This window comes from Eublepharis macularius, chromosome 9 (assembly GCF_028583425.1).
Source record: "Eublepharis macularius isolate TG4126 chromosome 9, MPM_Emac_v1.0, whole genome shotgun sequence".
NCBI classification, from domain to species: Eukaryota; Metazoa; Chordata; class Lepidosauria; order Squamata; family Eublepharidae; genus Eublepharis; species Eublepharis macularius.
Genome location: NC_072798.1, coordinates 37,082,085 through 37,226,263, shown reverse-complemented (window position 1 = coordinate 37,226,263; position 144,179 = coordinate 37,082,085). Strand labels below are relative to the sequence as shown.

Sequence of the window (144,179 nt, the reverse complement as noted above, 5' to 3'; positions counted from 1 at the left end):
GTAAAACAAATGTTATTTGTTGCTTTGAATGTATGCTGTAATGTACAAGTGACATTATCCAAATTTGCATCAAAAACATTTCTTCTGAATAAAGACTCTGGTTCACTATATATTGGCTGATTCCGCACATGTTGGAGAATGCACTTTCAATGCACTTTATCAATCATTTGAAGTGGATTTTTTGTTCCACACATTAAAAAATCTGTTCCAAATGATCTATAAAGAGGATTGGAAGTGCATTATCCAATGTGTGCGGAATCAGCTATCATAGGACAGGATTCCTTATCCTTAGGCTCAGATTTCTCAGCATGAAATGGTTTCCATTTTATCCCTTTCTCCTCTGGCAAGTGTGCAGAATTCCCATGCCTTCTGCTTCCTGTAGAATTCGGGGCTACTGATCTCTACATTGTTTATTTCTTCAATAATATCAGCAATGAGAGCTACATCAGATTCAAGAGAGTTCTTCTGGCTTGTAAGAAGATCCTGTCTCTGTCCTCAGTACTTCAAAGAGCTTTGTACCAGAAGCTAGCCATCAAAAAGCATAAAAATTAGCTGGAGTACCTTTTCAGTAATTTTACTTGAGATTGCGCTCCATGTGTTAAGTTTAACTCTAGAGCACAGTCCAGTGCTTCCAGGATATCTGGAAGATGCTTTTGTCAGTGGATAGACAACATCTGCCCATGTGTCTGAGAGTGGAGTCAGTAGTGAATCCTATCTGTTAATAATCTTCCCTCTCACAGGGCTAGCACTGAAAAACCCAAAAAGTTGCTGAACACGAACAAAAAATGTTAACGTTTCAAAATGGCTGCAACAGCATTAACCCCTACAAGATTGAGTGAATGGGAACCACAGGGAGAGCATGTATCAAGTTCATTCTGGGAAGTAATGCAGGGCTGAACACTTTTTATTTTCCCTGACATGTTAGATCCATTATCAAATCCTTGACCTCTGCAGTCATCCAGAGGGATATTATGATGCTTAAAGCTGGCAATTAGCATTTTAAGTTCAAAGTTTATAAACTCAAGAAACCTCTCTTTAATGTTAAATGTACCACCGTCTTTGTTGTGACACATGATTCATGCTTACAGGCATTGGGAGTAGCATCATATATGATAGAATAATAGCCTTTTCTCTCTTCGCAAGTATGGCCTTCTGCACACACTTTATCACAAAATTCAATTAACTAATTCTGAGTCTCCCATGACAGCTATGAACCTGTCTTTTCATTGTTCTTTCCTCCATTTGCTTCTGCTTGACTTTAGTCAAACGGTCACAAGTGATGTTGTCATAATGAACTATAATCTTAAGAGTTCCAAGAAAGTTACCATTATGTGGGTCACTTATCAGATTATTATCTCCTTGGAATGCTAAACCTCTTGAAGCATAGAATAAGGTAACATCCAACCATCTATCAAATATTTGTCTTGTAGCTTCTGTTAATACTTGTTTTTGAATCTCACTGTCCACTCCCTGTTTATCTGACAGTGACTGCTGTAACTACTTCCACTAGCAACAGCAAGTTTTATGTTCTATGCTCTTTTCATGTTCAGGAAGTTTAGTATATAGATTACACCATTTTTTTCACAATGGGTGAATCCCCTTTCTCTTTTGTTAGCATACTGCATTGTTTATACCTCTCTTCAGGAAATATTCAACAAGGAAAACAGTAAGTGCTTGGTTGGTAGCACTCCAAACAAGCCAGTCTCTTGGTATCATTTCTCTCCTGTTGGAAGTCTTACAGTTCAGAAGAAATTCAGAAACTTTGTGCCCATCAACATCTTTTGGCATTGACTTTCCTAGTTTCCATGGTTCTTCAAAAGTCAGGTCATCAACTAGAACAATTTTTTGATGGATAGTATCTGTAATGTTTTCAGGCCACATGCCTAGGTCTTTGAAAAGAACCGGATAGTGTAGGCCTCCTGTTTTTTGTAGACCTTCTGAATGTGGTGGTAGTACGTGACTAGGGTTGCCAGGTGGCATCCAGAATAATACTGGACCCCAGGGGAGAGATGGCACTTGCATTTTTTTTCTATTTGTGCACGTGTGCTCCTGCCCTGGCACAATAATGTCACTACAGGAAGTGACGTTATCACAACCCCACTTCCAGGCACCTGGCTGACCACTCCCAGGCAGCGCCACTCAGCAGCAGGAGACCAGGCAGGCAGGCGGGTGAGCCACTCCCACCGGCGTCACGCAGGAGGCTATGTGCCTGGGCTGGCTAGCCACTTCCCTGGGACTGCAGCAGCACTTAGGAGGCTGGGCAGGCAAGCTGCCTGGAAACAGTGGGGAGGGGGAGGAGGCAGTAACGGCAGTGCCGAGTGAAAACTGGACATCTGGCAACCCTAAACGTGACTGTCTTCAAGCATTCCATTGGAGTCACATGATGCACGTTCTGGCAGCTTTTGTCTTCAGCTGCCAGTGCCACAGTCTCAGTCTCTATATTGAGAGCATTTTCATCTTGATTACATTTATCTGCTTCCCAGGTTCTCTATTGTTGCCTAACTGCAGAAAGGCCTCATCTGATTTGAAAAACTGGAGGACAGATTTGTGTCCTTTAGCTTCTTTTTGATCCCTTTCTTTTATCTCCTTACATTTCTTGCTGCCTGATTTGTTTTTACAACTACCACCAGACAGCTGGTGGCAGCTGGACAGAGTTGCCAAGTAGGGTTACCAGGTGCCCACTGGTGGCAGGCAAACTCCTGGGGATTTGCCCCCTTATCCGCCAATCGCTGAGCCATCAGCAGGGAGGGGCAACCTCCCGGAGCATGCCTGCCACTGGCACACATCTCAGGAGCACACCATGCACATGCTTCCCACCCCTCGCACTGGACGTGGGAGCATCCCTGCGCTCTGATTTGGCCCCAAACCGACCAAATCGGAGTGTGGGAGCATTCCTGTGGCCGGCATGACATCACTTACAGAAGTGACGTCACCATGCACTTGGTGCGGTGACATCACGACGCCAGAGCGCATGCACGCTAATGCGCACATGCAAAGGTAAGTTCCAGGCCCCTATCCTCCCGTTGAGAGGACAGAGGGACCTGGCAAGCCTATTGCCACCAGGAGGATTCACCTTCATGAACGCGCACACACTTCAAGGAACTTCCTTGTCACACCAGGAATGATGTCATTCCCCGTGCAAAAAGGAAGTCCTCCAGAGAGCATGGGAGTGCACTGTGGGAATCCTGGGGCCATTCCTCACATCATTCTCTTTCGCCAGCCAGGTGAGTGGTGGTGGGGGCAGAGGCTGGGAGCGAAGAATTCCTGCTCCCACCAGGGGACTGGGAACCCTACAGATGGAGCGTGTGCTTTTGTGACTGTGAGTGAATTAGATACTTAACAGATTTAGGGCCTGCAAATCCTAGCAGCAGCAGCAGCACTTGCTCCCAATGTCTTAACAGTGCTTTGCTTTGCCCTTCCCACTATGTATCCCTCCCTCCTATCTATGCAAAAGGAATTCTGGGACTGGTGGCCCTAATATGATAGACCCAGGTGGCCCAATAGTTCAGCATGTTGCTTGAGATTTCACTCTACACTGCTTCTGATTAGATTTTGTGAGAGTTGCTGGAGCCGCATAATAGATACAAAGAAGTTTGTAAAAATATTCTCCAGCATAATCTACAGTTTATCCTATTTTTTCCTCATGGTAAAGAGGATTACAACATGGGCTGGGCCCCTCTGAACCTCCGAGCCCCACTAAAGTGTACGTCCCCCCCCCAATATGTGGGGATCTTGTTGGGGGGATAGTGGGGTCTGAGGAGAGGAGGGACCTTAGGAGAGTATGATGCTCAAAGTCCACCTTCCAAAACAGCCATTTGCTCCAGGGGAGCAGACCTCTGTTGTCTGGAGATCGATTGTAATTCTGGGAGGCCTCCAGGTCCCTTGTGGAAGTTGGCAACACAACTGGTTGCTTGAGATGCAAAGCAAATTCACAGCCATGGAGAAATTACCAGTGAACCACACATTGATAGGAGCAAATACAGTCAAGCCCTAGCAGTGCTTCTAATTATTTATTAAAATATTTGTACTCTGCTTTTCCTCTTGGCTCAGGGCAGCTTACAAATAATGATAAAAACCACCTCACAAACTCCCTCCCCTGCCTAAAAAATGCCTTGGCAAACAAACAAGCCTTGCAGTGCCTCCAGTAGATCCCCAGTGAGTGAGCCACTTCTCTCAGACCTAGCCCTTGGCACAAACAAGGAAGGTGGGCACACACATGGCTTCCTCGTGACTGTCAGCAGAGGTGTCGGGAGGAAGCTGCAACAGAGCAGGCACCTTTCCTGGGTGTTGCTGACCCCAATTCTTAGCCCCCCAAAATTAGATTATTTATATAGGTTTGGTACACATTAAGCAACACAATAAAGAAGACGTGTGGTTGTTTACTTCTGTGACTGAGTTTGTAGGCTGATCAGTGGATAATAAATGTATAAGCAGTGAAAGGGCGCACAAGCACATTCAAAATCTAAAACCTGTTCTGTGTTTAAGCTGTGGTTCCTGAAACAGAACGTTTTGTTGGAGTCTTACAATCACATTTGATTTTTTTTGTCCTTGCAACTGTTTTGTAAACTGCTTTGGGTATGTTCCTGGAACGGTGGCATAAACATTTTCTAAATAAATAAAATAAGTAAAAACAAAAATAGTTTGAAAGAACACAAACATCTTGTTTCCAGCATTTCTGTTTTGGAAAAAAAACTGGCTTTATTTGTAAAGTCTACAAAATACAGAGGAGTCTGGCAGGACACTTACTGTAAGTCAGAAAATAAATAAGTACTTTTTTCTTGCTCTATAGAAGATAAAATGTGATTTGCATATATAAAATATAAAGTACGGCTCTGTACCAACATCCTGGCCGTGCCACAAGGCGGAATGGCATAAAGGACGTGAAAATAACTTATATTCGTGCAATAAATAAATCATAGGGTAGGAAATGAGGAAGGGGAAGGGAAGAAATGCTAAACAAGGACCCCCCCATAAGGATCATCAAAGTACGGGAAGGACGGACAACACTGGCTTGGAAGCTGATTCCATCATGGGGGTGGATGTCATGGTAAGCTGCAGGATGGGTGAACCCAACCGTATGTCTAAAGAATTAACAGGTAATTTTTTGCCATTTAAATAAGTCACAATGGTACAATGCTTAGAAGTGACTGCCCACAAACACTCACAGGTTCCTATGTAAAATTTGTAAGAGTGAAAGGTGCCTTTACAAGTCCTCTAATCCAATGCCCTTTCTGTTATCTGGGAAGGAGCACTTGCACCTTAGCCATCCCTGGCCTATTAGTTTGCCTGCTTTAAAAAAAAGAAAGATCAGAAAGGTTGACCTGGCAGCCTTTCCTTGCTAGAGGAGTTCTGTCTACAGCTTTGCTCCCCATTTGTGCCAAGATTCTCAGGCCAATTTAAGGATGATAGCAGTTGGGCTAAAACTGCTTACCCAGTGTTGGTGTCACATTTAAATCGAGCACACACCCAGGCTGCAGCTCCCTAGTGTGACAGGCAACCTGGCTTTCAGAGTGACGTTAGCTCCACAGAACCCTGAAGAATCTAAAGAAATAAAGAAGTGGCATCTCATTCAAGCTGGGCCTGAATTAGGCATGTGGCACCACTACTCTTTCATAGCAGAACAGCAACTATCAGCTGGGAATCCAAGCATGTTTCCCACGTCTTCTTGACAAGGCGGGGAAAAACAACACGCCAATTCTGAGGACGCAGCAATGAGTTTCCCCTTTGCTTTTGCTTTAGTAATGCAGCAGGATCCAAAAGGATGAAAAGAAGAATACACAAGACATTTCAGCAGCAGCACCAGCTCTGCCCTTGCCCTCCTCGCCCCATTTTTCCAGCTGGGCTTTGTCTGTCTAGCTCGTTGGGGGCAGAAAGTGGCTCTCCCTCCTCCTCCTAGGAACCTTAAGATTGAGTTTGTGTAGGGGTTGTCACTCTCGGTGAAAAATTTGAGGAAAAGAGTTTAAAAACCACAGCAAGGAACTGCATTTTCCCTGTACTGCCTTACCAGATCTGTGGTTAGATCCTGCTTGAACACCACACATTTTATCTCCACAACATTTAAGTGAGGAGCTCTTTCCTGATTTCTAACGTTTCCACCCAATGAAAAAAGTCAGAAGATGGAAAGGAAATACAATTTTTTTATTCCCTCTAGAATGTCGGGAAGGGGGGGGGATATTTCACCTTCCTACTATTTATCTTCAAACAAGTTGATAGAACCTAGTAAGATACTGGCCCGGATGGCTTTCTTGGGGAATGGGTGACTTGGCCCCTTGTTTGACCCCCCAGTTATGTTACCCATTACACTATGCACAGCACATGAGCTGCAAAGTCAGGCAAACTTTGTAGCTCACACCAGAACAGAAAGGCTTTCCTGCTGCCACTTTCCTATCCAGTCATGTCACATGCTTTGCCCTTCTTTCTCCTGCCTCCTCTCAACACCATCTTTACTTTCCTCAGCTTGTATTTGCCATTGATGAAGTTGCTTCTCTTCCATGAGGGATATTTTGCAGCCTTAACAGCACTGTTAGAATAGAAGCATACATGAACCAATGTTTTCATGCATTCGCAGCTGGAGGCAGAAGTGGCCTCTCCTTTGATATGCAGTACGGGCCCAGGACAGGATGCCAGCAACTTTGCTTTGACAAGGACCTTGTGATCCCCTTCCTGTCATTAACCTCATGATCACCCAACAATCATTTTGCTTCTTTTCCCTTGCTTCAACAAACACTCCCTTTTCTGTATTGCTATGATTGTTCCTGTAATCCTCTCATCACATTATGCGGTTTCAGAGCTTAGGGCTGAACACAGCCTAAAATTGGGAAGTGAGCAGCAACAACTATGGTATGTATACCAATTCTTTAAAAAAGGACAAGCGCAACCAGGTCCACCAAGACACCTAGAAGGTAACCACGTCTTATGACTTAAGTTTACTCCAGCATCCTTGGCTCTTACTGACAATACAGGCTTTCATTACATTTATGTCCCACCCTTCATCTAAGGTGGAATATGCAGTTCTCCTTAGCTTCAACTTAGCATTCTTTCTGCTCCTTTACAGATAAGGTATTTCCCATTCACTACCTATACAGCTAAACATTCTTTGTAGCTGTATTCCAGCTATAACAACAGAGAAGCCATCTCCAACTCATTACACTAACTTGGAGGGGGAGAAGTCAAAATAAAAAATGGAAGAGAAAAGCGGTTCAGGAAGGGGCAAGAGATAACTGGCCACTGCATTCCAATTCATGGATCACATTAACAGCAAAAATTACACAAGTCGGGCACTACCTTCCCAACCTCTCCCAGAGGAGAAAGGGGACAGAGAAGGAAGTTCAACGTTCAGCCATTCTGTCTTCAAGTCAATTCTGTCTCCTTAAGATGGCAGAGGAAAAGTGAAAAGAAGTGAAGGGGCCAGTGCAGCTACAGCCATTCTAGGTGAGAGCTGGGCGAGGCATGGCAACAGGACTCAGTTCACAACTTGGCATGTAGGCACTAGGAGTATGCAGCCTGGTTGGAGCCAGATTTGACGATGGTAATGACACTGGCAGTAGCCACCTTGGCAGTAGTACCGTGAGCAGTGACCGTGCGGGCAAAACCTTGCAGTGCCTCATACTTGCTACGCAGGGCATCAAGCTCAAGGCGCATAGCAGCATTCTCACGAGCCAGCTTATCCACCTCCCTTTCCAACTCTGTCTTCTGCTTCTGCAGCTCCTCCTTCTGGCAAACACGCTTGACCCGGCAACTGGCTGCATAGCCGCGGTTTTTCAGTGTGCGCCGGCGTTGCTTCAACCGGGCCACTTCCTCCTTCGACAGGCCTCGCAGGTGGTGATTGAGTTCCCGCACTGACAACCCCATTAGCTCCTCATCTGACAGGTGCGGTGTGTTCTCACCCATCTCCCGCTTGATCTGTTGAGAGAAGCAGCAGCAGGTAAGTGTCAAAAGGAAGGAATAACAAGGGAGAAAATATGAGAAATGGAATATGACTGAGTGGTGGTCAGCTAAGGTAGAAAGGTAAAAGGACTGGGGGAAATGGAGCAGGTCAAATAACATTTTGCATGAAAACCCAAATTCTGTAAAAAAAAATGCTCTTAATATACAAAAAGGATATACAACATACAAATGTGCAGTTAAAATCGATCTCTTGAGTAGGGTTTCCAACACTTCCTTGACAAATGCTGGGTGATTTTGGGAGCAGTGCCTGGGGAAGATTTGTAACTGCTGGGTGACACTCAAGGCTGTCTCCCAGTCTCTATGGTCATTACCACAGAGACTACAGGAAATGTTTAGGGCATCACTATGTGGTGGCCGTTTTTTCCCTCCCAGTCCTCAATTCCTTGGAGGGTGGGAAATTGGGTCTGCGAGCAGGAAGCTCTCTGCCCTGGCTGGGTAAACGGGAGGCCTACTCTCAAGTCCTGCTCTTTGGGCCCCCAACTGAAGAGGTGAGGTGGGTGTTGACCAAAGAAAGGACTTTTCAGTGGAGGCACCTTGTCTTTGGAATGCTCCCCCCTCAGGGCTTGTCTGGTATCTTCCTTACTTTCTTTTAAGTGCCAGATCAAAACATTCCTTTTTAATCAGGTTTCAACTAAGGGGGCCCATCTTTTTTAGCTGTTTTACGTTACGCTTCTAGCCTGAGTTCTGGTTTACAAATATTATATGAGGTCGTTCAATATTTCAAATCTTAAGGGTACACCCAGCACTACACATACTGTTTCATAATGAAATCTCTCTTAGACAGGAGAATCTCTCTTAGAAAGTCAGGAAGGGAATCACGACCATTTAAAGTTATACGCCGCCGCCACCCCCCCCCCCCCACACACACACTAATTTCATGCTCAACTTAAGGAAATTATGAGCAAACATTAGTTAACACTAGAAGGAGGAATGGGAAACAATTCTTGCCTTGTTTTTTTTTAAAAAAAGATTGTCCAAAAACGAACAGTATTATACATTACAAGAGAAGAAATGTGCACATTCATTATATTGGACACATGGGGATATAGTGCTTGATAGTTGTAGAAACTGTGTTCAAGAATTCAAGACTTTTATTTTCTATGTAAATGATGTATTTTATTTACATAGAAAATAAAATTCTTGAATATCATCTTCCTACTTTCCTGGCCTATTAATTGTTTTTACTGGGGGCGGGGGCATGGAGTCCCTAAACTCCAAGCCCCCGCATCACATTAGTCAAGTGCCACCATCTATACCTTTTAAAGATAGATGTCAAATTGTTACACAGGAAAACAAACAAAACAAAACAGAAACTACAAGTATGAGGGTAATCAGGACAAAACAGGAAATGTGGCACAAACTGCACAAGAAAATCATGGTAATAAAACAGACCACTTTTTAAAAAACCCACACAAACACAAAGTCACAAACGAGTACAATCACATTCTTAAAGAGGAAAAATACCATAGGCTAAAATGGAAAGATACAGAAGCTCTTCTCCTTTTGGCTCCACCCCCATGGGAACCCTCTAGCAGACACTGCCTGCTTTAACATACATTTCTGTAATCATGAGGATTAGAAACCTGCTCTCTCAAGAATAAAGACTTTCAGGATTCTGCAGAACTTTTTTTGTATTCTTTCCAACTGTATGCTAAGCCTTGCTTAGGTATCTAACCAGCCCTGAAAATACAGGAGCAGCGATGGGAAGATGAACAATAAATATAGGCAGGAAAGACAGCAGTGAAATAGGAAAAGGAGGGAGAAGGCCACAAAGAAGTGGAATGAGGTACAGAGGGGGGAAAGGGGGGGTACAAGAAAGTGGAGAGAATGCAGAGAGATGGACAGAGAGTCTGGTTGGGGCACAAAGAGTAACAACACCCTCAGCTTCTGTTACCGAGCAGCCCCCCTCCCTCCAGAGGCCAGCCATGAACTGGGTCTGAGTTCTACACTAAAAGACTGCAGTGCCTGTGTTCCTCTAATACACGTGTCAGTTTCATATCTGATGCTGCAACAGACTGACAGTTCCTGGACAATTGCTCTCAAAACTCTTACGTGGCACTGCCCTGCTCAAGCTTATATCTGGACTCTCCTGTGTGATGCTGCCCTGTTGCCAACCATGGACTGTGTCTTAAACGCTGCTCCCTTGCCTGCCATGAGAGCTTGCCTCACTCTGGGCTCCAGCTACGCTGCCAGCAGCCGGATGCCAGCCAGGGGAAACCTTCTGCGAGGGTGGCCAGGCACTCCCTGGCCAGCTCCTGCCGGGAGCCTCCCTTGGGCTGACTGCCCTCACTGCCAGACAATCTGCTGGTAAGCCCTAGCCAACAGCCAAGAAGCCGAGGGGAACAGCCTGCTTTGGGAAGCCATTTCGAAGAAGCGAGCGGACCACGTACGCAGCAAGAGAATCCCACTCTCCTCCGCATTTCTTAACACCTATCCAGAATGGAGATTGATCATCAGTCAGCCAGGGCAATCAACAAGCGCACATCAAAGCAACCTTTGCACTCCGGACTTGAAGGCACTGGGATGAGCCTGGGAACGAGCAAACGGCCCGGTTCCCCTTCCTCCTCCCCTCCCCTCTCCCCAAAAGTGTCATTTATAAATTAATCAGACTTCAAACATGGTCTAATCAAGGCTGTCCCGATGGGCTCAAACCCTTTGATTTAAGTCGTGAGAACCACTGACAGGGGCGCCAGCCTCTGGGTGCTTTGAAAGTATATAAGCTAGCCCCTCAAACCTGAGGGTGCGCGCGCGCCAGCCCCATCCGACTTCCTTGCTGTCTCTCTGTGATTCCAGTGCGGGCGCTGGATCATGTCATGTCCATATCTCTGACATGCCTACTGCTTGTGAGTATGCCCTTTGTCATCGTGGGGTTCCTGCTCAGGTCTCTAATGTTCATACTCTGTATTTCTTAGATCTTGTATGTAATCTTGGATGTGTGTGTGTAATTTCAGGCATACGTCACATTATTAGAAAATACACGTTATTGACTGAACATCTGTAGTCTGCCTCTTTGTCACGGGGATTTCTGAAAATGGACCTTGGTATAGCTGGCTAGATCCGCGCTGTTTTAGTTCTGGACTGCTAAGCTAACTCCCCATCCTATTAATAGAGCAGTTCCAGTAACAGATTAATGGTGGAGAATGCGTGGGCAGCCCGGTTTGTCTGAATCCAGATGAGTTGACACATTTGTTTTCGGCAAACTGACGTAGAGGAAAACTTTTCGGAACTCCGTGCAAAGAGAGCAACCTAGCTTAGGGAATTAAATGTGTGAATGCGTTTGGCTCTAGCGAGCATCTATATGCGTGGGTTGGCTTGTCCCCTTTTCCTCCTTCAGCCAGTTACGGACAGATTGCCTTATTTTAACTGTGGGCAAGAAACTCTGTGCTGGTGAAGTTCCCTGGCCACTTCCCGGGCCACCTAAACGCGTCTATGTGGGTGGGATTACAGAAGTAGGCTCCAGTTTTCATAAGCAACACATATAAAACTCTCTCCCGTCCCCCTTCCCTCCTCAGCCCGTCCAAATCCCCGCTCCCCCCCAGCACTTAGACTTCAACCTCCTCTCCGGAGGAAACGTGAAGAGGTTGATAGTTCGTTTGTTTAACTTGCTTTGGGAATCTGCAGCTAGGTTCCTGAAGCACTGTGCCTGAGTTTTAAGTAAGACTCTCGGGCGTTTGTTGCTTGGGAGTAAAGCAGTTTTGCTCCTGAGCGCTCCGGTCTTTTGGTCTTGGCTTGGAGACAGCTTTAACAGTCTGTCTCTGGGCAGTAGGCCTGGGGATCTTTTGAGTTCTTGGGTTTAGAGAACCTGGGAGCGCCTTTTTCCTGGTCTCGTGGCTTGTAACTGAGCCCACACGAGAATAGGAGTTGAAAGTAAGGAAACCCTCACCCCCTTTGGAAACCCTTTTAAATGTCCTTGAGGACTAAGAGGAGAGGAGCTCCGAAAAAAATAAGTCCCTGGAGAGGACGGTGTAATCCTGTGTATGCCCCTTTAAGAATCCTTGAGGACTTGTAAAAGCCCCTGGAGAGGACTGGCTTAAAGGACCCCCCCCCCCATGGGCATTGCATCAGTGTGCAAAATAAAAATAAAAATAAAATAATAATAATAAAAATGTACCGTACTAACACCAGAGTACCCCACTTGGAGAAGTGGGTGGTAAAGAAAGGAAAACACCCTTGGGAATCCTGTCCAAATAGCTAGAGATGCTTTCCAGGATTTTTGTGGAAAGGAGAAACCCAATTCGGATGATGAGGAAGACAGGCTCTTCCAAGCCGGGAGAAATGCTAACCTCCCCAGATCAGCCCTCAAAGTAAGCATCCCTTGCCAGCCAGCAGACACCCCCCCCCACTCCGCTGCTGAGCTTGGACAGAAAACAGTTTCCCCTCTAGAGCTGAACATCTAATGGATTGTAGAATTCCTTGAAGAAACTCAGACACCCTAGATTTTATAATATCTAGTGCAAAAGGTAAAAGAAAGAAAGAATTTTGTGTAAGGAAGCTTGTATTTGTGTGCATGAGGAATGGTAGGAAGTGACTTCTTGCCATCCGGCAGGGATAGCAGCTGCAATCTGTTCCCCCTGTTTATGTGTGGGTGTGCAAATTGTGTGTAAGAAGGGCCCCTTGCTTCTCAAGGGACTCTGAGCATCTTCAGGAGGATTGTATTTTGTGGGCATTTCCAGGCTGGGTGGTGGTCTGGCAGACAGCGCAGGACAGTCTGTAACCTGGTGTTAACCCTTGGTACCGGGAAACAGCAGGAGCAGATGTGGCTGGGTTCTGTGTGCGAGACATACACCATACTTGAGTTATGGTCCAATTTACTCCCTCCACTCTCGACTTCTGACCAGTTCAGGGGCCGGGGAAGTTGCTCGGTGTGTTAGTGGTTGCATTTGTAGGTTGAATTTGATTGCGGATAGGTGAAACAGTCCTTCTGCTAAGAATTCATCCTGGCCCCCTCTTTCGCTAGGTCCCCCAGCAAGGGAACTCAGACCTAGTGGATGCAGGCAAAAGGCTTATTTGTTGTGTTGTCTAGGACTGATTTTTCTGGTAAAACTCTGATTTGGAATGTTAAAATGACACCTGAGATAGGATAAATGTGTTGTGGATATTGAGTAAAAAGGATGATAGTTTAAGTTAGAGAAAAGTGATTTAGTTTTGGAGAAAGGAAATCTAGCCTCCAAACGAGAAATGGCCCGTGCTACCACAAAGGCCGTCCATGATAGAGTATCTTCCCTAAAACAACAATTAAGGGAAGACAGGTAGCTGAATTTCTGGCTGCTCAGATTAAGGCCAACCACCAGGCTTGTTGTGTTAGGATGAGAGCTCTGGGGAGTCAACTTGGTTTGCTTAGAGAGTTGATCGCCTCTACTCATTCCAGTGACTTGCCGAGACGCTCCCTCTTGACCTGCTCGCCTCCTGATGCCTTGGCCAAATACTGCCAAAAGAGAGCCAGAAACTCAGCAGAAGTAGAACAGAGTCTTTTAACCAGGACCATAAGAGATTTTTATGGGCAGAACTTAGGAGACATGGCTCACTTCTGTCCTCCTCAAGACCTCCTTAAGAGAGGCATAATCTGTCATCCGCAGACCTCCTTAAGAGAGTCAAAATCTGCCATCCCACCTTAAAGCGGGAGGCCTGTGTTAACCCTCTCTGCGCCTATTTGTCTCAACCACCCGACCTGGGTCTCCATGGTCCGGGAAGCTAAATTTACCCAAACCTGAAAGGAGACGAGATAGAAACTATTAATAAGGGAGGAAGGAGCTGACGAAAAACGTAGAAACATCCTCAAGAAATAGAAAGCCTTGTAAATGGCCAGTTTGAAGAGAAAAAAACACTCACTGGCATGATGTGTGATAAAACTCCTGGTGTATAGTACTATGTGTAATAATACTCCAGAGGATAGGATAGGATTTTTGAAGCCCCTCTAGTCTAATGCTGAGAGCAGCAGAAGAGACTGTGCTTCCCTACCATGGAACTAGAAATTTGGCCCAGCCTCTGAGCATGTGCAGAGCTTAAAAAAAAAAAAAAAGCCATTCCCCAAGCAATTGCCTTGGCTCCCATAGAACGCCCCCAGCCAAGCTATGCGGAACCCACCGTGACTGGGCCCTACAAACCAGTCAAATGGGAGCGCAAATGCAGCCCCCTTAGGAGACCCAAAACGGCGTTAAAAATCACTGAGGTCAGCTAGCTTGGTCTCAGCTTTCCCGAACCAGCAACTCTGAAGAAAAGATTGTGTGGTGCATCTGTGGTTTAATAGTACTTGGACTGATTCAGAAACATTTGTGCATCTGTCTCCCCATTTTAAAATACTTAAGCCCAAAGTTTAATGAAAAGGTGGAACCTCCAGTGCCAGGAGCAGTCATGAATGTAGTAATGCTCCCAGGCTGAGATCAGCCTAAATAAAAGTGTTCATTGGTTTCCTCTTAGAACTTGGAATAGAAAGGACCCAAGAGTAGTAGAAAGTCTCCAGGATGGAATGTAAATTCGGGTCCCCACAACCCCATCCCTTTTTTAATTGTGAGATTTTCTCTCTCTCTCTCTCTCTCTCTCTCTCTCTCTCTCTCTCTCTCTCTCTCTCAATATGTTTATGAACCTCTGCTTTCAGAGGCACTTTGTGGAAGTCACTGGCCTTCTGAAAACAAGGGGGGGAGAAATAGCCTCTCCCACAACCCAATCCATTGTTTTCAGAAGCCCAGACAATCTTGGTTAAAGGCATAAACCCAAAATTATTACATCATCATTGCATTATTGTTGATTACATGCTGCAAGACAAAAATTTTCCCGTAGGACGGATCTTTCTTTAATAAACTGCCATATGCCCGGTTGAATTAACCAATAGCCTACCTTGCAGGAAGGGTGGTGCCTTTGAATAGCTGACAGCTGCACCCACCCCATTCTTTTCTTTGCTTAAGCCAACTCAATACTGGCATATATATATATATATGTATCCCCTTTTGTTATATGTCTAATAAATGGACTGGATTGTTGGGTGAAATGTTAATATTGGATGTTAAGTAGGAGCTAGATGGTGTGTGTAAAGAATAATTATTAAGGCAGAAGGAAAGATGAAGGCAAGCTGTATATTTCAGTTGGTCTAATAGGAAGTAATATGTAGAGGTAGGATCATTTGGTATGTGCAAAGAGGTTTAGAGATATTTCTGAGAACTGTTTGGAATAAAGATATAGAGAATTAACGCTTTGAAACACCCGGCAGCCAGTGTCCTCTTTACTACTGTACAATTTACCTTGATGCTGACCTGCTCAGCAGCAAGAAGTTCTTCCCCTCCCCCTTCCCCTTTTTGCTATGTTTTCCTTTTCCAAATGCTGTTAGTGTTCTTGTGATTCTTGAGGAAGCAGACATGAGACCCTCCAGCAACCCCTTTTGGAAACCTACCTACGGAGCAGCCAAAGGAGCAGAATTTGAGACTCCTTCGCTGGCCAGAGGCTGCCTCCGTTTTTCTGGCTGATTTGATTCAAAGGCCAGCACCAGCTCCATGGAAGGGCAGCCCTCTCTTCCAAGGGGACCCCTCATTTTTTTCTCTTTTTGCTAAAGGACATGCGTGTCATTCCATTTTTGTTTTTGGGGACATTGCCGCTTATTCTGTCCAATGCCCTTTCTGATACAAGGGGGGGTGTAAACACTTTCCTTCCTACCTTGTGTACCTAGTTGCATTTCTTTTGCCCCTCATTCGGTTACTTATTTGATTGAATGTATTCCTGAACTGAGTTCATCAATCTATGCTTACTGTTCAAATTGATTTTGATCTGCTTTTTACATTAAGTTCATTGGGTGTTAAGCTACTTTTTATCTTTGGTTTTTCCTTACATTATTGAATTGTTATTTGCCTTCTTAATTTTGACCTGCTTTTTGCAGTAAGTTCATGAAGTGTTAAGCTAATTTTATCTTTGGTTTTCCCTTACATTATTGAATTGGTGTTATTTACCTTTTCATTTGTTCTATTCTGACTCACTAGTTATGATGATGCTTGTATGTTTACATAGGGCACTGCCATTTGATTGGATTCCTTGCCCTTCACCAACCATATCTGATTCCTATGCCTTTAATGCCTAGGGTTAATTCATAGTATCCCATTCACTTAGTGCTTTTGGTTTTTGTGCATCATATTGTTGCATTTTCTTCGCTTTAACTGTTTGCATCCATGTTCATGGTCAATGCTTTGCTGTTACATTGCTTTAAGGGTTGCCTAGAAATCTTTGTGTATTTCTCTGTCACCTTCATTGCTATGCCTCTCACCTGTCAACTCTCAGGCAGGGGAAGCCACTATACTGGTTGAATTAATTTTGATATGCTTTATTTTTATCAGTTGCTTTTTATATGTGCTATTTTGATATAATGCCCTCATTTATTCTATGCTTGTATGTTTTTGTGGAGCACTGCCATTCATTCTGATTGTTTGCTTTTCACTGACACTATTGGATTTCCATTGGACTCTCGCATTGATTATGCTGCCTTAATGCCTGTGTTACCTCACTGCATTTCACCCTGTATGTGTATACATATTGTTATGGCTTACTAGTACTATATGTATAAGAGCATGCATGATTTATATGAATGTAAGATGCTTGTGATGATGCTCAATGAGGCTGTCTGCCCACCCAGCAGCTCCCACCCAAGCTGCTCTGATGTATAGCCCCCTTGGGTACTAGGGGGGGAGGTCTCTTTTATTAGGGCGCCTCACCCCTACCAGCCTAGCTACTGCATGCTCAGACCACAGGGAATGGAGATGACTCCATCCACCTCCAAGCTCCACCAAGCGGAGACCCAGCCAATTGACCAGAAGCTGTGTGCCTAGAACTCCTCCTTGATCCCCACCGACCCTGCACTGCGAAGTGACAGCGGAGTGGAAGTGTGTTCTTGTTTCACGTATTCATAGGCTGAATGAGCTTGTTTCTGTATATATATGTGTAACCCCGTTTGACAGCTATACTGTAAACTGTGCCTCTGTGAATACTGTATGCTTGCATCTACCCGTTATTATTGATTGCATGTGACTATGGCCTACTGATGGTGTATACTATGCCTGCTGATTCCTACTGGTCAATCATTGCTTATTAACCACTATAATTGATTACTGCTTATTGGTTACTACCTTTGATTATTAATGTAATACTGAATATTAAGGTTTAGCCCTCCTCAGCTGGAGCCCCACCGCTACGGGAATATCCAATCTGACCATGCACCCAATTGTTGTTATGTTGATCTTCCAGGTCTTGGTGCTCTCCGTCCATCCCTTGCGTGTTTTATTACCCTTGTTGTTATGAACCATGATAGTTGTGTGTACATTTATGCGTACGGACTGAACCGGTCCCATGGACACTTTGCCTGCCGGACACCGCTCTGAGGCCCTCTTGTGGACTAGGGGGGGAGCGTTCCTCTCTACCTCTTGACCCACGATCTGCCTCCAGACAGCCACCTGTGGCTCCACCTCCATGAGGACTAGAAACTGTGTGCCTGACGTCTTGTCTACCAGCCCACGCTCCAGCGCTGCAGTTCAACGCAGATGTCTAGGGGAGTGCACAGACACATGGACTAAGTTTGCTTGTCTCTTGTATATATGCAACCCAGTCTCATAGCTGTGCTGTGGACTGCGCCATCTGTGATCTTTTTCCTCCCCTGGTCCCTATGGACTTATTCCAACGACTTGCCTTCTAGGAAGTGTAGTCCTATGAATTTAGTTCCCCAAGTTGTATGCCGTATGAATTGTTCTCTCAAATCTGTTTTCCTCAACTATAAGTGCTTTTAAGGTATTATGGTCATTATCCTTGTGTTTGTTTGTACTGTGAACCACATTACGTATATTTTATCTCGGTATAAAATGTCCTCAGCTCAGCCTATGGCCATACCACCAGTACTCATGTCCCTGCTTTGCTTTTGATTTTGGCCATATATGAAATAACCATGGTTCTTATGTATGCATCTGTACCACTGTAAGCCACCTCTGAGTCTAGCCACATGGGAATGATGTCTGTTCATGAATTGTGATGCGATGTCTAGCCTTGTATAATTACTTCCACCCTCTATGAGTGGATAGGTCTATGAATGAATTGTTTTGTGTTTATGAATTGCTCTTTTATGAATTGCTCTGTACCCATGAATTACTATGCATTCATGAATTGCTTTACACCTGTGTCTGGGCTTATGAGTTGCTATGTACCCCTCACCCGGAAATGAGAGATGAATTGCTTCAAACCATGTATGTGCTGCTTCCCGCTTTTACCTGAATGAATTACCTTGTGGTTGTACAGTCACTGATCATTCTGTGAAGTATCTCTGCCCTTAAGTATGTGCATATGAGTTATCTTGCATATTATGAAATTGTGTATTCCTGCTTGTGCTAACGGTTGCATCTTGGATATATGTGTGTATATGTATCTATATATATACGCGTATTTATACATACATATATAGGTAGTTTTCCTGAGCTGGACAGAGAGATGTGCAGCCCATTGGCTGATCTAAATTTTGTAATCTGGATGTGTGGTTCTCCATACCAAATTTGCAAATGACACCTCCCCTTCCTCCCCCTTCCCTCTCCCACCCCCTGGATGCTCGACCACCAGAGGTGCCACTCTTGCTCAACGGTGAAGACATGTTCGGGGACCGACCCTCCTGAGTCGGGTGGTCCCCGAGGGGGGGAATTGTTACCGAGCAGCCCCCCTCCCTCCAGAGGCCAGCCATGAACTGGGTCTGAGTTCTACACTAAAAGACTGCAGTGCCTGTGTTCCTCTAATACACGTGTCAGTTTCATATCTGATGCTGCAACAGACTGACAGTTCCTGGACAATTGCTCTCAAAACTCTTACGTGGCACTGCCCTGCTCAAGCTTATATCTGGACTCTCCTGTGTGATGCTGCCCTGTTGCCAACCATGGACTGTGTCTTAAACGCTGCTCCCTTGCCTGCCATGAGAGCTTGCCTCACTCTGGGCTCCAGCTACGCTGCCAGCAGCCGGATGCCAGCCAGGGGAAACCTTCTGCGAGGGTGGCCAGGCACTCCCTGGCCAGCTCCTGCCGGGAGCCTCCCTTGGGCTGACTGCCCTCACTGCCAGACAATCTGCTGGTAAGCCCTAGCCAACAGCCAAGAAGCCGAGGGGAACAGCCTGCTTTGGGAAGCCATTTCGAAGAAGCGAGCGGACCACGTACGCAGCAAGAGAATCCCACTCTCCTCCGCATTTCTTAACACCTATCCAGAATGGAGATTGATCATCAGTCAGCCAGGGCAATCAACAAGCGCACATCAAAGCAACCTTTGCACTCCGGACTTGAAGGCACTGGGATGAGCCTGGGAACGAGCAAACGGCCCGGTTCCCCTTCCTCCTCCCCTCCCCTCTCCCCAAAAGTGTCATTTATAAATTAATCAGACTTCAAACATGGTCTAATCAAGGCTGTCCCGATGGGCTCAAACCCTTTGATTTAAGTCGTGAGAACCACTGACAGGGGCGCCAGCCTCTGGGTGCTTTGAAAGTATATAAGCTAGCCCCTCAAACCTGAGGGTGCGCGCGCGCCAGCCCCATCCGACTTCCTTGCTGTCTCTCTGTGATTCCAGTGCGGGCGCTGGATCATGTCATGTCCATATCTCTGACATGCCTACTGCTTGTGAGTATGCCCTTTGTCATCGTGGGGTTCCTGCTCAGGTCTCTAATGTTCATACTCTGTATTTCTTAGATCTTGTATGTAATCTTGGATGTGTGTGTGTAATTTCAGGCATACGTCACATTATTAGAAAATACACGTTATTGACTGAACATCTGTAGTCTGCCTCTTTGTCACGGGGATTTCTGAAAATGGACCTTGGTATAGCTGGCTAGATCCGCGCTGTTTTAGTTCTGGACTGCTAAGCTAACTCCCCATCCTATTAATAGAGCAGTTCCAGTAACACTTCTGAATTGTTTCAAATTGTGCCTCAGGGGCTACTTCTACATAACTGAAATTGAGGTGGCTATCTGAACTATGACCGGAGTGTGAAACTGCCCATTTTTATGGAGGGCTAAGCCTTCCTCCCAGATCTTGGCCTGACTTGGGTTGGTTTAAAGACCTGCGAAAACCCGGAGTGGGAGAAGCTTGCTCTTCAGCACTGGCAGGCTCTTACCTTTAGGGCTTTGCTTGACAGGCTGTCAGCTGACATTTTACCTTGCACTCCACTCTTCCCCAGGAAGTCCCCTGTAATTGAGCACAAAAACAACAACAACCCTGTAATTGGTATTCACCCCACTGTACTTTGCGCTCTGTCGGGAAAGTCAACATTTTTCACCTAAGAAGTTTCCCCTCCATTTACCCTGCCCATGTCTCCATTCCCAGACTCCATTCGCCCTCACGCCAAACTGAAAGATATGTAACAGAAACTTGGATTCATCCCTAAGAAAGCCACCCTTCTGTGGATGGAAATATCCTTTAATGTTCCACAATCCTTTAGTCCAGCAGAGCTGTGGAGAGATACCAGATCACAGACCCAGTGTCAGAATGAGTCATACTTTTCGGTTTGTTTTGCTTTTGACTAACATTGAAAAACTCTTTCTAATTTCCCCAAATTGGACTGTGTCAGCAGCCAGCTGTTTCATGCTGTCCCATACGATCGCCTACCTATCCGCCCAAACAGAGGTTAGACAGACGCTGTTCATCCTCTCCACCCTGGAGTGTCTCTATACTGGACATGCCCTGCAGCAACCGGAAGCTGCACATGGGCAAACATTTCCTGAGAAGGAGGAAACAGAACTGTGAGGAGCCAGCTGGTGGGTGTGTCCCTGAAATGCCAGTGCCTGGAAAGAGACACTGTTGTGTGTGTGTGGGGGGGGGGGATATGTGCTAGAGCACGTATGTGCAGGGGAAGGGATGTCTTTTTAATAAAGAACCCTGCATTGCCAAGGCAGATGTATAGGAAAAACTATACTGAATAGTAAACTGGGTGGTTTGTGCAAGTCACAAAAAACAGCAAAATGAGGCCACCTGCCGAGAAGGTGTCCATATATTTGGAAGATTTGACAGGAATGCAAAAAAAAGGGGGGGGGACTTGGTTAGTTTATTTAAAAAGAGGAAAACAAAGTCTAAAGCACAGCCTGGTTAAAACTGAGCATGTTGTAGGAGGCACAGAATGTTGACAGTAGTTTAGATTCAAGTAAAAGGGGTGGGGGAAGAAGGGGCAGAAAGAGCAATTTCCCCAGTGATTCCTTGCAAACCCCCAGCTTGTCTTCCTTACTAAGAACCGTGCACTGTTCTGCTCTGCTGGCAGTCAGGTAATTTTTAGAGGTTAAAGATAACCTTGTCGCCCAAAGGAAAATCCAAGAACAGAAGCCACCTTTTATCAGAACTAACCAAAACAACAAAACAATGTGCAAACTACTCAAGTTCTCCAGAACTCTTCATTGAGATTGATTTTTTAAAAAATCACTGTGCGTGCGTGCTTGCGTCTCTCTGACAGGACCTTATCTGCATCCTGTGTACAATGTCAGGCAGATTTGAATAGATATCTTGGCTCTGGGTGGAGCTGTAAAATCAAACCGGAGATCAGTGGACTTAAAAAACTCTCAAAAATTTATTCCAGCATAAGCTTTAATGAGTCACATCAGATTTTATCAGGTTGCACTTTTCACCTTTTTTGACAAAAAGGAGAATGGAAGTCTGCAACTGAAATCTGTATCTCTCTGAGGCTCAGAGATCTCTCAGAATTACAATTTATCTCCAGACTACAGAGAGCAGTTCCCCTGGAGAAAATGGCAGCTTTGGAGAGTAGACTCTACAGTGTTATACCCTGCTGAGGTCCCTCCCCAAACTCCACCTTCCCCAGACCTAGGGTTTCCAGCTCCAAGTTGGGAAATTCCTGGAGAGGGTGAAGCCTGAAGAAGGCAGGGTTTGAGGAGGGAAAGGACCTCAGCATAGTGTAATGCCATAGACTCCACTATCCAAAGCAGCCATTTTCTCCAGGGGAACTGATATCTGTCACCTGGAGATCAGTTGTAATTCCAGGAGATCTCCAGCCACCATGTGGAAGTTGGCAACCCTACCAGACCTCACCCCCAACTGTCCAGGGATTTCCCAACCAAGAGCTGGCAATCCTATATATCAGCAGTTTCATGAAAGGATGGGATTTTCCTCATTCACTTCAATTGGTGCAAGCTCTTATGAAGTCACTATCATATTACTGTAAAAAAATTGACTAAATCTAAGTTATTCAAGCCTTTTTTTAGGAAAAACACACACACTAACATGTCTGCCTTGGGAGGTTATGCTCATGTTTAATGAAGACCCAGCAATTCCCCAATGTGAGTCTATTTGCTGTTTTGTTTATTTTATTTACATTTATTAGCCGTCTTTCCACCGTGCAGGAATTCAGGAAAACTGAGTTGACATAGAGTGTCCCTTGCTGATTTCTTCAGTTGTACTACTGTAATATTGACAGCCCTTCATGAGAAGGCTCAACAGTCCCCCCCAAAAAGCAGGGGAACAGACAAGTTCCCACATGACATGAATAACTCCCATCACTCAGGTTTTGGCCTGCTATAAAACTGTTCTGCTTGTGGCATTTGGCATCTTCAGTGACCATGTGGTTGCAACTAAAACCTTGCTTAACTTTACATGATGAAAGAAAAGCCCACGATCTGCCACACTTACACATAACAACAATATTTGATTTATATACCACCCTTCAGGACAACTTAACACCCAAAGAGCGGTTTACAAAGCATATTATCATCATCATCATCATCATCATCATCACCACCACCACAACAATCACCCTTTGAGGTGAGTGGGTCTGAGAGAGCTCTAAGAGAGCTGTGGCTGACCCAAGGTCACCCAGCTGGCTTCAGGTGGAGGAGTCAGGAATCATACCCAGTTCTCAAGATTAGAATCCTGCCGCTCTTAACCACTACAACAAGCTGGTCCCAGTTCCTATGTGGATACTGCTTATATGGCCCAATCTGACACACAGCTTCATTAGGAACATTCTCACAGGACAGAGCACGCTGCAGGCTCATGCATCCCCACACCCGCCCTGAGCAAATCCAGGGCTGACATACATCCATGCCTATGTGGCTATGTCCCATATGCACAGTGGCAAATAGATTTCCTACCAGTGTTTATATATTTAGGTCCAGTTTTATACCTCAAGCTCTACACATAGAAGGATGTTGCCAAGGTAAAGGCAGCAACAGGAGCAGAGGGAGCAAGACTATAGTACAATGTCTTGAGTTCCATGGGGGAAAGGGAGAATGAGTGTACATTTTTAAAGAAGGTATATTGGCCAAAGCAGCTAGAGAAACTTAAGGACAGATGTGGGAAGGGAGACAGGAAACACCTGTTTTTATTAATCGTTTTAAAAAACTATTATGCATTATTATGCAAATTATTATGCATAGAGGATCTTTGGCAGTGTTACCAACCTACCGGTGGAGGCTGTAGATCTCCTACAATTATAACTGATCTCCAGCCTAGAGAGATCTGTTCCCCTGGAGAAAATAGCTGCTTCAGAGGGTGAACTTTATGGCATCACATCTTTGCTGAGCTCTGTCCCCAAACTCTACCTTCCTCGTGTTCTGTCCCCAATCTCCAGGAGTTTTCCAATCCAGACTAGGCAACACAAGTTTTTGGAGACAGGGTGAGAATTAAAGATACAAACAGACATGCTCCTCTTTTTCCTATCCCTCCAATACCCCCAAGTATTTGATATTAAATAACCTCAAGGTATTTGAAAACTCAAGATATTATCAGAGTGCTTATTATGAAGAGGCATAAACAATTTATTTTGAACACAATATGTGAATGTAGACAGAAAAAATGATATGCTAAGAACAGTTCAGGTATCATTACTGATGCTAATGGAAGTTTCAGAATCATAGAATCATACGGTTGGAAAGGACCTCCAGGGTCATCTAGTCCAACCCCCTGCGCAATGCAAGAAATTCAAAACTATCTCATTAGCTCATTGAAGTCTCAGAAACTGCAAATTTAAGGCAATCCCAGCTAAGCCTCTGAAGTCCCCCCCCCTTTAAACTGGGCACACACTTCTCTGCATTTTGCAAGATCTCCAGAACTCCAAGGATAAGCTAAAAGTGAAGTTCTTAGTTTTCTAAGACCCTCAGTAGTTTTCCTTGAGTCATGGGGCATCACAAATGGCATTATTCACTCCTCTACAAAGAAAGTAAAAGTTTATGGGCCAATGTATTTGTGGAGATTTTTTGTCTGAAAGGTGAACATTCCCCTAAGAATACAGACAAGGCGGTAAAAGAGGGAAAAAGTTACTTAAGTCGGTTTGTTTTTGCTCATATTAAGACATGTCCAGACAGGAGACTGGGGACAGATGCAACAGGAGATGGGCAGAGGCCCAGGAACTGGAGAGACAAGAGGCCCCTGAGTCTCTCAGAACTAACACTGCAGCCTGTTTGAGAAGGGCTGGACCTCAGAGAGTCAGGACTGACTAAGGCACTGCCAACTTCCCTCTAGAACTTACAGCCAAGTGTAAGTTTTTCCTCTCCTAAGAACAAAGGCTAGTCAAAGTTTGAGTACAGGCCACAAGCACATGTACCTTAAATGCCATCAGCAAGCAAAATTACACTCATTTTCATGACTCAGATTGTCTCAGCTTAGGCAGATGACATTTTCAGCCCTTGAGAAAGCTGCATTTCAGTAGAAGGACAAACAGTACTTGCCTCTACAGTCAAAAGACTTTCAAGAGGGAACGCGTAGGTGAAACATGTTCAGCACACAACACAAACCAATATAGCCCTGTTCACAAGTTACAGTGAACTAAGGTTGCCGCTAGCAACCCCCAGGAGCATTTAGGGGGGAGGGAAGTGTGCTGCTGTCATGACAGTGCATTGACATCACTTCTGGTGGAAATGGGGAGTGATGCCATGGTACACTCTAGGAGTTACAAAAAATCTGAAGATTTGTAACAGCCCCTACTATAGCAGGAGACCTGGCAGCCCTACAGTGAACATATATACCTGATTTTTTAAAAATACATGTGTTGAGTAAATATGTTACACTCGGCACCTGTACTTCTTAATATGTAACACAAGCCCCCATATTTGTCTAGACAGTCATTCCGATTATAAAGTGAATGCGCACTGGCTCATTCTTACAAATGTGTGCAAGCTTATGTGTATATATAATGGAAGTCTCTTTGTCATCCATTACATTTTTATCCTACCCCTACTTAGAGTTGTTAGTATTATTGCTGTTTATTTACAGTCTGCCTTTATCACTGATCCATTCTCCTACCAGAGGCACGGGATCCCCCATCCCGGACCATACCTCCTGCTGCTGATCAGCTGCTTGATGGGAGGGAGGAGGAGAAACAGGGGAACTTACCCCTCCTGAAGGGTGCTTCCAGGTGATGTCTTGACACAACATCACTTTCGGTATGCCTGAAAGTGACATCATGTAGCCAAGGGGAAGCTCTGATATTTGGGCAAAACCCACATAGTTTTGCCCAAATACCAGAGTGATTTTGACGTGATGGCATAATTACAGGAGATGACATTCTCATGTCGCTGGAGTTCATACATGCTGATGCGCTTGCGAAAGTAAGAAACCATTCTGCTGCCCCGCCATCTCCCCCTGCCCTCCAACAGTTGCCAAGGGCAACCCGGCAACCCCACCCATACTCCAAGGAGCTTAGAATAGCATGCATTGGTTTTCCTCTCATCCCTTTTATTCTCACAACCCTCCCCCCCCTTGTGATTGTGCTCAGATTTGGCTGCATACAACTGGTCCAAGTATGCTTCATAACTGAATAGGGATTTGAACTTGGGCCTCGCCAGCCCTAGTCAATTACTCTGACCACTATACCATATTGGGCAATTCCAGGCAATCCGTTTTTAACACACAATTATAATATTATTTGATATGGGAGGATCCAAACATCCTTCCTCTACTTTCATGAGGAACAGGCATTTTAACTGCACTTAATCAACAAAGTCCTATAAGTGAGGGGGAAAACACACATACACATCCATTACAATTGCTCTGTGGAAGAAAGGATGAGCAAGTGTCACAGGTATCTACTGGGTAGTGTTTGTGCCATTATGATACAACTCCTCTGCCAATGGTACATTTCAATTTTATTATTTAATCTTCTTCGTTGTTAGGGATTGAACTCTCCCTTCTACCCTACAATTCAAATGCACGATACCACTGCGTCACGACAATGCACGACAGCCACTTTACCAACCTTTTGCTTAACCAAACAACAAATATTTGAACACTGTGCATCCATCTTCTCTTCTGCTGCAGCATGCATCCCCCTCCCCAGCCAGTATTTATTTAAAATAAATACAAGCATACAGAACAGTCAGATTGCCTCCCTTCCATTATATAGAGACAGGATACCACGCTATGATGCAACAGCACATGTATAATACTATGTTCTCTTTAAATCCTGAAGAAAGGACTATGTAGCATTATATGCAAAGCAGGTCTCACCAATGGTGGCTGAGACACTCTTGTATTTTTCCCTTCAGCTCCTCCCTTGAATCCAACAGACTGGGAATTGGAAAGCCACGCTACTCTGTTGATTGTCAGCATGAGGCACACACACTGTGTGACATACAGTGTAACCATCATTTTTTTTTTAAGTTTTCCCTTCTGCCATCTTAAATCATGTAGTGACAGAGTTATGTACCCCCTAGATCAGACCACAAGCCTAATATTGCAAGCAGAGCCTTCCAATTGACTGATGGATGGGTTGTATTAGACAGGATGGTTCTTCTTGTGCCATTATGACAAAGTTTGAAAATCTCCTTAACAAGCACATGGATTCAGAGTCTCAAGCCTGGCGTTATTAGGTGCCTCAAAATTAATTATGATAAACAGCTGAGGCTCAATATCCCTTATAACAGTGGTACCCACTCCACAGCTCATGGAGAGCCATATTCACAGTCACCATCAACCAAAACAGTCACATTTTATTCTATCTTTGGCATGAGGCCTGCACCACAGGGAACCAACTGCCATCCACAGGTCACACTGGTCAAGGGCCTTGCCCACTTTCTTGAAAAATGGAATAGGTGGTACATTGAGAAGCAAAAGAGCTGCATGTGATGCATCTAACAATGAGAGCTGTGGCTCTCGAAAGCTTATGCTACAATAAAGTTGGTTAGTCTTAAAGGTGCTACTGGACTCTTTACTAAGTGGCTCTTGAGTTGCTGAGTATCATTACTTTATAAGCAGACTCTTATAAAAATTTCTTTCCTAGAGATTTAAAAAAAAAAGCAGTTTAGCACATTATTTAAAATTTGTTAAATGTATGTAGTATCTTTTTGATTAGTTTCAAACTAAAAAAAAATGAAAATAATGAACAAACCTTGAGTTCCCCAGAACATTAAATCAGCTTGAGTGTTCAAGATAAATTGAAGGGGGGGGGAGATGTTTCAGAGAATGATGGAGAAGCCCCAAGTTTGCAGCTTGTATCCCATTGTAACATAGATGTGTTGCAGACTTAATTGTACTAGATGGGGCTGTGTGTAACACAGGCTACTGGAATGATTATAGGAAGTGCCATCAAACAGCAGCCAACTTAGGGCAACCCCATAAGATTTTCAAGGCAAGAGAGGAACAGAGGCGCTTTACTATTGCCTGCCTCTGCATAGCAACTTTGGTCTTCTTTGGCAGTCTCCCATCTACATACTAACCAGGGCCAACCTGGCTTAGTTTCTGAGACTAGTGTGGACCATCCAGGAGAGAGAGAACGAGATCTCTCTACGAGAATATATAAGAATCAGCATTTTATTAGATTAGCTAATCAGCAGAGGATGGGGTAGGTGGGAAGCAGTATTACACTAGTAAAGGTAAAGGTGCAAGCACTGAATCATTACTGACCCATGGGGGGTACATGGCATCATCATGACATTTTCTTGGCAGACTTTAGTTATGGAGTGGTTTGCCATTGCCTTCACCAGTCATCTACACTTTACTCCCAGGAAACTGGGTACTCACTAGTACAGTGTAACAAATTTATTATACTACTGCTGTTTGTTTCTGGAACTTTTCTATACACCAACACCACTCTAATCTTTACCTCTTCCTGGAGATGGAGCATCATGGAGAACTGCTTTTAAAAACCTGCCCGGGCAAATTTTCAGACTTCAATCACCCAAAGGAAGCAGGTTTGTAGTGGTGTTTTAATCAGATTGAATTTTAGGGTGCATTTAATAGTTAATTGTTATCTGTGTCATGCCCTCAGGTTGGGATGGCTTATCAATCTAAATAAGTAACTTTAGTATTTCCCTTGAGGAAGAGGAGGAGGAACGATGGGTCAGAGACAGCAGGGATGTGGGAGGGAGAGACGCCATCTCACTGTGAATCAGCAGAAACTGGGAAAGGCTGCCAAGGCCCCATGTGCTGCTTTCTCCACCATGCCTTCACCTATACTGAAGGTATAACACAGTTGCTATGAAGCAGGCAGAAGCAGGCCTCATACCTGCAGGGCCTGCTAGATTGACTGACAAGCCACCAAGCAAACAGGTCAGGTGAGGGAAGACATGAGAACAGCAGAGGACAGGCAGGGAGAAACAGGCTGTAAACTGACTTTCTCAGATGAGACTAATGAGATTCCACAGCCAATTACAGCTGAAGAGTCAGGTGTTCTGGAACAGCGGGCAGCAGGGAGCACTGTGACACACAGCTAGCATACCAGAAGGCCACTGCCTTTCATCCTGCCTTTTCCCTCAAGAAGTATGGAAACACTGTTTCTGCTCTCTATAAAAGAAGGCTAGTTATTCCATGGTACCTCTTCCTGGCACTGTATGTCCGGGAACAGCCAACTGCGTTCAGGCTTACACGCCATTTGTTACAGCCCATCCATAGAGAAAGAGAGGCAAAATCAAGTTACACACTAAAGGGTGAAGTTGAGGGTAACCAAAATAAAGTGTCAAGAAGAACATCAGGACGAGGTGTTCTGGCTAACAAGCAAACAAGGAAGTCACCTGTTTAAACCTTGCCTTATTGGGTAGCATTTAACAAGGCACCCTCCCCCTCTCCCCAATTCATTTGAGGGTAACAGTGATCTCAGAGCCAAGCTAGATGTTCACTCTTTAAAAGAGTTGCATCTGGGTTCCCTGCAGCCACACAGCAACTGCAAGGAATGGCTATTTTAAAAATAAAGCAGAATCTGTTTAGCCTTGGAACAGTGCCACAGAACTCCACAAACACTGCCTCCCCACTGCCATTTTCATGCTGAAACAACCCTTAGAGGGTAGTTTTGTCCCTGTTTTTGCTGCTTCACATGCACAGGATACGCCATGTGGGGCAACAAAAATGGAGAAATAACTCTCCCTCAACGCTGTTTCCATGTGGGAAAACAGTGGTGGTGGGGGAAGTCTTCCTCCCCCTGCAGTGGCATTCCAAGCACAAATGGACTCTGCTTTATTTTTTAATAGCCCATCTGCTATGTTAGCTGTGGCAAACCCAGACCCAACTATTTTTAAAAAAGAGTGAACATCTAGTTTGGCTCTTACTTTATAGGGCTGTTGTGAAAATTACTCAGCATATGTGAAGCTGTTTTAACACTCCAGAGGCCTACATAAAATGTTAAGGACTACTGTATCCTCCTTAAACAGCCTTGTATTATCTGTAGACTCAGGGCCTTTCCATATAGTCAGGGAAAGTCTGTTACAACTGTAAGTCAACCTTTGGGCAACACAAGCCCTAATTTCTGAGATGGTAACACCCGGGGCAGCGGCAGGGAATACACACTTGCTGCATGGAAAGAGCTTGCTAGGGATGAGATTTGCAACCTTATAGGATGGCAGCAAGCAGAAATTTTCTCTCAGCATTTAAATGCAGATACATTGTGATCTGACTGGCAGTGGCGAGGGTAGGGGGGGGTAAGATCACTCCTCTTTCTGGGGCACTTTAGTATTATCCCAAAACAATGGTAGTGAAGAGTTAAATAATTTTTAAAAATAGTGAAAGAGGAGCAAGACAGTCCTAAATAAGGCTTCCCTGAATACACTGTCTCACCCTTTTGTGAACCCTTTAAAACAAATGTTAAAAGGAAGTTCACAGAGTGGTGTGGAGGCACTGCAGGAGGAAGGGGGAGAAATGTACTAGTCATCACTAAATTGTATCATAGGGAATGTCCAATAAGTCTCCATGACAATTGGGCGACCACAATCCACAAAGCAAGCAGAACAATAACGAAGAAAATACTGTATTTTCCTGAGCTCTAAATATCATGTTGCATTGTGATCTCAGCACAAATGCAACAGGGGCAGACCAGGTGGGGAGAGTCAACTGCAAGTTGGGAAAGTTTTGGAGATTTGGAGGTGGAGCCTGGGAAGGGAAGGGTTTGATAAGGGGAGAGTATAAGACTCCACCCTTCAAAGCAACCACTTTCTCCAGGGGAACTGATTTCTGACATCTGGATACACTGCAATTCTGGGGGGTCTCCAGGCTCCACCTAGAGATTGGCAACTGTAGAGCAGACTAATAAGCAGATGTGTACAGGGGAGATCAATCAGAAATATGTTTAAACTAAAAAGGCATATAATAGCCCAACCCCTTTCAAGAGACAGTATCTATAGTGGTTAAAATGGTGTTCCTAATCAAAATTCCATGGAACCCTGGGGTTCCACAGGACATGATCAGTGGTTCTGCGAAAAATTGTGGAATAAATAAATAAAATGTTTGAAATATCACAGAAAATTCCAAATATTCCTCCAAATATCACAGTTACTATGGTTATATTAAGTTATATTGCACTTGAGTTCATTTTATATTATTACAGAGCACTAACAATACAAATGACAATAATTTAGCAGTAACAGAACTGTGCTCCCCTCCATCAACTTTTTCTGGCCCATAAACATTTTCATATGTAGGAGTTCCTTAGGATTAGAAAAATTAATTTAGGGGTTCCTCTATGGAAAAAAATTGGGGAAATACTGGGCTAGAGTGTTGGACTAGGATCTGGAAGACCCAGATTGAAATCCCTGCTCTGCCAGGGAAGCTAGGACCAGACAGCCTAACCTACCTCAAAGGGCTGTTGTGAGGATAAAATAGAGGAGGAGAATTATGTACGCTATTTGGGGTCCCCATTGAGGAGAAAAGGTGGGGTAAAATAAAGTCTCTCTGCCTGCTCAACATCAGGAAACAAAGATAATGGTTGCAAAGCAATTGGCTCTTCGAGTCTTAAAAAACAATTTTCTGCCCCTGACCAGTCCCTTGCCACCCTCTTGAATATTTCTTATGTAGCACCTTTCACTCTGCATTACTATCTGAGGTAGGAGGCTGCATGTGGCTCAGAAAGATGCTAAAATAATGACTTGCTTTAAGAACCATAATCTCCAGGTTTTGTACACATAGCACTACTTACAGCCCTAACACACGGGAATATTTTGACTGAAACCATGTACATACATACCTGTACACTCCCCCTCACCCCGCAAGCCAAACAGCAGTACCATGGACGACAATAGTGTTCTGGGAAGGGCCACGCACACCCTGGTGGTACAATGTTCTCAGTCCAAATCTCTTTCCTTTCTCATTGCTTTTAACCTTTAAAACATACACCACTGCAAGAGATCCTACCCATAGATTTCCCAGGCGCCATTTAGTTTGGCCATTAGTTGAATGAATTTAATGGGACTACTGGCTTAAATCCAAATGGTTTTTTCTCAATTGGGTTGTGAATTGGGCTGCAAGTGTGTTAAGAGATGTTCATATATTTCAGTGTATTTGGGAGGGAAATTTCAGTAACTGAGCATGAAAACAAAAACAGAAGAAAGATACAAAGAGCAGAGACTCCCCAGTTACGCAGCTGTTCTCTAGTATCCTCATAAATTCTAAAGTATCTACAAGTTGCAATGGGGCATACACAAATGGCAACCAATGAGATGTTGAGAGATTTAATATAAATTACTAAAACAGTTTTTAAAAAGAGTTTTACTGGACACATTAGCTACAAATTGCATTGTCAGACAGAGCTGCGTTAGGACAGGGGTTTCCAATGTGGTGTCCATGGGCACCATGGAACCTGCCAATACCTCACCTGGTGCCTACCAAATGTTTTCAGAAAGTAGGTGGGGTCAGGAAAGGCCCTTGCCCAGCACAGCTTCTGACTGGCAACTTGAGATGTGACTGACTGCACAGATTAAAATAACATTGTTTAGGCAAGCAGCTGCCACCACAGTGGTAGTTTCATTCTCTCTCACACTCACCTTTCCCAGTGTGTTTTTAAAATTACCCCTCCCCTGCACTTGGACTTCATCTTGCTGTGTGGTTGACTCCACCTCCAATGGCAGTCATTTGGTGCCTCAAGCCTAACATAGTCCAGGTATAGACTTTCTAGCCAAATCTTTAGATGTCTTTAAACATAAAAGTTGCCAATTAAATTCCTAGAGTAGCAGCAACTTGGAGAATTACTATCATATTAAACAGCTTCAAAAGCAGGTACTGAGAAAATTCCTCCAGTGGCATATGTTAATGTTAATCTGATCATTTATGTGCAGATATGCTCTAGTTAAGGATCTGACACCTAATATTTAATGAAGTTTAATTATCTCAGAGAGAGTGGTTACTTCAGACCAGGCAGATGTTACTCAGTGCTGTGTGTGCTATTCTGAAAGCAAAAGAGGCACATATTTGTAAGTGAGTATATAAATATATATATTATGTGCAACACACAAACAGAGAGAGAACAGAATTCTGGAAAATGGTATCAAATGCTCAAAACAATTCTCTGGGGGACTGAAAATTGCACTTTCCAAGCACACAGAAACAAGGTGAATTTCTACTTTCTCCACCAAGCAGTGACTTTCTGACGTCTTTTCATGATAGAAAGCCATGCAATATTCTGTATTCTAAATGGCTCAAGTCCCTTTCAGCAGTATCCAACAGAATTATTCTAAACCTTTCTAATTCCATTGGAGCCAACTTGCTCAGCAAACTGCAAGTTAAGATTGCTTTGCAGTTCATTTTCATTCCATTTATTGGACTTTTAGCCCTCCCTCCCTGCCATGTTCAGCAAGATACAAGACTTGCATGTGTCAGAAGAGTGATGGCAATAGGGTTGGGGCCTGGAGATCTCTTGGAGAAAACGGCTTCTTTGGAGACTGGACTCTCTATGGCCGTTATACTCTGCTGAGGTCCCTTCCCTCCACAAACTTCGCCCTCCCCAGGCTCTGCCCCAAATCTACGGGAATTTCCCAGTCCAGAGTTGACAACCCTAGATGGCAAGGGCAGCCCACAGCATGTTAAACTTATTTCTAAGCTTGGATATCACACATCTGTCTGCCTTATGGTGAAAAGGCAGTATCACATGGCAGTGTTATATGATTCATAAGAGTTAGGCGACACTGAAGCTGTTAAAGGCTGAAGGGTATGCTAACTGATAGTATGAGGTAGTTTAACAAGCCAAGTATCTAAACATTGAAATACAGCAGAGCACAGAATGGCTTCCTCACTAGAATGCAAAATATGAATGCGAATCCCCTATAGCCACTGATGGGTATATCAGCAACATCTTCCTTTTTTCTCCCTCTTTTCTTCCTTCTAGCAATGATCTGATGACTTCTGTGCAACAAAGCATACATGTCTCTAAAAATAATGAGTTCTTGGTATATTTAGTGTGTGTGGAAGCAGTTACCAAGTGTTAGTTTAAAAGAAGGGCTCCCCCCCCCCTAAATCAACACAATAAGTAGACGGTGAAGCAAATTCCTAGTTACAGAATCACATTCCTTAGAAATTGTAAACATTCATCAGAGAGAGTCTGCAAAAGGGCAGAGCCTGTCCTCACAGAAAAAAAAAGAATCTGTGTGGTAATAGTTTATGTGAAAACTGCAAAACCTAACTGTGAGTTTGGGTATATATCTTTGTCAAATATTCATTTACAGGTTTGTCATACTACTGAAAACTCTCTAGAGATAAGACATTTGACCTGCCCTATAGCAAAGGGAAAATGCAACTTCCTATTCAGTATATAAAACCCTAGAGTTTGTGGTGGATGACCTTTTAAGAAAAGTTCATAACCATCTTTATGTTTTGCAAAAAGTGAACATGGCAGTACTGTAGAAAGATTTGCCTGCTTCCTGTCCCTAAGTCGTTTTCATAACTGTCGTATCTATTAGGCAATACTGGTTGCTGTGCCACCTTTTACTTAAAGTTCTCTCGTCAAGCAGTCATCAATTACATTACATATGCAAAATCTGCTAGGCTGATAAAAAAATGCAGCCCACTCCAGTACAGTTTTTTTGCAGCACCCAGTAACATCATACAATGGGGTTTAAAAATCCAAGACACAGAATGCCCAAAGAGAAATAAATAATAGGTTACTATCCCTAGTAAAGGTACAAAATGGGTGTCTTTCTATACATCTGGAAAGGATTTTTTAAAAGTCCCGCTAGCCTGGGTCCTGCCCCAATAATAGCACATTCCACACGCTAGGGCCCACAGACCAACGCACCCATAGGAGGGCCCAAAGATTACAGCAAGAGGTAACAGGTGCATTGGAGAGCAAACCTCTCCAGTGATCGAAGTAAGCTCAGGCTCTCTCTCTCTCTCGCCATCATAGATCCCTTCCCGATGCTTAACATGAAAGCGAGTAAAATCCCCAAGAGGAATCCACCTACCCGCACTCCTTCCGGAGGAGGCGTCCCATACAGCAGAGTTTTCTCTGATTTGTAAAAGACATCGATCTGGAAGCTCGAGTAAGAAATGTGGGGAACTTTGTCCTCACCCTCCCCGGAGTTCAGGCTTTACTGTCCAGCCTGGCCGAACTGCTTGCCCTCCGTTACCAAACGTCAGCCCCCTTTTGGGGACCCCCCCCCATAACTTCTAAGCCAGAAAAACATTCTTACTACAAATAGACGATGCCATGGAGGGGGGGAACGTAGGGCCTTCCCGGATCGTCGTCTATCAAATCACAGCTCTCCACCGCGCCCGCGACCTGATCCCTGCATGCGACCCAGACCTTGGAGCACGTGCACACGCGTGCTTCATATGTGCCATGAGTAACTCCTATGTTATTGAGCGATTTCCTGCCTTGCGTGCGGCTCCCCAGCGAGCGGGGCGAAGAAGGGAAAGCCTCCTCTCCCCTCGCGTAAGGCTGGGATCTTTGATGAAGAGCCCTTCCCTGCTACACAACTCACCCTCGGTCGGGGGGGGGGGGCGGATTAAAACGAAAACAACAACATAACAGCCTTACCCTAAAAGCGATCGACATCAGACACTCCACGCAATACACACGAATACTGGTTGGACACCCCTTCCAGCCTCTCTGGCTCCTCGCCCTGTCGGGTGGGCACGAAAAAGGAGATGCACCAGGCCCCCCTTTCCCCGCGCAAACGCAGCCCGTCCTTCCTTCTCTGACGTCTGTTAAATTTTCCCTACTAAAGAGTTACGACGAGGCGAGCCTCCACTTACTTCACAGAAATCCGTCTTTGTTCGCCGCCCTTCTCCTTCCTTCCTTCTTTCTCTCTTCGGAAAGCCTCCCCCACCCCTTTTTCTGGCTTATTCTGCTTTCGAATCACCTTGCTGGCTGCTGTAAATGAAGGTTGTTGTTTTCCGAGGAGAAGAGCTGAGCTGGGCTGCGCGCCGCGATCTGCTGAGTTGTAATATGAGTTTCCTGGAATTACTCACTCACAGGATTCTTTTCATTCATAAAAACACAGTCATGCGATGACATCATTCTTTCCCTTCCCTCCCCCATCTTAGTGAAGGGCATAGGCTGAGAGAGGTGAAAGGAAGCTGCCATCTTGGTGCGGGGCACGCAGTTTAAAGGGACCCACAACAAAATGTTTTACTGTTTATTCCCAGGCTCACGAAGACGAATATTCCCCAGTATGTCATTCCATACAAAGAAACATCATTTTGGGGTAAAGAGAAAATGACTGGGAATGAAAAGACACAACTGCTCACAATATTTTTAAATACATTTTTTTAAAGAACATTGAATATAGCTCAAACTAAAGTACCCACTTTTGTTACGGACTTTGAGTCCATAACTGGCAGAAAACCAACAGGTGGAGTCTATCCCCTTTCCATACTGGGAAAAGCTGCATCTGTTGAATTTCTGTTTGTCACACAACTCTACCACTGGGTTGTTGTGAGGCGAAAAGGAGAATGATGTAAGCTGCTTTGCAGAGAAGGGTATAAATGAAGTAAATAACAATAAAATAAAAAATTAGCTTAAACTGGTTTAGTTTAAACTTCTTGGAAATAAATCTACAGTGGATATGTTGGAAGGGAAGATGCATTATAAAGAGTTTGTGTAGTGGAGTGCCTAGAGCTTGGATGAAGGATACCAGTTTGCGATTGTTGTGATCCTTCATGTGCAATGTTTTAATGGTTTAAAATGCTTTAATTTTTATTTTTTAAAATTTTATTAGATTTATATCCTGCCCTCTCCACGAGCGGGCTCTGGCCGGCTAACATCAGCAAAGACATCAATAAATACAGGCTTTAATACGGGCATAATACACAAAACCATAAAAGTTACCACCAATTACAGTAGTTCAAGTTTTATATTTTTGTATGTTTTTACAGATTTGCTTTTAACTGTCTTAATGATGTGTTTTGACTGATAGTTTTGTAATGTGATTTTATTTATTTATGTCATTTATAGTCTGCCTTTCTCACTGAGACTCAAGGTGGATTACACAGTATGAGATTAGTACAATCAGTATCAAGTACATTTCTGTACAGTATCAAAGACATGTCCATAAACAATGCCATAGGGTAAATAGATACAAGTATATGTAGCGAAGAACCGACAGGAGACAAAGTCAGGATGCAAGTCTGACCCTCCTTTCGGAGGCGAGTGCTTTATTGAGAAACTTTTCCGGAAGTCCCAGAAGAGAGCAAGACCAATTAAGCCAGTAGCAAAGGTTACAACCTTCTGAGCCAGCCACACATGACTGGGCAAACATTCTGCGGTCAGCCCTTGTCTTAACTGTGAAGTCTAGCGAAGCACATTGTGAGCTGACCGTGTGAGTATATGGTGTAGCTCTGTGAAGGATGAAAGGGCATGCTGAGACATGCTGAGAAGGGCCCAAGGCCAGGGTGTACTCACTCCCTTCTAAGTCCTTGTCACGGTGTGCCTATTGACCAGGACCTGCAGAGTGGGGCTGCCAAGGCTGGCTGGTGTGCCAGGTCCAGCCCACAAGTATATACATTTATTAGTTGCCTTGGTGGCCCTTATCACATGCACAAAGGCATGGTATGAATTCTGTTAAATAAATGAAGTAAATAAATGGAGATAGCACAATATATTTGAGAGGAGGAGCTGGCGTGCAATCCAAAAATTACAGAGTCATATGTATCTCGAATTCAACATACATCACACAGTGTCTTTCATTCATCATGTTGCTGCACATAGCTAATACAGAGTCCCCCTGCACTGAGTTTGGATTCTTTTGTGTCATGTTTGGAAGATACAAATATTGTGATGTGTGCATAGAGTATTATAAATGTTGTTATTTACATTTCCATCCCACCTTTTTTTGCAGTTAAAACAAAATATACACATTTCATATAAAATAGCAGCTTAATTAAAGTTACCCACATTTGCATCCTCCTGATCAAAAAGGGAAAGTTTTACAGCTCTTCTGGAAAGTATAAAGGCACAGACTTTAATGAATCACTGGGAAAAGGGAGTTCCACAATTGTTGGGTAGTCACCAAGATAAATCACTCTCCCTGTACTCTTCTACGTGGTACAGCCTCAACCAGTGATTCTTAACAGGAATGTGTTACCCAAATAGGAGGTCCCCTTAAATAGTTGGGGGAATTAGCATTACAGGAGATGCAGCAAGAGGGGGTAACAAGGAATCTCAATCTATGTACATGGGGATTGTTCCCTTAGAAAACTCTCAAATAAATCAGGCAGATGTTCAACAGGAAAGATTTTTTATTAAAAGAGAAATAAAAGGCAATTGAATAAATACAAAACACACACAGCACACATACAAGGCTAGTTAAGGAAACAGAGAGGAAAATGGGAGAGAGTAATTTAAGATAGGGTGATAGTCACCAGTCCTGAAGAAGAGGGGTCTGTGGAAGCAGCAGCAAAATGATGTTTTACAGGGAGAAGGGCTCAGACATATCTAAGGGTACGTGTAGGGGTTCAGAACATACACATACAGCACATGACTGGGCAGCCGAGTTATAAATCAAAACATACCATGGGGCAAGGATGACGTCTTGCTCCTAAAAACAGTATCTTAATGGCTTGCCCTGAGGTAGAACAATAGATTGGGAAAGGTGTGATATGACTATGTGAGATAGACTATAGGTAAAAATATTGCTTGATGACCTGGTGAGTGCTGGGCAGGAAGATTATTAGATGTGTTGAATAGCTTTGATTAGGTAAGTGGAAGAGGGGAGGTAGAGGAAGGCGTTGACGAGATTAGGCAGGGAGTTTCCTCAGGACGCTTCATTATCTCTGTTGCTGTCCTGGGCCTGGAGGGCTGTCAGTCAGTCATCCCCCCCCCCATGACTCATGGCTTGGTAACCTTCCGGTCTCCAGGCTGGCTGGCATCCCCTCTGACTGGGGCCAGGCAGTGTCTAGGACTTATTGCAAAAGAGGTTTATAATATTCCATATCTATAAACTGCCCTTTCCAGCAGAGAGGGGTCTGACTGCTAACAAATGCTCTGCAAAACTGGGGAAGAAACTAAACACGGGGGGGGGGGGGGGCGGGGGGGAACCTGCACCAAAGGAAAATACAGTGAACCAAAATGTATAGAATTATATCTATTATAAAGTGACTAGTGCAACAAGTGTATAAACATATCCCCTGTACAATTTCATACAAACATTCTAAAAATCCATAGAAATAACAATCACAGTAATCTATACATATCAAAAGTTCTTCCAATAATTCCAAAGGAGACAAATTTCATCCAGTCTCAAAAGTACAGATGTAAATTCATATTCATATTTATATGTACGTATATGGCCATGATTCCATAGAACAGTCTAATAATAAGTTTTTTGTTTCTCTTGCAGAGTCACCGGAGCAAGGTCTTCAAGTTCAAACACCGTCGTATGCAGATCACCAAGTAAGTGCACCAAACTCTGTACATATGATGATGCTAATTTCCTTTATATATTTTACAGGTCAGATACTGCAACCCGGGGGTGCAAGCCCCCCTGGGAGCCCTCCAGGGAAGCCAGCTCACTCAACCTGTTTTGTAACATCCACTTTTTCAAGGGCAGAAAGAATATCCACTTTTCCTGTAGTAATAAAAATAAACGAATAACTTCTGCATTCTCCTCTTGTGTATCTTTCCCATAGGCATTCACCATTCCTTTATAAATATATCCATCTACTCACCCCAGCATCAAATAGAATTGCCTGTTTGGTCTGCTGTTCTTACGTCCTGAACTCTTACTTGTCACATGCTGGGAGGGATTCAGTAATGATGTTATGTACTTGGTGAACTGGATAGTAGTGGATTAAAGGTTAAAAACCACAGGAATATAAGGTGGTCTTAACAGTTGTGATGGCACACAGGAGAGAGAGCAGCATCCACAGGATGTGGGGCTCAGGTTTTCAGTGGGTAGCTTGCAGCATTTTTGTTTGTTTGTTTGTTCGTGTTACTTCTAGTCTGCCTTTCTCACTGAGACTCAAGGTGGATTACACAGTGTAAGTCAATACGATAAACAGCTGGGAAATCCAATAAACAAGGCAAAAGAGTTTGGATTGCAGGAACTTGAAAACAAGCAGAAATATGATACAGAGCTGAAACAAAGCATACGCAATTAAACAGGACATATCAACGATGCAGACATTTCCTAGTAGGAGCTTACTTATATAAACAGACAGTACTTAGTAGTATAGTCAACCCTATCCTTTTACCAAAGCATCTTTCAGAACCATTTCCTTTCAGTACAGCCCTATTATCTGTATAGGGCCTGAACCCAAGGACTGTATAGCTCAAAGCCAGCATGTTGAATTGTGCCAGGATTATAACACAGCTGGTACCATGCTGGAACATTGGTGTGATGTATTCTATGCAGGGCTTTTTTTCTGGGGAAAGAGGTGGTGGAACTCAGTGGGTTGCCCTCAGAGAAAATGGTCACATGGCTGGTGGCCCCGCCCCCTGATCTCCAGACAGAGGGGAGTTTAGATTGCCCTTCGTGCCGCTGAGTGGCGCAGGGGCCACCAGCCATGTGACCATTTTCAAGAGGTTCCGGAACTCCGTTTCCCTGCATTCCCCCTGAAAAAAAGCCCTGATTATGTGACCTTCTCCAGAAACTAAATGAATCTCAGCTTTCTGCACCAACTATGGTTTCAGGCTGTCATGAAGGATAACCCAACATAGAGTGTGATATAGTAAGTAGTCTAACCTCAAGGTTTTAATGACATGAATGAAACAGTTTTCTAAGAAGGATTGGGTTGAAGCAGAGTGTGCTAAAAAGAAGGCTGTGTAAATGAAAAAGGATGAGTACTAGGTTCTGGCTTTAACTCTGTGAATGTGCCAGAATTAATGATGCACCCATTTTATGTAATAACACTGTAATTTGTTTTAGAAGAATCTCCTATATTTCCTCGAGAATGATTTGTACAACTCAAAGTCTTGCATTTAAGTAGTTCTCTTTTATGCTCTTACATATTTCCATTTTTGGAAAAGAAAATGCAGAAGTTTGTCCCCTTCACTAGTATTTTTTGTGTGACCCAAGTTTATATGTCTTCTTGAGGAAAGAAGAGGGCTGAAGCAAGAGTCCATTCTGGTATCTAGTGTCCACTTCAAGAGATTACCTGGTATTTTGATCTAGGAAGGATCACAGTTACTATCTGGCCAGACATCTAGTCTCTCAAGCTTGCACCCAGGGCTACCTCACCTCTGAATTAAAAAAAAATCATGGTTTGAAACTGGCTTGACCTGTTCTGTTAATATCCAGCTAAATTAATTTTGTTTTTAAAGTTCAGCTTCACTCTTACACAATGGGAAGAGAACATTTATACGCACATTCATTTTCAGCTATGAATGTGTGCAAAGCAAATATTGGCTTATTTGGAGGGTAAGAAGAGGTGGCAAAACTTAGCTCCAGTGTAAGGCATGCATGCAAAAAGCAGCAAAGAATATATGTACGCATACCGTCTTGGAAATGGCTGCCGTGAGTCACCAACACAAAGTAAACAGAGGAATGATAAAGGGGAATGTAAGTCTACCTGCATAGTGTGGTAGCTATACCTTTTTTCCCTTGGACTAATTGATAATTATTAATATCATTAACGAAGGCAAATTAGAATCATGTTGCCACACACAATTATATTCTGAATTTGGGCTGGGGTGTGTGTGTGCTTTCCCCTGTTGTGAAACCAAACAGCCCAGAATTGGGGTACAAGAGGATGCTTCTAGTATATTCAGGACTAATGATCTCTGATTAATGATAACTGAACTGTTTTAAGAGATATATAACTCCCAATTACTTATAAGAAGGTCCTGGTTTTCCTATGTTTCCATAATTGCAGTTGATTTAATTTGATTAGATATTAATGCAGGCACAGAGTGGCTATTTGAATGACAGAAATTAGCTGTTGGCACAACAGGTATAGTGATGCTCTTGTGATTTTAAAAACACAAATCATGAATATTTAGAGTTAATATTTCCTGTTGATTATATATCAGTTGTGAATTATGATTCATACCTGATTTATTTACTTTATTTATGTCTGCCTTTCTTGTTGAGACTTGAGGTGGATTAAAAAATATAAATAAGTAATAAAAGTGGTATAAGACATAAAAAATGAAATAGGACTGGATTACAAATTTACAAAACCATGCAATCTTAATAAAAACCCATAGTGTGACATACCATAAGCAATGCCAGGTCTATCAATAAGAACAGGTCTATCAATAATAAGACCAAGACACTGCAAGATTTCTTTGCAGTGGAAAATGTAGACCTGGTGTGTGTGATTGAGACATGGGTGAGGGATGGCGAAACCATCTGGAATGCTGAAATCCATGTTGGTACTGAGATGTATTTTATTGGTTTTATTTATTGTAATTTATTTATGATTGTAACCTGACGTGAGCCTGCTTGTGGAGAGGGTGAGCTAAAAATCTAATCAATCAAATCAATCAACCAATCAGAACTGCAGTCTTCAAGACAGACAGTTCTCTGTTGGTCACATTATGCAATAAAGGCCATCTTCCCCTATATCATTCAAGAGACTAATCCTCTTCTGACCACTGCCCATCCTTCTACTTCTTGTCTTGGATTCTCTACTTTTCTTTCCCCCTCCATCTCCTAGGTAGACAATTACAAAACTGCTGAAACGTGAATTAATTCATACAATTTGTCACCCTGCCAGAGTTGAGCGGGGATTTGGGATTTTTATCATAATAGTTTCATTTTATTCACTCCCTTTATTTTAACTCTGTGAGCAAAACTCTATTTGTTTTTCTTTCATAGTCCATAAAAAAAGCATAACCGCTCAAGGTTGTCAACTGCTGGTTAGGAAATTCCTGGAGATTATGGGTGGTCTGAGAGAGCAGGGTTTGGGGAGGAGAGGGACCTCGGCAGGATATAATTCCATGGAGTCCCCCCTCCAAAACAGCCATTTTCTTCAGGGGAATTGATCTCTGTGGCCTGGAGGTCGTGATTCCGGAAGATCTCCAGGCGCCACCTGGAGATTGGTAACCCAACTTAATGCTGGAATAAAGTGTTGTTTTAACAGCATAACTCTTAAGAACACTTTTCCTGGAAGTAAGCGCTGTTAAGCACGCCTGTGTGGGATTCTGAGTAGACCTGCTTAGGCTCGCTCTGTTCGACTTTTCATTTTTCTTCATACCTGTCTCTTTAAAAGAGGGTAGCGGCAAGCGACGACGCACGCCGTGACGCCTTTCCCCCTTCCTAAAGATGGTCGCCACGTCCCCATCGCGCCATCATTCGCCCTGAGCCAAGATGGCTACCACTTGACGTCAGAGCGGAATTGCCGTTCTTCACGCAAATAGGCCGCCCTTTTACCCAGGATCTCGTGACCAGCCAAGCTGTGGGAAATGTGAGAGAACAGTCGTCCGAGAGAGGCGATTGGCGAAGGATCGAACACGTGACAGTATAGGAACTTTGTTGGCGGAAGTAGTAATTGACAAATTGAAGAGGTGAGTGAAGGAGTGTGTGGCTGGAGCGCCAGAATACGTCTTTCTCTGCTCTTCATCTCCCCCCGCCCCGCCCTCTTCAAAGCGAGGGCCCGGCTGTGTGACGGGGGGGAGGGGAGCTATAATGACCATATCCGTAGGGTGGATAGCCCTCCCCTCTCAGTTCAATGGGACATGACTTTTTGGTTCCCCACGTCCTAATTTAAACCCCCCTTTCCCCCTCCTGCCTTGAGGCATCTGTAGCCTCACTCTGAAACCCTTTTTGCGTGTTTTCGCTGTGTTTCATAATTTATATTGGAGATTGCCGCCCCTTCAGCAACATCTGTATAGAAAAATTGGATCCCGCCTTTCTCCTTGGACGATGCTGCTCTCCAATGGAAGGAAGCCCCGTGTAAACTTGTTGCTTTGGTGATGACTGATGGGCAGTCATTCAGCAGGGTGTGGTGTGTAGGAACGGTGAAAGCTTTGCTTGTTAATGTCTGTATGCCTTCTGGCTATTAAAAATATAGGATTCTTGCTACAAAAAGGAGCCTTGTGTATGCTTGTGTTGAAGTACTTCCTGTGACTTTGTTTGAAGCGTTAAAGGCTTTGTGATCAGGCAGCCGTCTAGAAAAGGTGGTTAAAATGTTTGAACTGGTAACAAACTTTGCTTTGCCCTGCCTATTGCAGAGATACATTTTGTCTGATGAAGAAAAACGTTCATGTTTTTAATCTGAACCTATAAAAAGGTCTTAGATGCAGAGGAGTTAGCCGTGTTAGTCTGTAGTAGGAAAATCAAAAAGTCCAGTAGCACCTTTAAGACTAACCAACTTTATTATTTATTGCTACAATAAATTTGGTTAGTCTTAAAGGTGCTACTGGACTCTTTTTGATTATAAAAAGGTCTGTAGTTCAATTTTGGAATATTTGGAATATTGGGTACACATGTGGTACCATCCAATGCAGAATTACACATTCCTAAGACTTAGAAACATGCAGTTCTGTTTAGGATGGCACTGAGACTCCTTACTGGTTTAGAGGACAGAGAATGTATTTGTGATTGCACAGTTCTGCTTTGTTCTGGAAGGAAATTAGCATTCTCTGCTGGGAAGCTGAACTTTTCATAATAGTTTAAAACACGCGTTTCTAAGTGCTGAGGCTGGAAAGTTATAGATCACTGGATTACTAGCAAGATGATTTTGACATTAATATGTAGCTCAAACATGGAGATGGGTGACTTCTGAATTAGGACACAGGATAAATTTTCTGAATGAATGACATTTCCTGGTGAGTTTTCTTAGTGAAAAAATGGAAATAATGCAGGATGAACAAAAGTATAATAAGGAAAGTGGAAACTTCAGGCATATTTGTAGAAGTTCCTTAAAATTATTCAGCTTATATGTTTTAAACTACATTTCCCTTTTGATGGTTTTTATTCTTGTTGAATTGATTTTCTGTTCCCCTTTCCCACATGTATTTATATTGTGACTAGGTATTGCTTACATTGCTTCATTCTTTTTTCTATGTCCTGGAAGCAAACTATAAGAAAGGAAAGTCTTAGTAAAAGAATTGTGTGCAAATCTCAGTAATTTTAAAGTCGGGGAGACAATTGAACCCTATGTAAACCTTATTTTATTTTGTTTACTTTTATACCCTGTCTTTCTTCCAATGAGGACTCAAAGCAGCTTACATCATTTCCATCTCCTCCATTTTATTCTGATACAACCTTGTGGAGTAGGTTAGGAAGAGTGCATGTGACCGGCCCAAGTTTACCCAGCAAGCTTCCATGGCACAGTGGGGATTTGAAACTGAGTCTCCCACTCCCTAGGCTGATACTCTAACCACTACACCATGCTGGCTGCCATGTATGAGATGTTGTAAACAATATGCCATGGTTTAATATTTTTATTTATTTTTATTTAACAGAATTCATACCCTGCCTTTCTGCCCTCATAAGGGCCGCCAAGATTGCTATGCTAACACATTAAACAAATAAAATCACATCTTAAAAACCAGTAAAGCCAATAAAAAACACATCATTAAAACAAAACCAGAGATAAAATGCATACACAAACATAAACATGACTCTGCATGATTTGGGAGTGCATATGGTTGCCAAGACTCTTAGAGAAAAGTATCACTGAAGTTTGCTATATGGCTTTGAAATAGCAATTCAGGCCTGCATTATGACAATTTGTGATTTGAAAGCAGACTGAATCAGTAGTATGATGTTTTGTTGCCAAGTGCCTTGTCTTCCAATACCATAAGGCTCCTCCTGTCTCCTTTTGTGTGGAAGAACTGGGTGTGCGCAAATGTACTATGTATAAAGAGAGACCAAGAAAATGCCTTCCTGGCCACCCTTCTGTTCAAATGATCATATGAGCCTAGCTATAGATAAGAGATCTGCAAAACATGATTCTGGTAATAAAATGTTTATCTATGACAGAGGGCAGCATGTTGCGCAATTTTTACTTAAAGCAAGGTGGCATGTTTCTTTCTCCTCCCTAATTTTTTCTATCCTCAGTTTTTGTCAGGATATATAATTTCAACATAGTTCTCTATATTTTAACATCCTTAGGATTTTGTAAATAACTCCTGCCTAGTTTTTAAATTTCCTATATGTAGAAAGCCGAAACACCAGGGAGAAAGGAAGTTAGGACTGGCTGTGGCTATCTTTTCATGTTCAGGGCATTTTTGATGTGGGAGAGCACTGAAGGGTTGAACTTTTTTAATGGAAAGAACTTGGACAGTCAGTAATTAAAAAGTATGTCATCTTAAGTTTATTTTCTGCCTTTCTCACTGAGACTCAAGGAGGATTACATAGTGTACAATCAACAATGCAATCAACAACTGACATTAACAAAAACAACACAATATAGTATGCATTGCAGAAATCTGAAAAGAAGCATAAATTCAAATACAGAAATACAGAGATGGACCTTGCAAATAGGCAAAATCAACAGCTGCCGCACACGTTCATTCTCTGTGGTGGTCCCCACCTTCTGGAATGGCCTGCCTAAAGAGGTCAGGAAAGCCCCCACTCTCTTGGATTTCTGCAAACTATTTACTTAAGGCAGTTGGGCAGTATTGTAAGGAAATGGTTCACAGAGACAGGCACTGCACACTATACTACTGAGTATTGTCTGTTGATATAGATATGTTCCTACTGAATAATTTCTGCATTGTTTAATACGTCATGTCAAACTACTCTTTCAGTCTTTGAAGTTTGCTGTGAAGAATCTTTACAGAAAACACATTTGGGTTTTAGAGGGTCTCTAGCTTGAGATGGATTAACCTCTGAGTTAGAGTTGTCAACATTCTGTTGAAAAATTGCTCTGTCCCTTTACTCGAGGCTTAATATGTGGAAATGGGCAGTTGAAGCTTTTCATCGCATGAAGGTCAGTAATATCACTTGATAAATAACATTCCATGAAGCCTCTTACTAAAGGGACAGGATATTTTCCAGATGGCTAGCAACCTTACTCTGGGTCTTTGCTGCCTAGATTGAGTTTTCATGGCCTTGTTTGAGGAACTCCCTATGTGTGAGAACAGTCAAGTCTCATGGTATCTGTATACTTTCTGAATCAATGTCTTTTTTAGTAGTTAATATTAAGAAAGAGTTCCTTACAAAGCAGACACCTTCTGAAACGAACTTCATACTTTCTTGAACAACAGGTTTCCCCGAGTGAATGTTCTAGGAATGTGATCCTCAAAATCCCAGAAAATCAATCTTCTACCACCTGTGGCATCTTGGGACCAGATTTTAACTCCCTGCCCCACCCACATCCTCTAGCTCCAGAACACTTGCTGCTTTCCCCAAACAAACTATGCACACATCAATTGCATGTTCACCCAATAGGGTAGGGCCAACCTCCAACTGGGGCTTGGGGATATCATGGGATTATAGCTGATTTCCTGACAACAGATATCAGTTCCCCTGGAGAGCCAGCATGGTCAAGTGGCTAGAGTGATGGACTAGAATCTGGGACATCCAGGTTTGACTCCCTACTCTGACTCGAAATTTCTCTGGGTGACCTTGGACCAGTTACATACTCTCAACCTACCTTACAGGATTGTTGTGAGGACATAATGGAGGACAGGAGAATGTTGTAAGGCAATTTGGGTCCTGACTGGGGAGAAAGGGGCGGTGTAAATGAAGTAAAATAAAACAAATGGCTATGACATTATACCCCACTGAGGTCACTCCCCTTCCCAAACCCCACCATACCTGGGCTGTACCACCGGATCTCCAGGAATTTCCCAACCCAGAGCTGGAAATCCTAAGCCCTCAAGGTATTCCTTCTTTTCATCCCTGAAATTGACTGTGCCACTGACAACTTGTTCCTGGTGATCAGAGCTATTTAGTGATGCCTAAAAACACCAGTTTGCCTACAAGGGGCACAAGCGCTCAATATTGTACTGCGTCTGTAGCCCATAACCCATGTAGAAGAATGCAAAATGCTGCACAAAAGGACTGTAGCTGCAACTGTGATCTTCAGAGAGAGAGGGCTTGTATGTTTCAAGAGCCTTATATGGAAACTCTTTGAGGGCCAGGCCTTCCAGTGTCAAGCATGGAGGGTGAGTTTTGCCCTCCTCACAATATTGTCCTCAGATGCAATACTTTGTCCCCTTTCCCCTTGGAGTAAATGGCAACTATTTCTTTGGATCTATTTAGTACATTAATATGCTATGATAGACCTACATCGGGGTGGGTACTAAGCTTGCTTCTAACCCCAACTGATCCTGGTCTTTTTTAAAAAATCAAAACGGTCTCGTATTTATGTAGCTCCACCCACTTTAGGCATACAGCTCCTTCTGTTTCTTGGTTGCTTTGGGGAAGTAGCTTTTATGTATATAGATGGAGAACTGAAGTTACTTATTGCATAAAGTGCCACATTGAAAACATAGGCCATCTTATTTCTGTGAATTGCTGAGTGTGTATGCCACAGACCACAACAGGGAAATGTTCTGGTTTACACACTTAAGACAAAGATGAAGGGAGAAGAGAAGTTTCTTGTAGGTGAATTAAGAGAACAATGCAGATGTAGTAGTCTTGTAAAAGGGTGCAAGTGTGCTTCTTAGCAGCTGCCTTATTTACAGCTGTATTGATAGATTCTGTGCTTGAACTCAAGGGTAGCATGGTGTGGAACTAGAATTTCTAAGCTGCTAGCCAGAGAACTCTCTTCTGTCTGTAACAGATCTACAACCATGAAGGAGGTTACAGTGGCAACTTTCCTTACTCCATTATATGTCTTGTTCTCTTGCCCACTATCTCATCCTTTCATTTAATTAATTAACATCATTTTGATCCTGCCATGCTCCCTTGGACTCAATGTGGTGAACAATGTAGCAACCAAGTTGCAAAGACGTAAATCATAAACCTGCTGACAAAATTGAAACAAATAAAAATACACAGTTTATCAATTTAAAAGCATTCAGACTTGAAATACACAGGCTCAGCAAACTTGCAACCAAATCTGCTGAAAAATTCACCTTCCACCAAATGCTCTTTGGTATAAGACTGCCCATATACCTTCCTAACTGCAGCAAGGAAAGGAGCCTTCTTCACCCCTTCTGTCAGGCTTTTCCCAGAGGACTGGTCCCACCATGGAAAAGGCCTGCGATCTGTGGCAATATGGTTGGTCCCAGAGGAGGGCATATTAAGGAGGAGGCTGTATTGAAGAATATAGCTGGTGCAGTGGAGTATACTTGGAGAAATGCCTTATTAAAAAGTAAGAAGGCCCTGGCCTGTGTCCCATATTGAGGTTACGGTAGCAGGGATCAAGTTAGCCAGGTTGATAGGGTATTGGTGAGGGCTGTCTTATTAGCAAGATGTAATGGAAAAAGGTGCTTCTAGCAACAGCATTGACCTGCTTATCTGTTAGCAAGGCTGGGTCCAGATGCCCCCTCACAACCTCTTAATTTATCATAGAATGATTAGCCCCATTTAAGTCTGGTAAATTTAACACCAGCCAACCATTCTGCCTTCCCAACCAGTGTGGCCCTCCATCTTGTCTGGATTAAGCTTAAATTTGTTTATCCTCAGAGACCTTACCACAGCCTCAAGACATTGGCCCAGGACCCTCACAGCTGTTTTGGAAGCTTGAACAAGAAGTTATAAATCTCTTTGCTGCAATAGTACAGTTGCAGGTGGGGTCTGGAGATCTCCAGAAATTACAACTGATCTCCAGGTGATAGAGATCAGATCCCCTGGAGAAAATGGCTGCTTTGGAGGGGGGCGGGTCTATGGCATTATACACCAGTGAGCTCCCTCCATAGGCTTCACCCCCAACATCTCTCGGAATTTCCCAGCCTGAACCTCAGAACCCTATTTGCAAGTGAGAGGGAGATGAGTAGATGGGTGATGGAACTATCAGAGGAATTGGGCAGGAGAGGCTGCAAGTGGTAATAAAGAAGCAGAAAGGTGCTCTGGCTTATGACCTGAAAACTCTGTCTAGAATCCATATGCAAAGGACTGCCATCTTCCCTGTATGAATGTACCCTACCGCTCTGGTCCTTTTCGGAGGCCCTGCTTCAGGTGCCCCTGCCATCTGAGGCTAAATGGGTGGCAACCCAAGAAAGGACCTTGTCAGCCATGGCATTGAAACTTTGGAACTCCCTCCCCAAGGAGATTATCTGTTTCCCTCTAATTTGTGTGTGTGTGTATGTTCTCCCTCCTACATGAAGGTTATCATTGTGTAGGAAGCTCATATGTGCTGACAATCTTGAAATTGCTAAAGTTGAGGGCCAACCTCTTCACATTCTTCTCTCCTCATATAATGTTACTTAGGAAAGTGGTGGATGGTCCAGATTGCCGAATGATCTGAAGATCAACATCCAGTTTATGTTACAATAGCATCTTAATGTGTGTGAAGTACTGAGTGAAGAAGAGTATAAGGGAGTGAGAATGGTGTTGCTGCTGAATGAATGTGTAACATAAATGACATTCACTGGCATAATTTGTCTATTAATTCTTATGTCTTTCTACAGTGTTGAAAGGATATAGGTTATTTTTAGAAACATGCAGTTCTTTGGTCGACTTATGAACACTTTCGGAAATGTCACCCACTTGTTTTCAAACCCTTATCGGGTGAAGGAAGTACCCTTGGCAGAGTATGCAACTCGGTCCCGTCTGAAATGGGAAGACAGGATCATTCTTTACGACAACAGTTCAGCTCATTCCTGGGACTGTCTTTTAGTTAACCCACAGAATCAAGTGGCTGCCTTCCGGTGAGTGTTTGAGCCTTCCCTTTTTGAGGTCACGAGCAGAGGAAAAAAAGAGGGCAGTACCCCAAAGGTGACGATACAAATTCTCTTTTGGAGAGGAGAACATTACTGTAAAGGTGGGTTGTGAAGCCATGAAGGGACGTATGTAGGTGTGCAAGAGCGTAACAATAACTGCCTTCTTTCCTGAAGGAGTACTTTTGAGGGGTGGCTAAAGACCCAGGTCTTCCCAGCAGAGTCAGCCCCAGAAGAACATTTGCATGTATCTGAGGAGGGACAGGTCTGCACTGTGTTGTTTCATACTTCTGTCTAGGCTTATTTGCCGTAAGTCTGTGTGAATGCACTTTAAAGATTACTCCGAAGGTTGAACCAGTGGAGAATGCTACTGTTTGTCTGCTGTTGAAATACTGGGAGGCTGGATCGTATCCAGCCTATTTTGCAGTAACTGTACTGATTGCTAGTCAGCTTGTTGTGGGTTCAGCTGAAAGTGCATAAATCTCTCAAGGCTTGAGAACTGATGTACTTGAATTCATCCCCCCCCCATATGAGTCCTAGTTCTGCTTGTGTCCTGCCCTGTTCTTTATGTCTACACTGCATGAAGAGAGCTCATCTGCAGTGAGGAACAAGGCCTTTCCCGCAGTTGCCCCAAGGTTATAGAATAATCTCCTTAATGAGGTTAGAAGATTTTTATTAGCCTTCCAGAGAGGGTGTCAAACTTGCCTGTCCAGCAGACTTTTAGTCTTGAAGGTGGTCTTGCTGCTGAGTTTTATGGTTTTAGTTGTTTTGTTATAAGAGTTTATATTTTATTGGAGGTCTTATTTTTGGTTCTGTGGTTTTATTGTGTGCATTTTTAACGTAAGCTTTCTTAAATGTTGTACAGGCAGAACAAGACTGTTTCAAAATTGTACAATTTCTTCCATAGGCTTTTCCAGATAGATAATGAAACAGATGCAATCCAGCATTTTGACCTGTATGTAAAACTGTTACGCCCATTCTATGAGAGCTATCGAGACCCTTTGCCACTGGAGACCTTGCAGCAACTGACGGATTGTTTTCGCAACCACCCCACCTGGTCACTGGCTCATATAGCAGTAGAAGTTGGACTCTTGGAGAGCTTCCGGCACAATCGTATCCTGAGGTATGTATGGTTCCTGGAGATTCACCTAGTGAGAACGGAAGGTGATGGCTAGGCAATTCAGATGAAAAGGATAAAAAAGCATTGGTGTCAAGATCTGTGTTCCAGCTGTCTAGAGTATTGGGTTTGGATATGGAAATAACTGTTCTGTTTTGTGCACAGAGGGCATAATAAGAATGCTGGAAGGACAGAGTGGTGGCAGAAGTCAGGGGCTATAACAGCGTAAATACAGCGAGCTTTTTATTTTTTTATAGAAGCATCGGTATAAATATAAACAGAGGGGAAAAACTTAACCCAACATTCCCAACAATCCAGTAACAAAAGGATTATCATAAATCATATATTTTGTCTTTTTCTTTATATATGACTGGGGAGTTTTAAAATACTGCGAGAGGTGATCAAGAGAGATTCTAGAGCAGTCTTGCTGTAGTAGATAATGAGATGAAATTCTTCTAGCATAAATCCATTGAGACGTTATTTTCAGTTTAGAAGCTTGGTAATGAATCACAGCAGCGATCCTGACTATGTGCGCGTGCGCATGCATGCACTCCTGCGAGCACTTGCATGTATGAGATTCTAGTTAGTTTGGCACGCAGGCCTGACCTTATGCATGGCATTCATTTATTTTGCGTTGCAGCTGCATGAACAGCAATGACTCTGAGGATGGCTGCAGTCCCCTGCACATAGCCTGTCAGAAAGGAGACCTTGGCTGTCTGCGGGAGCTGGTGGAGGAATGCCATGCCCGAGTGGACCTCACGGACAAAAATGGAGATACTGTCTTCCACTATGCTGTTCGAGGGAATAACCCCAAGATCATAGAGGTGAGGAATTAGAAAGAAGGGTAATTTTCTCTCTTTCACCCCCACCCTCCAAGCACATAGGCAAAGGGAACATACTATGGTATATAAGCAGAGGAAATGATTACAGGACTTTTAAAATATGGGCACCAAAAAGAGGCTGTTCTGCACATGGGACTGTCCTTGTGTGTCATCTCAAAGGCATTACAGGCCAAATCTGAGATTCCAAACCTCATATTGGCCTTATAATGCTGCTCGTGGGGTGGGGTGGGGGGATTGAGCAGTGAGGAGTGCAGAACTCTTCCTTTTGCCTGCTTTTTCTTTCCTGCAGATGACTTCCAGGCAAGTTTAATTCTGATTTTGCCTCCCTATCTGAGGCCCTGGGAGGAAATGAGGGGAATGGAACGGGGAGGGACGACAGGAAGAAATTGATTCCCTGCCCATTTTTCTGTTTTTCCTTTGAATTTCTATGGAAGGGGCAGTCTATGCTGAGTTATCTTTATTTCCAAGTAAGACATGTGATTATTATTTAAACCATGAAAGATATCCAAGTAGGGACCAGATCAAGTACTGTGAAGTTCTTTGTTCCAAGACAAGGATGTTTTATTAAGCTTCTAGAAGGAGGTGATGAGGGGGAAACCATGGCAACTCACCCATACCAGCTTAAATGGAAGAAACGACTCAAACATCACAATGTCAAAAGATACATGGAAATGGGTTTGGTATAATGTTGCCTTGACATTTAATGTGCGTAATTCTGAAGTGGAACTTGTTTCTATGTTAGTGTTCCTAACACCATATAAAATACCCCTCAAAATCTGTAAATCTAAACAATGCAAAATGTTGAAGATGCAAAAAGGAGCCAGCAAACTCTATATATGCATGCATGCAAGAGGATCCATCCACTGTTGGAAAACAGTGAGAAGTATTAGGATGTAAATTTTCAAGGAAGCCAGTGGTTCTAATTTTTTTTTAAGTAGGATAGAAACGTGTGATCTGGAGTGAGTTACAAACCTCTTATGTATCACAGAATTTGCTTAGACACCAAGTGGAACAATAACAAAGCATCCACAAGTGGTGATTCTCTTAAGAAAATCTGGCAGGGTGCTGAAATGATAAAGTGAGCCAGTTATGTTGGATTATGAAATGGAGAGCAAAAATAAATATTTTGAAAATGGGATAACATTCCCTTTATTTCCCTACTGTAAACATCGTGTATTTGGAACCATGTATATGTAAAATTAAAAGGAAAATGATCTTGGCACACAACAGTCTTTCCTGAACTTGTGCTTCCCCTGTTGCATTACAAGAAGCTTTCAGAGAGTAGTGACACAGAAGAGCATTCCCTTGTATAAATGTAACGTGGACAGTGTAACATGCTTTTACATTTGTCCCTACAGTGGGAAGAACAAAGGCTAGTATCCTTGGTGAGCTGTGTCATGGTTCTTTCAGAGCCATTAATGTTGTCCACTTGTTCCAGCTCCTGGGCAGAAGGTCAACTGCTGCTTTGGACCATTTGAACAACCAAGGCCAAACCCCTTTGCACTTAGCCTGCCAGCTGGGCAAGGATGAAGCTGTTATTTCGCTTTTGAAGGCTGAAGCTAAGGGCAGTATCTTGGGAACGCTGGGCTTCCCCATCCACACGGCCATGAAGTACTCCCAGAAGAGGTAAGGTTGCTTACTTTGCTAGAAACAAATTTCTTCTGGACATGCGTTATACCTTCTGAGAGTCAATGGCGGAAAGAGTCCACCGACTCATCCTTCTACCAGTTAGTTCATCAAAGCAGGCCAACAACATAGTTGAAGAGAAAAACAATAAGAACATAATAACATTCGATTTATATACCACCCTTCAGGACAACTTAATGCCCACTCAGAGCAGTTTACAAAGTATGTTATTATTGATGTATTGTCGAAGGCTTTCACGGCCGGAGAACGATGGTTGTTGTGGGTTTTCCGGGCTGTATTGCCGTGGTCTTGGCATTGTAGTTCCTGACGTTTCGCCAGCAGCTGTGGCTGGCATCTTCAGAGGTGTAGCACCAAAAGACAGAGATCTCTCAGTGTCACAGTGTGGAAAAGATGTAGGTCATTTGTATCTACTCAGGAGGGGTGGGGTTGAGCTGAGTCATCCTGTAAGAGTATCCCAGGGTGTGGAATGCTAATGGCGGGAGGCTTCACTGTATCCTGAGGAGGTTCTTTTGCATATGGATTGGTACTTGATGTGTTAATCTTCTCTGCAGGGCTATTGTCGGGGATAGAATGTTTTGTTAGCCTGGTGTTTTTCAGAACTGGAAACCATGCTCTGTTCATTCTTAAGGTTTCTTCTTTCCTGTTGAAGTTTTGCTTATGCTTGTGAATTTCAATGGCTTCCCTGTGCAGTCTGACAAAGTAGTTGGAAGTGTTGTCCAGTATTTTGGTGTCCTGGAATAAGATACTGTGCCCTGTTTGAGTTAGGCTATGTTCAGCCACTGCTGATTTTTCAGGTTGTCCAAGTCTGCAGTGTCTTTCATGTTCTTTTATTCTTGTCTGGATGCTACGCTTTGTGGTCCCGATGTAAACTTGTCCACAGCTGCAGGGTATACGGTATACTCCTGCAGAGGTGAGGGGGTCTCTACTGTCTTGCAGTCACCCCCACCAGAATTCCTGTGGAAGACATCATTGCAAATGTAGAAGCTGCCATTCGTCATCTACCTGAAGAGGAAGCTGAGGAAATAAGAGGAGAGACAGCCAGGATTCTACGAAAGGCAAAGCTTCCCACCAGCAATATAACACGCAAGGAGAGAAATGCCATCAAGACCCTCAATGCAGATCCAGACATCATCATTCTACCAGCTGATAAAGGCAATGCTACAGTGATCATGAAAACAGAGGAATACAAAAAGAAGATTAAGGAACTCCTGGACCCCTCCACCTACAAAAAACTAAAACGAGATCCCACTTGCAAAATCACCAGGCTAACAAATGTGCTGATCAAGAATTCCTCACTACATCCCGACACGCACAGAAAACTATGCAAGACTGAAGCACAGCCACCTAGACTATATGGACTCCCCAAAATACATAAGGATTCAGTCCCACTCCGACCCATTGTGAGTGCCATTGGTTCACCGACATATGAATTAGCTAGACATCTGGCAGATCTCCTGCAGGACCACATCGGGAAAACCTCGTCTTACATCAAAGATTCAGCAGATTTCATCAACAAAATCAGTTTTCTGAAACTCAATCCACAAGACATACTTGTCAGTTTTGATGTTGTATCCCTGTTTACCAAGGTTCCAGTAAAAGACACTATTGCACTTATTAATCAGATTTTCCCAGAGGATGTAACAGCCTTATTCCATCATTGTCTGACAACCAGTTACTTCCAATGGGATAACGAATTCTATGAACAGATGGATGGGGTGGCCATGGGGAGCCCACTCAGCCCAGTTATAGCAAACTTCTACATGGAACATTTTGAAAAAACAGCTCTAGAATCAGCACCCCACAAACCTAGTGTATGGTTCCGGTTTGTGGATGATACATTCATCATTTGGAGCCATGGGGAGGAAGAATTGATGGGGTTTTTGAATCATCTCAACAACATCCACCTGAACATACAATTCACAATGGAGAAAGAAATCAAGGGAAAACTCCCATTCCTGGATACCTTGGTCATCCGCAAAGCAAACTTTCAGTTAGGTCACAAGGTCTACAGGGAACCAACTCACACTGATCGGTACTTACACAAAAACTCCAATCACCACCCCCGACAGAAAAGAGGCATAATGAAAACATTAGTGGATCATGCAAGACGGATATGTGAGCCGCACTTTCTCAATGAGGAAATTAATCATCTAAACCACGCACTTCAGGCAAATGGCTACTCCAGAAATGAAATCCGAAGAGCAATCAAACCCAGGATGAATCAAACAACCAAGGAAAAACAGTCTCCTACAGGAAAAGTGTTTTTGCCATATATCAAAGGAATTACTGATCAGATGGGAAAGCTTATGAAAAAGCATAACCTTCAAGCAGTATTCAGACCCACCCGAAAAATACAACAGATGCTACGATCAGCAAAAGACAGTAGAGACCCCCTCACCTCTGCAGGAGTATACCGTATACCCTGCAGCTGTGGACAAGTTTACATCGGGACCACAAAGCGTAGCATCCAGACAAGAATAAAAGAACATGAAAGACACTGCAGACTTGGACAACCTAAAAAATCAGCAGTGGCTGAACATAGCCTAACTCAAACAGGGCACAGTATCTTATTCCAGGACACCAAAATACTGGACAACACTTCCAACTACTTTGTCAGACTGCACAGGGAAGCCATTGAAATTCACAAGCATAAGCAAAACTTCAACAGGAAAGAAGAAACCTTAAGAATGAACAGAGCATGGTTTCCAGTTCTGAAAAACACCAGGCTAACAAAACATTCTATCCCCGACAATAGCCCTGCAGAGAAGATTAACACATCAAGTACCAATCCATATGCAAAAGAACCTCCTCAGGATACAGTGAAGCCTCCCGCCATTAGCATTCCACACCCTGGGATACTCTTACAGGATGACTCAGCTCAACCCCACCCCTCCTGAGTAGATACAAATGACCTACATCTTTTCCACACTGTGACACTGAGAGATCTCTGTCTTTTGGTGCTACACCTCTGAAGATGCCAGCCACAGCTGCTGGCGAAACGTCAGGAACTACAATGCCAAGACCACGGCAATACAGCCCGGAAAACCCACAACAACCATATGTTATTATTATCCCCACAACAAACACCCTGTGAGGTGGGTGGGGCTGAGAGAGCTCTCGAGAACTGTGATTAGCCCAAGGTAACCCAGCTGGCTTCAAGCGGAGGAGTGGGGAATCAAACCCAGCTCTCCAGATTAGAGTCCTGCGCTCTTAACCACTACACCAAACTGGCTTTCTAGTCACCAAGAAACAGTAGGCACCAAACACCAGTCACCAAGGAACAGTAGGCAAAAATCCCACTGGCTCAGATACTTATTAAATTAATAATACTTTTTGCATTGGCTTCATCAGGGGATTATTAATTTAAATATGTACAGATTACGAATTTAGTGACTCTCTTTTATTGCAGCATTGGCTTTTTCTCAACAGCATCAATGACCTGGGGTGGCATGCCAGGCTAACCAAGTGGACCCCTCTACCTCAAACCTGAAAATAATTGTAACTTGGTAAATCATTTCCTGTCTGAAGCCAGTGGGGTTCACCTGTCCCTAATTACAGCACATGCTTTACATGCTAAAAAAGTATATTGTTGTGTTTGTTTCAAATGACTGTCATTCACACTAAGTGCCTGCTTGACCTCGTGTACAGGATATACATTTTTATAAAAAATTAATTAAATAATCGCCTCTGCAAAAGCTTAAAAGTGAAGTACGCTTTATACTCTGAAACGATGATGAATGCATCTCAGATGGTACCCAAAAGAACGGCTCCTTTACTAAGAATTTTAACACATGTTAAGGTGTTGTGTGGGAAGTCCAGGGCTGTGTAAACTCTGTGCCAAAAGAAATGACAGATTCTGCAATTTGTATTTATTATGCAAATACATACCAGTGTGTATAATTTTGTTTCTGCTAGTGATGGGGGAGGGGGGCAGCCAGAACGGTATGCACTGGAGGCTTCTTGGTCATGTTCTGTCCTCACCCCCTAGCATCTGGGATCGCACCAGCTGTTGCCCATGCACTTTTAAGCTTATCTTTGGAATCTTGTTTTTTAAATTGAAATTTGAAATACTCCAGATACTTAATTCTGCACTTGTGGTGGGACTTGCAAACCCATATAACCACACAGGGCAGATAAAGGTCCAAGGCTGAGTTTGGAAGGTAAGAAGAGGGGGCCGGGTATAGCAGTGCACAGGAAGATGAGCAGCTAAGAGGTGGCAGGCGCAGGAATCGACAGTGCAATGAGACGTGTGTGTGTGTGTGTGCACTCCTCCTTTTCAACATCCCAGTTAACGTCGGGACTGTTTTAAGGAGATTAGCTGCTGAGAAATTGAAAGAGGGAGTGCGTGTGTTGGTCTAGGCAGTTTGGGCAAGTGCCCTCCCCCCACTTTTCCCATGACCCAGTCTTGGGTCTCAGATATAGAGGGAGAGGGCTAAAGTTGCACTTTTTCTCCTCAGGTTGAGCATCTGCTTAGCTTCCAGTGTCCTGCCCAGCTCATCAAACTGGCATGCCTTGTGAGACATCTGGGTCTCTCTTTTTGGTTTGCAGCATCAGCATCACCATGGCAACTCTGCTGCTGTGAACCAGGCCAATGTGTCACTCAGCTAATGCTTCCTGCCCCAGGTGTTGCTTGTGACATTGTTTTTGGGCCGCTGGTGCTGAGCCCTGCTTGCCGGCCTTCTTTTTCTGGTTCCACATTCATGAGTGGGGAGCGGAGGGGGGCACCATGTAACCAGTAAATAAAACAAATCTAAAAGTTAATCTTACAGAGCTGTTTGACTGTATCAGGGGAAGATCAGCCTGCCAATTCAAACCTCTTTTCGTAGGAGTCATCGACTGATCTGTTCACCTGCTGCTTACAATGGCTGCCCACCTACTGTTTCAGCTGCCATGTTTCCTTCCTTGTCAGTTCCTAGGGACTGCTGAATGGGTACTTGAAATGATCACCCATCTGTTTACAGAAAGTGCAAAGGTTCAAAGGGATGTGTTGGTCACATCCCTTAATTGCTTCCCTCCATGTTCTTTTCCTTCCAGGTGTGCCAAAGCCCTCCTTGATGTGGACATCAACCAGATTCAGTATCAGGACCAACGGTATGGAGGAACACCCCTTCACTGGGCCAAGAATGCTGAGGTACCTACTGATAGTGCCGGCTTTGCAGATGGAAGGCTTACTTAGCTATCCTGGCTCCTTGGAAGTCCTGCTCTCCCTAGTAATGCTCTGGATAGGAACCCCTGCCATCTCTGTTGCTTTCGTTGATGTGGTACTGCCATTTCTTGTGCCTTCTAAACTGTTCCCTCGGGATATATTTTTAACTGCATCTATGAGGCAGTAATGGGAGAAGCAGCACCAGCTGAATTTCTTCCTTGTGTGCAACTGTTAAAAAAAGTACAGGAAATACCTCTTCTAAAGCACAATTGGCAATCCTGCACATGGAGATCAGAAGTAGACTGTCTTGTGTGATTTTTTTTAAAAACTAAAATCTCCACGGTCTACAAATGCATGCTTGAATTTGCAGGTGAAGAATGCACATGCAAGATCTTTTAAGAGTCAGGGAAAAATTCTCTTGTGTTCAGTAATCTAGAGTAGGCACTTTTGCTTAAGAACATAAGTGCTCCGCTGGATCAGATGAAGGACCACCTAACCCAGCTTTCTTTGCAAGAAACCAAGCAGATAGCAGGAGGTAGGCAGCCCACCAGAAATAGCCAGGGATCTAGCCAGGGACATCGAAACATTCTTATTGCATTCAACGCAAGGCTCAAGTAACTGCATACAGTAAACATTTGCTAGACCATTGGGGTTGATTTTTTGATTCTTGTGGTGCTTCAGAGGTGGCTTATGACCTTTCTTTTACTCCTAGAAGCAATGACTCCAAGCTTTTTTGGGGGGTGCCTCCTTCCCTGTTGACCTCCCCATGCTTACTGGGATTATCGACTGGAGCCACAGTCCTGAGAGCTTATGACTTCTCAGGCGAGGCTGGTAATTAATAAGATGCCGGGCTGTTTGGTGGTGGTGCCTGTTTTGCAAAACTCCCTCTCAAAAGAGACTCGTTAGGGGAGTTCCCTTCAGTTTCTTAAAAGAACATTAAATACCTTTTGGTCTAGCAGAGCTTTTGGAGGACTTAACAATATTGGTGAGCCTTTGTCATCTCGATGCTGCTACTGCTGCCACAATCTTGACTTTTCTGCGGCTATTCTTGCTGTGTTGCTTCATTGTTGGAGATGGGTTTCCAGCTCCATATTTACCTTATGTCAGTGAGCTGCTTTAGCCAGAAGCAGCACTTGGGGGTGCAAACATGGTCTTGTCCATGAGCTGATTTCCCCTTGTTTCCTTCCCCCTCTCTCCTTGTGGACCTAGATGACCCAGCTACTGATAGAGTACGGCTGCGAAGTGAATGCTCTCAGCATGACGGGGGAGTCGGCCTTGCACATTGCTGTGCAGCGGGGGCGCTTTGACTGTACGATGGTGCTGCTGACGCATGGAGCTGTGACCAACACAAAAGGGAAGGATGGCAACACTCCACTGCACCTGGCAATGAAGGTTGGCTTCTCCCCAGCTGCTGCTTTCCTGGGACTGAGGGGACACGGGGTCGGCCAGTAGTGTTCCTTCCTAAACTGCAAAGAGATTGTGGAGGGACAACCTTTACGTTCAATCCTGAGACCCATCAGCAGAAAGTGCTGATGGTCAAAGGCCCTCCTAGTTTTCCTATCTGCTGCTAGCAGCCATTTCCCACCCTGGGAAAGTTTATTCTCGTGACTGTGAGGGCAGCGTGGAGTAATAGCCACAAGAGTGGGTGGACTGCAGTGGGGAAGGGAGGGAGATTTCTCTTTCCTGCCTCTTGCAAAAGCAAAGCCATGCTGACAGAAAAGGCAGAAGGGAGAGATTTTGCTCCCTTCTCCCCATCACTGTGTTTTCCCATCCCATGTGCCTGTTACTCCATGTGGATCCTTTGACCCCAGAAATAAACCTTCGTGGTGTTGGAAATGGATGCTGGGGGGAGGGAAGAGAAATGGGATCCTTCTGGGGACCTTGCAAGTCCCTTTAGCTGGCTCCAGCCTCTTATACGTGTAAGGATCACATTCCTTACTTTAATGTGCGTTTCCCCAATTACATTTTTCCAGAACTCTGTTTTAGATTCCTCCTCCCCCTCCAGCCAGCTAAGTTTGTTCTCCCATCCGATGAGGCTTACGGGACCCTAGTTCTTTGGGTGGGGGTGAGCTGCCAGATGGCCAGGAAGAAAAGAGGGTGAGGTGTGCTATAGATGGGGGTGGGGGGTGGGGAAGAGGAGCGCTGGCTCCACCCTTTCCTTGACCAGCTCTTTTCCTCTTATTAGCAAGACCACCTGGATATGATCAAGGCCCTGATAGTGTTTGGAGCTGACGTGGAGATCCCTAATGATTTTGGGGAGACCCCAGGTTTGGTGGCAGCCAGGACAAGCAAAGGTGAGAGGGCAGCTGTGGGGTGGGGAAGGGCAAGTGAGGGCATAGGGCAAAACCCATGCTAAATGGCCTTTACCCTTTGGTGATTATATGCAGAGAGAATGCATTTGTGGGCAGGCCTTGCCCATGCGAGGGTGCAAATTTGCTCTGTCCAGTAAAGGGTGCTGAAAATTAAAAGTCTGAGAAAGACAAAGCAACCATCACAAAGCAGGGATATAGGATCAGCCACTCTGGCAAGAACTCAGCAGGTTGCTAAACTAGAGGGCCCTTTTCAGACAAGCATCTCCAGCCCGTGGGTACTTGGCAAGCTGCTGCCAAGTGTCTGGGACTGTCTCCTTTATTTAATGGTTTTCTCTCTAATGCTTGTGACATCCTCACCATGCAAAGGTGCCAACCGGAAGGTGCTCTTAGACCTGCTGAAAACTATAGGGACTGAACGCTGCCACCCTCCAGGTACATCTGCCCTCCATTTGGCAGCCACATCATCTTCATCAGTACCATCTACTTCTACCCTCCCGGAAAGACCACCACCCCCAGGGACAAGTAACTCAAACCTAGGTAACCTCCTTAGCCAGCCCTGTGTCTCTCTGTCTCTCTCTCACTGTCTTAGGACTGCTTCATCTGTTAGAAATCCCAATGTGGAGGGCGTTTAACAGACAGGAATTAACATAAACCCTGGGTGTACATCATTGTGTGATGATTGCACCCAGGTTTTTCTCTGCGTGTACGTTTCCTGGGAAGGAATGATCATGTGGAACAGGGTTGGGATTCTCTCTAAATGGCATGGCTACCTGCCTTCCAGTGCTGTCAGTAACTTTCCCTCCTCCGTCTCTTTCATCTTCTTCTTTCAGTTTGGTGGGCAGCAGGGAGAGCTGCCAGATTCAGTAAAGGCCAGGGCCCCTGCCTCTCTCCTAGTTTGGTATGTGGGAGATCTTTGGCAGGTGTGGGTTTTCCTAACACAGAGTGGCACTGGCAGCAGAATCCACGTGGCAATGAAAGGTGCAAGAGCCTGAGCCTTGACTGAGTCTAGCTCACTGCAGTAGTAAAAAGCATAATTCCTAGACTTCCAGTTCTTTTTGTCTTTCTCTTCTTACTCTGCTAAATAGATGTTTTGGGTTTTGTCATCCGTGTATCTTTCTAGGATTCAGGGACATCATCCATATTTCTGCATCACTTAATACCTTGCTGAAAGCACCAGACACGGCCGACTCTGTCACTGAGAAGAAGAGAACGTAAGTGAGGAGAGTACTTCCTGTGGCCTGCTCTCTTCTTATTGGCCCAGACTCTGTCAGTCAGTCTGGAAGAGATGGTCTGCAAAGCTTCACTGGGCTTTGATGCTTGCTTTCTTCACCAGGCATCTGAAGTTGGGAGCAGAGGTCTGAGTGACTGATGTTTGGCGCTAAACGCTTTCCCCCTTCTGTTCTGCAGCCAGGACCGTCTCTTGAGCCTGGACGGTGGGGGCGTCCGGGGCCTGGTGCTTATCCAGTTCCTCATTGCAATAGAGAGTGTTGCCGGGCGACCCATCCGGGAACTCTTTGACTGGATAGCTGGGACTAGCACAGGGGGGATTCTGGCACTGTCTATTGTACAAGGTAAGCAGTGCCGGAGCTGTATGTGCTCACTGGTGAGAGGGAAAGTGCTTCATGTGTCTTTCCAGCTGCAGGATGAATATTTGTTGCTTGATGGGTTTCCACAACACACAAAGTACACAAAACTGTCTTAAGTTGCATCGGGCCATTGGCCGGTCACAGTCAGTGCTATCTACTCTGACTGGCAGCAGCCCACCAGGGACTCAAGCAGAGGTCCTCCACATCACTGCTCCCTGATCCTTCTAATTGGAAATGCCAGGAGTTGAACCTGGGACCTTCTGCATGGCAAGGGGATGTTCTGCCACCGAGCTACAGTCCCTTGCCAATCAAGGGTTTGTGCAAATGAAGACTTTGCTCTGCAGAATGACTTCAGAGGAAGTTCCTTGTGTTGTTATTGCTGCCAAATTGCCACACACCAAGGCTGTGTGTGTTCAGATGCAACATTCAGCCTCGTGTACAATATTTAGATTTTGGCAGAGTTGGGGATTTTGATGCTCCATCCTCCCTTGTTAACCCCCTCCACAAGGTCTGCTTTGGCTTCTGAGCCTTTGACAGGCGGAGCTTCTGTGTTCTTAGATGTTATCCTGCAAATGTAGGTCAGAAATTTTTCTTTAATGTAAAAAGAATGCTTACAATCCTAGTACAGAATTTGATTCTCAGCAGTGTTTTGTGCAGGATACAGTCCTTCGCATATATAATGTTTTTTCCACTTTCCCCTTCAGTTCTGCCTGTGTATCTTGTGAATGATCCTGTCCATGCATTGGTCACAGTCAGCCATTCTTGACTTCCATGCTCCTATACCGAGTCAGGTCATTGATCCGTCTAGCCCAGGACCCTCTGCTTTGACAGGCAAGAGCTCTCCAAGGGAGGCAAAGGGCCTTTCCCCAGCCCTTCTGTCCAAGAGCCTGTCACACATACAAAGCTGGAGGAGGGAGATAGTATACATTAGAGCAGAAAGAGTCTGTCAGCGGCCATGCTTCTTGCACAGGAGGGGCATGAAGTGTTGGCAAAGAAAACTTCACTAGGTTCCACCCCACTTTGCAGTTGGCAAAGGCATCGTGCTCTTACCTTCATGCTCCTGGTCCTCTGACACCCCTCTAACAATGTTCATTCTTCGTCTTCTGTCGCCTGCATAACTGTTTCACGCATTGCTGCAAAATGTGGATTATGGTGTTTCTGATGCAAGTCAGCTTTTGGGGCATTTGCTCCATATTTTCAGACACTCAAATACTGTTTAAACATTATGGGGGGAAAACCCTTACTGTCTTTTCAGTAAAATAGAATATACATTCTGAATGTATTAAAAATCTCTTCTTAAAACCTGCCTTTTCCGTTCAGGTTTCTAAATGCGATTGTATTTTACTTGCAGTAGTAATGTATTTTCTGCATTTTTATCCTGACCTTCTGCCAAGGAGTTCATCAAGCTCCCCTCCTCTATTTTATCCTACAACCACCTCCCTTTGAGGTAGGTTATGCTGAGAGGAAGTGACTAGCCCATGGTCACCCAGCACCATTCATGGCTGAGTTGAGATTCAAACCTGCATCTCCATGGTCCAGCACTCTAACTGCTACAGCCCACTTGCTACAGTTTCTGCCTCTGTTTGCCAAGTGTCAGGTGTGCTGTTGAAGCTTTTAAACATCTGCCTTTTTGCCTGTCACATCAACCTTCCTTGTGAACCAGTAATGCCCTTCTGTGTTGCAGGGAAGCCGATGAACTATATGCGCTGCTTGTATTTCCGCATGAAAGACGAGGTGTTTCGAGGGTCCCGACCCTACGAGTCAGAGCCACTTGAGGAATTCCTGAAGAAGGAGTTTGGAGAATACACCAAAATGACAGATTTCAAGAAACCCAGGTGATCCCCTGCAAGAGATGTGCTGGCTGAGTGTTTATCAGAGGGGCTTTCTGGCCTCATTGCCCCTACCATTTAGTATCCTTTGCAGATGTTTAGTTCTGCTGGGGGCAGTGTCTAGGCAGGGAGCAAAGCTTTCTCTGTCTTGGTCTCTTACAGGCTCATGTTGACAGCCACTCTATGTGACCGACAGCCTGCCGAGCTCCACCTCTTTCGGAATTATAATCCGCCAGAGGCTAAAGGCAAATCTCGTTATAGGACAACAGCCTTGTTCCCAGAACTGACCAAACCAGAAGGTAAATGCTCATGCTTCCAGGACCAGAGCAACTTATAGTGGAAAAGGAGGGTCATACAGAAGGGGAAAGAAATACTTGCCTCTCCTTCATCTGGTGCCCAAGCTGTACAATGTTGTAACAAACCATATAACATATGACAATCTCCATATTAGAAGAAACATGTAGCACCTCCTGTGTGAAGCTGAGACACATTCCTTTCCCTGGGCTGTATACTTGCCGCAAAATAAATGCTCATCACGACTGCATAATGAGGCAATGTACAATTGTTCCCTACACAAAGATGACTCCTTTGTAGGAAAAAATGGTCATAAGGGAGCAGTTCAAGTCTGCTAGACTTTTACCACTGCTAGATACTACAGCCAAAATGCCTGAGAGGCCACTGAATTGGTGGTCTATCCTATTTTTCTGTCTTGGAGCAATGAAGTTTCGGTGCAACTTCATAATGTGGTTGTGTTTTTGGATTGTCCAGGCTAAAAGCTATTGGTAGATCAGTCCTTTTAATTGATTTTTGGAACTCAGTTTAGGCTCTTGGCAGCCAGAATGTTACAACCAACATGGACCTTTGTGGAGAAGTATCAGTGATTGTGACGCTGGATGACACAATGAGTTCTCCCCCACTTGCTGTGTTGTGAGTGTAAATGACACTTCTTGATTCCCCTTCCCCCTCTAAGTTTTGGCGAGCTTTTGCCAACTGTGTTTCTCCTGTGCCTTCCTGGGGTGGAATTAGATATTTGATGGACCAGGTGGTTCTTCTGGTTGTACTAGTTTCCATGTCCACTAATCATCAGCTGGGTATGGGAAACTTCACTCCTGACACATGAGGTACTATCACTCAACCTTTGCACCGCACAACCCCAAGTGTGGGGATGATAATGCTGACCTACTCTATAAGTGTCTAGGAACAGAGACTTACCTGTCCATGACTAATGGATGCAAATCGAATCGAATCGAATACCTTTATTGGCATAACAGGACATACATATGCACAGTCAGCAAGGAGACAACAACAAGACTAATGGATGCTTCAGGCAGGGAAATTTTGGCATCCACCAAAAGGAAGGAAGCCTTTGAGTCCCTGCTAAGGAGGGAGGTGAAGTGATGCTGTGACAATAGCAGGGTAGAGTCCAACTTCTTGCCAGAGTAGGAGGCCTCCTGAGAAGCCAGAGGTCCTAAGAGAGCCTGTGTGCCTTGGCAGGATCTTTTTAAAAAGGCCAGCAAAACAACCAATGAAGAGGCATCTGACTGCCTGCTCTAGGCAGTGCAAGAAGGATCAGCAAAAGGAGGACTTGGGTGGTGACAGGCCTCCTCCTCTCTTGATCTAAGACTATAGGAGCCAAAGAAAGTCAGGTGGCAGCCAGAACCAGAGGGCAGGGCAAGCAGTAGACGCCCCCTCCACACACACCTCTTTTGACTCCTTGTACAGAAAACAGAGAGAATATATGGGAGGCACTGAAGCAGTATATAAATGCGAAGCGATTATTATTACTCTGCCCTGCCTGTGTGTACATTGCACAGGAGGGGGAAACTGCACTTTTCCTCTTCTCTCCCTCACAGATCAGCTGGTGTGGCAGGCTGCCCGCTCCAGCGGAGCTGCTCCGACATATTTTCGACCGATTGGACGTTTTCTAGATGGAGGGCTGCTGGCTAACAACCCCACTTTGGATGCCATGACGGAGATCAATGACTACAACAAGTCTTTAATCCAGAAGGTGTGGATTCATCCCATAGAGGTCTTGTTAAACTGTTTTTTCTACTTGCAGTTCATCCAACATTACTTTATAGTTGTGTGGTTTAGAGCCCAATTTTAAGCTTGTTTCCTCAGAAGCAAATCCCACCAAATTCAGTGGGATTTACTTCCTAATTTTACAAAATAGTCCTGTGGCACCTCACAAACTTAACAAAATGTTAGTGCAGCATAAAAAAATAAGGTCTGGCCTGTGAAAACCTATGGCATGAGGCACTTGCTAGTCTTTAAGGTGCTGCAGGAATCTTTGCTTATTTGCATTACAGCAGGCTAAAATCCAGTTCATACCCTGGCCTAATTCAGAATAAAACAATGCCTGTGCTCCATGTTGTCCAATGCAGTCAGAACTTTATTTATTTATGCCCCGCTTTGCAATCCAGTGGCTACCCAAAGCAGCTTACAACACTGCTTTCCCTCCTGCATTTTATCCTTACAACCACCTCCCTGTGAGGCAGCTTAGTTTGAGAGACTGTGACTGGCCCAGGGTTGCCCAATGAGCATCCATGGCAGATTGGAGATTTGAACCCAAGTCTTCCAGATCTAGTCTGACACTCTGGCTGCTATATCACACTTGCAGATTTCTGGTTCTAACTTCTTGGTTATGGTACAGGATTTGAAGATAATATGTGAAACTTCATTGTAGGGCTTGACTACTTTGTCAAACCTGTTCATGAAATAATATGCTCCAGGGACAGTGGAACAGATACAACAAATGAAGCTCTACTAAGCATGAAGAATGGGTTCACCATTGCTAAACAAGTATCTTTCTCCATCCTTCCAGGGAAAGGCGCACGAGGTGAAAAAATTGAATGTGGTAGTCTCTCTTGGGACAGGAAGGGCTCCACAGGTACCTGTGAGCTCAGTGGATGTTTTCCGCCCCTCCAACCCTTGGGAACTGGCAAGGACTGTCTATGGGGCCAAGGAATTGGGCAAGTTGGTGGTGGACTGTGTGAGTATTGGATGGCAAAGGGATGGACCAGTGAAGTAGAGACCCTATATGTTGATCCAGATGTGCACTGAGGCTTTCTGTCTTTTAGGGATAAAATGAACTTTGGAGTTTGAACTATAATATCTTTCTAATTCCCCAGCAAATAAATATGGAGTCATCTTTTAGGTAGAGCCAAAATTCTTAAAGTGAGAGGTGGTCTCTGTAAGGAGTTAGAAATAAAGTCTGGGGAAGATATTAGATCCTCTTCCATCCTAACATTTGGGGCATGGTTGGTACATACCCCAAGAGGAGGCTCTGTGTTTTGAAACCTAGGGAAGAGAATGAGCGCCGCCAGGCAGTCTGTGTCTGTCTGTCTGTCACACCACAGAGATAGATTTGCCAGCACTACCTCAGCAAATGTCAAGGCATTTAGAGGGTGGAGTTTGAGGAGGATGTGATATTGCTTCCTGATGATGCTATAGAAATTTCCTCTAATCTCTGTGGTGACAGCCAGATAAATGTGGGGAAATCCCTCAATCGACACTGTGAAGACTTTTTTTCTGGTTGTTTTTTCTCATACTACTCTATTTCTTGAGGGTAGGGGATTGGGCTCCAGGGCAGGAGTTCACTCACTGTGGGTGGGGAAATGGCAAGCCTGCACAGAGACCTTGAACAACGTGTTCAATAATATAAGCAGTGAAAGAGCCTCCTTATATGGAGAAGCCCATCTTAAACACTGAATGGGCCTCATACTTCTTCTTTCAAGAATAACAGTCACCATCTGTTTCAGTGAATGTTAATCCTTTTGCTGGTGACTTCAAACTTTGGAGAGTCCGGGCTTGCCTATTAACCTTTGTCAAAGGAAGTCAATGATATTTGAGTTGTCAGAATGCTGGGCCTGAATGCTGGGTTCCTTTGTACAATTAAATGGCCTTCCTTGGCAACTGAAGCTTTCTAATGAAAATAACCAGAAATTAGTATGTAACATTGGAATGGCTGCAAGGTGTAGTGTAAACCCTGCTGAAACGTTAGAAGAGTTGAGGCAGCCACCCCCCAATGAAATGCCTGGGAGCATGCTGAGGAATGGACTAGGGCCACAGTCTACAAAGTAATGCTGACCAAGATGGTAATGGTGCATATTAACAAGTTACTCAGAACAAAAGATCCATTATTTTACTATGGTTATGATTTTATGTTTCTGTCTATGATTCTTTTCTGCCCCAGACTTTTCTTGGCACTCTCTTTGTAAGTTGAAGATTCTGAGCAGATAAGTGGGGGGACCTGCAAGGACTCATGGGGGGCACTTCATTTTTCTCTCCCCAGCTATTGTTTTCCTTTCCTGAAAGCCCCCATAACCTTTCCCCTTTTCCTGCTTCCTAGTCTCTTTCCCACCCATCCACCAGCCTGCCTTTATCTGCCCCCTTTAGCTTTCCCTCTTTCTGTCCAACTAGCAGTCCCTCCTTGGAAAAGTTCTGTCTTGCAGTGCTATCTGCTGGTCTGGGTCAGGCCCAATTGTGTGGTGCCGACCACTGGGCCAGGTCCACTTGGGCAGCAGGGAAGCCTCAGGGACTTACTTGGGGGGGGGGCTCGGTTTCCCCTGTATCCCCCTCCCCCTCACTATTTCATCTTTCCATCCTCCTTACAGCCCCCAGATCTTCACCTTTCCCTGCTTCCCAGTGTTCTTCCAGAGGCAGGGGTTCTTCAGAGGATTTGGGAGGTCAAGGAAACTCACCGAGGCAAGATACTCTGGCAAATTAAACAGGGCTTTAATTGAGAAAAACAGGCATACAGCAAACCCTTGACACAGGGGAAACCAGAACAGCAATCCCTTATATACAACAGCCAACACACCCCTGACCAGCTCCAGTGCAGGCAGGCTGGGCTGCTAGGCCTCTTCCTGCTGCTATTATATACTGGGCCTCTGCTTACCAGATACAGCTTTCAGGACCCAGCAACACCTGGCAATTTATTAAGCTTGTCCACCTGGGGCTACTGTCTGCATCTGGCACTTCAACTTTTTCTTAGAAGGTTGCAGAAGGAGAGAATCCTGCAACTGCTTGCAGATGTGGGTATCTAGTGCTGGTATGCTTAAAGCCAGAATCGGGTCACCTGACGACACCATTCCCTAATCCTCCTTGGAGGTTCTTTCGCGATAGCACTACACCTACCCACCAACCAACCAACTTCCCTGTTATGTCCCCCCCCCGCCCATCTTCAGCTATATTTATTATTTACTTCATTTATACCCTGCCTTTCTTCACAGTGAGAACACAAAGCAGCATACACCACTCTCTCCTCCATTTTATCCTCACAACAATCCTGTGAGATGTAAGGCTGTGAGATGTAAGGCTGGGCCAAGGTCACCCAATGGGTTTCCATAGAGGTGATTTGATCCTGGGTCTCCCAGATCCTTGCCTGAAATTCTAACCACTACACCACACTGGCTTTTGTGGCATGGCTGCTGTTGAACGGCTTTTGTGGCATGGCTACTGTTGAACGGAAAGATATTTGCCCTTAGTCACAACTAGGTTAATTGTGGCTGTCAAGGGATCTAATGGCACATTCATAAAAGTTTTATATGACTCTCTGGGAATTCCATCCCTCCCTGGGGGTTGTGATTCCTTTGCTTATTAACGGTTTTCCTTGCTTCTTCCCTAGTAACTAAAGCTTCCAACTCCTTCGCATATTGGAAATATCATATCTGCTTGGAAATTCAAATGTTTCATCAAAGTCTTGCTTATCTGATGAAATAAGTGAATTATTTCAATCTGCTGTAAATGTTCTTTAGATATTTCACATGGTTGGATGCAAAGCCTCTCTCCCTTTTTAATGAGGGGATCCATTTTTTAATCTAATTTATTTGCATATATTTCATCAGCCTTTCCCCCCCACTCCCTGTGCTTAGAAAAATGCAAAATGTTTTCACCTGCCTTTGTAGCTTCTGCATTTTACCAAATGGTACACACACACTTTCAGTCCTGTCTTCCTGCCTTAATAACCTTAAATACTCAAAATTTACTCTTTCTTGATGGAAAGTTCTCAGGGTGCTCAATTCTTTGTGTCACATATGCAGTGCAATCCTAAACAGAATTACACCCATCTAAGTCCATTAAAGTCAGTTGGATCATGGCAATGCAAGGACCCTGTCTGTACAATTAAGCCCATCTGCAGCTGCTTGGAAATTTGGAGTCAGCATCACTGGTTGAACTGCAGAGGTGCACGTTAAATGACTTTTTTAGGTTGCACCAATTCTCCTCTCTTGTCCACTGCAAACAGTAAAGTTGGCTCAAGTTGAATTATCAGTCTCTAAATGGCATTGATGTATTCTCTGATCTAATTAGTGAATTGCTACCACTAAATAGCTATTAAAGATGACTCATTAACTCAGCGTAATGGAGGCTGTGAAAACTCAATAAGAATTCCAGCAAAAGAAAATATCAGGTTGTTTTGTATTCTGTGACGAAGTACAAAGGAGAAATGTCCCCTTTCCAAGACACCTTGCTGCAACAGTTTTCAATTTATTTAATGCCTTGCTGAAAACATGATTTGTAGGATGTATGCAAACAGGTCATTTAATTATGATAGCAATGTTTCTTTGCAGTGCACTGATCCAGATGGCCCAGTGGTGGATCGTTCAAAAGCCTGGTGTGAGATGATAGAGGCCCGTTATTTCAGGTATATGATTTGTATAGGTTGATGCCTTGCCAAATTGGCAGGAGTAGGGACTGACCTTTGAATCTCTGCCTTCAGCGCATGTGTGTCTGTAGCCTTTGCTAAAGTGGGATTGTTAATCTTTGGCTCTAGCATTTTTGTAGCTGTCCACCAGCCTCTCAACAATCCATAACAGCAGCATGTCTGGCTGTCTTGTTAGAAAATATTAATTTCTAGAGCGCTGTTCTGCTTCAGAGTGCTGTATGAGCTTTTTATACAAAACAGTTCTGTGAGGTCCATTAGGTTGAGAGAATACGACTGGCTCAGGATCAGCTGCTGGCTGCGGTGGCAGAGCGAAGGTGCAGTTTTGAAATCTGGAAGCAAGGTGGTGGACACACAGGAATACATGAAGCTGTCTTATAGTGAATCAGACCCCTGGTCCATCACAGTCAGTATTGTCTACTCAGACTGGTAGTAGCTCTTCAGGGTCTCCTAATCCTTTTAATTGGAGATGCTGGGAACTGAGGCCAGGACCTTTTTCATGCCTGCTGAGCTACATCCCCTCCCTCATCCCAGTAGTAATTTCTGATAACTGAGTAGGCTGCCTGTAGGATAGGAGAAGATTGGCCAGGGTATGGTCAGTCTTGAGAGAAGATAGTCTGGGTTGGGTAGCAACTGATTCATTCCTGAGAAGAACCATAGCAATCAAGGATAAAGAAAAAAGTGAAACCCCTTTGTGTTGTATCTCCTGATAAACTGCTAAAGCAGCCCGGGCACGTTGCATCACAAACCATAGTATCCATGTCTAGCTAGCTGTATCCTCAGTGCCCAAGAACAGCAGATAGGATGCTTCAGGCAGCAGTGGCCGTTACTTCTGGCAAAATGCTATGGTGGGACAAGGAATGAGGTACCAGGGTTTGCCTACTACAGTTCCCCTACCTTTGGGGCAGTGCGGTAAAGTGGTTAGAGTATTGAGCTAGGATCTGGGAGACTGTTTCAAATCCTGAATCTGCTATGGAACTTTGCTGGTTGACCTCAAGCAAGTGACTCTTTCAGCTGGTTGTTGTAAGCATAAAATGACGGCGGTAAAAAACAATACTTTGTTTTATTTATTTATTTCATTTATACCCCACCTTTCTTCCTAATGGGGACCCAAAGTGGCTCACATTGTTCTCCTCTTCTCCATTTTATCCCCACAAACAACCCTGTGAGGTAGGCCAGCTGAAGAATGTGTGGCTCAGTGAGCTTCCATGGCAGAGTGTGAATTTGAACCTGAGTCTCTCAGATCCTAGTCTGATGCTCTAACCACTGCACACACCACATTGCAAGCTACTTTGAGTCCCCATTGAGGAGAAAAGCAGGGTATAAATAAATAGAAACATTTTGTGACTCAGTAGGGATGTGGACCTGAGCCACCCACATCCCACTTTGATATGCTGTTTGTTGCACCTAGGCTTGCCAGGTCCCCTGGAGGCAAACATGGGGGTGGGGGTTGGGGAGGGCAAGTAGCACTGGAGGGAGACTCACTTTGTGCATGTGCTCCAGCGCGCTCCAAGTATTTGGGGTCAATCTGACCCCCAGTGCAACCTGTTGCTTCTGCATCATGCTGGGAGTGACATCATTTATGGTACAACATGGGGTGCTCTGGGGAGTACTTCGCCCCCCCCCCACTGCATTCCCCCCACCCCACCTGCCAGCCAGGTGAGAGATGGCAAGGGGCAGAGGATCTTCTACCCGTACTGGGGACTGGGGAGCCTAGTTGTGCTCCCCTGTGTGTACTGGGTTTTCTGTTTTCCTGCCTCCCTCCCTTCTATCTCAGAGCCTCCTTTTCTGCTGCTGCCTTCTCATTCCTAATTTCTAAATATTGGTAAAATTGCCATTCTGATTTTCATTTGGTAACGCCTTCATGGTGTCCACAGGTTCAACCCCCAGTTAGACTCCGATGTAATGCTGGATGAGATCAGTGATACTGTCCTGGTGAACCTGCTGTGGGAAACTCAGCTCTACATTTACCAACATTGGGATGAAATCAAGCAGTTAGTAGACCAGTTCCTAATTCCCTGATGTTGTACAAGACTCGATGGTTCCAGTGCTGCCTCTCAGCAGAGATGACTTAGAAAACCACCAGAAGTAACGAAGTCTGCCGGCCCTTCCTTCTCACCTCCAGAAAACGAAGTTGATGAATTTAGCGATCACACTTACTGAAATGTTTTGTAGCTCTTGTAATCCACACAGTAGTAGCTGCTCTCTTCCTGTATGCCAGACTCCAGTATAACTGCAGCCTTGCATATGACTGTAAGGGGTTTCTTGTATTTCAGTTTCCTTGTGTGATAACAGGACATGTGACTGATCAGCGACAGATCACCTGCTCCTGCTGGGCTCACAAAGGGTATTGTCTGACACTCAAGGTTTTATCTGTTGCACCTTGCTGTCAAAAGTTGTATGTGACAGGTTAAGAAAGTTTTAATTGTAGATTTCTCCATGTGTGTCCATTGGATCCTGAAGTTCTGCTGTGAAGGAAGTAGAGCTATTACAGGATTTATGAGAAGGGAGAGCTACTCCTCTACAATATACTTTCAGCTAGAACATTACAGTCCTCATACTTGGTCTCAGCAAGGTTGGGTTCCTTCACTGGTGGTCAGATGCCGCCCCCGCCCCCACCGTCCTTCCTTGTTCTTTCCTGCTCAGCTCCTCTCAGCTCCTGAAAGGAACCACTTACATGATTTGAAAAGTTCTGAGGAAAATAGGATAGAGATTGTTATATTAATTTCCTTGTAGGTAGAACATGTTGTGATGGTATTTGGTCACTGGCAGAGGTGAGAAAATATTTTCCTACTCCCTCTGCACAGGGTGAACGATAAGGGTGAATTGTGTAGATTTGGCTACAGCACAAAAATTCAACCACAATAATGAGAGGGACCTTCTGCTGATGGACCATTTTCTGTCTGTTAAATGGTCAAACATGCTTTTCGGTGTCCATTTCACCCTAATGTTCCCGTACATCAGTTCCTTTTGGGGTTCATCTTTCCTATACCACCCTCTCCCCAACTGCCTTTTTTCCTCTCTCAAAGATAAGAACTTAAGTGCTGCCGTTATTGTTTGTGCATTTTCACTAATTTATTAGAATTTACTGAAACTTGAAAAAAATATCCTAATGAATCTGAAATCCAGCAGGTGGCTTTTTTCCTGTGTGATTTTTTTGTAAACATCATTTGGTTTACTGCAATTGAAAATAACTGTCAAAGAGTGGTGGCCTAGAATATCTCCACAAAACTGACACAGTATTAAATAAATGGAAGTTTACATGAAACCAACTGTGCTCGAGCTTAATAACTCTCCAGGTATGAGACACACATCTCACGGGTGAGGTGCAAACACTTGTCAGGGGGCAACATAAGCATCTCTCTGGAAGGACATGAGAAGTCCTGTGCAGCATGAGGCCAAAGTTCTTCTAGTCCATCTCCATGTGTGCAGCCAGAGTTCACAACCAGGACTGAATGGGGTCAATTTGCTCTTAGTAACTGGCAAAGACAAAAGCTTTTCCTCTTGATTTAAGATAGCATGAAGAAAATAATAGAATCTGGTTCTTTAAGTAGAAGATCACTCTTATGGCTGACAACCACCACAATATGCTGCTGTACTGTGAATATCTGTTGATATTCACAGTAAAGCAGCCATCCATTTAGATACATTCATGAGAAAAACTGGCTTGTAAGGTGGGAGATTCGCACATACTAATTATTTGGAATAATGACATTTCTGAAATTACAGGACAGTCTAGCATAGAATCTGCTGTAGTGAATTAGTTTTTCAAAGGTGGGATCAGTTTTCCCCACTGGGATTCCAACACTGATCTTGACACTGGCTTTTGGCCCTCAACATTCTTTGCAATGCTTGACCCTTCAGATTAATGACAAAACCCAATTTATGCATACATGGTGGTTATGCAAAACTCTTTATTCTAGAGAAAAAACTAGTGACTTCTTTAGATTGTGGTTGTAAGGATGCCAGACAGCTCTCAAAAGACTTCACTTCTGGAGTTAAAGTTCTTTATTGATAAGATGCCAGTTTCATGTTCTTATGCCATCCTTGCTAGGACTGACGGCTACAGACAAGCCTAAAGTAGATAAAGGTTCCCTGTGGCTACCCGCCTCCTTCTAGTCCTCAGTGCTGGAAGCAGGAAAACAGGCTGTGGGATTCATAGGCTTCTCAAGGCCAGAGATTACAGCAGGAATCAACAACAACTTCCCATTCTCAGTTTCCCACCCCAGTGATAGGATCACAGACAGAATCACTACAACAGTATCAGCTTCAGCTGCAGGGGTATGACAGGTGATCCTGAGCACCTGAAATCCTGCCCCCTGAAGATCAGCCCCCACCGGCTTCTCCGGGTATTTCCTGTGGAAAGCCCAAACCAACTTTGCGGCTCTCACGTCAATGGACCTAACCCATTCAGCTTGGCTTTTTGAAAAATGTTTCCATTGAATTAGATAATACAGCACCCTCCTCTTCCATTTAGAGTCCAAAATGAGCTGGACCTCTTGATGGGGCTGTCCGTCTATAAAGATAAGAGGTGGGCTACGGGGTCCAGGTGCCACTGGCAAGGTCCAGGATCCTTCTTGAGGAGGTTGAAATGGAAAACTGGATATACATGCTTCAAATTCTTTGGCAATTCTAGTTCGACAGTAACATCACTGATCATATGTTTCACCTGAAAAGGACCCAGATACTTCCATCCTAGTTTCTTACTGGGTTGTGCTCCTCTCAAGTTCTTTGTGGATATATAAACACTGTTTCCCACCTTCAGGTTCCAAGGGGGCGAACGCTTCTTATCCGCTTGGACTTCGTAAGCACGTTTGGCCCTAGAAGGGGGACGCATATCAGAGTGAGAGCTTCGATCAATTCAGGGTGCAGCAGGGATTTAATTGCTTCTGCCCTCATAACAGGTCTGAGACTAGACCTGGTGAAATTAACAGAGCCTATTAGATTTGAGCAAATGGATGGCTCTCCTATGAAAGGGGCTCCCTGCACCTATGAGACTGAACTGACCCAGGTTGGGATGGGTGTCATTGGGAGGAAAGAACTTTTTAGTAAGCTGAACTGCAAAATTTCCAGCAGTTTTGGGAGTCAGATGGCTATATGATCATGATCCTTACAGTGGAAGATGGGCCGATTGTATTTCCCAGTGCCAGAATGTCAGAAACACATGTGGAACCCACAATGGGGAGCCACCCCCCTCCCATGCCTGAAACTGTATGCTTAACAAGAGAAGAGTTAGCTGAGATTCCTTCTGAATACCATGATTTAAGGGTTTTTTTTGAGGAACAAGAGGCAGACGAATTACCCCCTCACAGGCCAACAGGCTATGCCATTGCACCTAATCTCTGGGCAGAACCTTCCTAAAGGGAAGCTGTACTCTATGAGCCCAGCCAAGAGAAAGGAGCTCAGCAAATTCATTGATAAAAACCTTGAGAGGGGCTTTATCCGACCTGCAAGCTCTCCCCATGTCACCCCGATGCTGTTCCATAAGAAGAAGGATGGGCGCTTGAGGTTGTGCACTGATTATAGAAGAATTAATGCAGTTTCTATGTCAAATGCCTACCCCCTTCCTCTCATTAGAGACTTGCTTGGAGTAGTCGCTAAAGGGAAGATCTTTACTAAACTGAACTTAAGGGTTGCTTACTTCAAAGTGCGTATTCAAAAGGGGGATGAGTGGAAGACTGCGTTTAACACCCCTTTGGGACAGTTTGAGTATTTGGTTATGCCATTTAGCTTGCAAGGGGCACCTGGAGTCTTCATGAACCTGATCAATGAGGTGTTGCATAAATATTTATACAAAAGAGTGGTCATTTACTTGGATGATATTCTACTTTATTCCACTAATTATGAAGAGCATGTAAAGTTGGTGCCGGAAGTTCTGAGCGCCCTGTATAAGAATCACCTGTATGCTAAATTATCAAAGTGTGAATTTCATAAAGAAGAGCTGGACTTTTGGGGATATCAAGTTTCCAAGGACGGGCTGGGAATGGATCCAGCCAAGATTAAAGCAGTGCTAGGGTGGGAGGCTCCTAGAACAAGAAGGCAGTCATTTCTGGGCTTTGCAATTTTTTACAGACCGTTCATTAAGAACTTTGCACAAACTGCCCTGTCTTTAACTGACTTGCTAAAAACGAAAGGGAACGGACCAGAAAATTTGAAACCAAGTGCTAAACTAGACTGGACTAATGAATGCCAGCAGACATTCAAAAGTTTAAAAACCCTGTTCACCTCTGAACCTGTATTATGCCACCCAGATGAGAATTAAAAGTTCATTGTGCAAGTAGATGCAAATGATGTTGCAATGGGTGAAAGTGATTCTACAGGATTGCTCTAATGGAAAGCTACACCCCTGTGCCTTCGTGTCCAAAAAGTTTTCAGAGACAGAGAGACACTGGTCTGTTTTTGACAAATAGGCTGCAGCTGTTAAGTTAGCCCTGTCCACTTGGAGACATTGGCTGGAAGGCGCAAAGACCCCTTGATATTTGGAATGATCATAAAAACCTTGAAGCACTTAAGTCACCCCACAAGTTGGGGGCAAAGCAGCTCCAATGGGCAGAATTCTTCTCCAAGTTTCAATTCACATTCAAGCACCTCCCAGGGAAATCGAATTTCCTCGCAGATGCTCTATCCTGCCTTCCACAACATGAGAGGAGGAGGGATGAAATTGTTGACAGTCTCTCCACCCCCACACAGAGGGAGAGGCAGTGCTGATGTGTCGGCAAGCACAGAGACTCTCTTCCCCCTCAAACTTCAGGCTGGAGACAGTCAAAACAGAACAAGAAAAGGAGGGGAAGGAGGTTTTACAAGAGTTTATGGAGTGTCTGGAGAAGGGGGAGGGGGTGCTGGTACAAGCACGACAAATTATACATACCAGCAGCCTTGAGGAAGGATGTTTTAATAAAATGCCATGATGACAAGACAGCAGGGCACTTTGGGTTCATAAAAACTTTGCATTTAACACAGAGGCAATTTTGTAAAACGCAGGTAAGTCTCTGTGTCTAAGAGTTGGTACACAGACCATAATCCAGCAGAGACAATCAGTGCAATCCTAAACAGAGTTACTCCAGTCTAAGCTCTCTACAATGAATGGGTTTAGATGTAACTTTGCTTAGGATTGCACTGTTTGTGCTTAAGCCCATTGGAGTCAATAGGCTTATCAATACACTAGTTCTCCATGTAAACAATTTTGGCTTTTCCTGGACACGCATTTTTCAAAGATAGATGTCATGTGTGAACTGGGCAATCATGAATACTGGGCTAGCATTTTAACCTGCTTCTGGCATGGGAATGTGTCTGCTTGTTACATTTGTTTAAGTAAATGTGATATGTGACGTTTTGGTAAAATTGAGTACTAGTTCTAGCATTCAATCATAAAAGGTTGAAATTTATGTTGTAATATTGTTCCTATCTTTGAAGCACCTTATTTAGGATCCATGTCAACCTGGGTTCTAGAACCATGTCAAAGAGATGAGTGCACATTAGTGAATTAAGGAAGTTTGCTCTAATGTGGCTGGTCCCAATACTGTCTGTATTCTCTAAGAAAACGACAGGCTTTGGATGACACGAAATCCTAAAGTGTTTGTTGTGGTCAAGAAGACAGATTAGCTTGATAATCTTGCAGAGCTACACAGAGAGCTATATAAGGAAACTGGCAATAAATAATTAAAAATCAAAGTCACGTGACCTTCATGGCAGTCACAGGATTCCTCCCTACCTGGTATCTGGTTACACTTAAGGATCAAATTCTAACAGCCTGCCTAGTGAATTATTAAACCCCTAGTGGTATTGTTTTCCCCTTCAAAGCGTATAAGCATCTTTGCTGTGTGCCGTGGTGTAGGGAAGGAGGCTCTTGTCCTGACTCAATTTGTGGAACTGGATTCATAAGTAGGGATTTATTTTTTTTTTGGAGAGCCACGTATCTTCAACATTCTGTTTCCTGGGGAAAGGGACCTTTGGATCATCCTAAAATGCTGGAGGGTATGGAGCAATCCTACAGATCTACAATCTCCATCTACAAGGTGAGGTTGGGTTACCTCTTGTGCATCTTCTGGAACACAAGAATTGCTCTTGATTGGCTCAGAGACACATGTGGCTTCAGGACTTTCCTTAACAGAGGTGGCCACAGCAGCAGAGAAGAGCTGGTAGGGAAAAGGGAGATAAAGACAATGATTTTGTTTATTTTAAATGTAGGAAGAACGTAGGCATGCATGGAATTTACACTAAGAATGGATGGTGGACACATTCTTTACCTCTGTCCTATCTCAAGCTACATGCCAGTTTACACTAACAGAAGGCCTTGGTTTACCCATCTTGATCTGGTTTGAAAAACAAGCGGAAGGCTGTTTCTCATTTTTGCATGGCAATCATGTATTGACTCCAGTGTTTCCCACAGCAGCAACACAAAATGTGACTACCAGGCTGTATTCCTGAACAACTACATATGCATTGGGAAACTCTCTGACCTGCAGGTCCCATGCATGTGTATAAGAACTTATGTTCTCCATTCACCTTTTAAAATGTTTGTTGTGTGAAACGATGGGGCAGCTTTTGCCACATGAAGTGTGAACCAGTTTTCTGTTTTTAAGGCACAAGAGGCAGAGTTTGGGGGCCCACCTTTCAGCATTTGGTTTTAACCTCTTGTGGGCCTTGCATTGAAACAGAAAATTCCCATATAGTGAAAGAAGTTGGATTTACTTTCAGGTAATTTTGAGCATTTCCCTCTTTTAAAAAACGATTGGCAGGCATAGAGAACCATCAGAAAAAGCGTTGGACAGCTTCTAAAAGAGGGTGGATTACTATCGAGATGAGCTGTGGCTTGGGGGCAATGTTTTGATGGTCCTTGTTAGTATTTGTCTTAGCTGAGTTGAAACAGTCAGTTGCAGGTAGGCAGCTATTGTTCTCTGTTTAAAAGAGATTAAAAGTGTAATCTAGTAGCCAGCATAAGACATTGGTAAGAGGGATTCAGAGTTATAGAAACATTACTAGGAAAGTAGTAACATGTGATAGGTCTGGTCATGGGCTTAGAAGGAATCATGACAAAGTCCTGTTTGAGGTGCGTGGTGTGTGTGTGTCAAAATCCAACTATGAGGATGTTTGCATATGCACAATATGCTCAGCGGCTGCCTATTTATTGTTATTATTAATGTTATTTATAGTTTTCTCTGCCCAGCCATTCTTCTAGGCTCTGAGAATAGGCAGATAAAAGAATGCCCACAGTCCTTTCTCTCAGACCTTCCGAATATATTATATTTTAATCCCATCTTATTTATTTAGACTATTTTATTCCCCTTTTCTCTCACACTTGGGATTGGTGGGGGGGGGAACATTTCCAAAATGAACTGAACATAAAGATACCATTTACAACAACATACGCAGCACCAAGAGCCCCAAAACAAACAAGCAAACAAACAACATGGATGTCCTAGGCTGGGGGAGGTTCCACCAGCATGATGTATATAAGGCCACAGGCAAACAGCCAAGAGCTTTTGGGCTAGTACCAAAGTCTCATGCCTCTGGCCACACCTACATTTCAAACTACTTGCAGGAACAGAGGGGCAAAAGTTTAGGCCAGGGCTTATTTAACTGGCCTCTATATTCCCAGTTCAATGCCCTCTTTCCTTTGGAGGCAACGTACATACATCAAATCCTCATTTCCCTCCATTTTCGCTTCACACAATAACCCTATGAAGTGGGTTGGACTGAGAGAGAATGAATGGCCAAAGGTCACTCAGCAAGTTTTATGGCTTTATTGGATTTGAAGATTGAATTCAACCCCAGGTTTCCCTACTCTGACACTTTAAATCACTATCCCACAGGTTCTGGCTTCTTTGTTCCTGAGCTCACTGGGCTAAACCATCACATGTCCTCTTGATGTTCCCCTCTAACCCTCTCAGCAACACATAAGGTTACCAACCTCCAGGTGCAGCCTGAAGATCACTTCTGCAGAAAAGAGCTGCTTTGGAGGGTTGACTCTATGGCATCACATCCATGCTCTTTCTTCTCCCCAAACCCTGTCCTCTACAGGCTTCTCCCCTAAATCTCCAGGAATTTCCCAACCAAGAGTTGGCAACCCTCAAAAGTCCATTCTGACTGAGCACAAGTTAAAGTCTAGCTAGCACAGGCTTCTTCTAGCTTCAAAGGAAGCAGAGACATTCCTGAGGCCCAACTCTGATATTAATTATATTCCTTCTTGTTACATTGTAAAAACCAAGTAAATTGCTTTGCAGTAGAAAATGGGAATTGGCTACAATCAGCAAAGGTAAAAATGCTGGTCAAGTTCTGGGAAATATCCCCAGGTGGAGGGTTAGAGTGGAATATTCTCCTTCAGTTTATCTGGAAGATTCTGCTTTATCATGCAGACAATAAATGTACTTGTTATCAGCACACAACCCACATGCTCTCTTGTGGGGGTGTGCATTTATTATGGGGAAACTGCAAGTTTACAACCTTCAAAAACTTTTTTTGAAAATTCTTTTTTTCAGAAGTTGTAAGCATGAGAGACACACCATACTTTCATGCTATATTGCCCTGTTGGGTTTTGTGTATAATGTCCCAGCTATGGCTGAGTGCAGGTTCTCCATAACCATATCTAGAAACATCTAGTGCACTAGACCCTTTCCAGTCTGGATTCAGACCAGGGCATGGGACAGAGACAGCACTAGTAGCATTAGTGGATGATCTCCATCTGAATATAGACAAGGGTCATGCCTCCTTATTGCTCCTCCTGGATCTAACTGCAGCCTTTGACACAATAGACCATGCCATCCTGTTGAAGCATTTAGAAACGGAAGTGGGCATCAAAGGATGTGCTTTAGAATAATTTAAATTATTTCTCATGGAACGGACTCAAAGGGTTGCTGTCAGAGATCAGCTATCTCCAGAATGAGAGCTATCTTGCAGGGTTCCTCATAGTGCAATCTCATCTCCCATGTTATTCAATCTCTACCTAAAGCCTTTAGGAGAACTCATTCACAGCTATGGAGTTGGATGTCACCACTATGCAGAAGGCACTCAATTCTATATCTCACTATCCAGGTCCCCACAGGATGCAGTAGGAATCTTAGATCATTGCCTGACAGCTGTAGTGAAATGGCTGAAAATGAACAAACTGAAATTGAACCCAGACAAGACAGAAGTGATGCTTGCTGGGAAGGTAGAGATCTTGAAGGACATTGTACTTCCCACTTTCGATGAAGTTTGTTTGACGCTTGCTGACTCAGTTAAGAGCCTAGGGGTTATACTGGTTCCAATGCTACTACTAGAAAAAAAAGTTAAGGCAGCCACAAAAAATGCTTTCTACAACCTCACTCTAGCCTGGAAGATGGCTTCTTACCTCGACCTGGCCGACATGGCCACCTGGATCCATGTTATAGTAACATCAAGACCTGACCACTGTAATGCATTATATTGAGGTCTTCCATCTAAGTTAACTAGAAGACTCAAATTGGTGCAAAATGCTGTGGCATGACAGTTATCTGGAGTGAGCAGGAGCATGAACATCACCCCAATTCTGCTGTCACTCCATTAGCTACCTATCAGTTACCATGCTCAGTTCAAGGTATTGGTTATCTCATACAAAGCTCTTCATGGCCTTGGTCTGGCACACTTATGGGACCACCTCTCTCCCTGTGTTCCTCCATGGCAACTTCACTCATCTGAACAGGGTCTCCTGCTGGTGCCACCCTGCACATGGGCAAAGTCAACAACAGCCAGGACACAGGCTTTCTCTGTGGTGGCCCCTACCCTGTGGACTGGCCTGCCTGAGGAGGTCAGGAGATCCCCCACTCTCCTAGCTTTCCACAAATGATGGAAAACCAAATTATTCAAAAAGGAGGAGTCCCAGATGCTCTGCTAATGAGTTAGGGACCTTAGACTTCAGCACTATGTTGTCTTACATACTATCTGTTGCTTTAAATATATGCTCCTATGTCAGCCCTTGAATTGCTTATGTTCTGTTTCAGCATTTCTTCAACTCTGTGTTGGATTCTTGCTAATGTTGTGTCTTTGTAAACTTATGTTTATTTACCCTACGACATTGTTTATGAAATTGTCCTTAATACTGACTGTACTACTGTCCCACTGTGTAATCCACCTTGAGTCTCAGTGAGAAAGGTGGACCATAAATGACATAAATAAATAAATATTGCTGCTGGCACTAACTTTATTATAGAGCCTTGCCATCCATCAGGGAATGTGTTTGTGGGGCAAAAATGCCCTTTCAGGTCACAGTCTAAAGAGAGAGCAGTCTCCATGAATACTGACATCAAGCCATCCCTTAGCTGCAGCCTCTCAGAGATTTAGTGAGATTTATGCTAATATGTTGTATGTATGGTGTTTTTTTTTTAATCCTTCCTTGACATGGATGGATTCACAGAGTATCCTGGAACAGTTTAACCCAGCTCTGGAGAATCTGGTGTACCTGGGTAACAAATACGTGCGAGCTTTCCATGGTGAGTGGCAATGCTAGCTGACTCTCTAGGCCAGAAGTGAATACCCCTGACCCTGTAAGTGCATGGTGTGGTCTTAATAGTCCTACGCAGACATTCAAGAAAGGAGAGGGGATCGAGCATCTGCCAGTCCTCCTTGGTGTACTGAGTGTCTTCTTGTAGATAAGAATGCCAAGGTGTACAAATGGTGTGATCATATACATTGCATAAAATTATGTCTTTATAATATATCCTGTCTTTCTAAATTTATTTTTAACTCCCACGGAAAAATTTACAATCTTTTACAGTAGTTAAATAAAAACATAACACATCGACCAACAACAGTAAATAGCTGCAACAGTGAGACAAATCATTTCCTCAAGGCACGCAGGCAAATAATATAAGCCTGGTTAGCACAAAGGAAAGCAGAGAGCGCCCCATAGGCATTCTTGATGAGGGTTTCTCGTGAAGGATAGTTGTCAGGTCCCACCTTGCAACCTGCAGGGAGTAGTGGGGGGGGGGTACTTACCTGCCTATGCATGCATGAGCGCATGTGCCCATAGCCCCCATTAATGATGTGACTTCCAGTGCCTCCAAGAAGTATTGCTGCCAGGGCTGATTCTGTAACACTAAATGCTAAGTTTTGGGCTGAGTGTTAAAGTCTTTAGGACTGCCAACTCTGAGTTGGGAAATTTGTAGTGATTTGGGGGGTGGGGGTGGGGAGCCTGAGGAGGGTGGGGTTTGGGGAGTGGGGAAACCTCTGCAGTGTATAATGCCAAAAGCCCTCCCTCCAAAGCAGCCATTTTCTCCAGAGGAACTGCTCGCTGTGGTCTGGAAGTCAGTTGTAATTCCAGATCTCCAGGGCCCACCTGGTGGTTTGCAACCTTAGTGAAAGAATTAGCCCTGGTGTGACATCATCGCTTTTGGAAGAAGTGACGTCATTGAGCAAGGCTGTGGGCATGTGCGCTCCCATTTCCCCCTGGCCTGCCTTCTCGAGCCGATCAGCTGGCAATGGGCAGGCAGAGGTGTAAACTCCTGGAAGACTGCATGCCATTGGTGGGCATCTGGCAACTGATTCAACCAAGACATTCCTATCCACGGTCACACCACTTGACAAAAGAGGCTGGGACGTATCTCTAGTGCTCCAGCAGCTTACTATGAGCACAGTGAGTCTGTGTGATTGACACCTACAAATGTAAGGCCTCTGTGTAGATGTCCTGCTCCACACATGAACAAGAATAGGTGGGGGGTAGCCGTGTTGATCTGCAGCAGAACAGCAGGATGTTGGTCCAGTGGCACCTTAGAGAGCAACAAGATTTTCAGAGTGTAAGCTTTTGAGGGTCAGAGCTCCTTCAGACAGCTGAACAAGAAAGAAAGGAGCAAGTCTTCTTGGAAGTCTTTGTAACAAATATATTAAAAATGGTCCTTTTTGTTGTTATGGCTGAATCCACACTTATCGGCATAGTGCTAAACAGTCGGAATGATAGTGTCTTCCTTGCACATTTTATGACATCATCATGCCACGATGCTGCTCTCATGGCATGATGACGTCATAAAACACGCCAGGAAGATGTTATCATTCCGACTGTTTAGCGCTATGCCAGTAAGCGTGGATTCAGCCTATGTTTGTGTGGGGAAATAGAACTTGGAAACCTGCATTTCTGGAAGCATGATAGTTACACAGCCATCCGGTTTCTCCTACCTAGCAAATTTTCTCTCTGTATTCCCAGAGCTACTCTTGTTCTCTTGGTACCACCACTACCAGCTAGTTGCTTGTTCTGGGTACACGTCTTCTGAGGACTAGCACCCAGGACCAGCAGTTTTGCACACACAATGGGAGTGTGGATAAACCACTTCCCCTCCTGTGCTCCTCTAGGTAAGCGTGACTGAGCAGGATTCAGCACGCATCACAAAGATTAGATCAGCCACTTTCAAAATGTAAAGAATTTTTAATAAAGTCATAAAAGTGACACAACAATTGAAATGCAATGGGCTGAGCAGGGACAAAAGGAAAGATGACCCCTCCACTCCTCTGACTCTAACCCTCACATACTCTAAAAGAGGGAAAAATTAGAATAGGCTATTGGTTCTTGGTCCCTGACCTGGCTGGATGGCCCAGACTAGCCAGATCTCTGGAGCTAAGCAGAGTCAGTCCTGGTTAGTAACTGAATGGGAGACCACCAGGGAAGTCTGGAGTAGCTATGCAGAGGCAGGCAATGGTAAACCCCCTCTGAACATCTCTTGCCTTGAAAACAGGGTTGCCAGCTCTAAGCAGGAAAATTCCTGGAGTTTTTTGGGGTGGAGCTTGGGGAGGGTGTGGTTTGGGAAGGAGAGGTGTTATAATGCCAGAGCACACCCTCCAAGGCAGCCATTTTCTTCCAAGGGATCTGACCTCTGTCACCTGGAGATCAGTTTTAAAACCCTTACAGGGTCACCATAAGTTGCCATCAACTTAATGGCAATTTCTACCACCACCATTGATTCTTGGAGTTGTAATCATTTCGAAAGCACTCGTTACCTTGTTCCAGTGGTTTGGGGAGTCCCCTTCAGCAACATGTGCTCAAGGTGGAGTCCAGGATAGCATGGCGACTGCCGAGAAAGGCTTGCAGTAAAATGGAGATTGAGGAAAGAAAGATAACCTCTCCTTTGTGTCTAAGGGTTTTATAAATTCCCCTTTTGGCCACCCCTTGCAGACCTTCTGTCTCTTCCTGCCTTGCCTCTTGGCCCCTTGAAACTCTATAGCTAAGGTAAGGCCATTTGCTGGTGGGTCCTGGCTAGAGTTGCTAGCTCCAAGTTGGGAAATTCCTGGAGATCTGGGGAGTGAGACCTGGAGAAACCTGGAGAAAGTGGGGTTTGGGGAGGGAAAGGACCTTGGCATGGCATAATTCTATAGAGTCCACCCCTCAAAGTAGCCATTTTCTCCAGGTGAACTGATCTCTGTGGCCTGGAGACCAGTTGTAATTCCGGGAGATCTCCAGCCACTACCTGGAGGGTGGCAACCCTAGTCCTGGCTAGTGCCCTCCTCCTGACTAGGGGCAGGATGCTTGAGAAGTGACTCATGCCCAGTTCTCTTTTTCCTTCCCCCCTGCCAGAAAAAAAGCACTGTATAACCTCTGAGCCTGTACAGCGCGCAGATCCAATTATAATAAACCTAGATACAAAATCTACGGTGCATGCAAGGCATTTCACCACAGTTTGTTATGCTGCTTCACACATGGACAGGGAGTTCTTACAGGTGAAGGGATGCAATCCTAACCCCCTTCCCTAACACATACATTGAATGTCTGCATAGAAGACTTCTATGCTGGCTTCAGTCTTGGGAAGAGGAGGTTTTGCAGCGAAGGAAGTGATGAAGGGTCAGGTGGGCAGGGTTTAAAAACAGGAAAAGTGGAAGGAGGGAGACTCAAGCAGGGGAGAAACTCACCTAGTGGTTTTTCTCTTCTCTCTGCAGCATTATCTGAGGCTGCTGATGTCTATTTTACAGCAATTCAAAAAATTGGGGAGCAAGCCTTACAGAGCTCTACCTCGCAGATACTAGGTAAGATCTCTGCTGTTGCCTTTCTCTTGCACAGATACATGGGCCGCTTTTCACACTGCTTACCAGCCACGGAACATCGCGCCGAGCTCATTCTGCAAGCTCGGCGCAATGTTCCGTGGCTGGTAAGCAGTGTGAAAACAGCCGTAGTTTTTAGCTTTGATGACAAATGGGGATCACCATGCTTTCCTTGGCAGGGCTCTTGCACCTTTAACTTTTGTACTGTGAGCAGAAATGTTCACAGGAGCAGAAAATGGTCTAGCCATAGTTTATGTTTTCCATGTTTTGTGAGGATTGAGAATCTGGGTAGAGTTTTACTTTTAGGGTGAATGATGAAACTTGAATGCCATTTTAGTGTGTTTCCCCTGCATGGATGTTTTTTCTGTGCCACTCTATATTACATACCTGGTCCTTTAACTTTCTTTCTGGGCTGTCTGATTGTGAGCTGCTCATTAAGCTATCTAGTCTATACTCAAGTAAAATGAGAGATCAGTTTGAGGGGGCTATTTTCATGCTAAGGTTAGAGCCACGTGTGCAGGAAGTCTCAAGAGCAGAAACCCAGAAGTGATACTGGTTGGGAAGGCAGAGATCTTGAAAGACATTGTACTTCCCACTTTCGATGGAGTTATACTGGATCCAGCGCTACTGCCATGAAAAGCACATTAAGGCAACTGCAAAAAATGCCTTCCACAAACTCAGTCTAGCCTGGAAGCTGGACCCCCTACCTTGACACGGCTGATCTGGCCACCTGGATCCATACCATGGTAACACTGAGACTTGACTACTATAATGCATTTTACATAGGTCTACCCCCTAAGCTAACTTGGAGACTCCAGTTGGCGTCGAATGCTGCAACTCAGCTATTATTTTTTTATTTATGTATGTATTTATTTATTGTCCGCCTTTCTCACTGCGATTCAAGATGGATTACAACAGTGCAAGTGACAGTACAATATAATTGACAGCTAGGACATTCACTGAGCAAAATACAATAGTGAAGAACAGTTAGGACATTCTAAGAAACAGATACAGGGTATGGCAGCAAAAAGAATTTTTTTAAGCAAATATAAGTTGAACATCAAGATGGAAACTATCTGAAATAAAGCATAACTAATTTCATGGCATGTTTAGCAGTGTGAAAATTCACCAGTTTCCACACTGCTGGAACTAGGAAGATCATGAATATTACTCCCATTCTACAGTCACTCCATTGGCTACCTATCAGTTACCAAGCCCAAGTCAAGGTATTAGCTGTCACCTACAAAGCTGTTCATGACCTTGGGCCATCTTATCTAAGGGACTGCTTCTCTCTCTACATTCTGCCACGGCAGCTTTGCTCATCTGAACAAGGCCTTCTACAAGTGCCATCTTGCACATGGGCAAAAGCTGCTCATACTTGTGCATTCTCTGTGGTGGCCCCACACTTTATGGAATGGTCTGACTTAGAAGGTTAGGAAATCTCCCACTCTCCTGGCCTTCTGCAAACAATGCCAAACTGAATTATTCGAGATAGCTTTTTGGTCAGATAGCAGGACTGTACTGTAAGAAAGTGATCTCAAGAGATCCATCATAAGGGCGGTTTTCACATGTCTCAGCATAATGCTAAACTTATGGAACGAGGGTGTCTTCATGGTGCGATTCCTGATGTCATTGTGCCACAATTCTGTTTTTTGAGGTGCGATGATATCAGAAATCGTGCCATGAAGATGCCCTCATTCCACAAGTTTAATGCTATGCCAAGACATGTGAAAACGGCCAAGGAGGGACCACAGACTTTACTACTATTGCTGTATATGGTGAGGGGCTATAGACTTAACTATTATTGCTATGTACAATCCTACTGGATAGTTCCTATGTTGTTTAAGATGACAGTCACAGAATTGCTTAAACTCTGTTTCAACATTTCTTCCGTTCTGTATTGGATTTCTTCCGGATTTTAAATCTTTGCAAATTTGCATGATTGAAATGTCTTTGATATTGACTGTACTGACTCACACTGTGTAATCTGCCTTGAGTCTCAGTGAGAAAGGCAGACTATAAATAATGTAAATAAATGGGGGTGTAACAGATTTTTATCAGTCTAATTAGGGCTTCTACTGTCACAGACTAAAGATTTATCTTTACTTCTGGAAAGCTTTCAGACCCGTAATTGAGACCTGAAAAACAGTACTCACAGTTTAAAAACAAGGCTACTTATCAGAACAAATTATTTATAGGGTTCTTCTTGCTATATTCTCCCCCTCAAGACACAAATACTTTTTTAAGAGTTTAAATATTTCTTTTACTGAAATATACTCTAATTGTTTTAAAGAAGCAAGATATCAAAATAGATATGATTATTAATATAAATCCTACAAAGATGGAACACAGAAAAACAATAAGAATTAGGTTTGCTAACATTTCTTAATTAACTCTAAGTTTAAAACAAGCAACATTTCTATGAAATGCATTAAGATTCCCATCCAAGTGTTCATCAAGAGATTTCATTCAGTCAAAACTCTGACATACCATCTGAGTTGGCGCTTTTATCGGTTTTCTTATGCAGAAATCTTTTTCATGTGATAGCGTAGGTAAACTATGATTGGTTTAATGCTTAATTAATTATTCATATTTTCAATTGTATAACATTCTAACTAGCCAAAAAGTGACGCTCTATCCAGCGGCAAGATAAAAACTATATATCAGTAAATAATGACAAGAAAGGTTAAGGGAGTAGATCATTATTAGTCCATTCTATGATTAGAGGACATTAATCTAGATACTGCCTACTACTTTCAATTAGCTGTCAGAGATTAAAGTACACCTGGATTGTTATACAACAAGTTAGAAAAAACTACCATAGAGTTCATGTAGAGTTCAGAAAAGTTCACTAGAATACATGTATGTTGCTTAGTATAATATGCTGTAATCTGTATATCTGTGACAGGGAAGGGGGGCAATAGCTACATTATAGGTGCCATAGGATACCTTATTGAGAAAGAGATGGGGATCAGCAGGTCCCAGGTTCAGTTGTTGGCATCTCTGATTGAAGTATCTCAGGTAGCAGAGGCTGGGAAAGACCTTTCTCTGTCTGAGGTCTGGGAAAGGCAATGAGCAAAGAAGACAGTGAGCTGGAAGCATCATGGTTTACCAGCTGCAATAAGCAAAATCACTGCACAATCTGAGACTCTGCATCTGCAAGCGGCTGGGTGTAATCTGAGAGGTACAAGGAATTTAATGTTTCAGATCACACACATGAAGCTGCCTTATACTGAATCAGACCGTTCATCAAGGTCAGTATTGCCTACTCAGACGGGCAGTGGCTCTCCAGGGTCTCTGGCAAAGGTCTTTCACATAGCTGCAGTATTGACTGTAAAATTCTTTCTTATGCAGCTGGTCTACTCCATTTTCTCATACATCACTAAAAGCTCCTTTGAGCCTTTCTGGTGCTATTTGGTGTGATGCTATTTGTACACTGGTGTGAGTAGTGTTAACAGGAGACAGAAAAACGTGCATTATAAATGTGGGTAACACAAAATATGATTTTTATCAGCAGCTAAATTAAGTGCATCGTCCTTGGATGGGAAGGCCACGTACTAGAATAACTATTTTAAATGCCTTGGAAAGCAGTAGGATAATTTTGAAGATGTTTAAACCTTTCTAGCCCAACACAATTTACCTTTGGCTATATACATGATGGACCTGATAAAAATCTCCTATCTAAACCCTCCCATGCAGAGAGTATTAATATATAATTATAACAGTTGGACTTTTCTCCCGAGATATATGACCCTGTGGCATTATCTATCATTGCTGCTGAAATGTTAGGCCCTTTATTGTGTCCTTAATGTCTTAATCATTTCCAGAGAGACTTTCAGAGTACAAAGTGCTTTGAGAGTCTTTATCTACATTTTTGTCAAGCTAACAACATCCTTGAGGTAGGTTAATAGAAGAGCGACTTTCCTCAGCTACTTGATGAACATCGTGGTTGAACAAAGATTTGAACCTGTTGCCTCATGATCCAAACACAACACACTGTAGTCATTCCATTAATATCTGTCCCTGCCCAAAGTGCTGTTTATTGTGGCTTGCCAGATGATTGCCAATGCCCCCTTCCCTCCTTTCCAGGCAGATAGCAAAACCAGGTGGGGTTTTTTGTCCCTGGTGGGTTGCGGTACATGGGCATGCTGTGCTACATTTGCCTTGATGGGTCACAAGTTGAGTTGGCTTTGTATATGTTTCTTCATGCTCAGTGGAAGAAGAAATCCTTCCATTATGACTGTCCTGCTTTCTTTGAAGGTGAAATTTTGATCCAGATGTCTGACACCCAAATGCACCTGAACCGCAATCTGGAAGTAGTAGTGAGTATCTTGGAGTATATGAAATTAAAGGAAATTGTACAGGGCCTTTGGCAGAAGGAATTATGACTGAGAATGACTTGCCAAAGATCTGACTATGGTAGATGAGGGCCATGAACTCAAGTCTCCCAGACCCTCATCTAACTCTCTATCCTCCATACTTGTTCTTCTGAACTTTCATTCCACTAGGCAATTGCCTATGGGGCCAGAAGTTGAAGGGCACCAACCAGCCCTGCCCCTCTACTCAACCATGGTGTCTGGATCTGCCATGGCAAGAGCTGCCCCAGTGGATGGCCATGATGGGCTTCCAGGCTCAACATGGCACCAAGTGGGAGACCGAGTGGGGCGAAGATATGAGGCATGGCCATCATTGAGTTTCTGGCAATTCCTAGAGAGGCATGCCATCACTTCTGGGTTTTCCAGAAGGGGGACTGAGACATTGTCCGTGCTGCTACATCATTTCCAGGGAAAACCCAGACCTAATGTAGGGTAGCTCTTATACCGTGCTGAGGTCCCTCCCTTCCCCAAACCCTTCTCTCCCCTGGCTTCACCCTCGAATCACCAGGAATTTCCCAACCCACAGTTAGCAACCATTGGGACAGTATTTTCTAATGATTTCCTTCTCTTGAGCAGGCCCAGAGCTTCCATGTGGATTTGCTGCAGCAAATGGAAAAAAACACCAAACTGGACATGCAGTTCATCAATGTGAGTGCCAGGCCAACTCTGAGCCTTTCTAACCATGCTTCACTTAATCTGAGCCTCACATCGCCTCTCTCACCCTGGAAATGTCATTGCCCACATATAAGATGCCTTTGCCTGTAGGGTAGCCTGGAGATCTCCTGGAATTACAATTGATCTCCGGACTTCAGAGATCCCTGGAGAATATGGCTGTTTTGAAAGGTGGACTCTATGGCATTACACATACACACCAAGGTTCCTCCTCTCTCTAGGCCAGATCCTCAATTTTCAGGAATTTCACAAGTCAGAGTTGGTAACCTACATGTAGCACAGCCGTTCTTGCAACAGGTGAACCTGGGACTGTGTTGAACTATTTCTACCTCCCCAATCCCACCCTGACCCCATCAGTGGCAGCTAGGGAGAAACACAGCATATGTTGCAAAACAACCTTCTGTGGATTAGCTAGAATTGAATTACCCATGGAGCACAATATGTCTTCCAGTTTACTGCTGGGTAGGGATTGATATCAGCGGGAGGCAGACAACAAGAGCTATAGTTCTGTTCCTGGATATAATTAAAATTAAATTAGCAAAAAGTAGATTTTAACAGTATTTGCTGTTGTTGCTTTTGTACATCTCACACTGTTTTGTAATATTGCTATAATTGAGTGGTCAAACACCTCCCCCGCACATACACACAACCGTTTTTTAAAGCATGCAAATTATCACCTGGATAATTTGTACTAGCAGAGGCATTTTCCTCTGATGCATGGAGGTTTCTCCTCAGGGGAAAAGCCTCTTGTGTCAGGATAAGGCATCTTCTACAGGAGGAAAGCACCATCACTCTCGTAATGGATCCCTGTGATCCAACCCACAAGTCAGTGTCTTTGTCAAACAAATGAAGTACATGAGCTTCTTTCCTGGTACAGGGTCAAACTCAGTATAGGAGGGCTGTGTGTGAGGCAATGTTAGATAATAAACAAGTTTTATCTTATCTAAGTTAGCTTGTTCGCATGTCCATCACTAGGCACTGCAGTGGTCAGTTGATGAATGTGCCACTGAGAATTGGCCCACAGGATTTATTCCTGGAAGGAAAGTGATTTTTCTCTCCCCTCCCCCCTCCCTTCTAACAGGTACATCAGTTGTAAGCGCTGTTTGTGCTGTGTGCACAGCTACCTGGACATCTGTTGGCTGGTGTGTCTGTGACATCCCTTGTGACACAGGTCACATTCCTCTCTGGGAGCACCATTATTAATTTTTAAAATTATCTTTAAATTTGTTTTTAATGCTCTGAGGCCCGCTCCACCTACAAAGTTGACAAATGTAACTAATCTGATTTGTTTTCTTTATTTTCTAGATTTTAGTAGTTAATATTTTCAAACTTTGGCAAATGATCGTGGGGCGTGGGCATTTAATTTCTCCTCGGCCCTGAGAGCAAACTTTTCTTTCTTTGCCATGCCTGCACATAGGACAGTCGCCAGCGATATGAGAAGGAATACCGACGCAGAGCTGCCAACCTGGACAAATGCATGTCAGACTTGTGGAGAATGGAGAGAACACGAGACAAGAATGCTCGAGAGATGAAGGTGTGGAAAAATCTAGAGGCTAAAGAAAATTCAGAATAGGGAGGTGGAGAGAATGACTGGCACTGGTACACTGCAAACCTGAGACTGAATTTCACAGAGGACTGGTTGGTGTGGTACTCTGTTCTGTATGACCTTGGGAGGCAGAAGACCAGTTCTGTTAGGCATTGCATTTGGTGCCTCTGTCAACAGGCCACACAGTGAATTTGTTGCATTGCTATTATGACCGGGGGAGGGGGGCTTCTCAGTCCCTTCTAGATGTTAGTCACCTTGTTTCCCTGCTTAACCCTTCATCAGGCATTTGGATACTGGTGAACCCCTGAGCATGAGCAAAATTCTAGCAAATGGCTGAGCTTAGGCAGGTGGGTGAGGACACCTTGGACACAACTTGTTCTTAACCAAAGATATTTATTGTGTTACAGTAGATTATAAAATACCAAGAGCACACAATATGTAGGAAGACATAGCATGCTAGGCTAGCAGCAAAATAAGAACAGAAAGTAGGTTCCTAATGTCTAGCTGCAGCAACTGAGGGTTACAAAAGATACCTTAGCATCCCTTCAGGATGCGGGCATGTCGAGTTAGAGGCTGGGAGTAGAGGCAAGCTTCCTCTACCTCCCCCCTTTCTCCATCATAGATAGCCACAAGCACAAAAGATTGCAGAGCCTTTTCACCACACTCCTTGGGTGAGGATCCCGCCTCCCTTCTTTGGGAAGTAAAGACAAAACCTCCTAGCCTCTATGACTAGGCTAAGCCTTGGCACATAGGGCACTGAGCTGGTTTTTATGATGGAACACAAGGCTACAAAAACATCAATTTCTCCATCACAAATTCACAATATAATAAACATCACAGGGTGATAGATTGCGCAAATGGCCATGCACTGCCTGCTTTATGGCACCTTCTTTCCTGAGACAAGATCAGCTTTCCCAGGGCTTGGTCAGAGAGGTGAATTAAAGGCCAGTTTGATATATCCTTAGCATGATACTTGCTAAATGATTTATCAGCTGTTATGAGATAACTTTTCCACATCCACCTCATTGCAAATTGAAAAACGAAAATAGCCAATGGCAGACTTACTGGACAACTACTTTGCCACACAGCCAGCATTAAAGAGCGGGTCATGTTACTGGAATGGGTCTCTTTGCACTAAAGGAATTTGGGGGGGGGATTCGCAAGGAAGGAAGACAGCTCTGTGAGAGGCTGGTAACCACAGGGATCTGTTCACCATTTTTTACGGGGTCCCTTCCGTTATAACGATCGAGGCTGGTGCTTAGAGTCAAACAACAATTATCATTAAAGAAAAAGTCTTCATGCACATACACACACAAAATTGCAGGGTAAGTTACACACACACAGGGGCCCAGGAAGCTAGCCAGAAGTTGGGAATAGAGCGAGGGGAGCAAGTATATCTACCTATCTGAAGAGTAGTCCAGTCCGCAGGAGGAGAGAGTAGCTTCAAACGTCTAGCGTTCTCGGCCAGGAGGGCAAGACGCTTAAGGCCAAACCTCCAGGGAACAGCGCTTTGGATCCGTTAAGCATGTACGAAGAGAGACGCTTAGGGAAGCAACCCTAAGGAAGCAGCCAGGAAGCATGCACACTTTGAATGAGACCAAGGCCGAATCCACATTCACCTCTCACCTGCATTTTTCCCGGTATTTTTGCGTTTGTCTTCAATCCGCAAATTTCTCCCCTCCGTTCACATTCCATCCTCAAATACGTTGTTCTTGCGTGCTCCTACGGTCACACAGCGACTGGAATATCCACATTTGTTCCCACCCATTTTTTAAAAAAATTTTTGAACTGACTTTTCCGTTATTTCGATCTCGCCTTATAAGGAAACATCAATGAAGCGATATAACACGTGACTGTGAAAGCAAATGGTTCACGTTTTCTGGCAGGGGATTTGAAATAACTATAAAAAGGCAAGCATTTTGTGGAGATTTCTTTGTGGGTGTTAGTGGATGGTAGGTTTGGTTGGTGTTGGAGGTGTGATGGAGGTCCTGCTCTGTGTTTTCTTAAATTCGAATGATTGATTCACCATAATTTCGATATTACAGTAATCCCGAGAAAAATAAAAAACAGTTAAAAGGGATGTTTCGCGAGTCTGTTCTGAGGAGGGATTCGCCCCAAAATGATTTTTCAAACGACCAGATTTGATTTAGAAACAACATGATCAATAAATCCAACGCTATGAAGTCAAAAACAGTCTTTTGCAGACTACGGAGCACTTGAAAGTTGAATCAGCCAATAGGAACTCTCGGAATGGCTGGAGAGACAGGAAGGGGGGGTGGTTTTTAAAAAAACCGCGTAAATTGTGCATTTGCCCGTTCACGTCCACCGTGAAACTCCCGATGAAAACCTGTTACCACATATTCGGGAGAAATGCAAATGAAATGCGTTTGTTTAATGAGGTAATGTGACCGGCACTCGGGATTGCGTGGAGAATGCGGGGAACATGCGACTTAGATTGAGTAATGTGGATTCGACCCAAGGCCCTACCTTTATAGGTAAAATGTGCCCTGAGGTGGGAGAACCCACCTAGCCGTTAGAACAAAGACTCAAATGGCCAGTTCCTGGGGCCGACAAAAGGTTTGATTACCTTGATTGGTAGTTGCCAGGGCGTGTGAAAGCAAATGCAAAATTTGTTCTAGCGCTGCACAAAAGGGACAGTTTGTTAATGAAGTCCACTGGAGCTAAGTTGACGAATTTAGCTGGGGAATGTACTTTCCCAGGAACACAGTAAATACTCATGAATGTCATTTGATTAGCTCCTCAATCAAGGACAGGAGATCTCATCACAGAAGGAGGGAAAGGAATGTGTTAAGTGGGGATAAGTCTGCGAGATCTTTGTTGTGCTGGATTCCTTAGGGGCTGGAGAGACTGCAAATCCAATCACCTCTAATCACTCCACATTCCTATGCAGCATTCCATACATGCTGGGGTCTCCCGAGCGGGACTCAGCAACTGTTAGCTGGAGGTCTTCTGGTTGCAATACAAGCTGCCATTTTAAATCCAGAGGCCTGGTGATATTTAATATCACAAGCAGCCATGTTAAAATGGCTATTAAAATGGTGGAGGCTGGGCCAACTGCTTACAATAGGACCCAAATCCCTGAAGAAGGGTGGAATGTCCTAATGGTAATTTCCTGTTTAGAATACTGGCTGACACACATTCTTTGTCCCACACCCAATTCCAGGAGAACATGATGCTCCTGCACACAGAGATGCAAGCCTTTGTCAGTGAGAGTCAACAGGCTGCTGAACTAGAGGAGAAACGCCGCTATCGTTTTCTAGCAGAGAAGCACCACCTACTCTCCAATACCTTCCTTCAGTTCTATACCAGGGTGAGGAGAGGCAGATGTGATGGCTGTGCATGTGAGGAAAAATCTAACTGTTGGCATATCCAGATTTGGGAGAGGTTTGTTTTGATATCAAAGGGAGCTTGATGAGGTATCTTCTGATAGAGGGAAGAAGTCAGGGGGTGTGAGGGTAGGTTCCAATCTTCAGCCGATCTATAGAGATCAGTTCCCCTGGAGAAAATGGCTGTTTTGGAGGGTGGAGTCTATGGCATTATACCCTGCTGAGGTCCCTTTCCTTCCCAAACTCTGCCTTCCCCATGCTCCATCCCCAGATTTCCAGAAATTTTCCAACCTGGAGTTGGCAAGCCTATGTGAGGTAGAGGAGGCTGTAGATTAAATTTGTAGGTCAAAGCAATGAGACGACAGGAGTAAACCCAAAGTCCTTGTCCTGTTGTTAATGTTTGCACTGCCTGCTCTTACTGCCTTGCAAGAAAAAGGATCTAATTCTTTCAAACACTGAAGCAGAGACATGCCTGTTAATGTGTCCCACCACACGTGATGTCTGACCAATATCTTCTAATTCTTTAACAAGGGTTTGACGATTACACTTCCCCAGTTTACTGACTCTGTGAATGTTTTCTCTCTCCCTGCTAAGTCCCGGGGCATCATCCAGAACAAGTCACCATTGTGGAAGGAGCAGTTGGAGGCCAGCCGCAATCCTGTCCAGACCTTGCTTAGTACTCCCCACAGCCAAGGTCACCCATCAGGCCGCCTGACTCCCACCCACCTTGAGATGGTAAGGAACATGAAAGTAAACCCTCCGTGAGAAACACTTCCAGAAACTGAAGTGATCGTAATGTAGAGTTGTTCATGAAAGGAGGCAAACAGCATCCATTTTTTCTTGGTATCATGTCTTTCTTTAATGTATTTATACCCTGCTTTTCCACAGTGCAGTTTATCAGGAGTGGTCTTAGCGATTCCGGGGCCCTGAGCAAAAGTCCAGGATGGGGCCCCCAAATTGTTCGCTGAGGCCAAGCAAGGGGCAGCCTTCATTCCAAGTGAGGTGGGTGGGAGCCATCGCTGGAAAACGGCTTCCCAAGTCCTAGACAGAGCAGGCACAAGTGGCTGCTATTGAGGCAGCTGCCTGAGCCCCAGATGGGCAAGTGTGCGTGGCTGTCTCCCCAAGTGGGCAGTCTGAGCCCTGGACAGAACAGGTCTGAGTAGTTGTGGTGGGAGCCTATTCTTCTTCTTACCCCCCCCCCATCAGTAGGAGTGGGCCATGGGCAGTCACCCCCTCCCCAGCATGGGGCCTGGGGAAATTGCCTCTGCTGCCCATTGGCTAAGACCTTCGCTGCAGTCTTAAGGCAGCTGATGTAACTCTGTTACCACATATCTACACACATCCAAACATGTAGTTTCAGACTGGTATGGGGAATTGGCTTGCTTGTTTGTGCAGGGAGTAGGAACAGGGATCTTTACCTCATGAGGTGGCTGCGAGTAACTGTGAGGAGCATGATTCGGCAGGAAAACAGAAGCAGATTTTAAAGGTTTAAAGAGAAATATGGAGTTTATTGAGGGGTTGGGTACAATATTAGGAAGGGTAGACTTATCCTAAATAAATACTCCCAGATTTTAAAACAAAGCACAAGCAAATGGCATGTTTCCTAACAACACCCAGAAAATATCAACCAAAACTATTCCAATTCCAGTTGGAGCAGTAGTTATCTCTAAGCTTAAAGTATAAGTGGGGGGGGGAATGGGGACAGAAGAGGAATGAGTGTATAGTCTTTCTAACTAGCAGAGAGAAGCAGAATGCTGGTTCTCTATGTGGTGTAGTGTGAATTGGAAAATAAAGGGAGATAGATTAAAGATGAGGAGCAAACCTATACCTTTCCTAGTGTGCATAGAAATCAGAAGAAAGGGTCCAGTGTGCTGGAAGCCTGTTGCTGTCCATAGGAAGCCCAGAAGAGGCGAAGTGATTTCAGCAAGAGTAGGCCAACCGTGGGGCTGGGGTAGCAAGTAGGGTCCACAAACTAGCTACAAAAGTTTGAGGGCTGGCTTTTGTGCATCTCTAATTGCTTTGAGAGGAGGACAAAGTCTCTGCTGCAAAGAAATTGGGTCTAGGCTAGAAATTTTGCATCTGATTGGAAGATTTGAATTTTAGGAGAGTAGAAGGAAGAGGGAACTCCAAATATGGAAATAATTTTAAAGTCTGTGGAAAGGAAAGGTAGTTTACCTGACAGGTGGCCAGTTCTGGCTATTGACAAAGACTGGGTAGTGGCTTGATTGATTTATCTGAGTGGCACACCTGATTAACAGACGCCAGGAGATGGTTGATGTCCTGGCCTTCCTTACGATTAAGTTTTCAGGGAACTCTGCATTGTAAGGCAGATTCCTTGATGGTCCTAGAAGGTCAATTATTGCTTAGCAAACTCTGATCTTTAAACAGAGCCTGAATTTTGATGACCCTCAGTAAGCCAAATAAGAGAATTATCATTAACCGAGTGGAGCTTTTCAAGAAGTCAGCTTTTCTGTTCTTGCAGTCTTACCTTAATGTCTCAGTTTGATATCAGACATGCTCTCTCTCTCTCTCTCCTGCAATCCCAGACAGCATATGACCTGAGAAGTCATGGAGGTGACCAGAAAACATGACTCCTGCCCAGGGTTGCTTTCAGGGTTACAGCTGAGCACACGTACACTTGTTGGGGTCAGGAACTACTGCATTCAGGCTAATCAGGATCTCTTAGAGTCTCTCTACACAAGATATCTGGCACACGTTCTTCAAGTGTCGAGTGACACAATGTTTCCTGGGAACTGTAGTTTTAAAAGAGTCACTTGGGATTGCTGTGGAGAGGAAGGTTGAAAATACAAGCAAAATTAGATTAGAAGTAGGGGTGTGCACCTGAAAAAGATTTGGGTTTCCTGCTTCAAGTTTACCTAAAGCAGGAAAACAATTCGGAATACCCCAAATCCCTAGATTTGAGTGTTTAAAATGCTTTGAAGCTCACACCGAAGCTCAAATCAGTACTTTTCTTGCCACTTGCAAATGGCAAGTGTTGCTTTCAAACTTCCTGCCTCGCCGCTTTTTTCACCTGACGGGAGGGGCAGAAAGGGAACCCCCTCCTCCCCCTCCCATCTGGTGAAAAAAGCAGCAGGCAAAGCAACACTTTCCTCCTCCCCCTCCCATCGGGTGAAAAAAGCGGTGGAGCGGGAAGTTTGAAAGCAACACTTTTCTTGCCATTTGCAAGCGGCAAGGAAAGTGTTGCTTGAAAGCAAGCAGCTAGAAAAGTGCTGTGGCTGCTGCTGCTTTACCCAAAGCTTTCCAAAATGATACAAATCGCTTCAGAAAGCTTTGCTTTGGGGTTCCCGAATCGGCTCAGCAATGCTGGGGCTGATTCGGGAATCCTGAATCTTTCCAAATCGGGCCTGATTTGGGTTAAAAACCCAAATCAAAAACCCAAAGCACACATCCCTAGTTAGAAACATTTTTCTAGTCAAGTTTATGGTTGCAAGTCCCCCCCACCCCCCACCACACACACATACCCACTGGGGGGAATCTGCCAGGTCTTAAAATAAACATTTTCAAAGACAGAGATCGCAAGGGGGAGAGGAACTTTGCAATTCCACCTAGAGTACAGGTGGGGGAGGGAGAATTGCAGGAGAAATTTTCTCCTGCAAAAAGGCTTTTTCTTCCAAAGTTGTCACTGCTGCAAGATTACTGTTGCTGGAAGTATAGTTGCTATAAGAGCCATCTTGAGACACAAAACATGATGTTTGCTCCCCATGTTCTGTGCCTGACTCTCGGGGACTATGAGTCTCTCTACACAAGACTTTTGACACATATTCTTCATCTGTTGGGCAACGCAATGTTAGCTGGAAAGCATGGAAATGACAGAGCCAGCGGAAATTGCTCTGGAGGGGATGGATTCTCTCACAGCCCTCCTCTGCCTCTGGCTTGCTGGATTGTCTCTCCTTCCAGAGCTCTTGCCCTGCTGAGGTTCGGTTAATTCAAAGCTTTAAGCAGTGAGGGAGAAGACCCAATAAGTTTGTAGGTGGGACTCTGCTGTGTAAGTGACTGAGCTGCTACTGCCTGTCCAGAAATACAGCTATTGCATTCCTTGGCTGCTTATGTTTTGAACTGTGTGTTTTGCCATTCCAAAGGCATTGTGTAAATGTACAGGAATTTGAATTGAATACAGAGTTCAGCATCCTGAGAATCTAATGTTTTTAAATACAAAACAGATTTATAGCAATTAATGCTGCCAAGGTAGTGCTTGACAGTCTGTGGAAATGAACACAGAGGGGGCTGCAACAGCTTACAAACTAAAAAGAAAAAGACACACATGACATGCACAAAACACCTATGAAACAATGCAGCATATTGTCCAAATGTAATTCAAGATCCCTCCCAGATCCAGTTTTCACCCGGGACTCGGGGGGAGACATTGCTTTGCAGACATCTGGATTGAGATGGATCGGTGCTGCTGATTTTATTAGATCTTTCAGCAGCGTTTGATACGGTCGGTTACGATCTTCTGACCCACCGCATTGACGATGTGGGAATTCAAGGGATGGCACTACTGTGGCTAGTCTCTTTTCTTCTTGGTCAGGGACAGAGGGTGGCACTGGGGGAGAAGTTATCGTCCCGTTGGCCACTAATATGTGGTGTCCCGCAGGGGGCGATACTCTCTCCATTATTGTTTAACAACTATATGTGCCCCCTTGCCCAGTTGGTGCGAAGTTTTGAACTCAGGTGTCACCAATATGCGGACGACACCCAGCTATATCTGTTGATGGACGGCCGGCCTGGATTGGACCTGGATGTCCTGGAGCGTGCTTTTGAAGCCATGGCTGGATGGTTGAGGCAAAGTTGGCTGAAACTAAACCCTGCGAAGATGGAGATCCTGTACTTGAGTCGCTGAAATGTTTTTTTTTTAGAAAATTTTTTATTGGGTTAGGATCAATTATTTATACATTACAATCAATTCTCCCATTTTCCATTTCTAACCCCCTCCCTTTCCCCCCCTTTTTTGTTGACTTCCAACAGTTTTCCAACCCTTTGTCCCTTTTCCCTTACTCTTTTTAAATTCCTCTATCTAACAAATATATAATCTCCCATTTATTCTAAGCAATACATTCTTAACTATTTTTAATACTCTATACCCAAACTATGAGTCATTATTTCCATATTGGATAAACAATTTATCCCATTTTCCATAATTCCAATTTCAAATATTTCTATAAATCATGAACCATATAAATCATACATTCATTTAAATCAAACAATTTGACTTATGCTCTATATGTTACTCATTCTATCTTCTTCTTTCTATTTTAGTTATATTTAATTACTTTAATATTTCTATTTCCCTTCAATAATAATTCTATATAACTATCATCACATAATCAATCAATTTGACTCATATATATCTTCAAATAAACATATTCAGTTTGGTACATTATACCAGTCTTACCAAAAAGAAAATATTATTAGTTAATCAATCCTTATAATTAGCCCTTATGGTTAGTTATTTTCTATCGATATTCTGTTTATTAATCTGTATGTATCCATATATATGTCAATCTATTAATCTAACTGCTTAGAGATTCACGTTTGTCTCTTCTCCCCCCCGGTAAAGTCACCCCCCTCTACATTTTATTATACTTCAGTAGTTCTTAAACTGCCACAGTTCTCCTCCCACCTCCCATTTCTTCTCCAAGTATTGTTTCAGCTTCTCCCAGTCTGTGTTAAACTGCCCTGAGTCCAGATTTCTCAGTTTTCTTGTCATCTTGTCCATTTCTGCCATGTACAGCAATTTGTAGATCCAATCTTCAATAGTTGGCACTTCTTGTACTTTCCATTTTTGCGCGTACAAAAGTCTGGCTGCTGCTGTCATGTAAAATATCAACGTCCTATGATGGGCTGGAATTCCCTCCATTCCCAGGTTTAGTAGCAGGAGTTCTGGGTTCTTATTAATTTGAAATTGTAAAATTTCACTCATTTCTCTTATTATTTCCCCCCAGTACCGCCTAGCTACCTCACACGACCACCACATATGATAGAGGGAGCCCTCATGCTTCCTACATTTCCAGCATTTATTAGAAGTATTCAAATTCCCTAGCACAATCTTCTTTGGTGTCATGTACCAACGATAAATCATTTTATAAATGTTCTCTTTAATGCTTGTACATGTCGTTGTCTTCATTGTAGTCTTCCACAAGTATTCCCATGCCTCCATTGTTATTTCTTTATTAAAATTTATAGCCCATTTCACCATTTGTGTTTTTACTATCTCATCCTCAGTATACCATTTCAACAGTACTTGGTATACCTTAGATATTCTTTTCTTGTCCTCTTTAAGAAGGGTCTGCTCTAGTTCCGAGTTCTCTATTCGTATACCTCCCTTTACAGAGTCCGAATTATATAAGTCTCTGATCTGTCTGTACTGGAACCAGTCATAATAAGGTGATAGTTCCTCCTGCGTCTTCATTCTAAGTTTGGATGCTTCAGTTCTAGTTATTTCTTTGTAAGTTAAACATTGTTGCTCATTATCAACAGCTCTCGGATCTATCACCTCATATGGAACTACCCACAAAGGAGTTCCTTCTTGTAGATAAATTCTGTACTTCTTCCAGATTGTATATAAACTTCTCCGTATATAATGATGCAGGAACATCGAGTTCACCTTTACTTTATCATGCCATAGGTATGCATGCCATCCAAATATTTTTTTATATCCCTCTAGGGCTAGTAATTTCTTGTTCTTTAGCGTCATCCACTCTTTCAACCACACTAGGCAGATTGCATCGTGGTAAAGTCTCAAGTTGGGCAGTTGCATTCCGCCTCTTTCTTTTGCGTCTTGTAAAACTTTCATTTTCACTCGAGGCTTCTTGCCTGCCCATACAAAATCTGATATTTTCCTCTGCCATTTTTCAAATTGTTTAGAGTCTCTGATGATTGGTATTGTCTGTAGCAAAAACATTACTCTTGGTAACACATTCATCTTAACTGCTGCAATCCTACCCAACCATGACAGATTCAACCTGTTCCATTTAATCAAGTCTCTCTCTATCTGAGTCCATAGTTTCTCATAATTGTTTTTAAATAGATCTATATTCTTTGCAGTCAGTTCAATTCCCAAATATTTCACCTTACTTGTTACTTCACAGTCCGTTATTTCCATTAACAATTGTTGTTTCTGCTTAGTCATATTTTTGCATAGTATCTTTGACTTCTTTTTATTAATATAGAAACCTGCCAAATCTCCAAACTCCTTAATCGAGTCGCTGAAATGTTGATTCAGGACCCCAACTCCCTACACTCGATGGGGTGGTGCTTACACCAGCTCTGAGAGTTAGGAGCCTGGGGGTGATCCTGGATGCCTCTCTGACAATGGAGGCCCAGGTCACTGCGGTTGCCAGGTCCTCTTTTTTCTACCTTCGACAGACCAGGCAGCTCGTCCCCTATCTTTCGTCCCACGACTTAACTACAGTGGTCCAGGCAATGGTTACCTCTAGGGCTGAATCCACACACCCTCGGAGTGTCCCGGCGTTGCACTAAATGTTTGCTAAACACCTGGAAGTATACCGTCTTTCTAGCGCAATTCAGAAATCACACTAGAAAGACGCTATACTTCCGGGTGTTTAGCAAACATTTAGCACAACGCCAGGATGCTCCAAGGGCATGTGGATTCAGCCTAGGTTAGACTACTGTAACACACTCTATGCAGGGCTTCCCCTGAACTTGATTCTGTAGTTACAGCTGGTGCAGAATGCGACAGTGTGTGTCATCACTGGAATGCCAATGTGTGCGCATATAATGTTGGTATTGCATCAGCTGCACTGGTTACCGGTGGAGTGACGAATCAGGTTCAAGGTTTTGGTATTAACCTATAAAGCCCTTTGCGGACTGGGACCGGCGTATCTGTGGGACCACCTCTCCCCATATGAACCCCAGAGGACTCTTCATTCTAGTGATAAACACCTGTTAAAGGTCCCTGGCCCCAGGGAGGCCCACCTTGCATCGGCCAGGGCCAGGGCCTTCTTGGTCCTGGTCCCAGTCTGGTGGAACGCTCTGTCTAATGAGACCAGGGCCCAGCGGGATTTCCACCGAGCCTGCAAGATGGAGCTGTTCTGCCAGGCATATGGGCGGGAGTAGGCGGTGCCCCTGGCCGGTTGAGTACAGAACATGTCCTCCCTAGTAGTAACACCCCCCATCTATTAAATATTCCCTGCTAGGATGCTCTGGAGATGGTTAAAGGGTGCTCGATTGGATTATTGTGCTGCTATGTATATGTATTTTAAATATGTAATTTTGAATGTTTTATGGTTTTTAAACTGTATTAACTGTTTAATGTAATTTTAAATTGTATGTTGGTTGTAATCCACCCTGAGCCTGCTGGTGTGGGGAGGGCGGAATATAAATTGAATATAAGTAAAAAAATTTTAAAAGCATGACAAGTTCTTCACCAGGATAAAAGATTTACTATTTTCTCTGGTAAGCTTCATTGAAAGCTCTATCTGACAGTTCAAAGTTCTCTGTAGGTTACCATAGAAAGCAGTAATTTTTCTCCCTGAGGAAGAGAATTTTTAAAAACTTGTGGGTCAATTTGAGGCATTGTCTCCTGGAATAAAAACTTTTCCACCAGCTGTAATTTATAATGGCCTCTGCTAAGAGCAAAATTAGATGATACATTTTTCCACAAGTCGAGGTTCTGTGAACCAACTCTGATCTTCTCAGAGTCAGAGAGCACCTCCCAGGAATTAAGTTCTCAAGCATGCCAGGGCCCAGTTTGGATCAGGACTGTGGCGCAGGGGGACAAGGGGCTTCAACACTGAATACTGCACATGTAGCTCCCTCTTGGGGAAAATAATGCTCCTCCAGAGCCATTTTCAGATTGGAAAAATGCCACAGTGGGAAGGCTGACATTTACTACTGAGTAAGAAGAACTATTTCTACATTTAAGAAAATATGGGTAGGCTCTGCTCTTAGATCTCCCTATAGCCTAGCCTATACTCAGACAGAAAGGATGGGAGCGTGTCCTTGGGAGCGTGTCCTTAGGAGGCAGTTTGGTGTAGTGGTTTGGAGTGGCAGGACTCTAATGGAGCCAGTTTGGTGTAGTGGTTAAGAGCATCAGGACTGGAGAACCAGGTTTGATTCCCTACTCCTCCACTTGAAGCCAGCTGGGTGACCTTGGGTCAGTCACAGCTTGTAGCTGTCTCAGCTGCACCCGCCTCATAAGATGATTGTTGTGGGGATAATTATAACATACTTTGTAAACTGCTCTGAGGGGATGTTAAGTGTTGTTGTTGTTATTATTATATGTAATTCATCTCTTTAAGGTGTCTCCTGCTTTGAGATTGTCTCTAACCTGGGCTTTTCCCTAAGGTACAGCTGTTTTGAGACTGTTAGGAATGTGCCATTATGAATGGCACATAGTGGTCATGTGCAGCTATAAGCTGTCTCTGGTTTTATCATTTTTTAAATGTATACTGTGGTTTTATTGGTAGGCATTTCTAGTCTTAGTTTGGGTTGTATGCTTCCCTGGGTTCCTATTGTGTTTGGGGTTATCGTATTAAATTTTAAATAAGGAATACATTTCCCACGAAGTGTATTTGTCTTCATTGTCTTTTTGCAGCCCCAGAGACCTGTGGGTGATTTCAGTTCACTGTTGACGGGAAGAAGTTCCAGCCCCTTCCCCCAGGAGGCTCTGGAAATTATGCCTTCCTCTCAGGCAGAACCAAGGAGGAGATCCTTGCCAAGAACTTCCTCTGCTGGTAAGAAAAGTGCTGGGGGGGGGGGGGCGTGCACGCGTGCACACACACACACAGAGTAATAGGACAGCCAGCATTTGGGAGATAAGGAATCTTCACCAAGAAACATTTTCCCCAAATGCCTTGTCTGTGTAGGTGAGGCTGTTACATTCAGCAAGGGCAGTGAAGCTGGATAAACATATGGCCTAAATATTAACTGATCATACTCAAAGAGGGAATGTCCAGGGCAAGTCCAGGATCTTTTACAAGTGGCATATGAGATGTATCTGGACAAATCTGTGTGGAATTGCCCCATTTCTTTAGTCAGGGAGGCATCACCGGCACAATGGCTTTGCTGAGTTATTCTGTCTCTGCAGGTTCTCTCTCCACTGGCCAACGTTCTCGTTCCAGCTCCTTTGGAGAGCAGGCAGGAGGAGGGAAAGAAGCAGGGAGCAAAGAGGAAAGCAGCAATAGTCTGCTGAAAGTCCGAGCAATAGCTCCTCACTCTGCTGGTTCGAACCGGACTCTTTTGCAGTTCAGCCTGGGAGACATAGTTGTTGTGTTGATACCAGAAGCACAGAATGGCTGGCTTTACGGCAGGCTGGAAGGCACGTCCGCGTAAGTGTGCTCAGATTCATGTTCATGGAATTGTGGTGGGCTGAGAAAGTTCTTGGCTAAATGCCTCAGATCATCCTTCTTAGTTAATGTTGACCAAGCAGACTCTTTCTTCAGGGGGGCTTTAATTGATCAGTTCAAATTGGGTCCTTATATCGAGGTTCCATATGGTGACAGGGAGAGTCAAACACAAGTTTCATTGTTACTCTCTCTTTATTAGAAAACTAAATACTAAAAGAATTACAAATATTTCTCACCTTATGGTGAAGTTTCTCTGTAAAACACAAAACATAAAGAACACTTTCACAGCCTAAGAAAAGCAAGTGCTCTGATCTTCAAACCACTTCGTCAAATTGGTTTCAGTGAATCCAGATGAGTCAAGAATCCTAGCCTTGGGTGCTAAATCCCTTTGACTTCATTTAGAGACAAGAGCCACTTCTGCACAGGTGACCTGCCCTGAGATCAGTGCTTTTGGGAGCATCCCCCCCCCCACTTCTCCACAGCACTCTTGCTCCTCCAGGAGTTTCCAAGGCTTTTCTCTGATCTTTCTCAAACCTGCTTTGCTCCAAAGTTATGGGAATAATCACAGTAAAACCTGGATGACTGCTGTGTGGGTAGAAAATGTGGATGTTCTGGCCCACATGGCAGCTATTTTCTCTAACCCTATCCCTGTGGCAGTAGGCTTGCCAGCCTCCAGGTGACCCAGAAATAAACTACCTGGAAGACATTAGAGAGTAGCAGAGAGATCCTACAGATCCAAATTCTGGGACAGACATAACGTGGCTTTTGAGGAAGCAAATAGTGTGAAACGGGATTAAAGCCTCAGCCGGGCAGCCCGTTGCCAACTCCAGCCAGGAGCTTTATTTGCATTGACTCACTGGCTTTTTGTTTGTACATGGTGCCTTTAATGTGGGTTCTGAAGGTATAGAACCAATAAAGTCGTATCATTGTGTTTGTGGCTTCTCGGACTTCCTTGTTTGAGCCTCCAGGTGATAGCTAGAGATCTCTTGGAATTACAGATCCAGAGGAGTTAGCCGTGTTAGTCTGTAGTAGCAAAATCAAAAAGAGTCCAGTAGCACCTTTAAGACTAACCAATTTTATTATAGCATAAGCTTTCGAGAATCAAGTTCTCTTCGTCAGATGCCTGATCAAAACTGGGCAGATACAGAAGAGGAGGGGGAAAGAGAGGGAAGGAGGGGAGCATAAATCACAAGAAGGCAGAATGCAATTAGCATAGAGGCAATCAAAACATTCCGTTGCTTGGAAATGTAAACATTTCCTTTTGGTGTGCAGTCAGTTTGTAGCAGTGAAGGTATCCAATTCCTATGTAGTATAAGCCTTCGGTAACCACAGCTCTCCCTGCCAGTTGCATCTGACAAAGAGAACTGTGGTCCCCGAAAGCTCACACCAGGGCCGATTCCAGACGGGCACAAATAAAGCGAGTGCTTTCGCTTTTCCAGTGACCTCACTCGTAAAAACCCGTAATGTCCCATCCCTGCTTACCACCGGAGTGAACCGGAGGTAAGCAGGGATGGGACATTACGGGTTTTTACGAGTGAGGTCACTGGAAAAGCGAAAGCACTCGCTTTATTTGTGCCCGTCTGGAATCGGCCCTGGTGTGAGCTTTCGGGGACCACAGTTCTCTTTGTCAGATGCAACTGGCAGGGAGAGCTGTGGTTACCGAAGGCTTATACTACATAGGAATTGGATACCTTCACTGCTACAAACTGACTGCACACCAAAAGGAAATGTTTACATTTCCAAGCAAAGGAATGTTTTGATTGCCTCTATGCTAATTGCATTCTGCCTTCTTGTGATTTATGCTCCCCTCCTTCCCTCTCTTTCCCCCTCCTCTTCTGTATCTGCCCAGTTTTGATCAGGCATCTGACGAAGAGAACTTGATTCTCGAAAGCTTATGCTATAATAAAATTGGTTAGTCTTAAAGGTGCTACTGGACTCTTTTTGATCTTGGAATTACAGTTGATCTCCAGGCAACAGAGATTAATTCCCCAGGATAAAATGGCTGCTCTGAAGGGTGAACTCTATGGAATTATACCCCACTGAGATCCCTCCCCAAACATCACCCTCTTCAGGCTCTGCCCCCAAAATCTCCAGGAATTTCCCAACCTGGACTTGAACCCGTATGTACCTTGGAGACTTCTTAGATCTGCAGATAAACACCTACTGGTGGTCCCTGGCCCCAGGGAGGCTCAGCTGGCCTCGACCAGGGCCAGGGCATTTTCTGTTCTGGCCCCAACCTGGTGGAACTCTCTGTCGGAAGACACTCGGGGCCTGCCAAGATCTTTTATCATTTCGGCGGGCCTCTAAGACAGAGATGTTCGCCAGGCATACGGTTGAGGCCAGCATGGGATCTATCTAATTAGCCTCCCTGCCAGCCTCCTACCAGTGGGGGGAGCGTATGGTCCGTCTCCCCCGCTATGCTCGGGGAGTTAGAGTTTCACCAACCCACACCTCTACCCTTTTCTTCCCTTTTCTTCCTTTGTGTATGGGAAAGGGGGAAGCATGCCTCATCTGGAATACTGACATTCATGTTTGTACTGAGATGTCATTTTATTGTTTTTATCCGTTGTAATTTATTTATGATTGTAACCCACCCTGAGCCTGCTTGTGAGGAGGGTGGGCTAAAAAGCTAATCAATCAATCAACGCTGTGTGGCAACCATTTGAGAAATGACATATGAACACACACAAGAAGCTGCCTTATACTGAATCAAACTATTAGTCCATCAAGGTCAGTACTGTCTACTCAGACTAGCAGCAACTCTCCAGGGTCTCATGCAGATATCTTTTGCATCACTTACTACCACTTCTTTTCAATTGGAGGTTCTAGGGGTTGAACCTGCTGAGACCTTCTGTATTCCAATAAGATGCTCTACCAATGAACCACAATACCTCCGCACTTCCTTCCCTCTGCCACTGGGGGGCTTTTTAAAAAATCAGCACTAGAATATCGCTGTACCTTTGTAACAATAGCATAGAAGTTTCTGTGAATTCTGAGTTTTTTAAAAAAAGTAAATCTGTAGTCCCTCCCTTCACTGGCAGAGGCATAAGGGCCGTTTTCACACTGTCTATAAATCGCTCAAAACTCACGGAAGGCTGCCGGCTTTCTCCCTCCCGCGATTTTTGAGGCCACCTGTTTACAAAACGCCACAAACAGTGATTTATGACGTTTTGTAATCGGATGGTGTTAAAAATCACGAGGAAGCCGGCAGCCTTCCTGCGATTTATAGACAGTGTGAAAACGGCCAAGGAAAAAGCCATATCTTTGAACCAAAGGGGCTAGACAGTGACCTACTTGAAAGAAAGAAAGAAAGAAAGAAAGAAAGAAAGAAAGAAAGAAAGAAAGAAAGAAAGAAAGAAAGAAAGAAAGAAAGAAAGAAAGAAAGAAATTCAGAGAATCTACTACACCTATTGTTGTAATGGTATATTGATATAATTATATACTAGTGTCAGTTTTCTAAAAAGATCAGGGGAGTAACTCTGGGAGATTATGGCAAGAAAACTGTCTGGAAACCCAACATGTGGAAGCCCTGCCCCCCTGCCCCTGTGCTTTATCTGCAGCTGCACCAGCGATGGAGAAATCCTGCCTGTGTGGAAGCCACCAATGAGTGGGATCCAGACTGAATTGGCAACTTCCATCAATTCCCTCTTCCCACTGCAGACTGCCCTCATGTCATTCCTCAAGGTCCCCTATCCCCCAGGGGCAGCATTTAGTAGAGATCAGTGGGTTGCAGAGGGAAGGCAGCAAAGCCGTTCTGCCACTGGCAAATTTAGTCTGGGTCCAGTCCATTGGCTTGATCCCAATGAAATCATCTAGTGGAGTGGGCCTTGCAAAGCACGATTTTCCTGCTTCCCTTCCCATTGCAGCCCTCAAATTATGTTCCTGGAGATAAGTGGACCCTCAGGAGGCAAACATTCCCTGGCAATGCAAGGTGGTGAAAATCACCCCTTCATCTGACAATGGAAGGGCCTTTCCATCACTGGAAACAAGAGGCAGGATGTAAGCCACTAAGACTCTATTCATACATTGCCTACAGACCATGTTTGGGAGACATGGCATCAAAGCAGACCGGGAAACGGCACTCTGCCATTCATGCGCCTGGCAATTGAGAAAATGGTCTGGTGATCACAGTGTATTTGTGACAAGAAGGAATCCTTTGAATGTGGAGCTGAGACCGAAAACCTCCTAAATCAGGAAGTTTTCTATCTAAACTCAGATGTCAAATGACATCTGCATTTGAGCTAGACAGTTCTGTCAGATACATTTATTTATTCATGCTGTTTATATTCTGCCTTTCTCACTGAAACTTGAGACATGTACATCTAGGTGTCTCTTGTTGGGCTGAAGTATAAAGCTTGTAACATTTAAAGCAGGGTTCATGGATCATGTGGTAAGAATGCCAAGCTGAGGTATGAGTACCTTTCCCCCTGTATCATATGTGGAATTTGAGGAGTCTCCCCTTGAAAGCCCACGTGGTTTAGTGGTTTCAGAATGGGACACAGATTTAAATCCTTGCTTTATCCATGGAGCTTGCAGGTGACCCTGGGCCGATCACTCTCGGCCTAACTGACCTCATAGGATTACTGTGAAGGAATTTTTTTTAAAAGTCTGGCCATTAAGGAGGAGTCCATAACATGCAGCTGTTGTCATATACCGTTGGTTTTAGGAGTGGCTGGTTTCCGGAAGCTTTTGTGAAGCCTCTAGAAGAGGCGAGAGAACCCGAGGAGACAACCTCCAGGTAACATGAATGGGAGATGCATACATTCTGAATTTCACAACATGTGCTGGTCTTGTTTTCACGTGGAGCCTTGTCCAGTGCCCAGCTGGTCTATTTGTGGAGCAGATAGGGTACTTTTCCAGGAGATCTTAGCTATTAAAGTTGTGTTGGATAGTGAGCAATGACACTCAGTTATCATTTGCCCCCATTACAGGACTAGTACAAGCCACTCTTCTGCCTGTTGCATTGACATGGAAGAGGAGGGGATGGTAGGTGAAGAAGGAAGATAGTAAAGAGTGTTGTGATTCAGGAGGGGCAGGGCTGCAGAGCCGGAGTGGGGGGATGCTTGAGAACACGAGGCAGAGATGAGCCAGGTTTTTAGATATCAATGCCCACCCTAAACATATAAATAATAGTTCTGGCCTGTTTTAAGGTTGAATGATACAATATGTATTAACAAAAGCTGGCTTCCAGGAGGAGATGATTTTGAACGTAGCTCCTTGCCTGTTGCTTTCCTTCTCTAATTCCCCCTTGCTATGCCCCCAGACCTGAATTCCAGCATATTTTTTGAGGGTAAAATACATGTGGAACTCCTTGGAGAGAGTGGGGGTGAAGCAGTGTAGGAGTAGTTGGTAGGGAAAGGGATACACACAAATACAAAAGTTGTCTCTTTCCTCAGAATTCTCCACCCTCCAAGATTCTTTTCCTTAGAAAAAGCAGCTGACAGGTTTTTGTTGCATGTATATGCAAGTAATATATAGTTCCACTCTTAGAGGGCTGCTGGACTTTGGCTCAGTTGTAGGGCTGTGCTGAGCATTCAGTTTTAATTTGTTGCCTGTCAGTCATTATAATCTTAGGGTGGACAGTGGGGAATATTCAGATACAAATGTTTTGATGGTCTCCCCCCCCCCCTTCAGTTCCATTATCTTTCTTTAGCTGCAGGTATTTTGGTACCATTTACCCAACGGTTACTTCTTTCTCCTTCCCTGATGAGTTTTAAAGATGATTCCAGCCAATCAGGAATCACGTAGTGAATGGGAAAACATCAGCGATCTTAGCCATAGCCATTCTGCTATATGATGCTTTTACTGAAGGCGACACTTTGTTCACAGAATGTTTTAGTTTTGTCTCTTCCCATCCAAAAGTTAGTTTTCATGGATGCCCTGTGTGTATTTACTTCCTCTCAGAATTGTGGGCTGAGTTTTCAATTTTTATCTTTGTATTGCTGAGGGCCAAGTGAAACAGCAGGTCTTTTTAAAAAATCTTTTGGAGGGGTAACTGGGAGAAAGAGAAGAACACTTAACTCTTTCCCCACCTGATTATCTATTTCCTGTTGTGCACAGACACATATGCACCATGGACATGTTTGGACCTGTTCCAAAAATCCATGGCAGGGTGTTTAAGAGCAGAGAAAGATCAGTCAGGGAAGCAGTTGAGTGCCCTTTCTCCTTGCCTGATCTCCTACCCCTGAAGCAGCTTCTCTGGTTTTAAAAGGGCTTTCAGACTCTCGTTGCATGTAATGTGTAGCTTAGTGCTGAAGCGTGCTGGGAATCAGAACTGTTCATTCACACTTCTAGCTAATTCCCTACCCCAGCTTCCGCAGAACCATTTCCATGACCCTTTGCCATCCTTCTAGATCGTTTCCTCTACGGACCAGTCACAGTGTGGATGAGATCATGAATCGGCCTAGTGCCCCATCTCCAGGCGATTATCTGCAAACTCCTACCAGACCCCAGTCACCCAGTCCCTCTCCTGCATTGGTGGGGGCTGGCAGCCGTAGAAGCAGCATGGCTAATGCTACAGCAGCCACTACAGAGTCTAAGGTAAGACCTCGTAATTTACCCCAGACCAGTAGATCCGAATAACTGCTGCTACATAGACTGGTGGTGGTTTGTAGAAACCTTTCCGACATTCCTGGCAAAAGAAGCTGGCACAGGCTTAGTTTGTCTACCACGTAGGTGATATGGTTGCCGCTAGAAAACTGCTGCTATCTGATAGGACACTGTAAAGTATGCAATGATCAGTCATGTGGCCACAAAAGTCACATGTGTGCCCTCTATTAGAACCACTGGCAACGACATTGGAAGCAAACGTGATCAAAGTAGTCGACATATGTGGCCTTTGCATCCATTGCTACTGAAATAGGGAGCTGAAACAGTGGAAGTAGGGTTGGTTTGGCGGGGGCAGTTTCTCCATCTTATTCACTAGTTATCAGCCTCCTGCTTTTCAGGTGGAAGCTTCGTGCTGTCCTTTCTACAATGGCAAACAAGGTTCCAGATTTTCCAAGTAGTATGGAGTTGCCTCCTGCTGGTGTATAGACTACTTACTGAGAGCAAAAAAGTCCTTTCACACCAAGGACTAGCGACTTAGGTCCTGCTCTTGTATAATACGGCTTCTAAAGCTTTGGCTCAGGAAGAAGCTATTGTGGTAGGCTGGCCTGTGGGAAAACACCAGAGCATTTCCTCTGACTAGTCCACATCAGCAGTTGGGCCATATGGGTATAAGTGAGCTGTAGGATGGGTGTCCAGAGGTGTCTTGCCAGAGACTTGTGACCCAAGGGCTGTATATTACACCTAATTAAGATGGTAACTCCTGAAGACTGAAAACCTAGAATAATTGCTTTAGAAGAACACTGGCCTAGAAAAACACTTCGGCATGAAGACTCCTGTGCAGCATTGGCGTCATCAGAACTTCACAAGGGAATGCCTTCCTGGTTCTCTGTGAACATCACCCCCTGTCCTGGATTCTGTGCATAGCCAAGGCCTCTCATTGTGTCTCTAATTCCTCCTCTAACTTCTGCTGGTCGTTCTCACTCCAGCTGTAGAACTGGCGTATTTGAAGCTCTTTCTCTCCTTTATTTTAGCCACTCTCAGGCTGGAAGAACCAAGTCCCCTTTGTTCTGTCTCATCTCCTTACGCATTCCAGACTAGGCATTCTGCTTTTCTGCCCCAGTGGGAAAGTCTCAGTCACTTCTCTCTTCGTTCTCCAGGGTCCCTTCAGTTCACTCCTCTGCTCCATGACATCTCAGCCTGATTTCTGGTGGCTCCGGGGCAGCAGCTCTTTCTGCTAATAGTAGGACTTTGAGTGTTGGGAAAGGGATATGGGTGGGGCCTGGCCAGCAAGTGGAAATGTCCATTTTTCCTTTCCTCCTCTGTTTGTTTGAGCACTTTGGGGGGCCTTTTCCAAAAGGGCTGAATAAGAGCTCTGGAAGCAGAATGCTAGTGCTGAGCTGTGAGGAAACCTGGAGCTCCTAGCCTTTAAGAAGGGAAAACAACAGTTTTGCTGCTTGCTGTGGATTGAGAGTTAGGCCATGTTCACACGAACAGTTACCAGTTAAACAAATGTACTTCACATTCTTAACACTCTGACTCTTGGAGAGGAGATAAAGGCCGAATCTACATTACCTCCGCGCGTCCCGGTGTTGCACTAAATGTCCGCGAAACACCCGGAAGTATAGCGTCTTTCAAGCGCGATTTCTGAATCGCGCTTGAAAGACGCTATACTTCCGGGTGTTTCGTGGACATTTAGTGCAACACTGGGAAGCGCGGAGGTAATGTGGATTCGGCCAAAGTGAGGAAGGAAAGAGGAGTTATAACTCCTGTAGTGTTACAGGAGTAGAACCCTTCCAGTATCTGCCTTTTTGTGAAGCTGCAAGCAGAAAATAAATTCTGGGCCATCCTCACATAACGGTATTGTACGTAGTACTCTTGTGAGCGCTCAGTGTTTTATATTGCTGTTCTCAAAACGTGTGTGCAAGGTACAGAAGTGCAGTATGTTCTCCTTTTTAAAAATCTATTTGCATCAATGGCATGCATTTTAAAAAGTGTATGAGTTCTAAATAGAGAGTTTATACTCATTTTTTTGTTGAAACACTGAGGAAAATAATGATTACTAAAGATAAGGCCATAGCTCAGCCACAAAACACATGGTTTACATAATATCCCATATTCCTGGCATCCCCTGGTAAAGGATTTTGGGTAGAAGGAGTGGGAAAGAACTTTGCCTGAAACCCCAAAGAGCCACTGGTAGTCCACGGAGACAATACTGGGCTGTACAGATCGGTCTGACGTAGTTTAAGATAGCTTGATATGTTCTTATGACTGGCAAACCCACAAACAAAACTCTCACAGGAACAAATGAAAGACCCTGCTGTTCCACCCCAGGCCCAGGCTTCCTGGAATAACTACTGTTTCAAAGTACCTAAAGCTATTTATGTTCGTGTGAACACAGCCTTGGGTGTGGTGGGTTGTTACTGAAGTGTGTTTAGATAATCCAGATGTTTACAGCTTGTTCAAAAGTGCTTCCAACCATGGCCTCTAACCCCTGTTGTTGGCCCTCTAGAGTAACTGGTTGGCTACTGTGTGAGATAGGATGTTACACTGGATGGACCACCAGCAGGGCTCTCTTTTTAGGTTCCTACAATTTCTCTCAACATGGAAAGCTTAGATTTTTCTCTGACGTGCAAGTTCATGCAGGAAGGTATTTTTTTAACATGGCTGCATTTTCAAAAAAGCAGTGCTCCATAAGGGTTTTGAACTGTGCCAGTAAGACATCTTGGAAAATAAAAAAAATATTGGGGACCATGAAGGGGCTCCTATTTCAGGAGGTTGTCCTGAGATGGGTGACTCTTCCCATCCAGCAGCCAAAACTTTCCAGAAGCTGCTTTTTCTAGTGATAAACTACTGACTGCTACAAAACAACAGCTGAACTGTAAGGAAGAAACTAGCAAAGACTAAAATGGTGAACAAGGCATGGAGCGAGACAAAGGATCCTTGTGTTCTGTTCTCTTTTAATGAGCAAAGGGCTGAGCTAGCCAGGAGGAGCCAAATTGCAGGACGGTAGGTAGGATGGTTCCACATTATCAGAGGAGAACTGCTGAAAAACAATGTCCCAGGTGAGAGCTGGGAGAAACAAAAGTCTATGTGGTGGTGATGGATGATGAAACTTGTATGCTATTTGCAGTTGGGGATCAGTACTTGCATGTTCATATATGGCATCCTGAAGACTTGCCTGGGTTACTGTTACGTGCAGGGAAGTGGTAGTGTAGTATTCTCTTGACCGGAAATGCTGTGAGATGAGCGAATGGAATGCCAAAATAACTATGGGACGACTCTTGTGCATTGTGGAGGCAGGGACACGGCATGGTACAGATCCTGTTGGCTGCTATGCACTAGATGCACGTTATCCTACCAAGGGTCAGTAGTGCAGACGCCATCTAAGTATATGAGTGTGTGATCTGGCATGTATCTCCCTTTCTTGTTTTCTTCCTCTTAAATTCAGAGGCTCTTCTTAGCTCTTCTCCATGTTTTTGTTTAATTGCAGAAGTCCACAGGAAGGGAGCATCAGCCAGAACTCTTCCCCAGGTAAATTTTGGCTCTACTGTAATTTGGGACTGACAGCATGATTATCATCTTTACGTAGGCTGCTCCTAGCATAAAGGCATTTGTCCAAGATATGCCTTTCTGGGTATTTCCCATGTTTAGGTGATGCCTTACCCACCTGTATTGTGCACATTCAGAGGGTTTTGTTTCCATCTTCTTAAAAATACGTACCCAACATTTTCTAGTTCAGGAGAGAAAATATCCCTAGGAGGAGAGTCCAGATGTGATATTGTAAAAGTGGTATTTGTTGACTTACAAGGCACATCTTAAAGGCAGTGCTTGTTCATAGAAAAATGGTGTAAGACCATGCCTGCTCACCTAGCAGACTATATCTGCCACTTTCCTATAATATGAATTAAAAATGGATATTTTCAAGTATTGTGCGACATATGCCACAATAGTCATATTCATAGATTTTTTAATAACCTGTATTATAAATGAGCCATGACCTGGTTAGCCCAGGCTAGCCCAAGATTGTCAGATCTTGGAAGCTAAAAATGGTTGACCCAGGTTAGTACTTATATGGGAGGCATACAAGGAAGTCCAGGGTCGCTACACAGAGCCAGGATAATGCAAACCACCTCTGAACATTTCTTACCTTGAAAACCCTACAGGGTGAGCATAAATCAGCTGTGACTTGATGATTAAAAAAAATGGACAAAACGATTTTATCTTTTCTAAAATTATCCTAAGATTGCCCATTCCTGTGATAACACAATACTGAAAATTTAGACAGAACTTTTAGAAAAATGGCTTGACATTATTATCATATCGTAATCCTTAAAACAACCCTGGAAGATGGGTTGAGCATCCTCAAATTATGGGGCAGGGTTAGGGTTGAGAAAAAGTGACATACCTGAGGAGACCTAGTAAATTCATGGCGAAGGCAAGATTCAGTCTCTTAGCAGCTCATATTCCATATATTTTTAAAAGGCCTTTTTAAAAAAGAAGAGTTTTAGCAAGGTTCTCAGGCAGCTTCCCACAGGAACACTGAGCAGAGTAAAGCTGGCTTGCTTAACTTCAGCCACATAATAGCATCTTGTGTCCTCAGGCCACTCTTTGGTCTTTAAAAGCAACATGTTTGGAAGATGCCACTTCAGTCATGGAGCAGCTAGACGAGGCTGAGACATCTGAGTCACCGCCATAGGGCTGGAATGGCCCTAGGAGCCACCACGAAGGCTATGCATTGGCAACACAAGCTGATACATAGCTGATTGTATTTGTTGCATCTGTGAGGATTATGTTTAGGATGAATTAGCAACTGATGCCTTTTAGGTTGTAATCTGGTTTGCTCTACAATGTTTCCAGAAATACAATTTTCTCCGTTTTTTTTCTTTCTAGGGGCACTAACCCTTTTGCTACTGTAAAGCTGCGTCCAACTGTGACCAATGACCGATCAGCACCTGTCATCCGGTGAAAGCTAACTAGGTTTGACTGGGTGAATGGCACAGAAAGCTGTACAGAACAGTACTTCCCGTTTCAGAGTGTAGGTTGGCATTCTCTTGGAGTTGTTTTCTCAGAAAGTAGTTAACCGGAGTGGAGGTCAGCTCTTTTTCCATTTTATTTCCCATTCATGCTGTGTTGTAGCAGTCAGTAAGTCCCCAGGTCATTTTCCTTAGTTCTCTTAGGGCCCTTATGCACAGTCATGTGTATCCCCTGCCCCTTTGCGGTGCATAGATTGACATGCACTCTTTATTGGTGAAAGAATGCATTTTCTGAGCCATCAGAGGGAGAATGTCATACACTTTACAATCCATAAACTCCAATCATAGCTTTATACAAGTAGAGTAGTTAATGATAGGCATCTCCTGAGTATAATTGGTGACATAATTTCAGTGTTGAACTACACAACTCCTCTATCCTTCCCCAGTCACATTCAATTAGTCGCTGTATCATTTTATAACATTTTTTTTCAATTTAGGGAATTTTTTTAGTTGTGTGGCAGTTGTGCTGCCCAACTAACAAGGAGCATTTTTTAACGTTTTAGTTCTCTGGTTTTGAAAAATGCACTTTTTATTTTATTAAAAGTTCAGTGAACAGTAATAAGGCTATTCCCTGCTAGTTATTATGCCGACCGTTACATGTGGAAAGGATCCCTTTGCTGTTCTTGCTGCAGAAACATTACATGTGAGAAAGGAATGGACTCCTGCCACCACCCAAAATCTGCAAGTGTTCCACTTTTTAAATGTAATATGTGGGCCAAGCTAAATGAGATGTTGGGTGATCTGTGATCATATCGTTTTCTTTTTTTAGTTCAAAGCAGCCAACTAGGGAGGAGGCACTCACTACTGAGAAAGTAGTGTTGAGGATTTATATTTTAACCCTTCCTTACTGCATTGGTTCCCAATGTAATACCCCCCGTTCCCGAGGAACAATACAGACACCTGTGTCTTTGTTTCTTAAAAGGCAACGAGCAGAACCACTTAGACTGGAATAGTGACACAGAGGAAAAAGAATAAATACCTCCTCCTCTCTCCTGCCACAATCATGGATTCACAGATCTACCATAATCTTGTCTGGTTTGGCTTATGAAGCAGGATTACCGTGATCAGATAGCTGACACTGACAGTGGCTGCCTCTGGAATCCACACAGGGCAGTTGATTCAGGTTCGTTTCTGTGCGGTGTGTGAGACAGCCCTGAAAACATTTTTCTGTGGGAGACTTGCTTCTGCTCCTGCCCAGCAGATCCCTCTGAGGGATACAGATTGTTGATATGGTGGAGGAGCAACAGACATAGGTCAGCAACTAGGAAGGTCTGAGAAAAGTTGCACCAGTTGTTATCCTACATGGGTAAGGTTGCCAGCCTCCAGGTAGTGGCTGGAGATCTCCCGGAATTACAACTGGTCTCCAGGCCACAGAGATCAGTTCACCTGGAGAAAATGGCTACTTTGGGGAGGGGACTCTATGGAATTATGCCATGCCAAGGTCTTTTCGCTCCCCAAACCCCACTTTCTCCAGGTTTCACCCTCCAGATCTCCAGGAATTTCCCAGCCTGGAGCTGGCAGCCCTATACATGGGCCATAAAACAACTACTACCACCCACCACCAGAGAATCCAAGCCAGTCCTGGCAGTGGATGAAAGTAGCCATTCAAATAATTTATTTTAAAAGAACTGAAGGGTTACCCTACTTGCTCAACAAAAGGTAGGCCCAAAAGCCTTCCTGCAGTTGGTCTCGGCTACCAGTGATACCCCCTGATTCCATTCCAAGAGAAGTGCCCCTCCTGCCAGACTTAGAGGCCCTCCTGGTTGAAGATACCTGGCCGTTCTCTGTCACATCCACCCATGGTGCCACTTACCTCAATCAGCAGAACTGGCAGCAGCTCTGGAATTGCTGGGGAGGTCTACCTGTATTGCCTTGATTTTTCAGTTTGATTCTGTAAATAATGCTAATAACATTTGTGTGGGTTTTTTTTAAAGAAAAAATAAAAAAGATCAAAATGCTATTGGTTCCTGAGTCTCTCTTTTCACGTTTATGTTTGCCTTCTAATTTGTGTGGAGGAGATCCAGCCTCAGTGTAGTTCTTTTCTTTGAGGGTCTATTGATCTGTCACATTTTTGTCCCTCCCTCTCCCCGAGATGCTCAGGATGGCATATATGACTCTTTCCTCTTCCATTTTATCCTTACAACAACTCTGAAAGAGTGGGGGTTTCGAACCCAGGTCTCCCATAGCATAGTATGACATACTAACTGCTATACCATGCTACCTCCCAAGATTCATTTTCCAGTTCTTGATTGCACTTATCTCTGGGGTTGCCTACAGCCCACAGAAACACCCTCACGGTGCATTTACTATCCTGGTTGTACTGTTAACATAGGCCGTCGTCACACGGGCATCTCTTCCGTTAAATTTACAGCATATAGCGTCCTACCTGTTATCGGCACAGTAACGTTTCTTTGGGTCACCTAACGGCTCTTCGCGCCACCAGCTGTCCACACCGAAGCACTCTGTTCTGTTCTCTCTAACCGCGCAGAAGCAGCTCCTCCCCCCCTTTTTTATTATTCTGGTGTTTAATTCCGCTATAACGGAATAACAGCATAGAAACATTCCGTTAGAGCAAAACATTACGACCCTTTTGTTTTTCCAACTTTGAAATTATATAAATAGCCCTTTGCCCGCAGAAAACTCCCTGTTTGACATGATCCCCATCGCTGAAGACTCTGCCATGGTGATTGAGTCATTTTTACTTCAGCAGAAAGTTTGCATTGTGTTATGTCGTTATGGTGTTATAAGGACATAATAAAATAAAAAAGGGGGAGTCGCAGGAAGAAATGGATTCTGGGATTGAAGGGAGGGCATAGGACGTTGCGAGGCGAAATACATCGATGTGAGGCATTCACACTGAGGCACAAAATAGCGCGACTATCAAGCACAAAGCAGAAGAGAGAAAATCGCTACAGTGTTGGAATAAGGTGGGTGTTTGCTGGGAAATAGCACCATTTTAGCGTTAAATAAAAGCCCGTGTGTCGACGGCCATAGTGTGTGTGTGTATAGGGGGAAAGATCACCACGTGAGGTTCTTTCATAAAACAATGCTCCAGTTAAGCTTTTGAAGCTGCTCTGGAGAGCTTCTGCCCCTCCTGCTGGAGTGGTGACCTGATAACAGCCTTGAGCTGGGCTCCATCTGAAGCCAATTTTGTTTGGAAAGGGCTAGCTAGATCTGCTTTTAGTTTGCACTTTCTCATTTTGCAATTAGCATTCTCCTGAACACAGAGAGGACTTCCAAGAGAACAGAGGAATGGTTCTTCATCAAGTGTAAGAGTTTCATTTTTCTAAATATCTGTTTTCTAAATATTTTCCCATGGTGTACTGTTTGGCAGCTTTAGAAATGGACAGCGCAGTTGCTGGAGGGGCTCAGCTCCCCTACACCCTCTGCCTGTGTGCAACTCCTCTGTTTGCGTGCACAGTTTTTTTGTTGGGTAGCATGCTTTGTTGCTGGAAATGCTCAGCCAGAGAAAACATTACACATTTTCTTTGCTTGCCTGTAGGTCTTCTGTTTGTGTACACAGCTTGTATGGTGGGCGGCATGCTTTGCCAATGGGTGGGGCAGTTGTTTTGTGATTAGCAGTGGTATCACAAGGGGAAATGAAACAAGGCTCAGTATTCCAGTCTTTAGCTATACTCTATTTTTTGCACTGTAGGATGGAGGTGCCAACAGACATGCGCTTTTCACGTTTGATGATGCTCTCAGAATGATCCTTAGCAGTGACACTGAAAGAGATGTCACTGGATCTGAAAATGAAGAGTATGTGCCACACCCAGAAGGCTGTTCAGAATCAGAAGACCAGGTTACTTCAGAGCATTCCCCAACCTCAACAACACACCACAGACAAGGACCATTCTCTGGAAAGGCTGCCAGAGACAACTGGAAGAGGTCTGCCCTGTGCCCATGGTTGCCCAAGAGGCATAACAGCTACAGGTGGGAGGATGGCAACTGGATCCTTTCCAAAGTAAACCTGCAGCGGATGCCATGAGGAGCAGGGATGGAAAGAGGTATTCCAAAATTCCACAGGCAGTTCACTGTGGAATAGCTAGAGACATTCTCCGTGAACATCCAGGGCCAAAGAGGGGATCAAAGAAAGAAACAATGTTTTTGAACTACTATTCAACAGAAAGCATTCTTTACCTCACTGTCCGTGAAACAAACAGAGAAGCAGAGCATGTATTCAGAGAGCAGAGCAAAAGCAACCTTAACAATGTGAAAGTGTAGAAGGCATGCCTTGGACCACTGTTACATTTCCTGGAGAAAATGTGGGATCCATCCATAGGGCAGCCCTACTTGAAAGCCACAATGAGCCTGAAAAGATTCTGTGCAACTACAAAATTTTGAGATTTGACAACAACGAAACAAGAAAGGCCTATAGAGTTGCAGATAAATTAGCTGCCTTTCATAACATATGGACTCTGTTTATAGAGCAGCTTCCATAGTGGAGCCTACCAGGAACGGACCTAAATCATCTAACCCTAGAGTCAAGCTATATGTGCAGGTTTTTAAAAAGCTGGATCTGGGTTCCTCAACTTGGGTTCCCTGCAGCCACATAGCAGCTGTGGGAATGGCTGTTAAAATGTACAGCTGTACAGCCAGCCTGCACCATGCATAAGTGCCTCCATCTTGCAATTTTCACTAACTTGCACCTGCATATCTGTAATGCTGCTGACCATGGCATGAACAGGACCAGAGCAAATTATGTGGCTCTGGCTGTGCTATAATAGCACCAAAAGCTTTAGAGGATGCTTGTTTTGGTCAATCCAGAACATTATTATCCCGCCCTTCCTCTAAGGAGGACAGGGCAACAGGCATAGTCCTCCCACCTCCATATGTTAAGTAATTCTGAGAGACTGTAACTGACCCAAGGTCACACCATTAGCTCCTATGGTAGAGTGGGGATTTGAACCCAGGCCGCTCATATCCTAGTTTGACACTCTAGCCACTACAATAGAGTCTTTGATGGCTTCCCCCAATTTCTGTTTTGAATGTTTTAAAATAAGAAAAATAGCCCCCTGCAGCACTTTTGAACATTCCCCTCCATGGGTGTAACTTTCTTGCTTCTCTGTTCCTTGTCATGATCTGCTCCATTTTGTGACAAAAGGGTTACCAAGAGAGATTAAGGAGTTAACCTATTTTTTGTATTTCTTCTATCAGTGCAAAGATATGTGAGCTTTCTCTCTGTGTAGAACCTCTTTGCTAGGCAAATAGAAAAGCTATGCAGAGATCAAATTTAAAAAAACTTTAGCCGTTTGAATGCAGTACATTGACTAGCAAAGAGGACTCTCATAATCATCCAGAAACCCAAATTATTTTTGTACAACCAGAAGTTTATTTATTTAAAGCGCTTATAAGCTGCCCTGAGCATCCTGGTCCCAAGGCAATTCACACCAAGGCAGTATATGCCCTCACCTGCTCTTTCTCCCACTGGGCTTTTGTTGTAGAGCCAGCCTCGGAGATCTACTTCCATGGAGTCAAGTGAAATACCCACAAGAGAACTAAATGAAAAGAAGGCTCTGGTCCGAGCGATGATCAGAAGATACATGATGCAACAATTTGCTGAAGCTAAGCAAGCCTGGGCCAGGTCACTGCCTGCATGGGACGCTTCCTGGAACCCTGTGTACACTTCTTTGAGTTCCATGACGGCAAATTTACATGTAATAAATAAGGAAGATGTTTCACCAGAGCGAGGACAAACTTAATTCTGTTCTAATAGTTACTCTGCCTGCCTAATGTGGAATCTTTCCCTAAAACCTGCTTGTTGAAACAGCTGCATGTTCTCAGAGAAAGAGCTGCTGTCTTCTCACCTTTAACTCCCCGACTCTTCTATATCTTTGTGCCTCCTCCTGTCCATCGCCTTTGGGTGATACTATCTCATGGCCACCAGGGGGCAGCAGAATCTAGCAGTCCTTTCCCATTCTTCCAAAGCTCCTGAGGGCAGGCTCAGTATGATGAAATGTTAATAAATCGCCTATGCATTCACTGGTTAGAACTAAAGCTTCCAGTTCTGTACTACATGAGAGCTTCATGAAAAACTAGAGAAAGGGGAGAGTGAGGTGGAACACATTGTTGTGCATCTTCATCAAAGAGTCAGGAAAACAAAGATGCATTTTTAAAAATGTGGCAGTCACGTGTGATTATCATTTGCATTTTTTAAATTGCCTGCAAGCTGACTTGAGTGTTTTTGGTAGAGAGAGTGGGACTGAAATTATTGAAATAAGCACCACTAGAGCACTTGCTGCACTTGGTGAAGAAGGGAACCCTAGCATGATCAGATACAATGGAAGTCAGGTCTCCTGTATCTTGAATAGCCAGCCAGAGGAGAAAATGTCGATAGGAGCAGCTGTCTTGCCAGGAGAAGAAAAGCTTTCCCTGCAACCAGTTGCTCTTCCACAAAACTACTGAATGATACAGGTGTTGTCCCATGCTTTGCAACTAGGCACCACCGGAGGAAAGGATGTACAACTGAAAGACTAATTCTGTTTTTCCATTTGCATCTAATAATCTCAGAATGGAGAAGAGGATGTGTAGAAATGTGAGGCTATATTTTTATATTTCAAGTTTGCCGTCTAAGTGGCAAATAGGAGATCCAACCTCAATGTAATTATTTCCCTTTTTTGTTGTTGTTGAGGTTCCATCTATCTCTCACGTTTTTGTCCCTTTTTAAAAGATGCACAGGATAAAGTATATAATTCTTTCATTTTATCCTTACAATCTCTCTGAAAGAGGTTAACTTGAGGGAAAGTATCTAACCCACAAACACTCAAGGACTTACATTTTTAAAAATGCAAGCTGGGGATTCAGAGAACCTGACAGATTATAATAATGATATAGCAACATGTCATCTGCCAATTAAAAAAAAAAAAAAGCTCTCCGAGCATAGGCAGTTGCCTCCAACTAGGGTAGGGAAATTGGTGCCAATTGTCAGTCTATGGAAGGCAGGATACTCTAATTTCATCTCCCACCCCTTGCAGCAAGAAATCCAACGTCTCTTGAGTCAAAGGTTCTTTATTGAGAGAATATATATTTAGAATATGCAAGTGTCCATAGATAATCCAAAGACTAGGAGAAGCTTTGGCTGTACACAGAACTCGTTGAGAATGACGTGTTGAGGTCAGTAACAGTATATCAAACCCTCCAAATTCCCCCCCTTTGCTAGCCCAGCTAAGATAGAATGTGAAAGTAACATCTCCAAGGTTGCTGCGGCCTGCCATTCTTGATAAGGCCGTCTTGGGAATCCAGCTGCTCTTGGGAACCTGCAGACAAAAACAAATACTGGAAATTTACAGCAGGGGAGGAAAGCAAGATGGAAGTGCTGTGGGTCACAGCCCTGACACCAATGTGAACGGGACTGGGAAGATTCATCCCCATAAGTGTCTCCCATGCTCTGCCGAGATCTTTCCCAACAACATTACTGCAAAACAGGCTTAGGAAGAATCACAGGAAAGATGGAAAAAATGCAGGATGGGCACAGAAGCACCATCACCATGCTGGTGTGGAAAAGGGAGGGGGAACCCCAGACTTCCCAGCATGATCTAAACTGGGCTAAACAACCCACTTGGGGGACTAGATATCATTCCTTTGTTATTTGGTAGTTGACTACCTAAAGAGAACGGCAGGTTGATCTGCATTGCAGTGCCCAAATGATTCCAACAGATCACATTCAATGAGTGGGCTGAACTTAAGGTTGTGGGACTGATGTCAGTGGGTTGGACGGAGGGGGTACAGATGGCAGGCTTACTAACAGATGTTCAAAAGGGGCAGGTAAAAGAGCTGGTAAAATAATCAGTGGCTAAAATGGTGCCTTGAAGGAATTTTAGCTTCATTGCATGATGTTGAGAAATACTAACTATTGCCTTCTTCCCTCATTTGTAAAATGAGAATACTGATCTACCTCAATAAGCAGGACTTGGGACTCGATCCAGCACAGAATAAAGGGCACTTAAACCCATTAAAATTCCTCTAAAGCACTTTGTGTATAAAAACTAAAATTAATAACATTTTTAATTGGCAAGGCAGAGCTAACCTTTTGTTTCCCTCTGTGGATGACAGAATCAGGGTACACATTCTAGGCTATTTAAAGTACATTACTATCAGATTAGGGGGTTACAGAATGGTAAATGGGTTGACTCTTCCCCAAAATTATCACATAGGAGAATCTAATATTAGTGATGAGTGGGAGAAATATTTTGTTCTTATCATTGTGCATTATTTTTAATATGTGATCTTGTATAAACAGTATGCCATAGAAAATTACCCTGATTTAGGTAGATGCAAGGTCCCCTTCCCCATAAATTGGTATTATATGGATCTACCCCACACCTTCTCTCCTGCCCCACAAAGCCACCCCTTTCCCATCCACCTGCATGGAGTTTAGTTTCTCTTTCAGTGGCGCCAGATGCAGTGTCTGTCAGCCACCTTTTAAACCTGGTTTAATGAAAATATTCCTGGCCTTGATGGTGGGGGTTACTGCTGTGAGAGGAAGAGAGGTGTTTGTTTCTGCCATCCTCTGTGAACGGCTGGTTCTCAAGGCTTCACATGGCCTCAACACAAAACAGCTCATTGTTGCTGGAGCCTTCATGAGTGGGAGGGGAGGAGAGAGACCTGCTGTGGCTCCTTTAGCCAATTAGCCTTATTAATAGAAATTAAACCCTGTCTGCAAGCTCTGAGAGCCTCTACTTGCTCCCTTCCCTACCTGTGCTATTACTCCTTTCCCCCCTCAGAGGAATTTATAGATGAAGAAAGAGGGGGGGGGGCAAGGGAGGGAAAGATGTTAAGAGGCTTAGAGGATTAAAAACCAAGGCCTTTCACTTCTAGGACTTGCGAGGGTGGTTATTACAAGCTACCTGGCCTCACTGGTGCCTTGAACACTGGTTTTAGTCTTTTCTGCAGTGGCCTAACCTCACCCCATTGCCTCTCCTGTCAGAAATAATGTGCCAATAGAATTTCCCCCCTTTCTTCCTGGCTGGGCTCCTGTATCTTTAACTACAAGACAGAGAGTAGTTCCCTATCTGGAAGTTTCCCTGTCATAGTCTTTCTGTGTTGGGAAAAGATCGACCTGTTCAAGGTATTAAAAATGCAGGAATCCTGAACAAGGAGGCCACCCTAGTTTATACATATGGAGTTTCCCTTCACTGCATCTCCCCACACATTCTTTACCATTTCCTTAGTGGAGGAAATTGTGGACTTGATGACTGAAATCTCTACAAGGTCTCCCATGTACAGTGACATTCACTTGGGTAAAGGGAAACAGCAGCAGCAATTTCTGTAGGGGTTGTCCATTTTGTACTCCAGTATTGATTCATCTACTTTTACGAGGAGTACCTTTACCCAGTTTTTCCACAGAATGAGGATCTAATTTGTCTCACAAATGTAGGAAGTGATTCTAGAATACTCTTCTCCTTTGCTCTGTCCTAGCAAGAGAAATAGTGGTATAGGTCCTGTTCTGATAACTTTCACAAGAAAGGGCAAGATATATTGAAAGAAAGAATCCATAGTTTTGCTCTTTCCTAGTTTTGCTCTTTAAAGGGAAGAAGGACCAATTTATACATTAACTCATGTATGTGGAAGCCACTCGGAAATGTTTCCCATGGCAGAAATATAAACAGTGTATAGTGTGTATAAATAGTATGTTGATAAGGATTACAGGTCCCCCAGTGGGGGTCCCCACTCCCACCCTCCGCTCCCCGGTGATGCAACAATGTCATTCCCGGAAGTGATGCCATCATGTTGCCCTGAGAGCACACCCATTTGGGGCCCAAATTGGCCTGCTAAGAAGCACATGTGTGCACACAAGGAGCAAAGAAAGGGTGAGTGCCATGTTCTCCCCCTCCCACTGAGAGGGTGAGGGGACCTGGCAACCCTACATGCTGATATGAACGGAGGTTTTCCACACCAGTCAAGAAGGCATAATATGATAAATGTATGCATTCTTCTTCTGGCCCTGCCTCAACCCACTGTGAAGATGCTACTACTCAGGGCTTTTTTTCTGGGAAAAGAAGTGGTGGAACTCAGAGGGTTGCCCTCGGAGAAAATGGTCACATGGCTGGTGGCCCCGCCCCCTGATCTCCAGACAGAGGGGAGTTGAGATTGCCCTTCACGCCTCCAAGCGGTGCGGAGGGCAATCTCTACTCCCCTCTGTCTGGAGATCAGGGGGCGGGGCCACCAGCCATGTGACCATTTTCAAGAGGTTCCGGAACTCCGTTCCACCGCGTTCCCGCTGAAAAAAAGCCCTGCTACTACTACAGAGAAGTACTTTTTCAGGAATTTGACAGTAACCTAAATTGCCCATGCTATGGTAACATCAAAACTTGACTATTATAATGCACTATACATTGGTCTGCCATCTAGGGGTTATACTGGATCCAGTGCTACTACTAGAAAAACAGGTTAAGGCAGCTGCAAAAAATGCTTTCTACAATTTCACTCTAGCCTGGAAAATGGCTTCTTATCTTGACACAGCTGACCTGGCCACCTGGATCCATGCTATGGTAACATCAAGACTTGACTATTGTAATGCACTATATATTGGTCTTCCATCTAAGTTAACTAGGAGGCTCCAATTGGTGCAAAATGCAGCAGCTCAACTGTTAGCAGGAGCAAGCAGACCATGAACATTACTCCCATCCTGCAGTCACTCCATAGGCTACCTATCAGTTACCGTACTCAATTCAAGGTATTGGTTACATACAAAGCTCTTCACGGCCTTGGCTCGGCATACCTATGGGACCGCCTCCCTCCCCTGTGACCGCCTCCCTGCCTCCATGGCAGCTTCGCTCATCTGAACAGGGGCTCCTGCAGGTGCCACCCTGCTTATGGGTGAAATCAACAGCAGCCCATACATAGGCTTTCTCTGTGGTGGCCCCTACCCTATGAAACGGTGCCTGAGGAGGTCAGAAGAGCCCCCACTCTCCTGGCTTTCTGCAAATGATGCAAACCCGAATGATTCAAAAAGGCTTTTTACTCATATAGGAGAGCTGTATTGTAAGGAGGGGGTCTCAGATGCTTTGCTAATGAGTTAGGGACAATAGACTTCACCAATATGTTGCCTTACATATTAGCTGTTGCTTTAAATATATACTCCTATATACTACCTGTGCTTCATATCGTCTAATGTCAGTCCTAGAACTGATTATTTTCTGTTTCAGCATTTCTTCAACTCTGTATTGGATTCTTACTAATGCTATGTCTTTGTAAACTTGTATTTACTTACCCGATGGTATTGTTTATGGAAATGTTTTTGATACTGATTGTTCTAATCTCATACTATGTAATCCGCCTTGAGTTTCAGTGATAAAGGCGGACTATAAATGACATTAAACAAATAAATAAATAGGTATCAAAAGACTGGCTTTATGATGTGTTTAACTAACGAAATTATTAGTGTGAACATGAGGCCTGAAGTGAAACTTGCCATTTTCAAAATACATACATACATACATACCCGCTCAGATTTTGTGGAGAGGAGGAAGAGGTGCGCATGCAAGTTTATGAGTTTTTGTTCATGGTTTTTCCAACCTGGCACAGAAATTATTTGGTATCAGCACATGTTTCACCATTCACTCTCTTGAGCAACAATGTATCAGTAACACAACTGCATCATACGTTATCTCATAATCATGTATCAATATCAATATATGGTTGTTGTGGGTTTTCCGGGCTGTATTGCCGTGGTCTTGGCATTGTAGTTCCTGACGTTTCGCCAGCAGCTGTGGCTGGCATCTTCAGAGGTGTAGCACCAAAAGACAGAGATCTCTCAGTGTCACTGTGACACTGAGAGATCCCTGTCTTTTGGTGCTACACTTCTGAAGATGCCAGCCACAGCTGCTGGCAAAACGTCAGGAACTACAATGCCAAGACCACGGCAATACAGCCCGGAAAACCCACAACAACCATCGTTCTCCGGCTGTGAAAGCCTTCGACAATATCAATATATTCTCAATATGGCCAAATATGGGGATACTTTAATCTGGGGACTGGAGCAATGAACAAACAAGAAAGATCTTTCTATGAACCTGAATCAGACCCCCCGTTTGCCAAAAAATCTGAAATCTGAATGAATGCCCCCAGTGGCCATTTTTAGGCAACCACAACTGTATTGCCAGCCTTCCAGGCTGTCAGTAAAAGGTGGGGTGGAGGACCCTTTCCAGAGCTGTTTTGGCCTTTGAGGGAGGGGGGACTTTCTGGGGCCAGACCCAACAGTAGCATGAATCACCCAGGAGGACTAGCTGTGTGCTACAGCAGCCACCTCATGAAAGCCTGTGTAGTAGTTAGAGTTTCAAACTAAAGTCAGGGAGATTCAGGTTCAAATCCTCTCTGCAATGGAAGCTGCTGGGTCAGTCACACACATGGAAGATGTTGGGTCAGTCACGCACTTTCAGCCTAACCTGCCTTAGAGGGTTGTTGTGAGAATTAAATGGAGGAGAAGAGAATGGTATAAGCTGCTCTGAGTGCCCTCTAGGGGGAAAGGTAAGATACAAATGAAGCAAATGAATAACTGATGGTGCTGGGGCAGATAAAAGATAGGTTGACTGGGAGGAGAGGAAAGAAGGGAAAGGGGAGAGGGTATGGGGGCTACCAGGAGGAGGGAAAGAATAAACCATGGGGGAGGGGATACAGGGTAAAATAAGGTGCCCCCCATAAATCCTTGTTGGTCTCCCACTTGTGTCTCCCTGTACCTAATCTGACATTGTGGTGGCTGAATAATATAAAATAGTATTAGTTACAGATGTTATTGTCAGTTATGCAGCCTTTACTAAGTACGAAAATACCTCAAGTATGGCTTCCTTGCCACAAACTCTCCACAGACCTACATAAGCATTCCAATTTCCAGAAAATCAGACAACTGATATTCCCAGAACTGTGTTGAGAAAGCAGCAGATTAGAGTTTTCTTGAGTTATCAGATATGACAAACTTCTCACATCCAGCACACAGAAAAAAACCACATATACAAAAGCAGGTTTCATTTGCACATCTATCTTGTGAAGTGATGAGGTACCTTAATAATAACTCAGTTTGGAAAGTTGTTATTGCTTTTTATCTTCCTAAAAACTCCAGTGCTGCCTTTATAAGTAAAGGAACAAGACAAGGTTGCCCGCTGTCTCCGCTGTTATTTATTTTGGTATTGGAGATACTGATGATACAAATACGACAAGATGAAGAAATCCGCGGAATAAAAATAAAAGACTTTTCTTATAAGGTCAGAGCATTTGCGGACGATATAATGTTAATTGTGGAAGACCCAACGGAGAATATGCCAAAAGTGATAGAGAAGATCAAGGAGTTCGGAGATTTGGCAGGGTTTTATATTAACAAGCAGAAGTCAAAGATACTATGCAAAAATATGACTAAGCAAAAACAACAACTGTTAATGGAAATAACAGACTGTGAAGTAACAAATAAGGTGAAATATTTGGGAGTTGAACTGACTGCAAAGAATATAGATCTATTTAAAAATAATTACGAAAAATTATGGACTCAGATTGAGCAAGATTTGATCAAATGGAATAGACTGAATTTGTCATGGCTGGGAAGGATTGCAGCAGTTAAGATGAATGTGTTACCAAGAGTAATGTTTTTGCTACAGACAATACCAATTATCCGAGACTCTAAGCAGTTTGAAAAATGGCAGAGGAAAATATCAGACTTTGTTTGGGCAGGCAAGAAGCCTCGAGTTAAAATGAAAGTTTTACAAGATGCAAAGGAAAGAGGCGGGATGCAACTGCCCAATCTGAGACTTTATTATGATGCAATCTGCCTAGTGTGGCTGAAAGACTGGATGACGCTGAAGAATAAGAAATTATTGGCCCTAGAGGGATATAAAAAAATATTTGGATGGCATGCATACCTATGGTATGATAAAGTAAAAGTGAACTCTATGTTCTTACATCATTATATACGGAAAAGCCTATTTGCAACTTGGAAGAAGTACAGAGATTTTCTACAAGAAGGAACCCCCTTGTGGGTGGTTCCATATGAAGTAATAGATCCGAGAGCTGTCGATACTGAGCAACAGTGTTTAACATATAAGGAGATAACTCGAATAGAATCTTCTAAACTTAAAATAAAGACACAGGACGAGTTATCACCAAACTATGATTGGTTTCAGTATAGGCAGATCAGAGATCTCTACAACTCGGATTGTGCAAAGCGAGGCATAAGAACAGAGAATTCGGAACTAGAGCAGACACTTTTAAAAGAGGACAAGAAGGAAATTTCCAAGGTATACCAAGTACTGTTGAAATGGTATACCGAAGATGAAACAGTTAAAGTACAAATGGTGAAGTGGGCCATAAATTTCAACAAAGAAATAACAATGGAGGCATGGGAATACTTGTGGAAAAACACAATGAAGACGACGACATGTACTAATATTAAAGAGAACATTTACAAAATGATTTATCGTTGGTACATGACACCAAAGAAGATTGCGCTAGGGAATTTGAATACTTCTAACAAATGCTGGAAATGTAAAAAACATGAGGGTTCTCTGTATCATATGTGGTGGACGTGTGAGGTAGCTAGGCAGTACTGGGGGGAAGTAATAAGAGTAATAAGTGAGATTTTACAATTTCAAATCAATAAGAACCCAGAACTCCTGCTACTGAACTTGGGAATGGAGAACATTCCAGCCCAACACAGGACACTGTTATTTTACATGACAGCAGCGGCCAGACTTTTGTATGCGCAAAAATGGAAAGTACAAGAAGTGCCAACTACTGAGGATTGGACTTACAAATTGCTGTATATGGCCGAAATGGACAAAATGACAAGAAAATTGAGAAATCTGGACCCAGGAAAGTTTAACACAGACTGGGAGAAGCTGAAACAATACTTGGTGAAGAAATGGGAGGTGGGAGGAGAACTGTGGCAGTTTGAGAACTTTTGAAACATGATAAAATGCAGAGGGGGGTGACTTTACCGGAGGGTAGAGAAATAAATGAAAATGTCTAAGCAGTTATCTTGTTAGATTGTTATATATAGAAAAATATATAGAATGTGGATAGAAAATAACTAACTATAAGGATTGATTAATTAATATTATTTTTGTTATAAATGTATAATATGCTAAATTGAATAAGTCTACCTGAAGAAATATATGGATCAAATTGATTGATAATTTTTGACGATAGTTATATAGATGTATAATTAAAGTAAAAGGAAATTAATAATATAATTAAATATAATTAAAGTAGAATGAAGATAAGATATGCAGAAAAAGTAACATATAGAGTATAAGTTAAATTGGTTGACTTATATGAATGTATGGATTATATGGTTTATGGTTTATAGAAATATTTGAAATTATGAAAAATGGGACAAATTGTTCGTCTAATATGGAAGAAGGGACTTAAAGATAGGGTACAGAGTATTAAAAATAGTTAAAGAATTATTGCTTAGATTAAAGGGAAAGTATATGTTTGTTAGATAGATGAATTTAAAATGAGTAAGGGAAAAGGGACAAAGGGTTGGAAAACTGTTGGAAGTCTACAAAAAGGGGGGGAAAGGGAGGGGGTTAGAAATTGGGAAATGGGGGTATTGATTGTAATGTGAAATCAAATGATTCTAATCCAATAAAATTTTATTAAAAAAAAAAAACTCCAGTGCTGCCTTAAAGACTAACAACATTTATTCCAGCATAAGCTTTTGCAAGCCTGAGAGCACGTAGTTAGATTTGAATGACAGTCAAAAGATAAAAGATTAGCCAGTCAAAAGATAAAATGTAGTGCAGGATGAAATTAGATAAGCCAATCCAATGGTATGTTAGAGAGGTATTGCTGAAGTAGTTAACATCTATAAAACATCTGCTTATGAATATACAATCAGGACTGATGGATTACACTCTTTAATGCATCTAGGGAAGTGAGCTCTGACTCACAAAAGCAGGTGTGAGAATACATTTTGTCAGAGCTCTTTTCTTTAAAAATAAAAGAGGTGTTCAGTACTCATGAATGATTAGACATGGGCTCGAATGGGGGAAAAAAACAAACACGCTGCTATGTTAATGAACATGTTCGTTGTTTGTTGTTCATGGGGGCCAGAACAGCCACCGTTGGACTTAAAGAGCCCATATTCACAGGGAGTGTTCAGCAGGCACTCCTCCAACCATCATCCAAGTTTGGTCAAGACTGCAATACGGATCTTGGAGTTATACATTCCCAAATCTGATGCCCCCAGGAAACTCCCATTCAACACAATGGGAACCACCAGTTCACTTTGGCCCCGTGTACAAGCGGTGGACTCGAAGGCAGGCTGCTTCCCCTCTAGAGGGTGGGGGGTTGGCCACTCACCAGCGGCACCTCCCATGTGCCCACCCCCCAGGCCTCCCAGAGGCTACTTTCCACCAAGGTATAACGGTGGGTCATGTCGGCAGCTGCCAGGCCTGGTGGGCTGGGGGAGGCAGTGGCGGACTGCCTCCCCTCTAGGGGGTGGGGGTCTGTGGCTGCTCGCTGGCAGCACCCTCCATGTGCCCACCCATCAGGCCTCCCAGAGGCTACTTTCTACCAAGTCCGGAAGGTTGGTCAGGTCGGCAGCCACCGGGCCTGGCGGGCTAAGGAGGTGGTGGCGGGCCACCTCCCCTTTAGGGGGCAGGGGGTTTGGCCACTTGCTGGCAGCACCCCCCCATGTGCCCGCCCACCAGGTCTCCCAGAGGCTACTTTCCGCCAAGGTATAATGGTGGGTGATGTCGGCAGCCACCGGGCCTGGCGGGCTGGGGAAGGTGGTGGCAGGCCGCCGCCCTTCTAGGGGGCAGGGTGTGTGGCTGCTCGCCAGCAGCACCCTCCATGTGTCCACCCGCCAGGCCTCCCAGAGGTGGTGCAGAAGCTGTTGTTGGCTCAGCGGCAACGAAAGGGGCATTTAAACCCCTGAATCAGCTGCTCGTCGGGGGCTTCCCCTACAAGCGGCTGAGTGCTGGCAGCCCCTCCCCTGGTGCAAGAGGGATGGGGAGAATCTCCCCGCCCCTCTTAGCACCGGGAGTGCCAGCACCACATGGCTTCTTCTGCCCAGTGCAAGACAGACAGGGAGAATCTCCTTGCCTCACTAGCATAGGGCAGGAGCAGCCCCGGGGTGCCAGCCCTGCTGGGTGCGAGCAGGACAGGGAGAATCTCCCTGCCCCATTCACATGGGGCAGGAGCAGCCCTGGGGCACCAACCCTGCTGGGTGCGAGCAGGACACAGAGAATCTCCCTGCCTTGCTTGCACGGGGCAGGAGCAGTCTTGGAGTGCCAGCCCTGCCGGGTGCGAGTGGGACTGGGAGATTCCCCCTGCCTCGCTCACATGGGGTAGGAGCAGCTCCGGGGCGCTGGCCCTGCCAGGTGTGAGCAGGACAGGGAGATTCTCCCTGTCGCTTGGCAGGACAGTGCCCTTTAAACTATCAGCTGGCAGGTGGTAGGGGGGAATCTCCCAGCCACCTACCAGCTGAGAGTGTAAAGGGATCTTTAAAGGGCCAGGTAAGTAGATTAGAGGGGAGGAGGGGCTAGGTGGGGGTGGGGGCTGCAGGCTGTTCGTGACAGCGTCATGTTTGTCAATGTTCGTTGTTCGTTGTTCATGGATGGCAGCGAACCACGAACAGCCTGTTCGGTTTTTTCGCGTTCATGCTCATGTCTAATAGGGGGCACCATGCGGTACTCTACATCTGCACAACAGCAGCAGAGCTTTTCCTCGTGGTCAAAAGTGGCGGCAGCTGACATCACCCACCTTCCTGCCTTTGCGGAAAGGATGGGTTGGGCAGGACAAGAGAGGTCATTGGGAAGGGCCGTACTTATTCCATCCAGAGGAGGAGAGGTTGAAAGAGGGAACGTCCAGGACCTTGTTGGGGAGAGGAGGACAAAGGGGTGTTTGTCACAGCTGCATTTTGGAGCGGGACCAGGAAGTCCCAAAGGTGGCGGCAGTGCCATACTAGTCCCCCATGTCCAAAGGCGGAGGCAGCCGACATCACCCACCTTCCTGCCTTCACGGAAAGGACGGGATGGGCAAGACAGGAGAGGTCATTGGGAAGGGTCGTACTGGTTCCATCCAGAGGGGGCAAGGTTGAAAGAGGGACTGGGAACTTGTCAGGGAGAGGACGCGATGGGCAGGACAAGTTGTGGGGAGGGGTTGTATTGGTGCCATCCAGAGAGGGAGCGGTTGAAAGAGGGCATGGGAACTTGTCAAGGAGAGGAGGACTCCTGCCTTTGCAGAAAGGATGGGACAGACAGGACAGGAGAGGTCATTGGGAGGGGTCTGAGAGGTTCCAGAGAGGGAGAGGTTGAAAGAGGGACCATGAAGAAACTTATCAGAGAGACAAGGACAAATGCTTCCTGGCTGCATTGCGCCACAGGACCAGGAAGCCCCCAACAATTGTGAGCCATGAGGTGAGAAACCCACTGATTTTGTCAGCGGCGGCAGCGAACATCACCAACCTTCCTGCCTTCACAGAAAGCACATGACTGGTTGTGGCGGGACCCATTCTCCCCTGCCCAGAGGGGACAGCCGGTGCCATTGACAAGGGCCACAGTACCGCACAATTGCATTTGCAACAGCAGCTGAGCTGTTCCTCACCTTGGAAGCTGCCGCAGCTGACATCACCCACCTTCCTGCTTTTGCGGAAAGGATGGGATGGACAAGAGAGGCAGTTGGGAGGGGTCTGAGCAGTTCCAGAGAGGTAGAGGTCCAAAGAGGGACTGGGAGCTTGACTGGGTGAGGAGGACCAAGGGTTAACAGCCGCGTTGTGGAAAAGGACTGGGAAGGAATACCCCAACATCTACCGTGAAGGATTACGCAGACTGCTCCAGGAGAGGCTTGTCCACCCCTCCTGTGTCTTAGTGGAGGCTGTCGTCAGCATCACTCACCTTCCTGCCTTCGTAGACAGGATGGGATGGGCAGGATTGGAGAGGTCATTGGGAAGGGTTGTACTGGTTCCATGCAGAGGGGGAGAGGTTGAAAGAGGGAACATCCAGGACCTTGTCAGGGAGAGGAGGACAAAGGGTTGTTACAGCTTCATTGCAGAGCGGGACTGGGAAGGCCCAAAGGCAGCGGCAGTGTCGTGGTAGTCCCTCGTGTTCAAAGGCGGCAGCAGCTGACATGACCCATCTTCCTGCCTTCACAGACAGGACGGGATGGGCAGGACAGGAGAAGTCATTTGGAAGGGTCTTATTGGTTCCATCCACAGAGGGCAAGGATGAAAGAGGGACCGTCCAGGAAATTGTCAGGGAGAGGAAGCGATGGGCAGGACAAGTTGTGGGGAAGGATCTTATTGGTGCCATCCAGAGAGGGAGAGGTTGAAAGAGGGAACGGGAACTTGTCCAAGAGAGGAGGACAAAGGGTTACCAGCCATGAAGCAGCCTCGAGAACTGAGGGGGGCTAGGGCCCACTGTAGAGGAGCTTGGCCTAGAACCACAGTAGATTTGGGATGGCTCAGAGCCCAGGTAGGTCCAGGTCCATGGAGGGATACCCAAGTAGGTTGAGGTTGACCTTGACGAAGGTCAACATGTCCACCAGGTCCAGGTGCAGACATGTGTGGCAGGGACAGAGGTCTCCCAGGTGGGAGAACACCCGTTTGCTCTGCACACTGGTGGGAGGGCAGGACAGGATGTTGGTTGCCACAATGGACATGTCCGGCCATATGGCAGATTTACTCGCCCAGTACTCCAAGGGGTTGGAATGGGGGGCTCCGTGGGCTCCGTGAGGCAGGGCTGGATCGAGGGGGGCAGGGGGGGTAGTTGCCCCCAGCGATGCCAGGGAGGGAGTGCCGGGAGCAGCTGCCAGCTGCCGGGAGTGCACATGCATGCCTCACACACCCCAGGAGCGCATGGGCAGCCTCGCAGCTGCCAGGAGCGTGCAGGCAGCAGCGCAGGCAGCAGCGCGGGCAGCCTCGCAGCCCCCCGTGCTGCCTTTCACCTGCCCTGCAGGATAGGGGGCGGCCGGCTTCCCGTGCGCCCCGTCCTTCAGGGCAGGCAAAAGGCAGCATGGGGGGCTGTGAGGCCACCAGCACCATTCGCCTGCCCTGCAGGACAGGAGCGAATGGCGCAGGCGGACATGCTGCCTTTTGCCTGCCCTGCAGGACAGGGGGCAGCTGGCCACCCCTTGTCCTGCGGGGAGGCGAATGGCGCAGGCGGCTTACCAGCCCCGCACACTGCCTCCACCGCTCCGTCCTGCGTGATGATGTCACTGAAATGATATCATCACGCAGTGTCGGGAGCGCACGAGGGGGCGGACTAGGGTTGCCCTGGGTGCCGACAACCCTAGATCTGGCCCTGCCGTGAGGTACTCTTGCACCATAGCCCCTGCCGAGTTCTCCACTGCGAAAGATGCGCCCACTGTGCTGCGGCCAACCACAGAGCCCACCGATGAGGCAGAGTTCAAGTGGGGCCGTTTGGGTAGGTCTCTCCTGGCATGGCTCTCTTCCCCCCTCCCCCTCCCCCTCATTCTCCGCCCCCTGCCCCTCGCCCCTGCCCGGTTCTCTCCATCTTGCCTTCTCTTTCTGGAAACAGAGCACTGCTGTGCAGAGCTCCTTTTTCCAGCACTGCATCTGACCCACCCACATGGCAATGCTGCCCTTGATCCAGGGGTCAGAGAGGGAGGCCATTTGGTACGGCACCTCGTGGCACAGAGGATGCAAGCACTTGGCCGCACATGCCTGCATCTTCCTCACAAAGTCCTGGACCCTGAGAAGCAGCTCTTTCTCGTGCTCGAGCTCCTTGGCCAGGAACTTGTCAAGCCCGTGGATCACGGGATGACCTGACCCAGGCTGGCCTTGTACGAGCACAAGAGCTCAGTGGCCTCCTTAAAGGGTTTCAGAATCTGGGACATCTGGGCAAGGACTCTCCATTCCATGGAGCTGAGGCCCAGCTCCTCTTCCCTCCTCAGAACATCCATAGATGACAGGATGTCCTGCAATGGGCCCCCTTCTGCTCCACCAGATGACATATCATATCATAGGTGGCATTCCAGTGAGTGGGCAGGTCCTGAAAGAGTTGGTGCTCGGGGTCCCCCCTCCCCCTGCCTCTGGAACAGCTCGTGGGAAGAGTTGATGCTGCAGGAGAAGTGGGAAGCAATGCGATGGCAGCTGTCCAGCAGATTGCGTGTCCACAATGTTCCCTTGTCCCAGCTGTCCCTTGGTTTGCTCCCCAGCCTGAGCACGTCCCTCATCACCAGGTGCAGCTTGTGCGCCATGCATACCAAGCCCGGGAGGGATGCCTCTTTCAGGGCTGCCAACATGTTGCTTCCCGTGTCCACCACCATGAAGGCACAGACAAACCCTTCCTCCCTGGCCATCCACTCCCTCAGTGCTGCCTTTACGGTGGTGGTGATGTTCTTCCCAGTATGGACATCGTCTATCCCCTGGGCCTGGAGAAGAACTACCCTGTAACCCGGTGTTGAGAATGGCACCTTTTTCCGGGTGCCAGTTCTTGGCCTGGGGTGGCAAAGGCCCTCTGGTTGCCACCAGTGGGTGATGATGGCAAGGTAGCCGTGATAGCAGCCACTCCAGAGGTTGGATGTGAAGTGTATTGTATGGCCATTGACAGCCAACAGCTCCCTGAGCACCATGTCTCGCACAGACTGGTAGAAGGCAGGCAGGACTCAACTCCCAACAGTGTGCTGTGACAGCATGGAGAACCATGGGGCAAAGTGCTGAAACAGCCTTTGGAAGCCCACGCCCTCCACGACAGATAGGCAGAATCCTTGCAGGGCAATTGTCTCTGCCACGACACGAATGACTGCCACCTGAGCCATTGATCTCACCCTTTTCAATGGCACTATCCCTGACCCCGATGGAACAAACTCCCCAAGGGCGGCCTGCCTGACCGTTCCGCTCCCACCTACAGCACCCTCGGGGCAAGGCTTCTTGCTTGGGGTGGATTCCAGTGAGCCTCCCACTGATCCCAGCTCAGAGGAGTTGGTAGCCCTCTGTCTCCCCCCACCGGATGTTTCACTGGCCGAGGATGGAGACCACATGCTTGGGTGGCACGTCTTCAGGTGCCTAGTCAGGGCTGTCGATGACAGGTGCTTCGGGTCATTGCCCCTGCACACCAGGCCATCACAGACACAGCACCGCACCACACGGGGGTCATTTGGAAGAGCCCAAAAGTGCCTCCATACAGACAGTTTGAACCGTGGCCCACTAACTGTTCCAGGGGAAGGAGGACGAAGGGTTACTGGCTGTGCCACACAGAGCTGGCAATTGAAAACAGAGTGAGGGGTGGACTGCAGGCAGGGACAGCACCGGGAGTTTGGGATGGGGACGAGATGGCTGTTTCAGCAAACCCCAAACATTCCTCCCTGGATCCCTTGCCCCCCTCCTCCTCAAACAGTTTAAAGAGTTCCTCTTCCCCCAGCGGCAAGAGCTCTTCGGCCTCCTCCACAGCCCCCACAGGTGTTTTTTGGGGAGCAGGAGTCTCTGCTGCCCCAGAGCCCTGCCCAGTACTGCTTTCCACGGGGCAACTGGGACAATCTTTGCACTTCCCCCCATGACCACCCTTTGCCCCCGCCCAAAGCCTAATTGTGCTAGCAAACAAGAATCAAGGAGGAAAGAAAAGGAGAGAACACTATGAACCCTCAGCTGAGGTGCCCCCTGAGCTTGGCCCCAGGGCCTGGCAGCACCCCTGGAACCAGAGAGAGGGAGTAGAGCCCTAGCCCAGCATTCCCAGAAACCTGACCGGATCAGGCACTAAAAATCAGTGTGAGCTCTCAGCCAAGGGGCCCACTTAGCTTGGCCCCAGGGCCTGGCAGCAGCCCTGAAACCAGCAGGAGGGGGTAGAGGCCTAGCCCAGCACTCCCAGCAACCTGACCAGATCAGGCACTAATAATCAGTGTGAGCCTCAGCCAAGGTGCCCACTGAGCTTGGCCCCAGGGCCTGACAGCAGCCTTGAAACCAGAGGGGATAGATCCCTATCCCACCACACACAAAAAAAATCCCAGCTCCAATGCACTCTCCCTGTCTCTCTCCCAAAAGGCTAACAGCAGCTCTCTCTCACTCCACTGCCTGCTGAAACTGAAAGCTAGAGTTTGGAGTACAGTTCCTTTTATAACCAGAGGTCCCATAGAGCACACAGGAGGTCTGTGGTTGGCAGCCAGAACTGCCTAACATGGTTTGCAGGGATGAGATTGGCGTTCCCATGGCCACAGAACACCCCCTCCCCTCTCCCCCTTGGTGTCTGCTCCCATGTAACCAATTGTAACCTATTTGGAGCTCCACACTTGGAAGGAAGACTTGCCCATCAAGCTAAGTTGGGCTTAGATTGGGGGTTCCAGAGCGACAGAAGGACTGCAGACAGAGTTCAGGCAGTCCCTGCCTCTGTTGCCAAGGGAATTGATTGAAGGTGCCTGACTGTCTGGCTTCACAAATAGCGGACAAACACAATGAATGAGGCTTGCGACGACCACTTGTTCATCTAGAATGGGGTCTCATGAATAGCTTGTTCACGAACCCGCCGAACGGGCTGTTCGTGGCTTTTTTGCGTTCGTAATGCGGTTCGTGCCCATGTCTACTCATGATATTCGCCACTGGCCTTCACATCACAAGGGTCCAATCCCACTGGCCAGTAGAAGTGCTGGTACTGTATACCAGCATGTACTGCCAGAAAAAAGCCCTGCATTTTGTTAACCTTCAAGGTGCCACTGGACTCCTGTTCTGTTTTGGTGCTACAAATTAACACATCTACTCATTGGGAATCTATTTCATTACAGCAAGTTTTGCAAACAGTAATCTTTGAAAAGCGAGTCAGGACCTTTCACGATAAAGGAAAACTTCTGGATTCAAAATCAAGCATTGTGAACATTTCGTGCAGCTCTAGAAATCCTGGATTTCACAAATATTCAAGAGAGGTAGACTGTTCTGGATAAATGAACTACTTCCCTGGCCAGTCTACCAGTAAAACACTTTGGAAATACATCGGGCAGTTGCCTATATGTTGCTGCATGGTTAATTTGCCCCGGACTATAGCTGCTTTCCATCGATTAGTGCACATGTGTTAGCCCCCTCTGCTTCTTCTGCATACCCCAGAATTCCAGCTCTATAGGCTGACTGTTTTGCCCTCTGCTCTGATGTTGCACTTTCCTGCACCCTCAGTGCTGTGCTGTGGCCAATTATTGCATCCTGCCTGTGCTGCTCTCCCTCCTTTATTATGTCCTATGAGGTTGTCCTGTCTGATGAGCCAAGACCAATGTTTCTTCCCTGCCCTCTCCCAGATTTGTAGGAAAGCAGGAACAGCAGAGATGAAGGAAGCTTAAAGAAACTGTGGGCCCACTCTCTTCTACCTCTCTGCTGCTTTGAAGCAACAGGATTACAAGGGGATTCTAGTCCAGGCTCTGCTCCTTCCCATTGGCTAAGAAAGCTTCTTAAAAGTACAGAAGTGATTTCTGCTAGATCAGCAACCTATGATTCTTTAGCGACTTTAAACATAAGCAGCTGCTGACCCATATCCACACTGCAAACACCTTAGAACTTGAGTTGCAGGCTTTGTTGTACCCAGGGACTCCGGAGGAACCTGGACAGAGGACCTGTGCTGGAGAGCACCACATGACCCCCACCCCACCTCTGCATCAGACTTTCAGGAGAGGGTCACAGGGCAGGATCTTTGAGAGCTTGGAGGGGAGATCTTGGAGGGAGACTTTTCTTGGCTAGAAAAGAGGAATGCGAGTGATGTGAAGGCTTCTTCCAAGTGTTCTTTTATGCCTGAAAAGTTACCCCTTGCTCTATTAACTGACCGTCAGAAGCACTGCTTGGATCTGTCTCCTTGGAAGCCAAAAAGGAACAGGGAAGCCACAGTCCAGCCTCAGGTCTGTATTTTACTATGGAATGCATTTTTCCCCTTTAGATGTTAGCATTGTAAATTGGTGAGCTATGAAGGATGCCTAACTGGATTTTCTCTTCAGGTGAAATACTGGTTTCATAGCCTAATTAAACTGGAACACTTGTGCCAGAAAAGATCAACTTACTTGCCCGGGATGATTTTCTGTAGGCTGCCTGTGAATTCAAGTGAAAGGCCTCTCTTGTGTGAGATCATTGAATCC

At 44.6% G+C, this 144,179-nt stretch overlaps 3 protein-coding genes across 8 annotated transcripts; 2 read left to right on the top strand and 1 right to left on the bottom strand.

The window, feature by feature from the left end:
• Window positions 1–4,693: 4,693 nt before the first annotated feature.
• MAFF (MAF bZIP transcription factor F) lies at window positions 4,694–35,489 on the bottom strand. 5 transcript variants are annotated; one of them, XM_054988704.1, is made up of 3 exons: window positions 35,313–35,489; window positions 20,047–20,117; window positions 4,694–7,902 (listed from the first exon to the last, which is right to left on the bottom strand). In XM_054988704.1, exons 2-3 carry the CDS (start codon window positions 20,080–20,082, stop codon window positions 7,489–7,491), a joined length of 450 nt encoding a protein of 149 aa, XP_054844679.1. In that variant the 5' UTR covers window positions 20,083–20,117; window positions 35,313–35,489; the 3' UTR covers window positions 4,694–7,488. The 5 variants fall into 5 exon arrangements, with proteins under 5 accessions (XP_054844679.1, XP_054844684.1, XP_054844680.1 ...); XM_054988709.1 differs by having other exon boundaries at window positions 35,420–35,485; XM_054988705.1 differs by lacking the exon at window positions 35,313–35,489 and adding an exon at window positions 35,095–35,276.
• A 7,454-nt stretch (window positions 35,490–42,943) lies between these two features.
• Window positions 42,944–74,631, top strand: PLA2G6 (phospholipase A2 group VI). 2 transcript variants are annotated; one of them, XM_054988675.1, is made up of 17 exons: window positions 42,944–43,005; window positions 49,972–50,211; window positions 51,128–51,343; window positions 51,978–52,161; window positions 53,618–53,805; window positions 58,861–58,957; window positions 60,182–60,364; window positions 61,158–61,266; window positions 61,717–61,821; window positions 62,405–62,495; window positions 62,692–62,855; window positions 64,555–64,705; window positions 64,862–64,998; window positions 66,553–66,707; window positions 67,524–67,691; window positions 71,272–71,345; window positions 73,241–74,631. In XM_054988675.1, the coding sequence occupies exons 2-17, from the start codon at window positions 50,003–50,005 to the stop codon at window positions 73,383–73,385; spliced, it is 2,376 nt and encodes a 791-aa protein (XP_054844650.1). In that variant the 5' UTR covers window positions 42,944–43,005; window positions 49,972–50,002; the 3' UTR covers window positions 73,386–74,631. The 2 variants fall into 2 exon arrangements, with proteins under 2 accessions (XP_054844650.1, XP_054844649.1); XM_054988674.1 differs by having other exon boundaries at window positions 61,651–61,821.
• Window positions 74,632–79,273: 4,642 nt separating this feature from the next.
• Window positions 79,274–119,122, top strand: BAIAP2L2 (BAR/IMD domain containing adaptor protein 2 like 2). Its single transcript, XM_054989073.1, has 14 exons — window positions 79,274–79,378; window positions 83,734–83,809; window positions 87,237–87,323; window positions 91,599–91,660; window positions 92,291–92,362; window positions 93,804–93,920; window positions 97,117–97,263; window positions 97,874–98,014; window positions 106,857–106,995; window positions 107,349–107,589; window positions 112,274–112,345; window positions 113,961–114,147; window positions 117,647–117,687; window positions 119,047–119,122. The coding sequence occupies exons 1-14, from the start codon at window positions 79,328–79,330 to the stop codon at window positions 119,120–119,122; spliced, it is 1,509 nt and encodes a 502-aa protein (XP_054845048.1). The 5' UTR covers window positions 79,274–79,327.
• Window positions 119,123–144,179: the final 25,057 nt, after the last annotated feature.

Coding starts and splice junctions, on each gene's coding strand:
- MAFF (XM_054988704.1), bottom strand. CDS start 20,082: ATGTCAGCTGACAGCCTGTCAAGCAAAGCCCTAAAG. Junction 7,903..20,046: donor TGTCAAGCAAAGCCCTAAAG/GTAAGAGCCTGC, acceptor TTCTCTCAACAG/ATCAAGCGGGAGATGGGTGA.
- PLA2G6 (XM_054988674.1), top strand. CDS start 50,003: ATGCAGTTCTTTGGTCGACTTATGAACACTTTCGGAAATGTCACCCAC. Junction 52,162..53,617: donor ATAACCCCAAGATCATAGAG/GTGAGGAATTAG, acceptor CACTTGTTCCAG/CTCCTGGGCAGAAGGTCAAC. Junction 60,365..61,157: donor CACTGCACCTGGCAATGAAG/GTTGGCTTCTCC, acceptor TCCTCTTATTAG/CAAGACCACCTGGATATGAT.
- BAIAP2L2 (XM_054989073.1), top strand. CDS start 79,328: ATGCTGGAGGGTATGGAGCAATCCTACAGATCTACAATCTCCATCTAC. Junction 106,996..107,348: donor GCCAAGAACTTCCTCTGCTG/GTAAGAAAAGTG, acceptor CTGTCTCTGCAG/GTTCTCTCTCCACTGGCCAA. Junction 117,688..119,046: donor CAGCCAGAACTCTTCCCCAG/GTAAATTTTGGC, acceptor TTTTCTTTCTAG/GGGCACTAACCCTTTTGCTA.